The 139,153-nt window shown below is 40.9% G+C and overlaps 1 protein-coding gene across 1 annotated transcript; it reads right to left on the bottom strand.

Moving 5' to 3' along the window:
- Positions 1 to 24,989: 24,989 nt before the first annotated feature.
- Positions 24,990 to 126,273, bottom strand: suclg2 (succinate-CoA ligase GDP-forming subunit beta). Its single transcript, XM_006784614.3, has 11 exons — positions 126,133 to 126,273; positions 108,741 to 108,882; positions 85,555 to 85,654; positions 84,394 to 84,484; positions 82,635 to 82,787; positions 80,431 to 80,520; positions 78,442 to 78,538; positions 72,827 to 72,988; positions 71,544 to 71,686; positions 34,551 to 34,671; positions 24,990 to 25,877 (listed from the first exon to the last, which is right to left on the bottom strand). Exons 1-11 carry the CDS (start codon positions 126,214 to 126,216, stop codon positions 25,765 to 25,767), a joined length of 1,296 nt encoding a protein of 431 aa, XP_006784677.1. The 5' UTR covers positions 126,217 to 126,273; the 3' UTR covers positions 24,990 to 25,764.
- Positions 126,274 to 139,153: the final 12,880 nt, after the last annotated feature.

Raw genomic sequence — 139,153 nt, 5'->3', positions numbered from 1 at the left:
ACATTTCCTCGGCCGACAGTGCTAGCGAGGCCCCTGGGCCCCAGAAGTTGATAGGGGGCAGAAATTGGAGAATAATGTAATAGAATATTTGATTGGGCTCTGATGTGCAGGACACTGGGAAGTCTGCCATAGTAATGTGTCTGAGCTTTGCTGGAAAGGTGCACTTCTTTCCTCTTCTCTCACTGCCCTCCTTCTTTTCTCAAGTTGCGATTTAATAATATCTGTCACTCAGTGCACACCAGAAAAAAACAAAAACAAAACGTGGGCATGTCTTTTTTTCTTCCTTTCCAGAATTCTGAGAAAGAAAAAAAAAGACGAAGATGTGCCCACTTTTTTTTCCGGTGGCCCTAATCCTCTTCCATATCTGATACACTTTTTCAAGAAGAGCAAAATTCAGGCCAAAGAAACATTTATTTTAAAGATTTTATGGAAAGTTGAGGCGTGCGACGAAAAATGATCTCTGCTGCTTCCTAAACAGTGTCACAGAATACAAGCAGAACCTAGGAATTTATTTTGAAAGCCAAATTGTTCAAAAATATCTTGCCTAGTGCTTTCACGAGGGACCTAGTGGACCTGGGAACTGGCTGGGATTTTTGCAGACTTCAGTGAATTGGGTGGCAGCGCACGTCCTGGCAAATGAATACTGATTTGCATTTATGATTCAGGGTAAAAAAAATATCACACAATGTATCATGAAAAACTCAGAGGATTGGTCTGTTACATGTATATGATGGGGCTGCTGATATTTTCTGACTTGGCTTATTATGACTGTGGCGAGTTTGGCAGGCACCACCCGTGTCTTTCTTTTCCCGGCGCTGCCGAAAGAAGTGCTTCAGAAGGAGAGGATGTGTTTTTGTCACACTTAGCCATTGTGCCAAAAGACAAAACAAGTGACAACAGGCAGGCTGCTTTACAACACTTCTATCAGAATCAACAGCAGCCACAGGTGAGCGTTTATGGATCAAAATAGCTCCATCCACGAAACAAGGCACCCCCTCACTCTTAATCGTGCCAACACTCATGACTCCTGCAAAGTGCTCATATAGAAGTTTAGGTCAACCTCCTGAGCAGCTCAGTTGTTCACAAGTTATGGTTAAAGTCACACAATCTGAGAATGAGAGGTTTGGCTAGGTGAGCTTGGAAGAGGTTGCAGAGGTTCTGCCTCTCCCTTGTTCTGAGAATGCTTCTGAGCTAGTGTCAAAACGGCATCAGATCAGAAGGGGTCAGCGTGAAGTGTCTCCAAGACCTCCAGGTTTTACAGCAACTCTAACATTAAGTATTCACAATGCTATTGCTCTAGTTGCGACAGAGAAATTCCACTTTTAACTACACTCATGCATTATGCACTGCTCTAGAGATATTATCGATGTTTACGCCAGATCCATAACTTGAGTTCTGCTAATCAGTCACAGAGGCAGGAACAAAGAAGAAGAAATGCAAGACTGGACAAAGGCTTGTGCATACTCATCTGCATAAAAACCAAAAGATGCTCCAAAAGGTTAGGCACAAAGATTGGGAATACTGTAAGCCTTAACAACTATAATTAGTCTTTTTGGTGCCATTCCCACCATATAGAGCCAAAACAGATCTAAGAACTAAAAGAAAGAAACCAGTGGGTAATAGCAACTTAACATCTCTATTCAAAACATCAAAAAGAAATCTCCCTCCCTCCTTTATTTGCTTGCTTTCCCCCTGAGATTGCTGTCTAAAAAAAAATGCAGCTAATCACATTCCTTTAAACCAAACAGACGTTTACACTAGCTCCCAGGTGGGTACCTGTTAATTGCCAGCTGCAACTTTGCCCACCTGGTGAGCTGCCACGGGACACAGACTGGTAGAGTGAAGTATGAAATGAGGAAGGGGCGGAAAAGAATGAGGGATGTTTTAATGGAACAAACAGACGGTCATAACTGGCAATGAGAAGCGTGGCCAAAGAAAGCCCGATGACTTAACTCAGCCTTCACAGTACAGCACTCCCAACACTCCTAATTCCTTTGTTAATTCACTTTCACTCATCGCTGAGCTTGGTTTGCAGTCCTTCACCCTCCCTGTAAACACTCACTGTTTTGTTGCTCTGCCATCCTGGGCTACTGTGGTGATTGTCATTATGCTGGCTCAGCAGTGCAGTTCCCCCGAAGAGAAGAGCAGTCATGCTGGAGGAGGATTTTAAATTTCACACCCGTACTGTGGGAGGGAATGGGACATGGGGGGCCTTTGGACAAGGTGCTAATTGAGAAGACGATATACCACCTATGTGTGTTCCAAGGCAAGCATTCATCCAAAAAGCTGATGCAGGGGCTTCAGACGGGGCTGTGAAGGGAGGCGTTGGCTCACTGCTTTCCTCGCTTGTAAGGATGCTGAGAAAAGCCATTCTGAATTGGACCCCAGATATGCTACAAAATCTCTCTTAATTGCACTTGAATGTGGAAAACATCCAGCTTAGTGGTATTTCATGTCTGCGTGGGTGTAATACACCACGGCCTTCCAAAAGCACGACTGGTTTTTACTGCACGGGCATTTTAAGCGTAGCTATTCCGCTGTTTTCAAAACGTAGAGCGATACGGGCAGCTTAAGCAGTGAGCTCTGCCAGGGGTTGGGCACTCGATGGCGGAGGGCCCAATTCCAATGTCCGCCTGGCGATTGGTGCTGTCAGATACACTGGTCAGGGGAAATCAGAGCAAAGCCGAAGACTTCTCCTCCAGTCATCAATCACCTGCCTGTAGCCAGCGCGCGAGCCAATCTGCCCAGGCCTCGGGCCAGAGGATTCATCGGAGGGGACAACGCTTGACATCCAGAAAAATGAGCTCAACCCTCCACACGTCAGGACAAATCGGGGCCCAATGTCACTGACTTGCTCAGCACGAGAGGTCTACATTCAAAAGGGATAAAAGAAAGAGAAAGCGTGTGTACGCTCACTATCCTCTTCAATTTGTCTTCAAATTATGACAGCTGGCCCCCAAAGTCTTCATTCTATTTCTACAGCAAGGAAACATAGCTACACCACACATGCGAATATAGGTGTGCCCGTCCCTCATTCAGCCTCACACAGGCGCTCCTCCAGGTTGAGGAGATGAAGAGGAGAGTCATCAGGCTGAAAATGATTAATGCTCCTTTTGGTCCCTTCTGGCATCTGGAGCACATCTGCCCCTCTGGGACCATGACAGCTATGGCACCTGCTTCGGGGATTAAATGCCCTTTGCCCCCTCTCTCGAGGCGTGCAGGTAAGGGATCCATCGCACCACCTCATCAACAACGCCGCCCCCCAAATTGCAAAAAAAAAAAAAAAAGAAAGAAGAAAAAAGCTAAAAACAAAAACGCAGTTTAGGCCCACCCTGGAGCTCAGCACATTAAGCGGGGGTGATATTTATGATGTGGAAATGGCCTGCTATTTATTCCGCATACAGAGGAAGTGGAGATGAATCATTGTAGTCCCTCAGACCACTCTTTCTCTCTCCTTCTCTCTCCCCAACTCTTTTTTCCACAAATCCTGTGAACTTGTCTCCTGCTCCATCTGTTGGGGTTTCGTCTTCTTCTTTTTTTTTCCCTCCAAATTTGAAATTATTAGCTGTGCATTTAAAATTCTCGAACTCTGTTTTACCATCGCTGCACATTTAGTCTCACGACAGACTGACCTGACTCCCAAATGACCAAAATAAAAAAAAAGGTGGGCTGCCATAGTCCAAATAACACAGTCATGAGGTTAGAAGGAGAAGACATCCACATAAAAGCAAATAAAACGTTTTTTATTGTCCAACTTTATCTCATAAGTCCAAAAATAATAATTAAAAATTCACAATTTTCACAATTAAAGTCTTTCGATGGGTCAAACATGCCCCCAAAACAACCAAGCATGTCTAAATCTTTCTGCTTCTTCTACACAGGGAATCAGACATACTCTGCACAGTTTCACAAAAGGCGTATGAAATGTTGCCCTAATTAAAATTCAAGGAATGCAAAAAACAAATTCTAATTAACAATGATGATGATGAATTAACTGCTGGTGTGACCCGCACAGCGGGTTAGCCCAACATGAAGAAATATGAATTTGTCCACTGAAAAGCATAGATATATATCATAAAGTATAATCAACATAAAGTGCACAACTAACTCAACTTTAAAGACCACGACAACAATTTTTAAAATTTTTTATTTCTCCTATAATTTCAAACGTTTCTGGGAATAAAAATGAGCAACGTTACTGCACAATGCCGGGGCGTAGCCGCACAATAAAAGATCATTTTGCATTAACAGTGTGGTGCCAGTCAAGAAAGGAAAAATTAAAACTGATTTTGATAGAAGCAGAAACAGTAATAACTAATAATGCAGCACGAGATCACCCTCCACTCTTTTCCAGGAAGTTGAAATCCTCGTGTGATTTACAACATATGATCATATTTTGCACACATTCACTGCAGGCCATTTGTGGCTATAAATAGATTTAAAAAGAAAAGATGCAAAACATAATGCATAAGCCCACAGGATACACGGGACACCAGTGACACATCAATATCCCAATACCACATCAGGGGGATCTGTGACCACTTTGGAGAGTGTTTTTTAGCCTGGCTGACACACACATACACACACTATCCAGTTGGCTAAGAGAAAAAGAGAAACGCCAAGGGGAGCAGTGTGTGAGAGCGTGACAGCGGATCAATAGTTGTGTTTGTGGCGGCACTCCCACAGGAGTGAAGCAGTATATGAAAAGCCACTGCTGATGGCTGAAGGTCCTCTCAGAACATTCCCTGTGTGTTTAGCCCACAGCCAAGGTTAACCCCAGCACAAAGACACCACAAAACCCCAGCCTGCCTCCCCGGGGCGACATACACTCACACAGGCGAGGGCCCACAGGAGCCTTTCTTCTTTTCCTGTGTGCATGTGTGTGAGAGACAGTGTGTGTGTGCGTATCATGGCAACAAAACGGCAAATCCTCAAATACAGTGACACAGCCACGGGCACGAACAGACGCTACTGCGTCATCGCCATTAATTTGTTTTACGACGCAGCTGTAATTAAATTAAAGATAATTTGTTGTTTAATGATATTCTCGCAGCGAAAACAATGCGGAGCGAGATCGCACAAGATGACAGACACATTAGCACATTTCCATACAGGGTTAATATTCCTGCTGTGGATAAAGTAATGAATTTCACTGAAGGCACACAATAATTGTGAGCTAAAGCAGAGTTAACCTCGGTGATTTATCCAGACTTAATTTCCATCTTAACACCTCTTTATTGCTTTTACTAGCATTAAACAGCCCCTTTGAGAGAGAGGCAATAACTGTGGGGCCATAACACTGCTAAATCATGCATTTAAAGCAGTACAATGTGTATATGGAAGTTTCACTGCACCCTGGGTGACAAGAAAACTACTCATGCTCAGACAAATAAATGTAACATCGCTTTCTCTAGCTGAAGCTAGACAAGGGAAAAAAAACCCAGTTCCCTCTCCTAAGGCTCATTTTCCTCCTAAATTATATCTTTCTCACCAGATTTTCCACAGACAAAGGATTCATGTTGTTGTTGATTACAGAGATGGAGGAAAATAGGAAGCTTGTCATGCTCTCTGCAGTAATCATAGGATACTCTGTCAAGCAGCTCTCAAGGTGTCTGCATTCCTTCTCTTCAGCCGGCCTCCTTCCCGTACGGGCCGTAACTAGCTGTGATGAGCCTCGACAGGCCGTCACTGCCACAGAGGACTGATGGAATACTAATTAGCGTGCCACCACTTGAATTATTCATGCATCTTAATTAGGGGAGAGATTTCCCATTAGGCTTTTAGATGTGACTGAAGAGTTTGGCCGCTGTTTTGAGCGAGAGTTGGCGGGTGTGTAAATAGACGAGCGCCCGCAAAACCATAGGGCGCCACGTTCCGTGCATATGTAGGTGTGCGCCTCTTTAATGAAAGACGAACATCCATCACAAACACACGCCCCGAAAAATAAGTTTACAATTCAAGGTTAGAAAATGTTGTCTAAGAGGTCATTTACAACTAGATACAAAAAAAAATAACTGTTCCCAAAATGCCAAACAGCCACAACTTTTCAAGGAATAATTAATAGCAGCTGCTTCTCTGCGAGGCTGCACAGAAAACACACACGTCCTGATGCCCTGCTTTAGGGTTCACCAACTAACTAATGTTCTAGAGCTAAAACAGCAGAGCAGCAACCAGTGCATGATATTTCTCCTCATCTCTGTGCTTTTCTTTTATGCTGAGGCACCAAGTGCTAGCCGGTTCGAGCCAAAGCCACATCCATCTGCTGCAGTTTAGCAGGGAAATTAGGCACTCAATGTAGCATATTTGTTTAAGTAATTGGAAAGTAATTAATAACCTGAAAATATAATAATGTGCTCAGCGGCAGCTCTTCTCCTGCAAGCCATTCCGGGGGATTGTAGCGTTTGAAGCCAAGTACGTGCGTGCGTGCATCTTGTCAGCATATTACACTGCAGCTGCTTTTTGAGCTTCTACTGAGATAAACAGGAATGACAGTAGAAAAAGGGGAGAGGGGGGGAAATTAAACGTTGATTCATAGGTGAGGAACTGACGAGGTGCTCCACAAGACATCACGCTGCAGGGTGCTCACTGGGAGCCCATTTGGCTGTAGACACTGCGGCACTGGCTTCCATAGCTGCAAAACGAGCACGGCGGGGAAATCGGAGCCCAAGGATTAGGCCGACATTAAACCCAGTCTCTAATTATGCTGTTCAGAGATTGTTTTTAATAAATATTTGATGAAATGTCATCTGCTGCTCTGAGGTGGTGGGAGGTGGTGGTGGGTTTGCGGAGGTGAGAATAGGGCTCAGCTTTCACATTTGCACACATACAGCGTGCGTATGTGTGTGTGTCTGTGTGCACTTGTTTTCTCAAAGACAGACATTTACCTTTGCTTAACCAGCTGAATAAATGGAACTAATGATTTTAACCTCACCTTGTTAAGAAGCAGCATTATTTAAAGACACAGCCATTTTTAAGGTAATTTAATAGAAAGAAAAATGTTGTGTTCATAAATATACTTTGATCAGTGTGTAATTACATCATCCAACAAACTGGTGCGTTATCCCAAATTTAGAATTAATCTATTAAGAGTCCATTAAAACGACATAGGAGCAGGTGCTGGTTTATGGAAGCTGCCATGTTGTCCCACCAGCTTGAGAAGAAGAAGAGAATATGTGTTGATGCATTCTCAATCATCCAGAAAAGTAAATCTCCAAAAGTTGATTCTGTTCATCTGGACGTAGCGTTTTGTGGGAGAAACGTTTCGTCACTCATCCAAGTGACTTCTTCAGTCTCAGCTGACTGCAGGTTTCCCCAAATCTTATAAACAGTACATTTGCATAATGACTGAAACCAGCCCACTGAAGAAACAAAGGGCTGGGAGGTCAGTTCCTTAATCTTAATTATGCAAATTCTCATGACCATTGATCAACAACCACTAACCAAAACCCACTGATCAAAGACCACTGATCAATGGCCATGAGTACCATTCACAGAGAGTTGGGGAATGACTGCAATCACAGCATTGTAAGATGGCAAAAGACGTACCCTTAGGCCCCCTCCTCGATTCAGAGATGGTCTTTCCCTTTTCACGTAAATGGCCTCCTTGACTCCGCGCTCAAACCAGCGTTCCTCCATGTCCAGGATGTGTACATCCTCATCTCTTTCAAGGAGTGACGAAACATTTCTCCCACAAAACTCTATGTCCAGATGAACAGAATCAACTTTTGGAGAAGAGAATATGTAGTCATTTGTGTATTGTGGAGACACATTTTAATTAGTGTCTGCACCTGATGATGAAGCATCACACCTATGTGTCATTATAAGAGAAGGGCAGAGATGAAGGAAAGTGACAACACAACCGCGTCTGGATAAAATGTTACCCTCTTCCTACAAGCTTCATCTCCTAAACTGAAGTCAGGGCTCTAACACATAAAAACATGGATAAAAGCGCGTAATTATGCTGATATTGTAACAATTACTTACTATTAGCACTTAAGACATGTGACCTTCCCATCTCTGGACAGCTGACAACAAGCAAGCTAAATAACAACAACAGCTGGATACAAGCTAACATGTATGCCAGCTAACATCAGGCTCGAGTATCCTAAAATCATACTTTCCCTCACAAACAATTTGATTACCCTCTCACATTATATATATATATATGAGAGTTTATTTGTCCAAGTCCAGCAATGTTAGACCTCCTTCAAAGATGATTTTACTAACATTAGCTAACACCAGCTAACATAGGCTAACAGCAGCTACCATCGCCAAAAACAGCAGCAGTTACTAACAACAAGCACTTATGTCATTGGAACGTCACAAAGTAGCACAAAAGTGGATATGTTATTTAGCAAATCTATAGTTATGGCTAAAAATGTATATTGCTGTAACCATTTCTATTGTATTTTAAACAGTGTCCCTTAAAGAGAGTTGTTTTAGGCTAGCTTGACAATGATTGCAGTGACCTGAGTGACAGAAAATCTGCAGCACTGACGTGCAGCTGCAGAGAACTTACAGAAATAATGTGATAAAAACATGTAAACACTGAGCAGAACACAAAAGAAATGTTCCCAACATCCATGAACTGAAAAGCTAATGCTCCTTTGAGAGCAAATAGCCTAGCCAGTATTAGCATGGTATTATTGAACAGACTATATAAACACTTTTTCACTCAATTAGATGCTTCTGTTACTTTTTCCACACATACTCACACACGCCTCTCCCTGAGTGGCGGCCCGAGCAGCTGCTGCGTTGGGCTTTTTGGGGTCGTTGCCTACATTATTGAGCTCCTCCATGGAGTTTGCCAGGTGTCCTTGAAAGTGTGCATCAAGGGCGATGGATCCAGGTGGAGAAAGACAGGAGGGATCTCCCAGCTCACAGCCACTGCTTTATAGCTCCACCAAGACGGTAAATTGACAGCTGTTTCACTGTTTGAAAGGGCTGTTTTGAAATTCCCATTTTCCATCTCTGTTGAGCTACAGTGAAATGACTCATGAAGAACAGTGGGTGATGCAGAAACATTGAGCCATTGCTGTGTGGTCTTGTTTATTGTATCAACCTAATGTTATTATATTAGAATATTTCGATTTTCTATCAGATAATAACGTTGTGAAATTGACACTCAACTGTTCTGGGTGTTTTATGACACTCACAAAAAAACGACACCAACAAAACTAGACTACATAATAATATTTCTCCCTCTCTTCTGTCTCCTCCTTTCCCATCCCTTCATTTACTCACCATCAGTATAAAAAGTTTTGTTTTAAAAGTGTGTGCTGAGCTGCACTCTTTCATTTGTCACACTTAGCACATGAATTCAACTTAACCCTTTAAGATCTACCAAAATAAATATTATAATGCAAATTTGCAAAATAACAGTATATGCATCAAAATAAACTATTTCCAGCAGTGCAATATGAGTCCTAAGCATCCCAGAAACAACACAGAAAGTCATAAAGTCAAAGATAACTTTTAAAAACACCAGTATAGGCTCATAAGGCCCCGATGGTAAAAAAAAACCCCTACATTTCCGCAAAAATGACGTCACTTCCAGTTTCGGGCAGGTCATGGCGGACACGCGATAGTTCACTCTGATGGACTTAGGAAGTGTTACGAACAGCTCATCCGATCGGCAAAGCGTGTTTCTGGAATATTATGTTTTTGTTGCTGCAAGTGCTTTTTATGCAGTTTTTCAAGCTATATGTGGAAGGAAACTGTGACCTAGGACAACCTGATGGCATAAGATGTAAGTACAACTCCTCCGGTTTCATATGCAAAAAAATTATTGCGCTAGCTTACGTGGTTGCAGTGCTACCGGGATTTAAAAATAGTTATGCAAAATCGAGCATGTCCGCTCCAACCAGCTTTAAAGGGTTAAACATCGTATGTAAAAATAACCTTAGACCCTTCCTTTACTGTCTCATAAGGCTTTCCAGTGAATCCCTATGCATGAACCATGAAACAATGAATTAGAGAAATAAAATAAATTGGTTTTTTAATGAATGATACATTCAATTATTATGTATTTAAAAAAATATTCCACATATTTCCAATTTTGATTAATACATGACACATTTAATACATCATTTTATAGTGTATTTATTTGGCACCCTTGGTACTCCATAAAAGGCAGGCAATATTTTTACAGTACAATGGTGTTCAAATCCCGTACACAATGAGTAGTTGGTTGGTTGATAGTCTCTCTGGCTGAGTTTCCCTGACATTAATTTAGTGTAGTCCTCGACTAATTTAATTTTTCAGTTCTTCCTGAGTATACGGAGTACAAAATATGGAACAGTGGTGAACCTTCCCACAAGTGGCCGGTCAACCAAAATTACCCCAAGAGAGCAGTGACAACTAACCCAAGAAGTCACAAAAGAACGAAAAACGCCAGAACAACATCCAAAGAACTGCAAGCCTCACTTGCCTCAGTCAAGGTTCATGACTCCACCATAAGAATGAGACTGGGCAAAAATGGCCAGAGGTCCAGGACGAAAACCACTCCTGAGCAAAAGGAACATAAACACTCATCTCAGTTTTGCCAGAAAACTTGATGATCCCCAAGACTTTTGGGTTGCTGTGGTAAATGGAACCATAAATTCTGCTGTCTACCAAACATCGTGAAGGTGAAAGTCCAGCCATCTGTTCGTGATTTGGGTTCTGCAGCAGGACAATGATCCAAAACACACCAGCAGGTTCACGTCTTTTTCATACAGGGCCATGTAGGTTTGAATTTTCTTTTCTCCTTAATAATAAACACTTTCAATTAGAAACAGCATTTTGTGTTTACTTGTGTTACCTTTGTCTAATGTTCATGTTTAACGATCTGAAACATTTAAGTTGACAAATGTGCAAAAAATGGGGGCAACCACTTTTTCACAGCGCTATGTGATGGGATTCCTGTGACAAGCTTGCGACCTGTCCAGGATGATTTTCACCCTCTGACAGCTGAGATAGACTGCAGCCCCCTCTGTGACCCTGAATTGGAAAAGGATAACAAAATAGATAAAATGATTATTAGTAAAATGATTATCCACCACAGTTTACACAAGTATAGCCATAATCGATTACTGTAATGTTGCCATGTTCTTAAATTTGAATTGAATCTTTCAGTATAACCTACTTGCCACCACACTAGTTGATGCTGTTCACTGGAGCACTGCATCAATGGCACTGGAGAGAGCCGCCCCTCATAGTGCACTAAAGTCTATTGAGAAACAAATTTCTATCCCAACAATCATCATCATACCTCAGTCAATTTACAAATGACTTGTTTAAATGTTTAAATTATACTTATGAATTGTACCAGCATGTTATCTCATGTTGAAACTGACCATAATAGTCCTATGATATAACGTTTGAACTGAATGCTAATAATCTGCAGCTGCTCCAGTGATATCCTGTTGTAAGAACTGACTGTATGATATATAAAAACTGACAGAATCACTTTATCATTTAAACAAGTTTTCCTGTCAAAGTTTGACTTGAAATCAGAACTGCAGACAGTTGAATGTAATTTGCCTCAAAGTCTCTTCTCCTTAGTGCTGCAGTCCATCAATATCTTCTAACTTTATCTTCTGGGATAACTTGAAAAACACGGTGCACCACTCAGCGCTATTGTAGCGGTGCACCGGCATATAGGTAGGCAAGTGAATCTGGTAGATTTAGGACTACTTCAGCCAATAACACAAACAACACAAATGGGCTTTAAACTTCAATATCTTTCTGATTCAGTAACAAAGCTAAATGACTTTTTTTGATGGACCGGACCTGTCTCTCACCCTATGAGGCTAGGATAGGCTTCAGCCACCATGTAACCCTGAACCATAGACAGTAAAAAACATAGATGTGTCTTCCAGGTCAGAACAATTAAGCCACTATTAGTGCCTTAAACCTGCAGAGTCTATCTGAAGGGCAACAGATAGCGATAGCTGTGGCCACAAAAAGTTTTCTGGTCAGAAAGCCACTTTATGGCAAAGTGGCTTTCTGTCTTGACCTGTGTAAACACTTGCATGCTGAGCTTATCAGCTCAGTCACTCATTTAGGGTAATATTGAATAAAAAATAAACCACACAAAGTCTTCAGCCAAAGAGTGGGTGGCTTCACAAACACATTGCTTTTCTTTTTTACAACCATGATGGCGACAGTAGAAACCTTCTGGAGGCTTCAAAACCACTGTGTGATGTCTAAATAGCTACAACCATCTTTTAATGCTGTTTATGCCCTGAACTAGATAAGAGGTTAAAAACAATGATAAATGAATGATTGGATGCCTGTTATTTTTGTTAATCACTTTTGTTAACAGTTAAACACTTTCATAACAGTAACATTTTTACAGAAACTTTTTAAAGCTGTGACTTGCTGGTTTTTAATTTTTATTATTTAATTTTACAGGAACATCAAAAGCATGACAGAAATTTGAGATAGAAACAGGTCCTGGTGATGTCTAGTAAGCAACATGGTAGTGGTAGAAGTTTTTCACAGTGAAAAGGACCTCATAAAGAAGCATCTGTCTACCCTATATTGCCAAAAGTATTCACTAAACCATCCATTGATCCCTGATCCGGTTTTCCAGTCACTTCCGTGTCCACAGGTGTATAAAATCAAGCAGCTAGGCATGCAGACTGCTTCTACTATCATTTGTGAAAGAATGGGTCACTCTCAGGAGCTCAGTGGATTCCAGTTTGGTACCATGATAGCATACCACCTGTGCAATAAGTCCAGTCATAAAATGTGCTAAATATTCCACAGTCAACTGTTAGTGGCAAAAAACAAACTGGAATGACAGCAACTCAGCCACAAACTGGGTGGCTATGTAAAATCACAGAGCAAGGTCGGGGAATGCTGAGGCACACAGTGCATAGAGTTCGGCAACTTTCTGCAGAGCAAATCACTACAGATCTCCAGACTTCATTTGGTCTTCAGATTAGCTCAAGAACACAGTGTGGAATGCTTCATGGATTTGTTTTCAATGACCAAGCAGCTGCATCCAAGCCTTACATCACTAAGCACGATGCAGTACGATGAGTCTGAGTTTAGTGCTTACCAAGAGAACGGTACTTGCCTGACTGCATTGTGCCAAATGTATAGTTTGGTGGAGGGGGGGATTATGGTGTGGGGTTATTTTTCAGGAGTTGGGCTCGGCCCCTTAGATTTAGTGAAAGGAACTCTTAATACTTCAGGATACCAAGATCTTTTGGACAATTTCATGCTCCCAACTTTGTGAGAACAGTTTGGGGATGGCCCATTCCTGTTCCAACATGACTGCATACCATTGTGCAAAGCAAGTTCCATAAAGACATGGATGTTTGGTGTGTAAGAATCTGACTAGCCTGCACAGAGTCTTGACTGCAATCCCAATAGAACGTCTTTGGGATGAATTAGAGGAGAGACCGTGAGCCAGGCCTTCTCATGTAGCATCAATGTGTGACCTCACAAATGTGCTTATGGAGGAATGGTCAGAAATTCCCAAATTCCCACACTCCTAAACTTTGTGAAAAGCCTTTCCAGAAGAGATGAAGCTGTTATAGCTGCAAAGGGGTGGGTGGACATCATATTAAACCCTATGGATTAAGAATGGGATGCCACTCAAGTTCATATTCTTATGAAGGCAGACAAATGAATACTTTTGGCAACATAGTGTAGTTATACATGGAACTACTTAACTTGAGTGTTAGGCAAACTTTGTACTAAACCGCTATTTAGCTTTTTCCCCCCTATTTTAAAAAAGTACAAACACATAGATTGTAATAAGTGAACATAATGTCGCACTAATTAGCTTTGTTGCTCATGCTAATTAGTCATGAGAAGCTGTTGTGCTAAAGGATGCTGCAGTGAAAGATGGGATGTTTTAAGAGGCTTTGACTTAAGGACCCAGAAAACATTTGATTTGTAGAACCACTACAACCCTAGGGCTTACTGAAACAAATCTTATTTACAAAAAATATATATTCCATGACTCCTAACTGTTCATGCATTCTAGCATTAGCCTCCTCGGGACATGTACCTGTACAATGACACTCATATCTATAATTCTCTCTAATATTATTTCCCTTGAAAAACTAAAAGTCCAGAAGCTAAAGGGCAGGTTCCAAGGAGCTATCTGATTTGGTGTGAAATACTAATCCTCCACATCAATCCAAACAAGTTCATCCATGACAGCAGAGCAGATAAATATGCAGACTTTACTATGAAGCCGTACCCTGAGGCTTAAGTGGAGGCAGCGCAGGTAACTGCAGTCTCAGCAAGAGGGAGTTATACCAGCGAAATACAATGTGTGTGTGAGGATGGATGAGTTTCTGTTTATACCGACCTTGGTGGCTTTGCAGCTTGATGTACGTCCCTACGTACACACACACAAACACACAGAGATGGTGAAATGATCCAGTGCAAACACACAGAGCTAGCACATGAAAAAGAAACGATATTTCCATGTGTCTGTGCCACCTGACCTTGTCGGCTCACCAGGACTCATTACAGAGGAAAGCAGCAGTGGAATGGGTGGCAATGAAAAGCAGACATGACCCTCAGATTGTTGGAGCCAACATGAAAGCACTCCACTCGTAGGAAGGGGGAGGGGGAGGAGAGGAAGGGGTTGGTACCGCAAGAGTGAGCAAAGGGAGCTGTCCACAAACTGGAATGGGAACTAGTCTAGTTTGCATAATTTAAGGTTAATGAGGAAACAACAGCAGATGAAACCACCCTCATTTTCCCCCCGTTTAGCTTTGCTGGACCTGGGTGATTTTCATTAAAAAGGCATTTGAAGCAGTGCTTTAATCTTCTTCCTCTTTGGGTCGTTCCCTTTAGGAGTCGCTACAGCGGATCACTTGCCTCCATTTCACACTAACATCCTCCATCACACCAACCCCCTGCATGTTCTCCTTCACTTCCATAAATTTTCTCTGTGGTCTTCTGTTTTCCTCCTGCCTGGCAGCTCCATATTCAACATCCTTTTCATAAAATATCTGCCTTCGCCCCTGTGCACATGCCCATACTGTCTCAACCTGCACTACTTGTCTGATGTATTCATTTCTAATCCAATGAAAATCTAAGCATCTTCAGCTCTGCCACCTACAGCTAAACCTGTCTTTTTGTCAGTGTCAAGATCTCCAAACATATATCTTAGCATGTCTCACCATCTCGTAAACCTTCCCGTTCACTCTTGTTGCTATCCTGTCAAAAACCACCCCTAAGACTAATCTCCACCCCCTCCACCCTGCCTGCACTTTGCCTTGGATGGTTAAACCTTGATATTTAATCGTATCCACCTTCTATCCACCATCCACACACAGGGCTCTAGACTAACTTTTTGACATGGGCGCACCGGTACGCCTAACTTAAAAAATTTAGGCGTACCGGCACAAAAGTTAGGCGCACTAAAAATTTTCAACCGCATCGCTTAACACCCCAGTTTTACATGTGCACTTTCTTTGGGGGGGAAGTCCATACAGACAATATTCATTTCTAAATTATTAACTAACAAACTTGTGCTTAAAGTGCTTTGTCAATATTGTAGAAAATGTTAAACTTAATCATCATCTCGGCCTCCTCTGATGACCTGTTTGCTGCTGTCTGTTGCTGAAAGGCAGTGGGGAGAAGGGACACTTGGGCAGTGCATTTATTGCAGCATATAATGTGTTTTCTGGATACACTGCTGCTTTTTCAGCGTTCAAAGATTGATGGCACTGTGTCAGAGCACTGGCTATGAATTTCAGACAGATCAGGCCTTAACTTAACAAAAAAGTTATCAATAGTTCTTTTCATCTTTTCTTATTACCCACAGCTACATCCACTTCTCTCAGGCCTAGGCTGCTCACTAGGGCTGGGTATCATCACTGATTTCTATAATCCATCCAATCCATGGACCCGACGCATCACAATCGCTAAGCTCCGACAGCGTGTCCGTGTTCAGGCCGTCAGGTGAGAAAGCCGAGAAAGACAAAGCTGATTCTGATGCGTCGGGTCCGCTCTATGTTTACGTCTTTGTGTGGAATCCGTTAATGAATTGATATCGCTTTATTCAAGCTACTCACCTCTCTCTTCCACCTGCACTTTCAACTGAACCACAGCCAATCAGAGAGGTCCCGCCCCTGACTATCTCTGATTGGTTTAGTCTACGATAGGGGCATAATGTGTGTCTGTTGTTGACCACATGGAGAGTTGCAGAGATTTTTTTTTTTGTTACCCGAACAGTTGGTGCACAGGTGCGACCAAATATAGTTTTTAGTCGCACCACTGAAAAATTTGGTCGCATTTGCGACCAAATTGGTCGCACTCTAGAGCCCTGACACATATATTCAGTCTTGCTTCTACTGACTTTCCCTCCTCTTGTCTCCAGTGCATACCTTTACCTGTCCAGGCTCTGTTCCACCTACTTCACATACTCTTTCTTGAACGTTACCCCTACTCTATTTCTCTCGTATCTACACCCTGGTAGAACAGGTTGAATCCACCTCTGATGCTGCTGGCTTTGCTTCCCTTCCTCCTGGTCTTCTGCACACAAAATATATTTACCTTATTTTTTCTCCATCACATCAGCCAACTCTCTCCCTTTACCAGTCAGTCAATTTTATATTTAATCCCAACAATTTAGTCCCAACTCTCAGTTTCAGATTCTTGCCTTTTCTTCTCTCTCGATACCTGCTAACACCCCATCCCCTTTTTCTCTTCCTTTGTCTTCAGCCAACAGGAAGAGAAGCATAGTTTCCACCTGCACCCTGTTGGCCAACATTACAGGAAGTGGTTGTCAACCCGGGTCCTGACCAATCTGGTATGGAAAACTAATGTTTTCCATGTTTGTGTTTTTTTTGCTGGTTGCCCTTTGCGATGCCACCCTCCCCATTTATCTGCGATTGGGACTGGCGCAAGGAAAATACTGGCTTGTGGCATCTCATGGCTGGGTTGAAGCAGTGCTTTAATGATCTGCATCGTCATCATATTTTTATTTTATTTAATATTTGATCACATACACAAATAAATATGGAAAACATAAATAAAGACAATACATTTTTGCTTGAAGACATTTCAACTCTCATCTGAGAAGCTTTGGATGAGAGGTGAAACGTCTTCAAGCAACTTAAAGAAGTCCAGACACTTTTCTTTCCAAGCTCCTTAGATTATGATGACCTGGATGAACCTTCACAGACACAATAAGTTTTTATCTACCAGAAAAGATTCAGTGATAGCAGATAAATAAAAAAAAGTTCCCTCTTAATTAAAAAAAAAGGCACAAATGTAACACAAGTAGCCCTTAATATAGCTTAAATACAAAATTAATAAATAGACTAATGATGAAATGATTATGTGCATTACTGGTAATTTACCAAATAGCAAGGATAGTGTGAAGCTGTGTGTTTCTTTGAATCCTGTGCTAAATACACAACCTTGACTTCTAATGAGTGTTTTGAGGCAGAGGCAGCCTTTGGCCCTCTATCTCTCAGTTATCCTTACAGGGGTAATTGAACAGAGGGACACATTGTTCTCCTTATCCCCAGCCACGTCCTCCCTACCCCTCCCATGTGTCTAATCACACCTCCATTTGCATGGAGAGCACTGGGAATCAGCCTCAATAACGGCGCACTGCCTTGAAAGATGAGTTTTTAATCTGGGAGAGGAGATGAGTTTTTGACCCGCACCTGTTTGTTTCCGTAGTTTCTTTTTCCCGTCGAACAAAAGTGACCCGCAGGTAAATTTGCAGAGGCAGGATAGCTGCTCGCCTCCCTAAGTACTGTCACTGTGCATTTATTAATATCTCCACATCTGACATGGCGGAGAAAATGGTTCTTGGCGATAAAGGGCACTTGTCGTGGTGGGTGAGACTGCCTAACAGGCAATCAGATGGGCTGACAGCGAGTGTCAGCCGGCGCGTGTGTGCATGTTTGTGTGCAGGCAATGAAGAGGGCTGCAGTCTACGGGAGAGGGGTGGGTATTTATTCTTCTCCCATTGCCCTCTATTGACCCATGTAATAGAGAATTTTACAAGGGGAAGTGTTTGAAATATTCTTTGGATGTAGGTAATGTGTTCATCTAGGGAAAGTAGGCTCCGCTTTCTTTCCTAAACTACGTCTGTTTCTCACACACATTGTTGCACATGATTTGCAAATTCACAGGAGGAAATATCCTGACCTTTTTTCAAAGGTTTTGATTGATTGAAAGATGACTAATATACTGAGTAGTATATTGATGTCTTGGTGTTTTAATTTTTGTGGCACAGATGCCAGGTGCTAGAAATATCCCTTGGAGATTTCGGTCTGTACTGATGTGATAGCATCGCACAGTTGCTGCAGATTTGTTGGCTGCACATCCATGATGATAATCTTTCATTCCACCAAAGGTTAAAGCACATTTACACAAGGATCTGGTGATTGTAGAGGCAGTTAAAATACAGAGAAATTATTAAGTTAATTAATTATTAAGAGAATTATCAAGTTCAAGAAACCAGTTTATGATGTGGTGTATTATCCAGGGGATGGATGGATGGATGGGTGGATGGATGGATGGATGCTTGGCCGGATGATTCTGGCCCTTCAAACCATCTGTCTGAAATGAAAACTGATTAGATTCAGTAACGTTTTTCAAATCTTCTGTGGTCTAAATTTAGTGACCCCATGTAAAAACTGTAGCCTTGGTTTCTTGTTCTCAGCTGGCAGGAGTGATACCCAGAGTGGTCTTCTGCTGCAGCCAGTCCACTTCAAGGTTCAACGTGTTGCATGTTCAGAGATGCTCTTCTGCATACCTTGCTTGTAAAGTGGTTGTTCGAGTTAATCTTGCCTTCCTATCAGCTCGGAGGCATTTGGCCATTCTCCTCTGGACACTGACAACAAGAAATTATTTTTACCCAGAGAACTGCTGTTCAATTGATATTTTCTCTCCAGAGATAGTTGTGCAGGAAAATCTTAGTAGATCAGCATTTTCAGAAACATTCAAAGTCCCTTAAATCACCTTTGTCCCCCATTCTGATGGGGTCGTCTTGATCATGTCCTTGTGCCTAAATGCACGTAATTGCTGCCATGTGATTGACTGATTAAGTATTTGTGTTAAAGCACAATTGAACGGGTGCACATTACAAAGTGAGTGTATGATTTTCCAGCACAAATACACTTGGGCAGATAAAATGAAGAGTAGTTCTTTCCTTTAGTACTCTGTCTGGAACTACCATACTTTTAGAACTGCACGTCTTAGTGGAGAGATCGCTTTTGTGCCTTCAGGGCTATTTATATATAAGTTGATACTCCCTGGTGGGCTTAATGGGCGTTTGTGTTTACTGGTTACCCTGGTGGAAAAAAAAAATCACAAAAATCTAGTTTCTGAAATATATCAACACATTTCGAATCCTTACTTAATACTTTTCTTAATACTTGTCTTGCCTGATATTATTACCTGTTAAGGTTTGCTTTGTAATAAACAAATAATGCCCTCCTACATAATAAACGTCTGTGTAAAGACAGAACCAAGAGTGTGTACCTCCTGCACAGCTCTAGTAAGCACCATCTTGACCAAATGCCATTAATATGTTTACAATCAAGGCTTTTAATCCCAAACTGCTCCACGGAGGCTGGTAAGCAGTCAAGAAAAGAAGAAGATGGCTGTGCTCTACAGTTTGAGCTCCCACTAATGAATGCGCAGTCCAGCGTGAATGCAGCGAGCCTGTGTACTCAGCAAAACTGCAGCAGGTAAACAAAGGTGAGGCAAAGTTTACAATTAGTCAGCGGATTCATATCATGCTAATCGCTACCATATGATTTAAATACTCCAGGCTGACGTGCACTAAACCGTCAAGAGTTTACCCTTTTACAGAAAGCAATTCACTCGCAGCCCTGAACACAAACAAACCTTCAAGCACATTTCCCTACACAAATGCCTCATCAAATCTTCCCACAGTGAATAAACACACACACATACAAACACAGGTGCAAATATGCACCAATTTGACGTTCCTGTGGATTTTGACACACATCCACAGAGCAAACACAAGAATAAACACAATCAGACCTATTCAGGCTTCCGCTGCATCCTCCACAAGGCACATCTAGCACACTTACTAAACCTCATCACCTTATTTACCGTTTCTCTTCATAGCTGGATTTGTGAGAGCGGCCTTCATTTTGCTGGTACTGCTCTGCTTTATATCGTTGCCAAAATCACAGGTGACGGGCCACTTTTCTTTGGTGCCCTCCGTTCAGCGCGCGTTGTGGGCAGAATCATTTGATGGTGATAACGCTCGACACACACACGAACACACACATTTCATATATTCAGCCTGGGCATGAGACGGCAAAGCTAACGTTACACCTATTAACCGCCAAAGTCACCTTAGCCCTGAGGGGTGTGTGCAAGCACACTGCAACCAGTACGATGAACGGAGACAGATCACATCACTAGGTGTGTACTTAATGTTCATCAGCATACACACCTTCAGCCATCTGAAGACAGATAAGGAAAAAATGCAAGAAGTGCAGTAAAGAACGGCCTCAAAGCATGGCATTGTGGGAAAACTGAGCGCTTGAGAGTGTCAGGGGCACATGTGCTGAGCGCTCCACCAGGATAACTGTGGAAACTGTAATCTGTCTACTCTGTTTTAATTAAGCGGTGGAAGCTTTTTCAGAGGTCAACTAAATGAGCTTTTAACTACACCCACTGACACGCAGTTTTCTGATGCTGGCTTGTTGATGACAGCATCGTAGGATGCTTACCAAAAAATGAGGATGCGTTGAGGGGAAGGTTTATAAGGCAGATAGAGATAAGAAAAAGAAAGCAAGTTTATGTAGCACCGATCCCCTGCCTCCCTTTGTCTGTTCCTCCTGTTTGGATTGCACTCTGTAATTACAGAAGCTTTGAGGACCTTGTTAAGCCATCAGTCAGCACGTAGGTATGATGGTGATGTGGCTTTCCTTCTAGCTTTGCCTGTGTTGACATCTCACCTCAAAGTGCTACAAAATAATGTATTTGGACATCTGTTAACCCACCGTTGTTCTCCATGCTGTCCTTCAATGCACTCATGGAGTCTGCTCAGCACTATTGATTTGATCTGATCACTGTATGCTGCGTTGCGAGCGACACAGAAAACACTTTGAAGTCTCATCTGAGATGCCAGAGTTACCAGACTGAGTGCATCTTTGCAACTCTGATCAGAACTGCAGTTTTTTGCACCAACTTCAGCTAATAACTAATTCAATTTTGTAGGCAGTAAAATACAAAATACTGTCAAGCGAGTTCAGTTTTCATGTGCAGCAGCCTGACTGTGCTTGCAGCTGATGCCTTGGACACAGTTATTCACCACACGGTCCCGCCTGCACACATGCTTCTTTTAATATTCTCATCTTTCAGGCCATTGGTGGTGGTGTAATTGTGTGTGGGTTATTTTCTTGACTCATTTTGGGCCTTTTAGTAGCAACTGAACATTGCTTAAACGCCACAGCCTACCTGAGTATTATTACTGACCATGTCAATCCTTCTAGCAGGATAACACATTGAGTCACAAAGCTCAAATCATTTCAAACTGATGTCTTGAACAGTGCAGTGACTTCACTGAACTCAAATGGCCTCCACAGTTACCAGAGCTCAGTCTATCAGAGCACCCATGTGATTCCAGGGAGTGTATTTCTAATTACGTAATTTCCCCCCACTGCTCCCCTACATCAGAACTTAGGGTTCAACCACAAGCAGAATTTCATGTCATATGCCCATCCTGACCTGACGTAAAGAGGATGACATACCTCTGGATGGAGAACAAAGCAAAACAAAAAACAATAGATGAAGATGGGAGGAGTAAGAATGAAGGAAAAATTAGAGAGGACAAAGACTGAATAGATAAACAAAGAAGAAGGGAGAGAAGTAATGTTCACCTACAGACAATTTAAAATCTCCTATTAACCTAACCTCAAGTACGTCTTTGGACTGGAGGGAAGCTGGAGCGCCCAGAGAGAACCCACACAGAAAGGCCCCAGCCTGGACTTTCTTGCTGTGTGGGAACAGTGCTAACCACGGCCCCACTGCACTACCTGGAAGTAATAAGGTTGATTAGAAATGTAAAAAAAGAAAAGGGAACCAAAGGAGAAAGTCAACAAAGACAGAGGGCAGTAGGTTTTAAGCAAAACTATTATAAATCAGGTTAGAGGGTCAGATGACAAAAACCGAGGGAGCAAATTGGTGTTTGATGGATGGAAAGGAAGTTTAAAATGCTTTGGTCCAAATCAACAGGAAACATCCCCCCAAAAATTCTCTCGCGTGTTCAAACTTTGGAAACTGAAAGAGATGCAGAAATTGTATTGATTGCGGAAGCAGCTGGGAGACAGGTTGAAAACAAGAGATTGTCATGGAAAGAGGAGTGTTGCTTATTGCAACTTTTTAAATCTGCCTCCTCTTCGCTCAATTTCTCGAGACAGCCAAGGTAATTTAAATCGATTCTAAGTCCTTCCATTACAGACACACTGACAACAGTTTGGAGAGAGGGGAAATGGATTTTTCTGCTCATCTGTGAGCCAAGGCCAAATCTGAGGACTTCTACAGCGACGCTGTAACAAAGCACGCTGCTGCCAGCCAAGGCTCCTCCTTCACTTGACGTTTTTACCTCGCTGTATTGCTTTTGCTCCATAAAATCTGTCGACAGCTATTTTTTTTTATGATTTCAGGGTTTTGGTAAGACAATAATGGCCGTGGAGAGGGTGAGGCCCGACCTTCCATCTCACTTGGCATTTCCACGACCGAGAAAAGGAAAACAATGTTTGTGTGTTTGTATGATCCCACAGAGCAGAGCTACCTTGGCGGTTTTTAGAGCTTATGCATAAACATGTGTTCACAGCGCTTACAGGAACTGATATAACAATCAATTGACACACACACACACAGACTCACAGTTCTCATCTATCCACCGCTTGGTCGACAGATTCAAAGGCAGAAAATTGTAAATATTGAGCAACCCCTTGTCCCTGAAAAATGAAGTACAATAGCCGGAGGCAATTCATCCCACTATTGCTTTTTTATGAACTAATATGTTCATAGTTGCCGCTTCCAAATTACTCAATAAATATCCAATACTTCCTCAGAGGCGGCCTTGACCCTGTTGTCTGAAAAAACGCTTTTCACGAGTGGACGCTTTTCCCCCCCAACACGCTTAAACACTGAAAGCAGCTTCGGTAAAGTGGCAATTACCATGCTGACATCAATTCAGAAAGCACATAACAAACCTGCCCTGTTTCGAGAAAGCAAACTGGACAATTACAGAGGCAAATAAAGCCAGCCACCGACAGCGGGAAAATAAAACTCCCGCGGCATAATAATTCAACTTAATTAAAGGAGCAGCCCATCCAAAGGGTCATTTACAACAACACCCCCGTGTCTCCCACCTCCGGAGGTATTAGCAGAGTTAAAAGCAGCGGGCTACACGATAGAAGTCGTCAGACTGACCTCCAAAGCTTCTTTCCCCCCTCATCTATATTTATATGAAGGAGCGGCACTAATTTTGCCCAGTAAATCAGTGTGCACATTCCGTTGTGACCTCCAGCTTGACACTGAATTAAACAATATCAGGGCTCAAGAAGCCCGCTTTAACAAGCCTTAAATTCCTCCGTCCAATCCATCAGCGGGGATATTTCTGACACACGGAGGGAAGAGCATGAAATAAGGCAATTATTGAACCCTTCAGCCCATTTTTACGGCTTGGCTGGCTGGCACGATGCAGCACAGAGCCTCAGAGCTCCGAGTTTGTGCTGTGAGATGACTCTTAGCGATAGGGATGCTAAGAATTAATACAGTGAAAAGAAATTTCAGTAGTTAGGCAACATCTTTTTTTTGTTTCTAAATATAGCCTGTCAATAAACATCTCACAAAGACGTGTAGCTATGGCAGCAGTTTCCAAGAGGCCCTTCTGGAGTCCTCCTGACTTTGCCCAAGAAAAAAAAGCGCTGAAGAGAAAAGCTTCAGTTTGAGTCACACTTGGTGTTCTTCTCCGGTGCAGGCAGGACGAGAAAAGTGCTCTCGTGGAGGTGGCAGTCGATCCTGTGAGCCCTCTCAGATTGCCTGACAGATAATCCATCACACAGTCAGTGTGTCTGACAGGAAGAGGTCTCAGTCAACTTTCTGTAGCGCTCACACGGGCCCTGTGAAGGACAATCACTCTTTTCAAGTCTCTCCTGGGACGACGTACACTTGAGTTTCATTAGAAGACTGCAGGTGGATGATTTGAGGAGTTTAAGTGTACGTGTACACTGATGTGCAGACGAAAAGCAAGAAAGAAGGCAGGGTTGTTCAAAAAGAAAATGGCAAGGAAACAAAAACAGATTTAAACGATATCATGTAGACATGTCATATTTTTGGATACACATGAGGGCGTTTCTAGTGACTTATTAGTTTTACAGTTACCATGGAATCAACAGTTTCTGAGATCTGTCAAAATCCTGATTTATTGAACTACCGAAGAATGGAAAAATAATAAACGTAACATTTATACATTCTAAACGTAAAATTCTAAACATTTAAGAAAGAAGAGCTGAAAATATATGGTAGAAATCTTAAGAAACTAAATATCTTTAGACAACTGACACTTCAACACAAAGATGAGCTTTGGCCTCTGGATAGCTTAACCCCTTAATCCCTACTGTGTCATATTTGATACATGAGTTTTTGAGATGTCTACATCTGTGTCATCCTCCTGAAAAGAAAAAGGGAGATCTATTACAAGAATTAAATTTTTTTTCCCCTGTTGGAAAAAGAAGACTTGGCCATTGAAAAAGCAGCTTGATTTACTTGGAAAAACATTTGCACATTTTCAAAATATGTGCTCATGCAGTTAATAGTGTTAAGAAAACTGCAAACTGCTGAGGATCTGCTCTTCCTACTGACATCACATTTATTCTGGGAGTGTGCTTCCTTCAGAAATACCCGGGAAATTCAGCAGAATTTCTTTTTCCGCCTTACTTTCCACCTTTTGCCAGTTTTTCCTCCATCAGGATACTCCGATATGGGCCGGACAAATTCAACACACTAAAGTGTAGTTTTTAAAACATTTTTTGTTTAATGTCACAAATTGCATTTTCTCATTGTATTTCAGACATCCTGTCAACATCCATTCATGATTATAAAAAAGTACAATTCTTTGTTTTTAATTATTCATTTTCTCGACACCTATGATTCCTCATTAGCTTTCATTGGACAGGCACAGATTAGAGCAGATAATGGACGTCTCATAGTAGCACTTTATAAATAAGACATGATGCACAAACTCAGAGTGAGTACACCATCTACTTCATTTGAAACACAGACGAGGCTTGGTAACCAACGTGGACGAAGTACGAAAGTGTTTACTGCTTCCATTCATCTCCGTTTCAGCAAGTACCACTGAATGATATCACAGCTTATGAATGGTGTGTGATAACATGGCAACAACTCAGTGGATGCCAGGGCTGGATGTGAAGATGGAAAATGTCTTTCCCACTTCATATTTTGCTGAAAAATAAAGACAAGAAAGCTAATGGAATGGACAAAGTGTCAATATGTTAGCATGAATATGTCAGTGGTTCTTTCTAACTAATGCACATTTTAATGATTAAAGGAACTGCAGCTGATCTGATCTGCAGAGAGGAAACCAGTGTAATGGCAGAATCCTGTAAGTGCTTGTGATCTGGATCTCAGTTGGCAATCAAAGTGAGAAATGCACGCAAAGACTCGCAAAGACTCGCAAAGACTCAAGGTTTTGGAGGTCTGCATGTGGAAGAAAAGGCTGATGGTGGTGTGCTGAGGCTGGAATGAGACGTCCTGCAGGATTCTCTATTTCTTGATAGCTGCCACCGCTTTCTTGGCGGCATCATCCAGGTCATCTGCTGCCAAGATGGGCAGGCCGCTCTCGGTCAGAATCCTTTTAGCCTCGTGGACATTGGTCCCTGAAAAAGGGCAAAAAAGGGGAAGAAATCCCCCCCAAAAAACAGTGTTACAACAGGCGACAACAAACATTAGAAAAATGGCTAAACAAGGGTGAACCTGATCTGCCATCTGCACGGATGTTAAAAACCACACTGTGTGAAAGACGAAGAGTTCCTCTGGAGGAATCAATCCACACAGGCAGATGGAGTCATGGGTCAATGGTGGCACATGCAACTGCTGATCCGAACGTCGTAGAGTGTGAACAACGGGCAAAAGGGCAATTTATGTGTGTGTGTGTGTGTGTGTCAGCTCCCCCGGCTGTAGTGAGGGCAGGGGTAGCAGGTGCTGGGTGATACGGTGATGCCTGTGCCCCCAGTAGGCCCGCAACCAACCAGAGAGAGAGAAAGAGGAAGACACTCGGAGATACTCTGTGCAACCCCGAGGCTCTACGCACTGAGCTGGCTGCCTCCCAGCACTGCACACCGCTCGGCCAAATGCGAGTCTGACAAGCCTGTCACAACACAGGGCAGGGGGCGCCTCAGCGGACGGAGGGACGCAGGAAGGGGAGTGGATGAGAGCAAGAGAGAGGGAGTGAATGAGGTGGTGGTGCTGGTGGGGCAGCAGAGCAAAAGGTCAAATGAAGCGAAATTGGCCCCTCGCAGCTAAAAACAACAAAAGCCAGCTGTTTATGTGGCATTTACTGATTCGACACATGAAGAACAAAAACTGAATCTGTCTGATGTGCCATCAAAGACTCAGCACACTGCTGAAACATTTAATTATCTTTTTTTCCCCCGAACTACTTACATTTGTTTGTTTTTCTTAATCAGATTTCAGATCTCATTTATTACATTTTGAGTGGACGCACCTCTCTGTGTCCGTGCTGAACACTTCAACTGACGATCGCTCCCGTCTGATCTTTTCTTACTTCAAATTCAAACCAATGAAAAACTCAAGTTATGCTGTGTTATTCAGACAAACAACACATTTGAAAAAGTCTCTAAAAAAGGTTCTGGAAAAACACTTTATAGTGACTTTACACGTTACGTTTACTGTATATGGACAAAGGGTGTGTTGAGATTCTCTGTATATTAGTGTCTCCCTGTATTCGCCCGGGTGTTAAACGAGTCGATGTGCGAGTGTTTGTGCATGCTCAGACGCTCACAGGTTGACCTTCGCTCTCGTGGCTGCCGTGTAATTAAGACTGCATGATATGTGAATTCTCCGGAGGCCCGGCCACCCTGATCAATAGACCTTTCATGAGGAATTCTATTACCAGTGCCACTTAACGCCTAATATTTCATCTCTTTTGTCCAGCCGTATAATAAGTCATTCCAAACACATTTCTGCAGGCTCGCACTCCAAACAATCAATTCGGCAATGCAATTAATTAGAATAAGAGCAGGAAGAGCTCTTGCTCTGCTGCATAAACAGGGGATCGGATGTCTCAAGTCGTTTTCACATCAAACAGCGGATATTCTCCGTGCGACTGTGTGCGTCTCGATTCGGACACGCAGTACTGTATGCTTTACATTCAACAGGCTAATCCGCAAACTTCACTGAGATTGATGGATCTATGCTTCTGTACTGACAGGTTTATCTGTCACAAGATTAAAACAAAGCTGCAGCACAACAAAGTTCAAACGACACAAGATAAAACTGACGAAAGTGGAAGCAGCCATATGGGCGCCCAGCAAATACATAATGCAGCAGGTATTCTGAAAGACAAATATGCCTATGGAAAGTGTATACAGGAACAAAAAGTAAACATGCATTTTTTTCTCCCCAAGCTGATACATATTCATGACCAGCAGGAGTATTCAGTGTATTATTTAGATTGTGCAGCATCTGTGTGTTACTCAGGTCATGTGTGGTGGAAGAATCACACGTCGTGTTGGAGTCGTGCATTTGTGGGAGTCTTTTTCTGCACAAGTATGGGTGAGAGCTGACTGCAGTTCCACTGTGAGCAGTAGGGAGCACTGATAGCTCACGCCAGCAGCATCAGCAAGGGCTGAGCTCAGCTGGATACAGAATTACTAAGGCATGTGTGGAGTATATGTGTGTGAGTGTAGGGTATAACTGGAGAATGGGGATATGTGTGTGTTCACCTGCAGCCACTAGGTGCTGCCAGAGACCTACTCACAGTCTGGAGAGGGCATCAACGCACACAGTCAGCATGCACAAATAACCAAAGCAAGATGATTGTTTTAAATGACTTTCTATTTGATTAAATATAAGAAATGAACATTAGAGAAGGCAAAAATATAGATTTCTGCAGAAATTCATCACAACACGTATTCTCCAGACCTAGATCATCAGTCCAACTGACCTGTTAATTACTGAGAAATGTCAAAGAACACTAACTTGCTAGTCTGAACTTTTTTCTTTATTAACAATCAACTCCTGAAAATTCAATCAAACCTTAATTCACTTTTCAAAAGTGCTCAATCCAATCAAAAACCGACAAACCCCCCCAAATTTAATTAGGTTCAATTCAACTTTATTTATATAGCACCAAATCATAACCACAGTGGCCTCCAGGCGCTTTATAATGTAATTTAAAGACCTTAGAGTAATACAGAGAAAACCCCAACAACCAGACAACCCCTTAGAGGAAGAAGGTTGTGACAGTGGGAAGGAAAAACTCCCTTTTAACAGGAAGAAACCTGGCAGAACCAGGCTCAGGGAGGGGCGGCCATCTGCCATGACTAGGTTGGGCTAAGGGGAGAAAGACCACACCAATGAGTGCGGAGGAGAGCCTGAGATTAATAATAACTAACGACTAAATACAGAGTAGCTTATGAACACACGCAGTGAAAGGAGGCGAGTGAAGAAAAAAACCCCACGCTCATCATGGGAATCCCCCAGCAGCCTAGGCCTATTGCAGAGTAACTTAAGGAGGATTCAGGGTCACCTGATCCAGCCCTCCCTATATGTTTGATCAAAAGGGAAAGTTTTAAGCCTAATCTTAACACTAGATAATCCATAATCCAAACTGGGAGCTGATTCCACAGAAGAGAAGCCTGAAAACTGAACACTAGAAACTGCAAATAAACCCGCAGTCTGAGACTAAAGTGCTCTAATGGGGCAAAATGGTACTGTGAGGTCTTTAATATAAGTGAAGAGATACGTGAAGAGAAGGATTTTAAATTAGATTCAGCATTTAACAAAGAAAACAACATAAGAGCATTCAGCAGGTGGCAAGCATCACAGCACAATATTTTCACATCTATATGGCAATTAACTAGCGTACCTGTGACTACTGTGGAAAATGACGCTTTAACGTGTGACTTACAGGCCACTAGGCTTCAGTGGGATAATAAGGGTTGGTGCTGTGCCAAAGATTTGTGCTGGAGCTTTCTTGATGCTGCAAATCCTACATTTGTGAGCAGCTCTGTCCTAACAAGCTGTGCTTAGCGTTGCTGTCATCTGAGAGAAGGACACGTTGCTGTAGAGTCACACATACAAAGAAAGTCTGAAGCTGTAAAGGTTCCTTATATGTCAAGGACACGATAAAGACTGTTTCCTTAGCAGGAGAAGATAAGGGAAACAAAAAGATGTAGAGTTTGATAAATGAACTCTTTCGCCTGCTGTTGGTAAAATCTTTGCCACAACAAAAAATGGCAACCCCTTCACCTTCTCTCACAGTCAAGCCAACCGGTTAATTAATCATGTGGTGACTGAGTGATTGTCAGTGTAAGGCTGTGTGTGTGTCTGGATATTTCTTTTCCCCTTTAAATATCATAATTGTCATTAATACATGGCAATTAGACGGGCAGCTTCTGCAAGACTGTCCACTGACAGTTTTTCTTCAGGTTTCCTGAGTTGGTGGCTTGTCTGCACTGCTGGTGAATTATGGTTTGCTTCACACTAGAAAGTGATTAGTTCCCCACGTAATAATCTCCTGGCTGTCAATGAGAGCTTTTGATGTGTCACACTAACATAATTCCCACCATCTGTCAGCTGTCTGAAGGTACTGGGGTACGCTGTAAAAGAAGTTCTTAGAGGAGTTATTTATTTATTTAAATTAGACACAAGCTCGGTACAAATAAAGCAAATAATTATGTATGTAAACTGTATGTATGTCATTGCAGTTCTCAGGAAATCTCATGGCAAACCAAAAGTTAACATTTTAGTCTGTTTTTGTTTCGTGCCACTGTCCTAACGTACATTATAATCTTTTGTGTTGGGAATCTGCGTAAATGTCACAATGCTACAGTCCAGTAACTCACTTAGTAAAAGCAGTTTAAAACAAAGAAGGGTGCTCTGCCTCAAGACCAGCCAGATGAACCACAGGCAGCTGATATATACACCCTCCCCCCAAAAGAAACCTATTTAACTGACTGCATGTTGTCATACTCACTCGACTCTTAACCCAGCCCCAACCAGACAGTCTACATCAGGGGTCGGCAATCCTGGGCACGCGTGCCACAGTTGGCACGCGAAGGGTTAACTGATGGCACAACCATAGCTGGACTGGCCATCGGGCATTTGCTCGGTATGCTGACTTTTTACAGTCAGTTACAATAACTCGTACTGCGTGCTAGCTAGTATGACGGAGTTTATATACAGCTGGGTGGGTGCTATGATGTTACTGATAGTGAACTTTATTTTGTTCATAAGGTTAGTTAGTAGAGTTGCCAACCGTCCCGTAAAAAGACGGAATCGTCCCGCATTCAGAGAAAATATTACGCGTTTCGTATTGAGCTGAAAAGGAACAGTTTGTCCCGAACTTCAGCTAGAATGGAAAAAAAAGACACAAAGCTGGAGTTATTCTGTCGTTACGCTGCACAGCTGCCTCTTCTTCTCTCATTCTCTCCTGTTGCTACTTTAATCATGAAACTGATCAATGATCAGCTGATCGGCTTTTCTCTCGTGTTTGTTTATCTTCCACTTTGCGCCAGAAAGAACAAACCAGCGGATGTCGCGCTAAACAACAGCAGCACGTTTAAGCTTGATCAGCTATTGTTAGAATTTATTTAGTATTAATTTCTAGTATCAGCTGATGTTTGCTGGAGCCACAGCTGTTAAGCTGCTGGTCATGATGTCGGTTTGGATATGTGGTGAGAGGGAAACATGAACATGAAACCAGGAGATGTCCTTACTGAATCATCAGAGCTGAACAGGTGATGGAGAAACAGGTTTACCTTTTAGGTGACATGAATGAGTTGAAGGGAAGTTATGAACTGTTTCTGAGAGACAAATAACACCAGGATCCTTTTCTAAGTAGCTGACAGCTGGTAACTGTGCAGGGGCGGGTCTAGCAAAGTTTTGCCAGGGGGCCAGGTAGGGCATTAACAGGGAGAGGGGGGCACAAAGAAATACTTTCTTATTCTCATTTAAATGTCTGGCTGTTATTAAATAATTATCTGAAGCTTACAACCAAAGTTTTTATCTGATGTAAAATGTATAGAAATCATACATATACCAACAAGACTGTACATCACTGTCACAACAGTGTTTGTTTTCATTCAAAGGCTTTATGGCTTTAATACCTGGTGGGCCGGTCTTTAGTCACAATGCCCAGTTTTTTGTCCCAGTCCAGCCCTGGGCACGACACACAGTGAATTAATCTGAGAAAGTGCATCAAAAAATAAATGGCCGCGCCAGCGGTGCTTTCAGGTGTATAGACCAATGTTTTATTTTCTGTTCAAACCAGAAATCTTTAATGAGCAGCTAGATTTGTCTCACATTAACTGGCTGAGTTGATGCCAGTTAATGCGACATCGAAGTAGCTGGAATCCACAGCTGTGTGTGTTCATGGAGCTTGCATTTTCACCTGCTGGACATCACTACCTGACAAATTTAACTGTCTTCAGAACATTGCAGAGGCCTTATTGACTTATTGGCTCTACGTATCTGTGTGAGCAGATTTTCTCTCACATGAGTGTCCTCAGGTAGCCGTCTGAATGCTGGACACTCGGAGACCTGTGTCTCTGAGTGGGAGACCAAAGATCACATTAACATGTGTGTCTCTGTATTAACAAACATGCCATATTGGCTTAGTTTATTTTTCTTATCATTGTTGTGAGGAGACCATAAATAGCATTTGTACTTTCTGTTGTACAGTTCATTTGCTGTTATTGATAAAAAGTGTCTTTTTTTATTTCAAAATAGCTGATAACTATTCACTGATAGCTGGCAACATCTGCAAACAAATATAATTCTATAAAGTGGTTCTATATATTGTGTAACTGTTCATATAGAGCGTTATTAAATTGATTGCTAATGCAATAATACGGCACACTGACTTCTGAGGAAATTTTAAATGGCACTCGCCATCAGAAAGGTTGCCGACCCCTGGTCTACATGATTAAAACAAACATAAACACATTACATTTTTTATTATCTGTTATTTAAGAGCAGCTTACTGCAGCACCAGATTTGTGTTCCCTATTTGCATACTTGTATAACGTGCATGACATTCATTCTCATGATTTAATCAATTCTTGTCAGATTCTTTGTGAGAGGCAAATAGCGAGATTTACACTACGTGAGGGTAAGTTAATAGCTATTTTTAAAAATCACTACAAAAATGAAAAAATGTGTAATATATGTGAAATCAAAGACAGAAATCCCCCCAAATCAACCAGTGTGTGAATGTATATTACTCTATATTTATGTATCTGGATATGCATATAGCTGCAGCAGCTATTTTAGCTATAATGATGCTGTCAGGACTGATGTTGAAATCTCATCTATTGACACAGGGCCTCAAATCTTGTTTCAACTATATATGAGGAAAAGCTCAAGCAGAACATATTCCACTCTTTGACAGAGAGTTGGGGGACACCTCAGAACAGAGTTAAATGAATGTAGTCACCTTTTTTCTGGATTCCAAAGGTTTTTAAGAGGTAGACAAACCTGCAGAGAAACACAAGATGACCATGCGCACACTGTAGCCAAAGAGGGCAGTACAGCACCTCCTTAGGTATCGCTTCCTTTCTATACGTTCAATAACGACAGTGTGTCTGCGTGTTCTCTGCTCAGTTTTCACCAGATGAGTCTAAGTGCTAGCGATGATAATTACAGACTGTTTTAGATCAACTCAATCAGCCCACATCAAACACTTCATGCATACTCTATCAACTAACACAACTCTATCAGGAACTAGACCACATGGCCTCTCTTCCCCACATATGGGAGCACATAATTCTCTGCCAGTGCAATCAACCCTGGCTCTTTAGGGCCTTTCCAATTAAAAGTGTGCCTGTTAATCCATTCTGATCCTGTTGAAGAACGTTGGGCCGTTTTCACTGCCCGGCAGTCAGCCTAGCAAGCTGAGCTGATTGATTCAGAGCCAATCCTCTCCACAAGACTGCAGCCCAGGATGTAATGACCCACAACTAAGGCTTGGATTAGGCCTCGGTCAGGGTGACGTGTTTGGACCATCCGGCATCCACCAGAAGTGACTTTCTGGACTGTCTGAGAGTCATGTTGAATTATGGCTACTATCAGAAATGTGTGGTGGATAATTAAGGATCCGTCCAGATTGCCAGTCTAGTTCGTTCTGTAGTTGTGTATTCTAAAGAGACAAATGTGCATCTTGAACTTGGGGTGTTTGAACTCCAGTCAACAATATTATTTTTGGTTCAGACCCAAAGTTTTTTCAGCCATGGGGTAGATTTACATACCTGCATGACATTTTTATTCGACTTTAGGGGAAAGTAGTGGAAATGACAGTTAAGAGTAAAATTCTCACACTACATCGTGCTCTGAACAACCATGCCCTCACTACTGCACAGCACCTCGACACACAGTTGGCTTCTAGAAACAGCTTACACGCCCTGACCTACAAATAGCAGATTGTGTGCAGACATACAGCATGAAATGCTAAGCGCTAACACACACACACACACACTCTCCCCTGCTCTGTGCTCTGGACACACCACTCAGCAGGATCTTGACAATTAAGCTAACCACCAACTGGCCCTATGCCTCTGAGTCACCACTGCCATTCCCCCCCCACACACACACACACACTCGAGCAAACACACACAGCTGAGCAGGTTTTATTAGCATATAGAGGTGAAAGGTGAGCCAATCAGTGCCGTCTCTACAGTTATTCTGGCTGCTGCTAATGACAGGTGCAGCAGAATGTGACATCTATGAGAAATGCACTGCTGTTCTTTCTGGGACACTGGGCCACAATGAAGATGGATATGCTCCTGAGAGTACAGCAGCAATAATACAATGGCTCCAAAGTTTAAAACTAGGTGGGGAATGAGTTTCTTTGTACCTTTGAAATTGAAAATATTCATAAAACGATACTGCAAGCTATATTCTCAGTCCATATAAACTCGAACCAGCTGTACCCTGAGCAAAGGAGACTTTAGGTACAGTTCAAGAAAAGTAAAACTTACTGACACATATATGTAAAAGCAAGACAAAAAGAACTTGTGTTTACATGATGATGATGTTACTCATGCGCCAGGTCAAGGTGAACAAACTGTGACAAGGGACACAGCTGTGATCCTAGTTGCATGTTATAGCGTATTAACCGCCAATCATTAAATGCTCATTAATGTGAAATTCTTTCGCTGGAGGCTAGATGTGCCTAAGAGAAATGATGCAGTCTGTTTGGTTTAACTGGAAGTGCCAACTGCCGATGACTTACTAACAGCGTCAGAGAGGCAAAACAAAAACTTTTGTGCATGTGTTCCAGTGTGGGTGAGTGTCAAGTGCCGTTTTACCTTCCAGCCTGACCACCAGCGGCACTTTGAGCTCCAGCTCTCGGCAAGCTTTGGTGATGCCATTGGCAATGATGGCACAATTAACAATGCCCCCAAAGATGTTGACCAGGATGGCTTCAACCTGTGAAAGAAGACAATAGACAAAAAAGAATTAACCCAACAATAAACAGCAAGTGAAATGAAATAAGATAAAGGCAAGTTTCAGCTGTACCATCTTCGTGCAATAGCAAGCAACAGCATTTAAACAAACAGCAGAGCATGTCTTGTTGGGAATCCTATCGGCTTCATTCAGACATGTACTAAATAAGACATTCAATTATATCATTAAATTATAATGTCTTACTTATAAAGACAAAATAGAAATAATCTGGTCCTTAGCTGGTCTTAAAATGAGGCAACTCCAACCTCAGATAACAAAACATGACAAATTACTGCGTGTCAGTATTTATTTGTCAAAAACTGAGCTAAAATGCAAAAGCAGTACATGAAAAACCAAGAATCCCCTTATTGCTTCTATAGGAATAAAGAGAGTAAGTAGCTGCCAGGTCCTGCTAATTAAATGCACTTGATTAACTGATAATTAGTGAGTGTGAGCGCCTCTGAACAAGCAGAAGCTTTGGCAGTTTGCTGGTCCAGAGCAGCAAAGGTGTGTACAATGCTGAGGACAAAAAGATGTCAGCTGTTGCTGTCCATCAATGGGTTATAAAGGGTTATACAGCCATTTGCGAACAATTTTTAGTCCATCATTCCACACTGAGAAAGATTATTCACAAGTGGAAAACGATCAAGACAGCAGCCAATCTTTCCAGGAGTGGATGTTCCAGCAAATTCACTGCAAGGCCAGGCTGTGCAGCGATCAGAGAAAGTGCAACAAAACCCAAGAGCGACATCCCAGACTCTACAAGCTGTTAAATGTTAAAGTTCACGACAGTACAATTAGAAAAAGCCTCTTCTCACAAACCACAAATTTTGGAACAATGAAGCTCATTGAAACAATGTGTATGCACAAGTTTATGCACGGACTATGCATACACACATTTCAATGACGAAGGTCTGGCTGTCTTTGAAACTCTAAACAAGTTTTTTTCAAAGCTGAATAAAAATACTGCTAGTGCTGCAATTACTACTTTTACTAATACTAAGCCTGTTGGTTTAACATGACTGTGTTTCACTAACAGATGCACGGTGTAAAGAACACATAAGCTGGTGTGCACATTTCATGAATCTGAAAATAATGTTGCATATGGACTTTTTGTGCAGGGTAAGAATGTCCATGCAAACACTATTGAAAGAGACTCTAATGTCCTTTGGATAGATTGTTTGGTGAAACCCAAACGTATAAGCACAAACACCTCATACCAACTGTCATAACTAGGGGTGGGTTTTGATAATCGATTTATCGATTAAAATCGATTCTGGCTTGGATAACGTGATATCAATTCATTAAAATCCTGAATCGATTTTTTTAATATTAATTTATTTTGCCCGACACGCCAGAATCTCAGGTTAAACCTCACAAAATTTCAAGAACCACCAAACAGCTAAAACAGTAAATGAGAGCAGGAACACAGATTCTGCACAAAGACGTAAACACAAAGCTCGGAGCCGCCGACGCATCAGAATCAGTGAGATGTCGCCTTTCTCACCCGACGGCACGGACACGGTCGGGGCTGAAAGCTGACAGCTCGCTGATTCTGATGTTTCGGCGGGTCCGAGCTTTGTGTTCACGCCCTTTTTGCGGTGATTCTAAAGATGTTAGTTTTATCTCTCCAAACATTATTGACCGAACCGGCAGCAAAAGAAGATCCAAACTACGCTTCACAAAAACATCGTCATGAATTCCTTCTGATTTTTGCTGTTTTGCTTCCACCACACTTCATGCACAGCTCTCTCTCTCTCTCTCTCTCTCTCTCTCTCTCTCTCTCTCTGTATACTTCAAGAACAGTTTCCCGTCTAACAATCTGTTTTCTGCATTATTCGCTTGCTTGTTACGCACAAGACTACCGTTGTTTACAGGCTGTCGGCCGCTGTTTTTTTCCCTTTTACTTACTTCCGAAAAGAAAGACAAATTTCTGCTGTTAGCCGTGTCTCTAATAAAACCGCTGTAATGTCAGAGGTAATGTTCATAAGTTGATTAATGGTTTTCTTTCGTTTTTGATGTACTGCAGAATATTTTTATAAAATCCCAGGCCAGGAAAATCACCTTCATGTTTTTCTGTGTTTTATCAGCAGCTACTTTGACACAAAAGCATCTGCTGTGATGCTCACACCTTTGATAAAGTCTTGTGAGTGTCAGCTTCCTTTTTATAGATACAAAAATATGTAAATGTACTGATCTGAATTATAATATTTCTGACTGTCTGAGGCAAAATTTCCTAGATTTAAATCTAATCGAATTGAATTGAATCAATTCGGGACCTTGTGAATCGGAATCGAATCGATTCTAGAAATCAGTGACGATGCCCAGCCCTAGTCATAACAACGGTGATGGTTTGGGTTTGATTCACAGCCACAGGGCCTGGGAACCGTGCAGACTTTGAGTCGACCATGAACTCCCCTGTTTACCAAAGTACTCGAGAGTCAAACATGAGGCAGTCTGTCTGACAACCATCATTGATCCCAACCACAGCAACAAATCTACAACAGAATAACTAAAACAGGAAAGAATTAAGTAGGTGCGCTGACTCAAAGTTCAGACCTCAACCTGACTGAAAAACTGCAGTGGGACCTTAAGAGAGCTGTGCATAAGCAAACACTCTGAACTGAAGTAATGTTGCAAAGAAGAGGGGATGAAAGTCCTCAACAATGATGTGACAAACTGGTAAAGTCTTGCTTTTTGATTAATAAAAATGTCCTACGTGGAGTACACAGTATTGTACGCAACATGGCCAATCCTCTCAGTGTCTCAGGGGTAATTTATCACAATTATTTTTCTTGCTGGTAAGTTTTCATAGGGGTGAAGACTTTAATGTAAAGTTGTAGGGCAAAGTGAAAAAGGCAAAGTCACGCAGAGACATACAGAGTGTATCTTTGCACTCTGCTGGCAGTGAAAGGTGGAAGAAGTGTGAAGTTCACACTTTGTCAGGTGTGCATAAAAACACATTTTGTTCCAAAAAGGAGCAGCTTTGTCTGTTCTGTCAGCACGGGCAGACTAAGACAGCGAGACAGTGTCAAAAGTGTGTCTCAAGACAAAAGGCTGTTGTGTTTGGCTGTTTAGGGCACGATACAGCAGTATGTGTTTCTGAACTAGGATAATCTTGTTTGAGCCTCTGTGGAAAGTGTTGTGTAAATGATATATGGATATATATGTTGTACCTTTATAAAAAAGTGTCCAGTTTGTGCATTACAACACATCAGTGACCTGTTCAGATGCTGTCAGGTTATTGGAAAGTGATTTAACATCCCATCATCTTTACCAGAGCACAGCTGCCCTAAAATATCGATGAAGACACTCTCAACTTTCTTACAAAACAAGCACAAAAGTGATATCACCAAATAGAGAAGCATTGCAGCTTGTATGTGTGTGTGTTTGCATGTGTGTGTGATTACACACTGACAATCTAGCACTTGGTAATTACCCTAGCTAGCTCAGTGGAAAAGTAGACTGAGAGCACACAGGATTAATCCTCCATGTTTGTTTATAATCACTGCTAATCTGTTAGCAGCGATTTGGATGAGCAGCTTGTGGGTGTGTGTTTGTGTGTGCGTGTGTGCGTGCCTGTTGTGCATGTGTATGTTGTCAGTGTGTGGTAATGATGTTTACGCGTAGAGAAGATCAAGGACTTGGATAGCTATCAGAGTGTCGCCATGGCATTGTCCTCTATATGCTATCCAAATGAGCATCTCCGTACGAACAGCGGAGAATGACACAAGACCAGGAGAGCGCTCCCGAACAAACACAAACATAGGCAGGACTATAAAAACTCATTTACCACGCAAAGACACCGAGAAAGAGGCTCGATTCACACCGAGAGCCATTTTGTGCTGATTAAGTGCATCGCACAGGGAATTCGCCCTGAAATGCAAAAACAAACAAACAAACAAGAGGAGGAGGCCGGGAATCGATCGTCTCAAACTTGAAAATAACAGTTTGATGTTTCAATAAAACGCAAAGGTGATCAAATGAAACACGGACTCCTGATTAGAGAGTAATGCTGTATGATGAGGAGCTTTATGGAAAATTATGGATGGGGTAGAGGCAGTTTGAATTTTGTGTGCTGTAGTTTTTGATTCCAATGAAGTCACAATCCCAGTCTACGGGAAAGCTGATGATACACTCTAAACAATGATAACTGTGGCACTCAGCAGCTTCAGGTACTTCTAGTACTTCATCTCTCCCTGTTATAATATTCCCAGCATTTAAACAGTAACAAACTAAATGCATTTTATTAAGATAATATTTACAAGCACACTTGCTCATCCTTTCCCAGAATTACAAACTGCTCAAAATGGAAAGCACATTTTCACTTTTATAATCATTGTGTTTTCTCTTTTACTTCTATGAGTCTAATTTCATTATTGTAAATTAATCTTACAATTCTTTTATGTTACCCATATCTGCAAAATGCTGCAAAATAACCTCCAAATGCTAAAAAAGAAAAGACTGCTGCAACAAAGGCTGCGCTTTCTGCTTTAAGGCACAGCTTTGAAAGAAAAAAATCTGTAGAAAGGAAAGCTATTATATGTCATTACATATAAGTATCCATATTTTCCTCATGTGAAGCTGAAACGGAAAAGGAAGGTGAGGAGGGCGTTTTATTTCCGCATTTTTCTGTCTTTTTATTTATTTTATGTTCACTTTGTACTTTGCACCATGAATAGTTTGAAAAGTCAATATAATGTTAAAAAAATTCTACCTATTGTAAAACATCTAAAGGAGAAGCTTTGAATTATCCCTGCTGTTCATTACTGTCTATGTTTACGACTAAATCACTGCACAATCATGAATCTGCTCCACCACACAGTGTATGACCTGTGTGTTTTCAATAATGGGTCTACAGGGGAAGGATCACATATAGGTCAATGTGGAAGTGAAATACGGGTAAATTTACATACATTTTAAAGGAAACATATGCACTATATTAGCAATAACATTTACTCACTCGTTACCATCAAAGACAAAGACTCACTGGCAGCTCCATGTCCATGCTTGTCTATATTTTTTCCTCTTATTTGCCATATACACACACACATCCTGCCTTAGGGCACAAGTATGAAAGTGTGTGTTTTTACATTACCCCGTGCAGGTGTGGCAAACAACAGGCAACAACAACAACTGGATATTATCCACAGAAAACATAATCAACCAAATTATAATGCTCGAGTCGATGCACGCACCCAATTTTTATCCTGACCGCCAGCAACGTACAATAGATGAAAAATAAATAAATAAAATGCATAAACAGAGCTTTAAAGAAAGATCAGATGTGGAGAAAGGAGGGAAGATAATCATTGGAGTTGTTTGTATTACCGGTGAGCAAACAATGCTCGTATCATCGGCCATGACTTCGCATGCACAGTGCAGTGCGTTAACAATGTATCGCATTTAATGTGACAGTTTTGTTGGAGTGCTCCTCGCGTTACACAGCTGACACTGAGCAACAGCAAAATGGGGCACCGATTTACGATAACAGCGCGCTTCTTTATTTCTGGTGGCTCAAGCTGCACATATTGTATCACAGTTGTTTAGTGTCGCAAACACACACACCCTCCATTATATGGAGTCCCACTTGGGGGCAGCAGAGATTTAGACGCCTTTTGCAGCTTCACTAGAGAAGCCTCTATTCTCACCCCATCCACAGCCCATTTTTCAACTCTGTCTCTGTGGGGATGAACCATATTTCTTCCATTCATGCATCTCCTATTGACACCCATGTATATTAATGATATATAAGGCATGATTTATGTTGCTGGCCACAAAAGTAAATGCAGTTTATAGAAATATGGATGCGGCGAGGAATAAGTTGCACTTTGCTGAAAGTTCGTTTTATTTTTTTCCCTTCTTCTCCCGTTTCGTTATATGACAATGTGTACATCCCAAAGGAGCACCTAGTACAAAGAGACAAATAAAAAGACATTTGATATAAATGTTCTCCAGCTGCTATATGTTCCAAGCAGAGATCGCAGATGTACGTTAAATACAGAACCGTGCGGCAGGAGGGAACAAGGCAGCGACGGCAGTTCTAACTATTCATTTCTCTAAAGATATTCTGCCCTGGAATAAGTCACTCGGTTCCAAAATGAATAATATGGTGAGGTCAAGCGTACTGTTCCTTTGTGGTGGAATGAAAACGGCACATTAGGTATGAATTACTTTGCTTCTCCGCAGGTTAGTGAGCTGTGGGGTTAAAATGCAACAACAGGGGGAAAAAAAAAAAAGAATGGGAGCCAAATTTAGTGCCAAGCCCATTTGTTTGATGACCTGTGCAATCAAACGACTAACTCCCCTGCACCACGTATCCTTTCAGCATCTCAGAAATCCAGATTTCAAGGTGTGAAATAGCGCTGTGCCCCTCAATCCGCCTCAAACCTTCAACATTACATTTCTGTACTTCTGCAACAGACGGCAAAACGCTACAGTCTCTTTCCTTAAAGGCATTCATTTCAGGTGAGCAAAGTTGGCAGCGGGGTGGATTTCTTTCATCAGAGCTCAGCATAAAGGCATCAGGTATAATGTGCCAGCTCACTCTTTTAGAGGATCTTTGTGTGTTCTTTCAGGCAGAGTTGCAGCATGAGCTGTTGCCTTCTACCTGGTGCCGCTGAAATGATTCAAATTTTAGAAAATAGGATCATTGCTGCCGGCATTGAGATACTCTGCCAAGGTTTTTTTTGCGTCAAAGTCAAAAAAAGGGGGCCTTCACAGGAGAAACAGGCTTTTCTGCCTGCTATTATACACCCCACTAACTGCATTTAGGACAAGAAAGCTATAACTCAGACAATTCACCATGCTCATGTGGACTTTCATTGTAGTCTTGCTGTCTGAGCTTTTTATGAAACATATGTTGAATACATGTCTGGGGAAAAAACCCCCCACTGTGTGTAATTATTATGGGCACAGATCTGGATCAGTATATACTGAAAACAGTCATCTGTACTGACTGAAAAATGAGGACAACTTTAGAAAGCACCATTCCATGTTGGGGATGTCTTGGTGCTCATTTCCATACACTGTTAAGTAGCAAACAAACATGATGTACTTTTCTCCTCCAAATTTTAGCCCAGAAGGGAATAAAGGCATTGTATTCCTTCTCATTCTGCGAGGCTCCTTGTCATGAGTTGTGCGTGCGTTGCTGAATTATCACTCAAATACACATTTTTATGCCCATACCGCTGTTAAGCACCGCTAATCTCTCAGCAGGATAGAAGAGGGAAAGAATCTTGTTCCCTTTGTTACCAGGAAGCAAGATAGGAGTATAAAAAAAGGCAGGAATGGAGATGGGTGTGTGTCTCTCTGTGGCCTATTAAGGGCTATTGTTCTGTCTTATCTACTGAAGACAGCCTGTACTGTCACCGCCTGCTCTGGCAGGTCTTGTTTATTTGTTTTCGATCCACTGGGAGCCCAGTTCTTGGTCCTGGGGCCAGAGGTTAACATGTACAGCTTCCAAATCAAGGTAGGCCTGCTGGCTCTGGTAAAACATCTTGGAATGAAAGGAGGGGCAGTTGGCGAGAAACGATTATTCTGTTTCTGCCCGTGTTTGAAGTGGAAAGCATTAAATTGTCTTAGATGGGCACAGAGTTGTTTTGGATTTCTTGGTATATCTTTAGCTTCTACACTCAAATAGCTTAAACTTTGTAAAAGAACAACTCAAAGTTAAAAAATACCAAATAAAATATTAAATTCTAATTTTGTCACAAAATGTCAATTAATTTTTTCACATATGGTCCATTTGTGCTCACTGGATTTCAGCTTCTCCAACATGATCTGCACATTTTCTTTTGCTTGTTTTTTCAATTTTAACAGAAAGACCAGTTGGCATAGATGCAAAGTCTTTGCCATTATGCATTAAGACACATTTACATTTGATTCGTTAATGAACAGCCTTCACTTGTCTGCACTGTACTCACAACCATTGCACTCAAAAGACCTTCACCATCAGCACAATCAACAAAGTCATCATCCATTTCAAAGAATGGAATAAGATGCTTTTCACCATGCCTATAAAAAAGAAAACTTAGTTCCTGGAGCCTGGAGGAGGTTTTCCTCACTGACCGTAAACCCAAGCAACTTCTTTGTAAAAAATTTGGATCTGCCAAATTGGATCTGTAATTTAACTCTGGTCATGTGTATAACCGGTTGGGGGGGGGGGGGGGGGGGGGGGGGTGACACTCCACATCATCGAAACATCATCAGACTCTGCTGAATATGATACAAGTCGCATCACTGAAATTTTATGTCTGACTAATGCCAAGGTCTTCGTTTCAACCATAATCTCTTTATGCATCTGGATTACTTTGCTCTCCCCCAAATATGCTTGAAATTGGCATTGATTGAGCCATACTGTATCAGCAAGTTGAGTTGGGAAAAACGTTAAAAGTACTGCAGAAGAGCACTTTAAAAATGGAAAGAAAGACCGGCTACTTGGATGCAAAATATAAAGAAATGAGGAGTTACTTGAGCCTGTTCACAGTATTCTAGCATGCTTTCTTTTCCTTCTTTTTAGCCTTGTTTGAGATACTGAGATGAGTAAATTGCTTATAAATTCCATATTAGAGCCTAATCTCACGAATGGCAGCAGGGTCATTTACTTTATTTTGACGTTTAAAGAAAAACATCTGAAAGGTCCAGGTTCGGCAGCTGGGTTCTAAAATGCCAATAAAAAGGTCCAAAAACTAGGAATTCATTCATTCAATACATCCGAATACTGCTATGTATTTCCCTCTTGATGCTATCAGAGTGTTTCATTCATTCAGTGAGTGGTCCAGTGAACAACGCCAAGAGGAGTAATGAGCATCCAAACTCCTGACAGCACCTACTGAATTAAATTCAGCATTTTTAAAAATCAAGGAGCTCCATCATGTAATACTGTCATCTCTGGGAAACCCAACTCTTCTACAAGCTTTGCATTAAATGACCACTTCACAGAATCAAACACCCCACACGGCAATTTTATGGAACATTTGCCATTATGACCGCTGATTCTGTCAAACGGAGTATCTATTTTACCATGCAAATCTATTCTTAGAGACGGTACAGAACAGGAAAGAGAGAATGACATAAAGACAGACTGAGGAAAAAAGAAGGTCTTAAAGTCAGAGAGTGAGGTGAAGTGAAACAGATGGAAGAAGGGAGATGGAGAAGAAAAGAGACAGAAAGAACTGATGGGAAGTGGTGCAGGCCCTGACTTCTATTGAAGGCTAGGATTGGCCCTGGCAAGGAGGGATAAGAGGGAAATAATTATCCGGCCTGCTGAAGCATGACAGCCCCTTCTTGGGACTGCAGAGAGACAGACTGAGCATTATGTCAAAGATTGGCCATGTCACTGGCAGAGACACCTTTTGACAGACAGTGGCGTCTGAAGTTTCAGCTGATGGTAAAAACCTACCGCAACAGGCAGCTGGATACCTGTCTGATTGATGGGGTTACATCTGGAGGACATAAGGATGTAATCACTAAACTAAGTTTACTAACTACACATACTCCTTTATGTTCCTGTTTTTGTGCCAATTTAAAAGCTGTGCAATGATTACATGCTTTCAGAGTGACTGTATTTAACCCAACTTTAACCATCTACTGAACAGCAGTTTAATATTCATACAGTTTTTATTATTGGCAGCAATTCTCTTTTCTGAAAACAAATCATCCTGAGAGCAACGCGACAGAGCACTACTTCAGAGCCTTAACTCGAGTATGCATCGAAATGTCTTGCACGGATTCATCCACATCTTTGAGTCTTCTCACATATGTCCTGGCCAAGAGTCTTTTATGAGCACTCAGCCACCTCCAACCTAGAGCCCCCTGGGATTCCTTTTTTTTCCCTGCAGGCGAAAGAATAGAAACCAATCAAGGAAAAGATGGCTTTGCTTCCAGCCAAAATCAGTTTGTGTGAAGGTATGGGTAGATACAGAAAGGGAGAGGGAAATGAGGAAAAAACCAAACTGAGGTCTGGCGTAACCTGTGTGACCACAGAATGGATCCTGAAACGGCCTTTAACATATCTTGTTTCTCATTGTTCTTCTGATCTTATTCTCACAAACTTTTGCACTGCTTTGGAATCAGTCATTGCACTCTGTGGTTTTGTCAAAGTAATGCAGTGAGTATGTACACAAAAATCTCTGGCTGAATAAAGAAAAAAAAAGAGTAGGAGGTGAATATACATTACAATGTCTGGGCACTAATAGCTATGATTTGGATGTAATGACTGATTGGACCAAGTGGGATCAAATCTGTTCCAGTGTGGGCCAGTTGGTGTCGACAGTCGGGAGATAAAATCATACAGCATGTGGAGTTTAATGATTGTAATCATTTGCCTTCTGATCCAGTCACTGCCAGGCATTCCCATTAAGATTAGTTTAAACATGTTCGACAGGTGTGAGCGGCACAAATAATGCTAATTAACCAAAACTGTCTAATATGCCAAGCAAACACAAAAACTGTGCAATGTGTTGTGACTGAGAGGATTATTTTAGAGGGGCTCCACCGCCCCACAATTAAAGATTTTCTTTGATTTAAAGTAGAGTAAAGTAGAAAAAACAAGCAAAGCATTTTTTCATGAAACTCATTTTGTGATTTGCTAACATTTTGTGACAAGTTTCTCTTCTTGTGGCACTTTTGGGGATCCCTGGTGACACGTCTTTACCACTTTTTCTACTCCGTCATTCAGGATGTGAGTCTTTCTCTCTTATCTCTCTCTGTTGTTAAATATAAGAATCAAACACATTTAACTGTAGACAGACCAATGTGAACACCACAGCAGATCTTACTATTAACCCTCTCATTTCTTGGGGTTAAATGACTGGATCAACGTACAGTACTGCGCAAAGCTCTTGAGCGGCCCCTAATTTCTTTATATTTTCCTTCCAAGGAACCAGACGGTCTTACACTTTTTAAAAGTTCTCAAGGCTTTATGGAGGTCTCCAAATTCTTTCTTTGGATATTGTACCTGACCATTTTCAGAGGGATGCTTTTTGTTTTTCACCAATCTGTGAACCATTCAAGCATAAAAAACGAATCTAAATCAAAGGAACCGGTGTTTTGTCTACACAGACCAGACGATTTAGCAAAGAACCAATCTGAAATTGTATCTTTGGACACTTTGTTACTAAAAGCCTGTTGCAAGAACACGTAATTTGTTCCCTTTTTTTTTTTTTTTTTTAGATCAATCTATGACAGATAGCAAAAATAACAGGCATAAAAATAGTAATTTTGTACCAATAACATGCTAGCTATTAGACCTGAGAGATGCATCTGGCCATTCAGTTGATCCGTCTACTTTTCAATGAAGCCTCATCAGAAAAGGTCTGAGTTGAACGGTGACTGTAAAGAAGCCATTAAGAAAAGGCTGAGGTATGAGAGGTACAACAGTGAGTGTGAGGGAGTTAGCTGTAAACACTGGTTCATGGCTGCATTTCAGCCAGTGGTGTTGGTGATCCTGTCAAAATCGATGGATTTATGAACACAGAAATACACCGTCAATTTTTCAGCAACCATGCAATACTATCTGGAAAGCTTCCACTTGTACAATTGCTGATATATTAACTTGCTTTTGCCTTACATAATGTATTTATATGCAAGCTTGCACATGTTTTAATAAATGGCTGTACAAGGAACAAGGAACTACAAGTGCAACTGTGTACAATCCAAGTACTTCTGGATTTACTACTTATGTCCTTTTTTGTCTAAGAGACAGTCAGTTAATAAGTAATAGTGACCAAAGGCCAAGTGTCCAGGAGTGCTCCAGGAAACATCACTTCAATAAGAAGAGATATTATTCCATAATTTATTTCAATATTTTTGCACTTTACACAACTGAATATTTAAATATAAATATGCTACACATGTAGCTGTTGTTCGTGTCATGTTGCAATTGTCTGTTTGTCTATTCTGTTTCCACTGAGACCAAAGAAAAATTCAAGCCTAATTCCTTGCACATTTACACAAACTTGACCAATACATTCTGATTCTGAAGACAAAAAGCAAAAACAAAAGACTAGATCAAGAGTTTCCTGGATGCAGTTAGGTGATGGTTATCACCTGTACCAACATTTAAGAAGCTTTAAAAAAGATGTCACTGTGTAACTGAAGCTTTATTCTTATTCTTAGAAACTAAACCATCACAATGATTATGTGACCTCCCCTCAGATTTATGATAAGCAGAATGAATGTCTAGTATTCATGGAAATCAAATTTCAAATTTAAGAGAGACTCTCACAACTTATCAGACACAAAAAGTTATAAAAAAAAACCAAACCTTGTATTTTCTATGAAATACATCCCAACAACACACTGTGAACTCATTCAGCTGTCATTTACATTACTATGATTCACATACACAAAAATAAGCTTTCATCTTGACACAGTTTGAGTTTAAGACCAAACATTTCAGTGCCTTAGGCCAAACAGAATGTTTGTGAAGTTGTATTTGGTAAAGTATTTAATCTTATCCACGCTGCTATGTTACAGAGTCAACTCTAGCATTTTATTTGAGTACATGGGTATAATAGAGTGGGGAAAATTATGAATAACTGCTCCTACAACAACACCTATAACTTTGATAATGTACACATTTTATGAATAGTGTCACAGAGTTTATGTGTATTTGTCTTTAAATGCACTTCAAGTACATGAAAACCCAGAAGGTGCCTCTGAAGGTCAGCTTTACAAAATATACTTCCTCTTTGTCATGCAGATAGGAGCAGGGAGCTGATGTTGCTGGCTTAGAGGTGCGGACGGGGAAAAACTTTGTTGTTGAAAGCTATGAAGGACAGGTTAAGATACTCTGAAAGCACTGGATAGTTCTAATGAAGCAGGAGTTGAGCAGTAAGCATGTTACTCCACATTCTTTTACGCTGCCAGTTAATCCTTTTAAACAACCGAGAAGGATGAAAGTCTCACTTATGAATCTCCGGTGCAAAAACCACCACAGCAGACCTTGTAAAGAAGCACATTTTTTGTAAAAAGCCAGGATAGCATTTTGAAGAACCTTAAAAATGTGAACGAACATTAAACATAAGCACAGTTTTAAAATGTTCACGCGTTTAGATGTGACTTTATCTGGAACACGTTTTGGGCTAGAGGAGCTTGATTAGACTAGAAATGCATACTTAGTTTCTGAATGCGTTTCAACAAATTCATACGGTGGGCTAATGTTACATTAAAGGGACGAGTACTCAAATCGTCACAGCGAACAAACAAATCTGATTTGAGCGGCACTAAGGTCATGCTAGGGTCGTCATGATACTAAAATTTCAAGCTCGATTATGACGACTCAATATTACCTTTGATTCCTCAGAGGCAAAACAATCATTTAAAAAATTGGAACAACACAAACAAAAGCATCAGTAACAACACTATTTTTAAGTTGACTGATGTTGAGATCTGGAGGTCTTGGCATTTTGAGACCTGAGGCTGGGTTTGTGGTTATTGGGTAATAGTTAGCACCTATTGAGTGGGTATCACAAATGTTAACCTGGCCAAGTTAACATTTATGATTCAATACTTCAATCTTGTTTAAACGAGAGCTTTAAGTTATTCTCAGAGACCAGTAAGGTGTTATTTAGTGTTATGAATGTCAGAGGAGGGGCTGTGTGCCTGCAAGTCTGTAGGTGTTGTGTGAAGTTGTGGGTCAGCTGGATGAGGCAATAATGGTGTTGTTAGTACTGATACTGCTACAAACGAGTATTCTCATCTGATAGTAATTTTTTGCATTGATTGGTGTCAGAGTATCGACTGATTCTGGGTCAGCTGTATAAGTATTTATTTCATTCCACAAAATTTCTCGTCTTCTTAGACCTTGACAACCTCACAGCAGCAGAGGCTGGAGCAGCACTGCATGTAGGCTGAGAGTAGAAATGATCCCATAGGCAGCAAAAGTCATTCACTACAGGCCCTAAAGCTTACTGCGGTGAGTGAAAGCAACCCAGAAGGCATTTTTAACAGCAATGTTTGGGAGACCTTTTAGAGCCATCTATGAAAATATGTCACACTCAGGGGGAGAAAAAAAACATGCATTTGGAAACGATGGTAGACACGAGATTTAATAACAGTAAAATGAAATGATTTGATAATTAGATATGAAGGTCCTAAGACCATTTTCCACTTTCTATCCAGTCACCATACAAATTGCAAACTCTTCCAGGCTATAGGTTTCGGGACCTTGAACAACCTTTTCATTCCAATCCTAATGTTGACATAATCAGGATTAAAATCCTTTTATATATTTGTGCACACTGAAGGTTACACGGGAAGAGAAAAAGGAAAGAACAGTTACGAGGCAACAGAGATGCCATGCATGACGCAAGGCGAGGAGAGACCGACCTCTGTGGTGAGCGGGAGGTTTGTCAGATGTCAGTGAGGGATGTAGAACTCATCTCCTGCTGTTCACCTCAGGGTATCAGAGAGCCCCGAACTGACACATGCGCACGTACACACTGTAAACCTATCAGCAGGCGCACCAACATGCGCACACAAACCATTTTGGTGTGAATTAGACTCAACAATTGGAGCCAGTGTAGGGCAGGCATATTATTCATCCCCGGAGGGTGTCGTGCAACTGCTGACAGGCAGACATAAATATTCCTCAACCCCTTGAACAAGGGTTAATGGCTGTCCATCACGCAGCAACAACACATACAAAGCTACACGGGTCTTGTGCACACACACAGTGTAACCACTTTCACTGGAATAGCAAGGTCATTTGGAGATTTAAAAAAAAAAAAACCAACCTAAACAACAACTTGGAAGACAAGAAAGCAAATGATGAAAACAGAAATATTATTCTTATTCTTTGCCAGACACATAGATTGGTATACATCACTGACCTTTACTCGTGAAATATGTATAGAAATTTGCATAAGTGCATAGACATATGGTGGGATGGATACTTTTTTGCAAAGTCAGGCTGAAGCTTTAAAAAGTTGAGTACTGGTGTGTGTCTGTTGTGCTCTACTCTGCTCAGAGCAAGAATTATTTTATTAAACTGAAGAAATGCATAATAGTTTGGGGAATGGCATACATAATCACCTAAGCGACTGGGTATAACAAACCAGCAGTTGAATATAAAAGAGCCAACATTTCCCGCTTTGTTCCTAATGCTGCACGGCCAATCAGAATTAATTTATTCTAATGTATGCACACAGAAGGTCAATTATCCAAATGATACCAGTTCAGATAGCACCTGATCTTGGGAGCCAATGAGCCATCGAGAGGGCAGATGGGTGCGCTTTGCAAGGCAAATCATCGCCCAAACTCTCATCTTTAGTCACCTCCCCACCATTTACGTGTCCGACAGAGCAGGCCTGACTGCTCGCTTTCAGTGAAGTGCATTCCACTATAAACAACTTAACAAAAAAGTAACAGAGCAGATGACTTCTAAGTAAACATTGGTGTAAACAAATAGTTAACACTAATGCTCAAAAATGCTCAACAGGTAATCCTGGTGTGGAAGTTAGCCGGACAACTCGGAGGACAGTCAGTTAAACAGAACAAAGGCCTTTATTTAGCATTAACAGAACAAGACCATACAAGCCACATCTCTACACTGTTCGTACATACATGTGCCGTGGTCAGGCAGTCGCCGGCGCCAGCCCGTTACAATAGTGCGGTCTCTCTAAACAGATGAACGGAGAGAAGCATGCTTAGCTGTGATGGCTGCCGCTGCACTCACACTAGGAGATTCTCCAACTACTACAATAATAGGACGACGTCCCCTAGTGGTGCTATACCATTACAAGGGTTGTTACAACATTCAAGGTTACAAATCTGTATAGATTTTGTTTCTTTTGCTCAATCAATAGATTTTACATATTGAGGATATATTGTGGTGGACTTGAGGAACATCTATGGAGTGTAAAAGTATTTTGGAGGGGCTCTCATATTTTGGTTATAAGTTACTTCTGTTATTAGTGACTCCTGTAGTTAACTGCTCTGCTGTGTAGCTGGGTGGCGCTTACACACACACACACACACGGAGCACAGGAGAGAAGAGTGATTGTAAATGAGATCAAACACAGAAGAATCTTCAGGTTAAAAGACTGTAAGTAATAATTTCCAAGACTCTGCATAGTTAGAAAAAAAAAGAAACAAATTCTTTTTTTTAAAGTGGAATAACTGCTCTTAAACAACCTGTCAGGGAAGGGAAAACGATTTTTACAGAACTTCTCTAGTGTTTATTCAGGACTTCACATTCCTCCCCCTCACAATTAAGTGGCACTGCAACTACAATTTTCACCTTAACGTATCTTACAAGTACTACACCTACGCAGCGCAAGTTTTCTAAGAATACATAAGCACAAACCGTACCTAAGCTGTGAGAGAATGGAAGGGCAGCCAATTAAGCAAGGGGCAGGTGATTATGGTGTAGAGTGAGAATTTACTATATGAAATCAGCTACGTGCACCAAAAGGATGGCATATTAGATCCCTAGAACATACTTAGAGAGAACAGTATAGTAGTTGCACTGACGTCAAAGTTCATATGTCCTATTATAAATGCCAAAATCGAGAGAAAAGCTTAATGAAAAGCAAGCCTCTGCATACAGTACAGAACTCCTTCCTACAAACCCACTTATTCATTTATCATTCTTGTCAATGACCAAATCATAGCAGCCAATGAATGGAGATGACGATTTCTCTACGGCACTCAGCCCCAGCTAAATGAGTAATTCAGAAATTGATAGAATAGACCCAATTTGCTCTCTATTCCAGCTTTCTCTCCTTCCCAACCCCTGTGGATGCAACAAGGTCTGGGAAAGTGGGTGCTAAATTGCCAGGAACATCCAAACCTGGTCGAAACAGATGGGCACAATCAGGGTTTAATTTACAGGAAGCCAGACACAGATACACACACTGATTGGGCGTGTTAGCAACCCCAGCTCATGCCTTTTATTCTCCTGCACTGAGAGCTCTTACATAAAAATTTCCCATGTCCTGAAGTCTCATCAAATAGAGATGTGGCCTGTTCACATATGCAAATGCAAAGGATTTCTCGTGTGTCTTAGAGGAAGGGAGGGGGGAGGGGGTGGGGGCAACCAATGGCTTTATGGCTGACATTTTGCCATGCATACTTTGATGGAGTTCAGGAGAACGGTGCAGCATATCAATTAGCCATTAATGGTTTGCTCAGGTATTAAAGGGATCAGAGAAACCAATAAAAGCCCGGGGAGAAAAGGAAGATGCAGAGTAGATTTCAGATCGATGAAAGTCTTGTCTGTGGGCCTTGTGAATAACAGGAAGGCCATATAATGTGACATTTGAACTTCAAGTGCAAGCTAATGTGTCGCAGGTTTGGGAGCAAACAAGAAATTGATTACAATGATTATTTTATTTTCACAGTCATCAACTTCATATATTCATATTTATACACGCAGTATTGTTATGTCTGTGTGTGTTTAAATGCCTTATTAGAGCAGGTAGTTGTACTGCCCTCTACTGGAAGAGAATACAATTGTTCGGCTTGTTACTCGCCCCGATCGCTTAGAGTACTAATCAGGTGGAACCAGATAATCTTCCACAGCACACCTGATCATTTCTCACAGCACACCTGTGTGCCATGGCACAGTGGTTGGGAAACACTAAACTAGAGCAATGATGCTGGAGAAGACTAGCTGTGACCTGTGCTGTTAGACCAGCAGAAGGAGAATGATCTCAAGAATGAAGCTAGGTCTGATCTATTCAGTTTCAATGTTCACCTTATAAAGTGCTTGCAGCTGAAATGATGAGGGACAAAATCCGCGCTGCTTGTTATGTGAAAAATCTGAAAGTTATTTGAAACAAATATGTGGCTGAATGAGACAAACACAGTGAAAATGTTCTGAAGTCTCAGTGTTCCCCTGTGTGTTGACAGACTGTGCACACAAAAGATCAGTTATCCATTTATTTATTTATTTTTGTTTTGGGCACTTCATTAGATAACATCAAAATAGTGTTGCCATTTCTGTTATTTGTGTGCTGTAATTTTTTATGAAAAACACCTCTTAATCTTTTGAGTTTGGTATATAGCGGGGCGGTGTGGACACCCAAGTTTGTGAATGCAATAAGTCAAGAACGAGGAAACGCAGAATTTTCAAATCAATGACATGGCTGCATCTACTGAAAATCTCTGTAAGGTTTAAATCTCATAATTAATTATACTTGTGGCAAACAAACACACAAGACAAAACAAACAAAAAAAAAAAACAGTTTAAAGTTGATCTCAATACTCTTTCTGCAAAGTGCTCCACTTGTAGGTTGCTTTGCTTTCGTCCAGTTCATCCTACATAAACTTGTCTGTTTAAATATGGAAACTGTGCCGCTCGTCTATCATTTCAAGACCAACATCTAGTTCTTTCATTTGAATGTTTTGGGCTATCTTGCTGACCTGATATTCTGTCTTTCCTCCTGCAGTGTTGGCCTAATAATGAAACAGAGGTTGTTGTACTATTTGATATTGGGGTTGGTTGTGTTTTAACTTTAATATGCCAGCTTATCCTGAGTGTATCCTGTCCCCTCACTCAAAGCTGGGAAAGACTCCACAAGCCTGTTTAAAAGCAGTGTAAGAATGACATGTTTAATGTTGTGACCTCTTACCTGGAGGCGCTAATGCTAGTTGATGTGCAATAATCACAAAACAGGGCTGTCACAGACTCAACATGCAGCTGAATCAAGGAAAGCCTTAATATTATACCGCTGATAAATTATGTTCTAGTTGCATTAGTTGAACCATCAACAGGCATTGAAACTGGGAGTTTGAATAGCAATATCAAACTTTCAAGATAATCTATTACAATATCTGATGTTATGTATCTTTCAGGCTTAAATGAAGAAAAAAAAAAACATGCAAGGACTGAAAGTTCCAGAGCACCTGCCTAAATTGTTCTTGTAATGAGAGTGCTTTGTTCAACACACTTTCCACTGACTCAGTGTAGTTCACTGTAATTACTCCATCTCACACTGGTGTGTTTATTTAAATGTAAGCCTTAATCATTATAGCTTATAATACTCGGTAAGGATTAATTGTTGGTGTTATGAACAAATGCCAGATAAGCAAAAGTAAACCTGTAACTTTAAGGAAACACAGTTAAGGTGTGATTAGATTTTAGTTACCATCCACTACTCTTAAGCATGTTCACTGGTGTGTCACAGCTTAGTAATGATGGGTTACTCATGTCCTACCATTCACTATGGGCTACTGCAAATACGCTGTGTCCACTTTGACTAGCATTGCAGATCTAGTCACTCCTATAGCAAACACACTAGTAATGGTAAATGGCCTGTACTTGTATAGCGCTTTACTAGTCCCTAAGGACCCCAAAGCGCTTCACACAACCAGTCATTCACCCATGAATGAAAGAGTCAAAGTGAGGTTTTTTTTCTTGGTCCCACATCTCATTCGTTCTGCCACCCACTGTAGTAAAACTCCATTTAATTCATTTTTTGCCACTCCATAAATCCTACCAGCGGCACCTTTAAAATCACCAGCGCATTCCCCACTCCTGCCGTCAGCCAACCAGTGAGTGAGGCGCGACGCTCGCCTCCTGTCCCCACTGCTGCAGATAAAGTCTTTCACTTTCTTAAGAATAAACAGGAACACTCCCATCTTACCACTCTATCAACCCACTGTCCCATATACCAGTCAACCACAGATGGTTCCCACTAGCCTGTATGTGTGTATGTGTGGCACAAAGTGAATGGAAGTCTTCTTCGGGAAGATGAGCTCCAGTGATTACAGGCTGCGACAGTTTTCTAATTATTCTGTCAAACATCAATCCTGCGGGCTGATGCAGGCCGTCCTGTGGCCTGATGGACAATGTAATCACTGCTAGAATTCCTCTCCCAGCCCCACTCCTCCACCCATTTTACCACCCTCTACACACTACATACACATTCCCTCCTTTTCTTCTCATCCTTTGCGCTTTCTCACTTTCCATTTGGTTGCTCTTTTCACGCCGACTTGCTTTTACTCATTTTCTCACAGTACTCCTCACTGTGCTTGCTACAATATATAAACAAAGAATGAGTGTCATACGGCTGTTAAAATGATCTGTTGTAGGTAGGGAAACAAGCACACAACAAAAGGCTAATGAACAAAAAATATCAGTGGATCAATAGCGAGTGCATCCCTTTGGGATTCAGATAATTATATTTTTCAATGGCATTTGATTCAATTCATTTAAAACCAGGTATGTTAGTGCTTTGTACCCTGTCCTTTAATGCTAACCAAAAATACACAGTACAAGGTCCACGAGTAGTATTTGGACAATGACGCAATTTTTGTAGTTTTCTCTCTGCACACCAGCACAGTGGATTTCAAACAGTCAAGATGTGACTGAAATATAGACTGATTCAAGGGGTTTAACTAACACACTGCATCAACAGTTTATGAATACAATCAGTGTGGTGTAGTGTGCCATTTTCAGAGGCTCAAAAGTATTTGGACAGACTAACGTTTTAAATATGAGGTATGTTTGTAACAACAAATCATTTGCAGTCATTTTATTTTAATTACTGTACAGTACTCTGTTTTTGGTAACTACTGTTCATGATGTAAATGTAAAAAACTGTATGTTTCTGTTCTGTGTCCTGTTTGTTTGTATATGTGTTTTTCTTGCTGCTGTTATAACCAATTTTCCCCTTGTGGGACAATTAAAGGATTATTCTATTCTATTCTATTCTATTCTATTAATGAGCACCTGTAGTCTAGAGCCCATGAACATCGCCAAATGCCATTTTTACTCCATTGAGATGCTCTTCCAGTCTGTTACTGCAGCTACTTTCAGGTGCTGCTTATTTGTGGGTCTCTCTGGCTTTAGTTTCCTCTGTAGTAACGGAAATATTTGATCTGTTGGGTTGAGATCAAGTGACTGACTTTGCCATGAAGAACATCGCTTTTTTTGTTGCCTTGAGCAGCTCTCTGATTGCTTTTGTGGTATGCTTCTGCTCTTGCTCTTGACGAAGGCGGTCGCACTTTTCTCCTCTCCTCCTCTCCCGTAGCTTCCCTGCTTAGCCTCTTATGTCCTTGTCTAGTCTCGTGTTTTTTGTATTACTTTTCCCTGGAACACTCTCTCATAGTCTGTTCTCTAAAACCTAAAAGAGGAATTATGAATTTGATCAACTGGTCCCTAAATGCAATTGACATCCCTTTCTCAACGAGAAGTTTGGGCTCGGGTGAGCCTGAGTGCTGAAGATATCTACCTATTCGGAACCATGGTAACAGGGTTCTTGCTGATCGGAGCTGGCTTGGCCCTGACTTATCGAAGAATTAAGAAAGTGGAACCGGCTGTTCAAACCCCCACAAGGCTGCCCACTGGGATTGAACGATGGGAAGAGGCGTGAGTTTCTCAAAATGGGCTCATTGAATGCAGAGTGGATTACATCTTGGAGGGGCTCGCTCGGAATAACATCTCTGAGCGCAAATTGGATTACATCTTGGGGAGGCTCACTGCGGTCGTGAGTTCTCAGAATCGGCTCTTTGAGCACCAGAATGACAACATCACAGAGCGCAAGTTTGTCGAAGCTCACGGCTCTCCAACGATTGAGTGACCAGTGTTGGACTGCTAGAACTGCTTTGAAATTCATATGAGCTGTTCGCACTAAAGTAAAAAGCACCATCACTTCATGCGGATACCCTTTCGGCGCCAGCTGCGGTCGCAAGGCTGGAACCGAACAAAAACACCCTGATAACGACTTTGTTTTGACTGTTCCTTCCCATTCCATGCAAGGCCACCTGGGTTGGCTGGAAGACTGTTTACTTAGCCTGGCAGGGCGAAGGACGCTGTCTCAGCTGAACTCTGGACACGCACACACATACACTGATATGCACACACTCATCCCCCCTCATTTCCAAACGCCCTCGATGCTTGTTCCCTCGCGCTGGAATGGTAGCGCTGGGCAGGATGGCTGCTGTGTGTGCTTCGGATCACTCCTCACCCCCCACATTTCTGTGCTTTTTTGTGCAGAGGAGTTTTTTTTGTTTCCCAGGAGCCCAGCATGAGTAGAGGTCTTTTTTTTTCCACTTGTACTTTCCCATTGTAGTGTATATTTCAGTGTTTTTTTTCTGTAACGCTGCCGATCTCCGACTTGTATCCCCATGTGATGTCCGTGTTGTGTGTGCAAGGTCGGGGGGGGGGGGGGGGGGGGGGGGGGGGCAAATAAAGCCTTGATTGATTGATTGATTGCTTTAGATCATTATTACGCAGTAAGTAAGCAGTTGGTTCTCCTCATCAATGTCTTGGATGTGTAAATAAAGAAACTCTTTTTGTAATTCATCATCCAACTATGCTGGTATATCAATATAAACAATATACATGATATATTGTAAACTCCTGCCACTACATTTAAATTACAAAGTGAGCTCTGAGTGCAGGCCTACTCCCTGCTGTATGAGCATGCAGTGGCCTTGGTCTCAGTCTGTTGCAACCCTTGCTCCTTGCATCCACTATGACAGCAATGGCAAACATGCTCAGCTTGAGGGACTTTAAAACCCAGTGAGTGAATCAGCAAAGTCACGGAGGAAATTCTATAAAAATGTAGAATCAGCACTTAAAAATGTGTGAATGTGACATTGTATAAGAAATGAAACCCTAGCTGCCAGTAGACTTCACCAGGTGGTAATGGTAAAGTTGAGCCCCGAACACAAACTACAGAAATGAAACTGAAATATTTATTTTTATATTTATATATTTATTTTTATTTCAAACAATCTCAAAGAAATAAAAACATGTTTTTCCCGTGCCTTCACAGTACTTTTCCATTTTCCCTGCGAAAATCTCTTGTCCATCTGTATCTTCCTCTGGCAGTAGCAGATAGTGACTGAGATAATAATGGAGGAGAGCCGTGTTCAACACTGCCTCTGCAGCTTGGTGAACAAGGCAGACTGCCACAGAAGCAGACAGTCATGTCAGCTTGGACAGAGTACCAGGAATTGAACTGGATCATGCAATCTGATAGCAAATTCTTCCAACCAGCTGTCACTTATGGGGAACGCAGGGACAATAAAATCTGGATAAGGGAAATGTGCCGCAGTGCGTACCAGCAAAATAGCAATTAAGGGTTTAATATATGACATTTTAAACATTAATAAAACCGCACACAACAATTTGCTGTGTAAACATGTAGAAGAAAATGAAATCTCACTGAGCTCACTGTTCGTAGACTTAAATCACACCTTTCTTGGCTGCTACTTCAAAGCACATTGTGTGCTGTCTGTCCTGCGTGCTGCACAACAACATTCAATATTTAGTATTTACTGCTGTTTACACTTAGCTAGATTAATGCGATGGTGTTGTGTTTAGTATGTTGCTTTGTTGTTGTTTTTTTTGCTTGTTTTCTATTCTTTTTCTCTCAACAGGTGATCCAGGAGATATTTTTTTCCCCCTTTCTCACTGTCCCTCTCCCCTTCTGTTTTTCTTTTCCTTCCTCTTTCTTTCTCCCTTTCCTATCCCTCACTCATGTCTGTCGCATCTGTAACAACTGAAAATTAAATAAAATAAATAATAAAAACAAAGGTCGATCAAATGGACCAATACGGCAATGCCATGATGATCCATTTGGCAAAATAAATCCATTGGGTATCCTTGTTGGTCTTCAGACAACAATTCTGACGGCCAAAGAACCAAATGGGACAGGCAAAAAAAAAAAAAAAAAAAAAAAAAGAAATCTGTCAGAGTTTATCTGATCGGAGTTTTGATAGGCGAGCCGGCCACAAGAATGGAGCGAAATGAAACTGTACACCCTCCTTGTGAGTGACTTCACATACAGCACTGTGAAATCCAGATAGCAGAGTACCAGTCTGTTTTTAAACAACAACAATAACAATATTAATGAAGTATTTTAGTTATCAAAGAGAGAGTAATAAAGTCAAAAGCAAAACAAAAAAGAAACAGTATCACCTGCTGAGCAAATACTAATAGCATCAGTATTGGCCTGACAATCATTATCATCATTTGGTGGTTACCCAGTTATTGATCTAATTCACATGCACTTGTTTAATTTCATTGGTGAGGGTGATGTGCCCTTTTGTTTAGGCCTGATGCTCTCACTCTTATGCACCAACCAGCGCTTCTAAACAGGGATGGAAATCCAGAACAGAGTTTAAATTATCCTTTAAAATAATATTCCTAGAAACTTTGTGTTATTTGACAGCTGCACAAAGCAAAACAATGACATTAAAGTCCCACATGAGTCAAACTGACCTATAGCAGAACTGTTTAGGCATTGGTATCAAAAACTGTTATCCATGTCAATATCCTTTAATGTAACTTTACCTTAAAATTAATACAGGAAGTATAGAAAAAGACCATTTTTCTTCTCATGTGTGCAGATCCAGTATGCCTAATGCTAGTGTGTGCTAGTGTGTGTGCCTCTACAGGTTTTCAGTCTTCACACAGATATAAGGCCATCTATCCTGACCCGGAGCATGGAGACAAAACACGAGAGGCGATTTCTCTGGAGATATGACGAGCCAAGCGTTTTATGGGAGCCTCATCGTCTTTCCATTACGCTTGATAATAAAGAAGTGTGTGGATCAGACAAGAGGCTCGTATCAAATCAGGCCTGGAAAAGCCAATTACTGTGACAATAATCTCTCGCTGTACTGCTGCCGGCATGTCTCGCCATACAAAGCAGCAACTACCTGAAACATGACGAGCAGGGGCGCTGAGAAGAGACAGGACATCTAAACAGATAGTGTATTCAGGAACGGTTTATGAAGCGACAGCATCTGTGAGAAGACGCCGCATTTTAAGAGCAAATGCTTTGGGATTTTCAGAATTTGGGTGGCTTTCTTTTTGAAACAGCAAGCATTAGCACAATCCTACTTTTATTTACTTACAGTGTGGACAAAGAAGCTAAAACAGTTGTCCTTTAATGTTGCTCATTCTGAGGACATTATAGAGGTGCATGGCACAAAGGAGCTAGAGGAAAAGAGATGATGTTTTAACCTGTGACCCTGTCAAAGCTCACGAGGCATCAACAGCAGAGAGGGCAGTGGGAGGGGAGGTATTTAGAGCCATGTCTGACTAAAATCAGAAGGTTAATGTGAGTTATTCAGAGCCTAGGGCCTTGTTAGAATAAACGCAATCCCCAAGAATGAAATCTACAGGCAAACACACCACATGCATACACAGAAAGTGGTGCAGATTAAATATGTTCAGATAAAACCTAACATATTCTTAAACTAAGCGTTGATATTTCATGCAGTTTTAGTATTTTTAGTCTGCTGTGTATGGAGGTGCTGCCTCAGCCCCAGCCGCAGTGAAAATCCAGCACAGAAAAGAGCAGCGTGACCAGAAAAGACAGTTAAGTTCACATATTTCTGGAAGCTGGCACAATTTTTCGCAGTGTACCAAAACATATTCAAGTTTCAATTTCATGATGAATAAGTGCTTAAAGTGCAGAATCTCAGCTCTCATTCATGCGACTGAACAAAAATATTGTGTGATAATATTGTGTTCAGCTGCAGAATCCTATAACACAGCAGCCTGCAGGAGCTGGAAAATGTAAACTGAATGAAATTTCAGAGTTTGTTCAACAAAGCATCTGCAAATACATGCTGCTATTAAACTATTAGCCCTTTTTAAAGTACATGCATCTCCTTGAGTGATGAGTGATGCATCTTACAGTGACTCATACTGCAGTTAATGAGGTGCACTTTGGTCACCTCTAGCCAAAAAGAGCTAGCTAGCTGCCATGTTTACTCGTCAAACTTTCGGCAGCTTTCACTGAAATTAACCTGCGCACCACCAACCTCCACCTTGATAGCATGAGAGCAGGAGAGGGTACAGTGTTTGTGGTGTCAATACATGGCTCACCGAGCACGATTGATCTCATCGACTGAGTGTTCGAGTGGCCACATATAATCCACCCCCTCCCACACCCGTGTGCACACATACGCGCCAGAGGAGCATGAAATGAGGGAGTCACATTTCTGCAGCAATGTCTCTCAGAGCTGCACAGGGAAAAGTCTGTGATGGTCATACTCTCTCAAGTCTTGGAACATGGACAGATGGAAGGATGGGAACTGGAGGCAAAGGGTGGAGTGATGACAGCAGATGGTTTGGATGGAAGAAATCTTCATTTACTCAACACTCAGAAGAGGAGAACACTGGCTAGCAACAGCATGTCACATTTAATTTGAGGCATTACCATGGGCAGGGCTCGCAAAATCGCTAGCCCGACGTCCCGGGGCTAGCGATTTTTCCAGTCGGGCTACCAAAATCTAACTCACCCCCTGCCCGTCGGGCTATCATAGGAAGGAAAATATATGTCTATGCTTTTACATTCTTTCGCCAATGTAGCTGAGTAATTATGTCATTGGCATCGATGAGTCACTGTCCATATGTGACATATTGAAATCACGTTTGAATTTGCGCTTGCTTTTTGCTTTCACTTTCATTTTGCGATCGCGCGAACGGTGTGTAGAGAGCAGCAGCACTGATTGGTGAGTGACGATTATTTGCGCACCAATTCCTCTGACATCGTCTTATCACTCATTAGCTTACTATTCAAACGCGACAAGTGAAATCTCTCGCAGCAAGCTTAAACATATGAGAGGTTGAGTGCGCAAAGAATCGCTGACCGTTATGTAAGTACGTGTGTAAAAGCAGCAGGATTTACGCTGGTATTTTAGTTCTGCTCAGCCAAATAAGACAGGTCAGGGTGAAGAAGGGGCAGCCAAAGAAAAGCCTACCACAAAACGGAAAAATTATGACAAATCAGACTATGAGGCTATAAGAAAGCGCAGCTTATTTGGTTTCATGGACAAAAGAATTTCTGTGGCTGGAATATGACAAGCTAAATAACAATGTTCTGCCAGGTGTGTTGTGAGTTTCATTTGATTTCTGAGTCGATAAGCGCCTTTGTTACTGGGACCAGTAATTTTAAGAAAGACCCCATCAGGACCCATGAGAAATGCAAGAAATGCATTATTGCCCAGTCTGCAGTATCTTTCCCAGAACAAACGGCAATTGCAAAAAAACAAAGTAAACCAAGCACAACAAGAACTCCTGAAAAAGCTGTTTAGAACAGTGTGCTATAATGCAAAGAGTGAACTACCACTGGCAAAATTTAGCAGCCTTTGCAAACATCAAAAAGCAAATGGCCTAGATCTTGGTTCCACTTACTTCTTACCCGTGACTACAGTGGAAATTTCAGATTCAGGATCTGACACAGACAGATTCATGTCCTACACAGTTCTTACAAGTTCATAGAAATTTCTGTTCAATTTGAACCAAGTATTTGAGTTGATGGTTGTAATTTTTATACAGTTGTTGTGATTTGTATTTTAACAATTTTTTTGATTATTTTTTGTTTCCGTTACAATATTATACTTTAATGTATAATATTGTAACGGAAACAAAACATTAAAAAATTGCTTTCTTTTTTATTCGGGCTACTTAAATTTATTTTGGGCTACCAAAAACAGAAGAATGCCTGCCCGAAGGGCTACCAGAGATTTTGAAATTTTGCGAGCCTTGATGGGTGACTATGTTGAAACCCTGTGTGGTGTGTAAACACAACTAAACTGCTGCATTCACGCTGTGATATTCAGGGCGAAAAAGCATCAGGGTTTAAACTGGCACGACAACAGGTTTAAGTTTGAAGCCTTTTAATTATTCTCTGAATTTTTTGTAGCCAATAGTGAGATGTAAAATACATGCAGATAGATGCAATGACCAATACGATACAGTTCTAACAAGGATCTGCCCAATGTGATAATCACTGTCAAAATGATTCAACTTTACAAAACTAAAAATGTATTTCCACTTCCTTTATCATCAGGTGAAAAGGAGCAGACGTAAAGCCGCTTTCAAAGAAGCAAATGAAAATAAATGAAGAGCGTCTTTGGTATGCCCTTCCTCTGAGTGCTTGACTTCACAAGGTTGCTCAATCACATGCAGCTCACCTCCCTGTGGCATCCAAAGGCCCTATCTGATCGCTGACTGGCTCCCCCTGGCCCCGTGGTGTGAACCAGGTGCTGTGATGACAAAATGCTCCTGGCAGCAATAAGAGAACAGAGAGAGCAGAGCTCAATTAGCTCAAGCTCCAATCCCAGATCCTCTATTGATTTCCCTCGGATGAGGAATGGCAGACAGGAGAAAGCTCAATCAGACATACCCATGGGACCTGTCTCCCTCTTTGTCTTTTCGTCTCTGTGTGCATGTGTGCACGAGTGTGTGTGTCTCAATAGGGGACAAATTGGTGCCAAGTCAAGGTGCTGGGATGAGGTGAATACATTAGCGAACCACGGTCTTCTTGCATACATGATGGTTAGGTTAATAGTGTTGTCTGCTGATGGTGCTGTGGAAAATGACATGAGTCTTTAAAAGCACGCTGTGCCGTTCCAACCCAGATCAAGTGGAGAAGACGACAGCTCCCTGAAGGGCAAATCAATCTGACAACTCATCAGTTCCATTGTACATGTCTGGACAGTTCGAGCCCACAAATTAAGCACAGAAATAAGAGAGAGAGTATACAATAGTTAGTCTAAAAGTACTATTTGTTCTTCACTTATGGCTTAAACATCCCTTTTCTGTGGGGGAAAGCATATATTTTTGTGCTTATCCATCATGCCTCTACATTTGACTTTTTCATTCTCAGTCCACATCTCATTGACCTGTCTCAACATTCACCCACTCAATACTGCTTTCAAGAGAGCACGCTTGTGCGTGTCACAGATCTATTTCACTCTCGTTCAATCTGCATTAAAGCCACTCACGGAGCAGCTGTAAATTATCCTTGCTAGGAGCGAGGTGCTTCACACTTCACAGTTAAGGCTAAAAATGACACAGAATTACATGCAGGAAAAAGTTCGTTTCACCCCTACCTCTCTCTTCAACACCAAGGTGTGCAAAATTTCTCTCTCTCTTTCCAGCTTTTTATCGCTTTTTCTCTCTCTGCCCTCATCCGTGCTCTCAGTCCTCCTTCAGCCAATTGGTAAATGACAGTTAAAAGTTAAGACTCTTTCCACTTCAGACAGCAACAGAAAGTGACCAAAGCTGGGCAGCATTTGACCCACATCAAACCCAGGTGGAGAGGAGGGTCAAACCACACAGACAGACCCGCGGTGTTTGTTTAACCTGCATCAACGTGCCGACAGAGGATATGCATTTGTAACTCAGGCTCAAGTCCAAATAGGTCAAGTACTTCTGGGATGGTGTGCTTATACGATCTACTACAACATACTCGTTTTCTGAGAACTTCTGTGATTCTGGTTAAGATAAGAAACTAGTACAGAGTTGTCATGATACTACATTTTTAAACTTAATACTGACCAGAAAATTATTGATAGTTGAAACTCTTTCTGATACCATGAGGTGAAAAAAGCAAAGGGAAAAGGCACTTTTTAAAAATAAAGATTATAAGAATACAAATAATAATGTCAATGACAGTGACAGAGTAACTGAACTCTAAGATATCCACATATGAAGTATTTGTGCAAAAAAAATTTCTATGCTTGTGGTGACTGGGCACCAGATTGTTTGTACTGAGTGTCGGGTTACTCAAAAAAGTAATGTATCACACTTGACTCATTAGCTTTCATAAAAGTGACACAGGATATTACTTAATTACTCACCAGAGAAAGTAATTTGTTACATTGTTTCCATGTTACTCTGAAAAATGACCCGAGACGCACTCTGTAATAAAAAACTACAAGTTAACATAAATTTTTGGCTACAGTCCCACACACCAACATAAATCCCAATCCTAATGAGGACACACATACGAGTTTTCTTTTAGCTTTTACGTAAGTAAGCAAAACTAAAAACACCAAGTAAAGATTAGAACTAGCAGAGAAACTTTAAAGGCACAGTGATCCTACTGTAGAAACATGCACAGGTGGAAATTTAGGGTTGATATTCAGGGTCAGGCTGGTGGGCCCTTTAACGTCAGTCTGAGTTTTTGGCTAGCTTTGTGTTAGCATGCTGGCTGTGCAGTAGCTTCTGTTTCTGGATGCAGTTCGCATTTCATCATCATACTCTTGTTCTTTCATGCAACACATATAAAAGTAAAGCACATATTGTAGTTGCTAGTAGACTTCGTTCTGGGAATTTAGGAAAAACATTAAACTTTATACACATAAATACTTGCGTTATCCTGTTAACTGCCTCTATTAGAGTTAAAGACAGGCAGAACTGATGCTGTTTGTTTCCTAGCTTCCTCACTAATGTTATAGTTTAATAGTTAGCCACTGCCAACAACTGCTACCTAAATAATAACTTAGCATGTGGCTGATATGGCTAGTAATAATAGTTAAATGGCTAATATTAACGTGTTTCCGGGCGTATTAACATTTATAGTTAATTAACGTGTTACGGGATCTTTACTGGCCTCTCAAAATTCCTCATATGTTCCGTTAGAGAAAATTAAGAAAATATAGTTAGGCTGGTTATAAGCATTCAGTTTAATTGTAGTTCTGTCTAAGTGAAGGTGGAAGTTAAATCTACTGCTTTCATCCAACACACTGCAAAGAGATATAAGACACCATCTGCAATTCTCTCATGCTACAACTGCAGCACAGATAGAGTTTACATATGTAAAGCTAACAGCCAAAGCTAAACATGCACAAGCGGAAAACAGAAACAGAGCTCTGCCAACACTGGTATTGATTCACACACACACACACACACACACACACACACACACACACACACACACACACACACACACACACACAAAATGTATATATCTCTATAAACCGAAACAAGCATGAATCCATATGCCATCTCGCGTCTCTACCAATCAACACTTCAACACACCAGCTGCTGTGTGTGACACGTATTCACTTGGTTTCATGGGTGCACTCATTAAAACTATTGGGAAAAATGTGATTAAAAAACAGTAATAATAGAAGAACATCTGCTTCTTCTTGACTTCTCTTGTTAGGTGTCATGTTAAAAATTGTGAAACACCAAAAGTTAATTCGGAAGCTGAACTTAAAAGGTAAGGTCTCATCAAGCATGTTCACCCATGCTGCCTCAGCCTGTACATGTGTATTTTATAAAGCTGCACAAAGGGGTTTTGAACTTTTGCCCTCAATCTTGGGAGCTCAGAATGGAAAGCACTGAAATTTCTACGCACATGCATTCAAAAACTATGTGTTCAAATAGAAAAGAAAAGGTGAATACATTTCACGGACTATCGCCAGGGTCAGTGTACTCTAAGGTTAGCCTATAATAGAAGCTTCTTACATTGCTGCACTGATTTTAAATGAGCTGGAGACGAAAAGGTCCTCAAAGACGCACACAGAACCTAACCCTATATCCATCACTACGGGACTTAAATGCACTATAAGCAAATCTGCAGGAAAACATAATATGAGATGGAGGCTTTCTCAAATGACCTACGCAACCAATGACTGGAAAACAGAGAGCCACCGCTCCCTCGGAGCGCACAAACTGTCTGCCTGTCTCGAGCAGTGCTCACTCTTCCTGCAGCTTGGCCTCAATATAGCTGCCCCAGTGCATTGACTGGACTAAGCATGCGTCCCTTTATGTCTGGCCCCCTATTTAGTACTTGTGTAATACTCTGCACACTGGGAATGAACCCCATTACTGAGGTAGCTTGTTATATTCTTTCTCTCCTTTTCTCACCAGCTCGCATTGCTTGTGTTTATAACACAGGGGACCAGAATCTCCCAAAGGCCTTCGGCTCCAGGCGGAAAGGTGATTTCTTTCCTACTAAAATAACGCAGCATGAGACTCTAATATCGCAGGTGACTGTTGTGATTAAAAGTTGTTAGGCTCCCATGAGGTCTACGTGTGTGTGCGTCTGTATGATGTGGCTGTGCCACGACACAAGCATTTATTTGCACCTATTTGCATTTCTTAACAGTGACAGGAAGAGCTGTGCGGTTTTCATTGCAAACTGTGTTGTAACACCCTTAGGAAACAGCCCTGTAACACAGAGCTCTTTTCCTTCTTTTCAGTGAGGAAAGGATGATGGGCTTTTCACGACACATTTCTCTGGCTCACCTGGCTTGGACCTGAGCCCTCTTCCCTTTTCTCTGTCTGCATACATGTGGAGCACACTGGACACGGGTACAGACATCTCCATACAGGGATGAGAAACAGTGCCTGGGCACCTGCAGGATTTAACTAGCAGGCATGAAACTGAAGGAAGCTCTTCACATTGACTTTAACAGGATTTAGTGAGATGAAAGTCTGCTGGGAAGAAAGAAGAAGCACAAAGAAGGAGAGATAAAAAGGTGGAGAAGGAGAAGCAGAAAACACAAGAAGAACTAGTGAAATGACAGACTAGCAGGAGCAGACAGGAAATGCCTGGGTATACATCAGCACATAAGTAGTGGTGTATAACACCAGTAAAGACTGTTTCACAGATAACATAAGACAGAGCTGGAGAGGTAGTAATAGTGGTGTGTTCCCTGTAGAGGGTGAGATGGGGCTTAGAGCCGGCAGGGCTCGGGAGTGTCACTGCAACAACGAGGAAAGTGGTTAAAGGGGAACCACAGGTGAGTTAAAGCAGAGTCACTGAGCTGGAAAGAGGTAAAATTGTGTGTAGTTTTCTTTGAGGTCAATGGGGGGGCTGGAGCGACACGCATAATAATCCCACACAAAGAGGGCGAGAGGGAGGGAGAGAGCAAGTGAGAATGGAGGGAGAGCTCTCTGAGGGAGAAACTCGAAATTACATACACACAGGTGAGTCTCAGCATTTCAAACTGCCTTCACACTCACACACACACACACACACACTCACACACACACACACACACACAAACCAGTGCGAGCTAAAAGATGTTTCACGATCGGCAGTGTGATTATGCAACGCCAAAAAATGAATATGTACACGACTCTTGTTTTTGCCTCAGAGGCGGGTCCCCCCGGCTGACTGATGCTAATGTGCCCGTCTGTGCCTCTTTCACCTCATAGCGTGCCTGCTCCACCTCAAACAACGCAGAGACGTGACAAACTACTGCAGTATGCAACAAGCCTAAAGGTAACAATGTACAAAGAAGAAAAAAGAAAATCTGTCATAAGACGCAGAAACAAACACCGCCCGTATGTTTAAGGTCACAATATAGGAATAGCTGTTTTCATTATTATCATATCTGATACATAAATGTGTAATTTCCCAGTTTTATATTATTTACAACTTTAAACACATTATACTTTTGTTCTTTCCTTATCGCCATCTCTTTGAACACACGCAGAAACAACTGAGTGGGCGGCAGAACCCTGACAGCTCGCTTACTCTGAAAATTTAACTCTCCTTCGAGCAACACCGCAACACCACCTTATTCTGGAAGGGGAAGACGTTATCTACACCGAAAGCCAGTTCATTTTTAAAGTCGGACTGCTTTGGATTCTGTAGTTTTCATAAATTGTAAAATGGAAATGGGGAACTGTCGGTCAAGAAACAGAAAGAACCTCAGTGTTCATCCCCAGGATCACCGCGCTGCCTCTCTGCTGCAGACTCTGTGAACACATGACATGCACAAACTCAGTGTAATGTTAACCAAGCTTCCCACACACACTCATGAGTCAGCACGACATGTTCATTTACCGACAGGCTGCCGTACGTGCTTATTTTCTCATTCATCTGAAAACACAGAGTTTGCCGTAGTCGCAGATAAGATCAGGGCTTTTCGCATTGTAATAAACCTTTGAAAAGGGCTCCTTTATGCACTCGCAGTGAGACGCATGAATATGGGAATGAAAGGTTAAAGTATTACGAAAACGCTCGGCCTACTTGAATAGAATATTAATTACGTAACGGCGACACAATAAATCACAAAACAATGACAATTAGTAGGTTGATATAATGGCGGCCCTGATACGGGCATCTAGCCACAACATGAGTGTGTTTTAGGAAAATGTCATCATTTACTCTAGCCTATAAAAATGATAGAAAACAGCCTTAAGCCCGGAGAACAAAATGGATGTTGAGTTGGACAAAACATCCATCTGCCACCTTCTTTACGGCACAGGCGCAAGGCAATAACGAGGTTATTTGGCTGTTGGTATTTGCTGCCTGTTCCTGTGCCTACAGGTGATGTGAGGGAAACCTTAATAAATTCAGCCCTTCTGTCATCAAACTGTTCCACGCGTGGATGTGAGGAAAGTGGAGCTATTTATTTTAGCATGGAAGATAAATATGTTCCTGTTAAAAAAGCCGGGGGCCTAAATTCAAACAAACCTTATTGGTCTAGTAGACCCAGCTGAGCTACATAACATCTCACATAGTTAACGCGAACACGCACACACTTGGGTGGGGTGGGGGGTGACATACAGCTCTATGATTCGCTTATTTTTCTCGCATTAATTTCATTCCGACTTTCTTTCTCGTCTTGTTCCCACTTCTCATGCGGTATCCCTCCATTTTATCTGTTTTCTCTTCCCCTTTCATTCACAACATAATAATTTGAAGGTAATGAATGCTTTAAGGGTAGATTCTGGGGAAGTGAGCAAACAAGAAAAGGAAGCCTTTGTCATCTCATGCTCCATCTCTGCTATTCAGTGCCAGCGGTACACTCGCGTCGCATCCACTCCTCTCAGCACAATGAGCCTGAGACATCAAAGCGGAGATTGAGAGGGAGAGAGCGTGAGGAAGACAGAGGGGAGGGAGGGAGACAAAAGCGGAAAAAGCAACTGAGGAAGAAAGCCAGAAAGAAGAGACGGACCCCAAAAATACCTGTTTTTCCCCTTCTTTTTTCTTTCTGTCATTACAGTGGAATATTTCCTGTTGAATGGGCTTCTATCATTTTTTCTTCGCAGGACATAAACCATTTTAATCTTGGCACTCAAAAGTTGCAGTGGTTCCTAATAAAAAACATTTTCACATATGCAACAGAACATTTCTGGCCTTCCTCACAGCAGCTACCAAACTCATTTTATTCAGTGCCAGTGGAAGTAAGCATTCTTATAAGGCACTCTATCAACACTATTATGCGAAAGCAGCGAAAGTTTTGTTTTTTTAAATCAGTAGAAAAATAATGATGTGAAATGCAAGTAGACCAGGCTGTCTGAGACTCGAAACTTTGAATAAATACTAAACAAAGGGCTGCGCATTTGAAGGAAATAAGCACTGAAGCCTTGATGTTTAAGGCAAATAAGGAAAAACAGAATTTACTGACGCTCCGAGTCGATCAATTTTGCCTCGGCACCTCATCCCATCCACGTTTACCCAGGGTGTGATTTTACTGTTACTTACCGCTCATATATCTTTTAAAGATTTGGGAGTAGTAATTTGTGGGGAGGAAAAAAAGAAGAAACCAAATGCAAATGAGCAGCATGCTCTTATTGTGAAATGATTAACATTCCCTCCACAGATCAGAGCAGGTTTCTCAGCTCCCCTGGTTGAAATGCTAATGGTGCTTCCAACCCAGTTTAATGTCAATCCTCCTCTATTTTTTTCCCTGTTAGGGAGGAGCTTCCCGTCTCCGTTTCCATACACAGCAGCAGGAGGGACAGGCAGCAGGTCTACTCCCCCATCTGGATTTGGGGAATCAACCCAAGCCAAAAAAAAAGAAGAGAGAAAGAGGAACAGGAGGAGCGTTTGATGGTGAGGGGGCCAGTGGATACAGACTAAAACCTGATCTCGCCTTTGAAGATATCCAACTTGTTTTAAAAGGGTATAATAATAATAAAAATGTGGCTCCCTCAGGGGAAGAGAGCAGCAAATCTCCCCCGTTGATTGCATTTCTTTTTTAACCACCATATTCATTTTTATTTTTCTCCACAGTCTGCCGGGCTGATTTTGTGAGACCAAAATCGATCACACAGTGGATTTTTCGAGTCAGGCAATGTATCACCTGCTGGAGTGTTAAGGTTAGCAAGTTTTTAACATTCATCAACAAAAGGTGTGCAACACTGCTACCATGAAAAATCCTACTTCAGTGTTTCGAATGAGCTTTAGATGAAATAAAGCTTTCTGGTATGTGTAATATATACAGAATAACTATTTTAAGACTATGTATCACATGCCATACAGCGTACTGTAGCTGTATTGTTTAGTAACCTGTCCTGGAAAGTCATTTGAGGAAATTCCAGCTGGCAAGATAGCTTTTTAAACTAGATGCAAAGCGAATTCTTCAAAAATATTTACTGCCAAGTCAAGTCAGCATGTGCTTTTTTTAAAGAAAGCTTTTTTAAAAAAGTGAGCTGAGGACTGAATTTCAATCTAATTCTACTCTGTATTCTACACAACCAAGTAGAGACGCTCCAAAGAGCGAACCCGTGATCATTCCTGGGATACAGGAGTGACAGCAGTGAGGGATTTAGCGATGTGATAACTGTCAACACACAATCAGCACTGCGGTATCGTTACAAGGCTTACGTTGTTTAGCTTGGAATTATTAGCTTTCCGAACATGGAGCAGAATCACTTGTAAAACACCCCGAGCTGCCACTCAGTCACAGCCGCGAGAATTTCTGTCGCATGCTTTTCATTTAAAGTTTTATATGTGCGTTAAATCTGAGCTGCATATGCGCCCGTTATTGCGTGTTCAGAGCGCACGCGCTCGCACGTCTTAGCCTTTCTTTACAAGCGCAGTTACTGCAGAATACAGAGCGCCAATTTATCATGCCACAGTAACTGAAATGATGGCTTATAATCACACAGCCTTCCAGAGTCTGTTTTCCCAAGTTAAACATGGGCATATGCCAAGGTCCCCAGACTAATGAGTTGCACTGACAAAGCTCTAACCAGACAGATAGAGCTTTATGAATGTACTGTGACAAAATACATGACTGCAATATCAAACGCAATTCAACAGGTGGTAAAATTGCTTTTTCTTCCAAGCTGTGCTTTAAAAATCAGTAACCAATTTAGCTTATGTACTCAACTGTTACAGTCAAGCTGTTCAAGAAGCAGGCAAGCGACCTCTTTGTTAAGAGTTTGTTCCTACCTTTGGGTCGGCAGTGAGCAGCTTAAAAGCCTCGTACACCTGTTTCTCTTTGACTCCACCACCCAGGTCCAGGAAGTTTGCTGGCTTTCCTCCATGCAGGTCAATGATGTCACACGTGGCCATGGCCAAACCAGCTCCATTCACTGTTACGACAATGTAATGTAATAATTAGGCACTCGTTTTTATGCATTTTCACATATTTGTGTTAACGATAATTTAGACTAAAGTATAACAATTTGAACATTAAGTAAAGGCTAATATTCGGATATTGAAACAGACGTGCCTGAGAACAAAGTGACATGCAGACACGAGTTAATTAAAGTAACATTACACTGAAGGAAAAATGGCATGAACTATAATAACCCGCAAAGGAATTCAGTGCCAAGTCATCCACTAAATACGAGCAAATAGCTGGGAAAAAAATGCCACACTTAAAAAGTGAATCTGCTGGAAATCTTCGAATCAGAAACATTCAAGTCAAGCAACACAGAGAAAATTTGATTACAACTCAGCTCCCGACTTCAGAGAAGAGAGTGTTGATTAGAAGAGGTTGTGCTATGCTTTTGGACTGTGGACTATGTCATCATTTAGCCAACTGCCTGTGCCTCTGCACTGCTGAGTTGTGCAGGAGCCAAGTGCACAAAAATGTCCTACATAATTTGGTTTAGCCAAGCTGAACTTGTGTCCTGGCAAGCTCCACAACCGAGGTCTCAATAAAAGGGAAATTCGCTTTAACAGCTGTCACTTTGGTGGCTTACGGAGCTCTCAAGGAAGCTGCGGGGCCTTAAAAGCTGTTGTTACTTTAGGAGAGTCTGGGAGCTGGGGATGCAGAATGGGGTTTGTGTGCAGAATGGAGGAGAAGTGTTAGCAGACAACTAATGTGTTTATGAGGCTACGGGGTAAGAAGTGAGAGCACCTGTTAGTGCAGTTGTACACTGTAAAAGCTTTGATTTATGACAAGAGAGGGGGCCTTTAATGAGAATGCTAACAATCTGGCTCACAGGAGACTTTCTGGGTGGATTATAGCTAATTAGAACGCATTGGTTACGGCAGCAATCCTTGTGGAGTCTTCAGAAAGCTGCTTGTAATGTGGACTGGAGGAGAGCACAGACTTCCGTTAGTTTGACTAAGTTTTAACTGTGTCCGAGCTTTTCGCTTACTCGACTTAAGAGACACATTAAAGCCACATGGCAGGAGGGGTAGGCTTTTGGGAGAACTCCTTTATTGGGTGGTGTATGTGCAGGCAGGTGTGTCGGGTCTGATGGAGAGATTAGCTTCCTTACCAAAGCAGGCAATGTTCCCATCCAGTCCGATATATTTAAGGTCCCACTTTGCTGCCGCCATCTCCGTGGGGTCGGCCTCCGTCATGTCATCCATGGCAAACACGTTTTTCTGACGGAACTCAGCGTTGTCATCAAAGTTGATCTTAGCATCAAAGCAAACCACTACGGTAAGGAGTGGGAAAGACAGCAGTGGGGGAAAAATAGAACGAGTGAGAAAGACGAAGCAGAATCCAGACATTAAAAAAAAACTACCTAATTACCATTTCTAAAACCTGAAAGTAATGAACTCCAGGGTGTCCCCTCAGTCTGCTGGTCTTAATTATTTCAGGCTCACTAAGGTATGTGGTTTTGACACTGCCTCTAAGGAAAAGACTATTATAGCAAATGGACATTTCCTTTATACATCAAAGAGTGTGTATTTCAAAGACTCCGTGCTCTTAAAGCCACCTGAAAATACCGCACACTAATAATGTAACAAATTAGTAGAAGCGCTTACACTTAAATAGTGACTCTAACTGAAAGGGATAACTGGACATTCAAAAGAAATACAGTTATTCCGCCGTCTTGGTGAGAATTTAAAAAGTCACGTCTATTTGCTAAATTTGTAGCTGGAGCCAGAAATCAGTTAGCTCAGCTTATGATTAAAACCAGGAAAGTAGGAGGAAAGGTAACAAATTCACCCCTATATTGAAGCTCAATAACAATTAATACAAAACCTAAAGTATAAAAATGACATCCAAATGGAGGAGCACGTCTCCTAGTTCCAGTTTTTGCTTTGCTAACCAGCTGCTTGTGCTGACTTTATATTCTCCAGTCCAGTTTTCAGTCTCAGGCCTCACAGTATTTTCCACACTTGGCTTTAAAATGAACTATGGTAATGTTCTATAGTACCATCAATATTAACTATTCCACTTAATGGCTAATTACATTTAAACATTCAGGCAATCCTGATGTGAAACTGAGGAAAGGAAGTAAAATATTGAAATGTGCAAATATACTTTATGAGTGCAACATGAACAACATACATGGACACAAGACACATGGAGCAGGCAGACTCTCCTGGGACTGGGGAGTCGGCATGCTGCGTCCTCCAGGTGAAGCGTTTTCCTCACTACACAATTCCTTTTTGTTCTGTTTTGACACATCCATTATTGCAGTCTATCTACAAAATGTATTCAGCTATTACCAAACGAGACAAAAAAAAAAATACAAATTTTCCACCCTTGAGAAATTTTCCTTCTCCAAACACGTCTGTCGAAAGCCTGCAAGAAAATAGCTGTGCTCCCTTGCGACGTGTGAACAAATCGAAGCAAAGAATGAGCTGATGTTAATGTGAAGCCCTTCTACAAAGCCTGCTTCAATCACAACACCTGCTTCTTCCTTCTTTTAAAAAAAGAGAAAGCATACCCCTCGTATAAATTCAGTTTTTTTAAGGACTCATTTTCTGCATTAATATTCATAACGAATCACGCAAAAACATTGTCGTGTGAGTGTTTGATAACTTTGAGCAAGTATCTTTTTTTTTGAGGAAACTAAGGATCAAAGAAGTGATGCATCTTCAGCACGCTGTAATAGTGTATGACACATCACACTCAATCTGTGTTCAGCTCCAAAGACAAGACAATCACTCTTATTTCTTTGAGAGAGAAAAAAAACAAAAAACAAAAACCAAAGTTTGGCAGCGTCACAAGCGCTGGAATAATGCTTTGTGACTTCCTATAACAGCCTTCTCATCTGAATGACGAGCACTTGAATTGTTTTCCTGCTAACCTCCATTTTTGTCACTAGGGGTAATCAAGGTGACTGAAATTTACCCATATCTCTGTTCTTCTGTGTGACTGGAAGTGCTTGCTTCCAACAGGGATTACGCCATACGGGAAAAATACATCGAGAAATTATAGAAGCAGAAACTTCACTGTCTTACTGGACACAACAGTTTGCTAGTGCCTGCTACAAATGAGAGGAGGACAGAAATGTGAACTGCTCTTGGTGACTTTCAAATAAAGTAAGGGGCCTTGAAATGGTATTTTACTTTAAAATTGAACGATCCTGGTAGATATTAGATCCAATTGTATTCTACTGTGCAAAAATCTTGAGTCATGTCTTTATCTTTTTCCTCCAAGAAGCAGGAGTAATTTTTAAAAATTTGTTTTGATCAATAGTGCTCTCCAGGCTTTCTGAAGGCCTTTCAAAGTTTTTCATTAAACCATTTAAAGCCTCCTTTTCTCTTGTCTTCTGTCTAGTCCTTGTACCTGACCATTTTCAGAGGAATTTTTGTTTTGTTAAGCCCTTTAACACTGACCTATGATACATTCAAGTATATGAAAAAAAAGTTACTCGACTCAAGGATGAACTACTGTTGTGGATTCACGTAACTTGTATGCGAGTATCTTGGCATTATTAAGGAAACTGGATACATGGAGGACAAAAGAAGTAGCAAGCCTAAAAAAAAAAATGAACAGACTTGAGATCCATCCACTCTTCATTGAATCAACAATTCTTAATGAAGGGAAACGGGGTAGAAAAGGCCAAATACCACTGGGCTGAAAATTAGCGGCTGCAGGGCTGATGGAGTGATGAAAGCGCATTTGAAATTTTTGGTTCAACCCGTCTGGAGGAAGGAAAAAAAACAAAAAACAAAACATACAACAGTGAGTGTCTGGAGCCATCTGTAAAACACAGCAGAGGCTGTGTCATGTTTTTGGCTGTATTTCATTCATTTCAAATTTTGATCCATCAAGCAGTGCCATCAGGAAACTATCTGACTGGCAGCACTTTTATTTTTTTTAACATTACGATCCCGAACAAACCGTCAATGCAGTAAAAATATACCTGGATAGAGAAAACACACAGTGAAACACCATCACTCAGACACAACAGTCACTGTCCCCGGAGTCCAATCAGCAACATTGCTGAACTGAACAGGCAGCCAACATCCGAAGAAGAGCTTTGAATGTCCTTCAAGAAGTTTTGAGATCTATTTCTGAGGATTACTTCAGGAAATGCCAAGAAAGGTTTGCTAAGAGAGTTCAGGCTGTGCTCAAGATAAAGTTTGTCTTACCAAATGTTGAGTTTTAAGCTTAGTAGAATTTTATTAACTCTCTCTTTGCCTTATATATTGTATTTCCATGGATGTTTGCGTGTTTCAGTAAATCACTGCACCCCTTTTTCCATTGTCCTAGCAAAATATAAAGAAATAAAGGGGGGATTTAAGACTGTACTTCTAAATGACTAATCTAAGACACTTTTCAATGGTTGAAATATCCCATCTTTTTATTAACTACTTTTAGGGCTGCCACAAACGATTATTTTGATAGTCGACTAGTCACCGATTATTTTTGCGATTAGTCGACTAATCAGATCATGCATCCATTGGACGTATAGATTATTGCACCAGCATGCATCTGCTCTTATATAACTATAATTAGCTTACAGTTTTAAGTGTTTAAGGTATGTGCTAACTAAAAATAAAGACAAGATGATAGTTTATTAAATTTTAATGAAATTTGCAGATTGTTTTGGTGAAGTTTACTAAACTCCTTGCTATCTAAAATATAACAGGACACCGGAGTATATTCTCGAGCATCTCATACTTCTGATAATCAGTTGTCTGCTTGACATTTATTCAGCTGTGCAAAAACTATAACTTTAATCTCAGCCAAACCGATTCATTCAGGAACAAATAAAATACAAAAAGAAGCCAAACAATAACATTTTTAAGTTATCTAAGTGACTTATATGTTTAACCTGAGTAGCAAAGACAGCGGTGGGTTTGAAAACGATTTGCCGGGAGTCCGGTGTTCTCACGGCTCTAGTGAGCCTTGCCCCCGGCTAGCTATCGAGCTAGTGGGTAACAGACGTCTCCGAAAACGTCGGAGCGCTTTTGAAAATATGTGGTGTCTTGATAAACTGAGCAGATATTTGAAGTTTACACAGCTACATTCTTGCCTGAAAATATGTTAAACGTTTATTTTGTAACCCAGAAAGAATAATAAGAGTAATATTAAAACTAACTAGCTGCCGCCATTGTTGGAAACTGAGCAGGGCTGCGCTATGAATTCTGGGACAGAGCTACTTCTTCTTCTTCCGGGTTTAACGGCAGCTGGCATCCTTGTACATGCAGTGCTGCCATCTTCTGTTTCAGTCTGTTATTACACTCTTAAATTCTACTACTTATTCCTGCGTCTTCTGTGATCTTACAAAGCTTCAAACGACGCGTTGACTATTAAATCAGTCATCGACGATTTTGATAGTTGACGTAATCGTGACTAGTCGACTAATCGTGGCAGCCCTAACTACTTTTAATCTGCAGCAGCACAAAGTCAGACATGTTGATCAAGGCCAACACCTTAATCATTGCTTGTTTCTTAGAAAATTAGCATTACTATTTTACAGTTTCTCATTTGGCTCATGTGTCTCATCTGATCATTTATACATGAAGTACAAAGAGTTAAGAGACAATATTTATTGCTTGACGACACAATAAATTTATCTTGAATATAATTACCCAAAGTTAATTTCAATAGACTGAGCGTGTAATAGGCTAAGCTTCACTCCAATAAACATTGTCGAGTGAAGATGATAATTGCTCAACCTTTTAATAATCTCCCTTTCATCCATTCAGAGACACTTACAGACATATTCCAAGTTAAGTACTTTTGGCTGAGCACATGCATTTGGAATAAGGCCAGTTTACAACGACACAATTATAGAAAATAATTCCTTTGAGAATAGAACCAGTGAACAGTATGATAAATTCAATAATTGTTGATTGTTTTTGTGGTTTTTAAAGTGCTTTAGGGGCATTCCCCGATGCAAAGTTTTTAACTTGGGAACTACTATTTCTTCCTATTATTTTGGACATCTTAACATTTATAGTTGATATATTTATAAATATAAACAGCGTTATTTGTTGTTAGCTTTCCTAAAAAGATTTGCTGGGATTACACAGAACATCTTGTGCGCATGCAAAATATGAAATAAATATGGAAATAATAAATATGAAATAAACGCTGATCAATTCAAAAACTACAAACGGTAATGCAAAGTTACCTATGTCAATATATTTTTAATTATGATACTTTACTTTATTTCATTAATGCTCCACTCAGAGCCCATAAGATTTTCACAGAACATCTCAAAGTGGTTAATCTTCGCCGACCATAAATTAAAAGGCTGCATCTGAAGCTGCCACTGCTGCTATTTGTAGTCCCTCATTACTTGCTGATGATAGATTATATGCCTTCAGTTAATCATCAGCAACTAGGAAACATCAACAAACATGAACATGCTGTGAATATGGAAAGCTCTGCTCCCTGAAGCCATTTGGATTTTGATCCAGACAAAGTCATGCTGACAAGAAGCTGATGTCAGTGTGTTGCAATTACAGTACACTTCACATTCTGAAATGCATTTAGACCAGAGGAGCGATGTGCTGCCTCTGTCTCGCAGTCGGTGATTAATATGTGGCAGCATCGTGATGCTGAAATGCTGAGTTCTGCGTTTAAACTGTTTAATAGAAATTACAGACAGCAGGACGGCACACATCCAAAGACACACATGAAACACACAAACATACAGACAAGTATGTTTTTTAAAAAAATGATACAAAGTACCTTGTCCTTCGGGAGTCTCTCCGAGAGGATTGACTTCAACTTGAGTGGCGTCGACTTTCAGGAACAGATCATAGAGCCTCTTAATCTGATCTGCTGCCTGTGAGGTCCACAGAGGACAGTAATTACCTGATGGTTCGGCTCTGAGTAGTCAGCCCTGACAAGGCTGCTCAGCCTCTCACACAGGCTACATAAAACATGGCAAATCACCTTCACCATCACCGTGTCTTTTTATGGCATTAATGTGCAAGGAAGGCAAAGTTAAATTACCTGGTGTTAGCACACCTTTCACTTGATTGCACATACATGTAGTATCGATGCATACCTGTTTTGCTAATGTGCCTTTTGCATTTGAAACAGCTGATATTTACAATGTGGAAAACAAATGTTGTCAGTGAGAATACGGGATATTAAAAACGACTGCACTTAAACATTACCAATGAAATCCTCCTTTTAAAAGGAACCTCTTTTTAATTCTCTATAGCTTCGCTTCTTTAGTGACAAAGGCAGTCTGACAGTGCAGACGCGCGAAAAATTGTATCTGCACAAAGCTCCCGTCGCTACACAGCTCCTTCAAAACAGTAAAGGTATTTTAGAAATGCTGTAATTATCTCTGAATTAAACAGCTTGGCAACTGACCAACAGCAACCAAGGAGAAGCGCACTAACAATGCACACAATTAACCAATAATTTGCTATTTCTCCCATTCCCTCTTTAAAATCAATTTCCTTTCAGTATCCAGCAAAAACAGGCCATAAAAAAGGATGCAATGAAAATGTCATCAAATCAAGTTTGCTTCACAAAGGCAGATTTGATTTTTTTGTAATTTATGTATTTGATTATTCTATGTGCTAGGATTTGAGTTATCTGATTTCTCATGCCAGTCAGAGCTTGTGCAAAAGAAAACAAATTAAGCCCTTTTTATACTGGACAAACATCTGACTTTTCTCTACAGTGGGAAAGGGTACAGCTGCATTTATTATCGGTCAAATGACTCTAGTCTGCTTGACGGCGTTTCTGGGTATTTATCGGCTCTGCCTTCAATCTGCAGTGATGGAAACATGACTTGCAGATTTTCTGTCCTTTTCCAGCACAAAGCTGTGACGTCGGCTTACATTCTTGACATGGCATGCAAGGCTGAAAGTCTGTCTGCTGAGTGGCTTTAGGTCCTCACTGTGAAGCCTTTCATAGCTCACAGACACTGTAAACACACCTGTCACCTCCCCGGCAAGGTGCCGTTAACCCACAGACACAGTTCAGCCTTTTTTTATACTGTATATGGGCAACAGCCTGCATGGATTTGCTAACAATAGCAATCACACAAACCAGAAATTAACTGTTTTTTCCAGTGTTCGTGACGGCAAATGTGAAACAACACATAGAAAATCTGAATAAAAATAAAAACGTGTGGCTTTGTGTAAATTTGCCCAGAAATAAATACTTGAAATTTTGCCATAAAAATGGGGTTTAATACTAAGAGGCAAAAAAAAAAAAGAAAGATCTAAAGTAATCTTAACCGAGCACACATTTTATTCAGACTGTGAGCTCGGCCTACTGCTGTGCTGTTCTTCCTCAGCTTTATTTTCAGAGCAAATGCCTGAACATGACTAAAAAACTTTGGGGAGAGGAGAGAAAATGTTTGTTTCGCTGTCCTCAAAATCATAACTGGCCCACTGAGATGAGTTTTAGTGGCTAACGCATGATTCACTCACAAAATCAGTGTGTGCCATGTTCTACCAAATAATGATATCGTTAGTAGTGTAAGCTCCCCAAGCCTGGCACAGTGCTGTGCCTCACTGCCAAGTATGACAACAGACCACCTGGCAAGTCAGCATAGTATAATGACACTTCACAACTTGCCTCTGGAAAACTAATAATAGCCAAAGTATGGCCTATTTATGAATGGGCAAGCATCTGCCTGCCTACATATATATGAATGTCAGAATCACTGATCCTTCGTTGTGACTTTAAAGCCTTCCATGGGCCCATTACCTGTCTCTGCAGAGCTCCTTTGAAACCCAAATTAGCTGCCATGCGAAGTGCCTGGTCGTCTCTCACACCTTCAAAGATATCTATGGCTTCCTGGTAGATTTGTAGAGAATATGCAAGAGAGAGGAAGACAAACAAATGAAGACAAGAAGTAAGCATTAGGCTATATCCTAATTAAACTATGCAATATATTTCTGATAATCATACACAGAATGGACCAACTCTCTAACAGCAATAGGCTGTCTATGAAGATGATCACAATAGCTCCCAAAAAATATATCTAAAAGTGCTCATCACACTCAAACATCACGCTAATGTTTGTTGGCTCAACTTTTTATAAATGCTTATGATTATCTTATTAAGGAGTGCTTATTTGTAGTAGCTGAAGCAGTCCCTGAGGTACTAGTGGAGCATCTGCACATGTACGAACTGTTCCTTTCCTAAACCATGTCATTCATTTTCCTTTGTAGACCACAAAATACGTAAACTGTACAAAACCAGAATCAGAGAGCAGAGTTCTAGCTTGCACAAAGCAGGAGTACAGTAACATAGTGTAACATAATAAAATTTCAGGGAGCATATCCATCACCAAGACCAATGCCAGTTTGCAAAATTAAAGAAAGTGATCCAGATCTATCCTTTTAGATCCTTTACCCACATTCCACCGGGTTTTTATGCATAAATTACCTGCATGTTATAATGCATCGACTGATCTGTGGGAAGTTCTGGGCATGTGTGTTTATTAGGATTGGGCAATTGGCTCCATATTCAAATCGTTCTATCCTCCCTCTTTAGCACTGCTGATGACTGATAGCATCATTGTTGGCAGAGGAGGTTATCCATCCTCCATAAAGCACAGTGTGTGGCCCAAAAAAAAGCACATGGTTCAGAGAGAAACGGTGGCTGATTAGAAGCCGAACATATATAAATAAGACTTGCTGGCTCTTTACTTATTTAGCTCACCCCTACAGTTTTTTTCCATTTAAAATATCTCACCTGTTTCTTCTGCACTCTTCACCAACTATTCCTATGCACGTTCTTCACTGACAGAAACCCCCGCGGGGAAACAAAAAGTTACGGAGACCATATATAAAGAAACTGCAGTCAAATTAAGCTCCAGGATAAAGGAGGACAAAAAGTCAGTCTGGCAGTCTAATATATCCTCCTGTTTTCTCTCTTTTGATGATGATGGATCAGTGTCACTGCTCCGCAGACTCATCCATTTCAAAGCAGCGCTAAAGTCCGGGCATGAACCTGTGTGCACGCTCCTGTGGAGGCACGTCTGTGCTGGTTAGATGTGGAAGTGCAAAATCAAACTGTAGTGAAGCAGATTGAGTTTATTATGAATCTCATAGTAACGATAATTTGTATCAATGTGGAAATTAGGTTTTTATTTTAAAAAAACAACTTGAATGGTGCTCACTTTGACACCATCATCATTCAGCAAAACTCAAGTGTTTGCATTTCATCTGGTAGGAAACATGACTTCAGCAGCCTAATCTTCACTGCCCGTCTCCTAGTTACAACATCATTACTGCTTCACCTATTGGTGACATCTCATCCATCTGTACAGACAGTCTGTAGCACCAAACAGGGCTGGACAATAACTATTTTAATCATTTTGTTTGATAGTAAAACCCACTCATTTCTCATTTATAGAAAGTCTTTGGTGAAGTTAATGTAACGTAATTGTCTCAGCTTGATGTTTCACAACGCACATTAGCAAAATAAGACACACGTATATAACCTTTTGGAGGTAGCCATCTGTAAACGCTTCAAGGTTACATCTGTTAACGACGATGAGGCCGTGCTGTCGAGAAGCTGTAAATAAAATCTCATTAATGGCAAAAGAAAACATCGAAGGCTGTGTGTGTTTGCACATGTTAAACTCCAGTGTGTTCCTGTATGCGTGCGCCATGTTCAGCTTCTGCTGTGTGTGTGCGAACAGATCTCAGCTTCCATCTGGAAACTCGGTATGATTTCAACACCCCCCCTCAAAAAAAACCTTTATCAGTTTTAAAGTAAGATGGTGAGGGGATTATAAAGAGCTCCACTGTGCCAGTAAAGAACAAGCATCATGGTAAGATGTCTAATTCAAGGAAGTTAAATTTTGGGCAGCTCTCAAGTTTTTTTCCCCCCTCTTTCTTATTCTTGTAGCTGGTAATCACTGACAACTTAGAAATGACTGAAAAGCAGAAATTTTATACCTTAAAGATGAGTTCTGGGGTGTTGGCGGCCACCTCCTCGATATCCATACCTCCCTGGGGGCTTCCTACCATGACAGGACCATTGAAGGAGCGGTCCATTAGGATGGCAAAATATGTCTCCCTGGTAATATCCAGGGCCTCAGCAACCATCACCTGCACATTGCAAAGCAAAAACAGAGGGGCTGGATAGAAGAAGGTAGCTATGTTACTGATCTGACATCACTAAGAAAACATTATTATTAAGGGGGAAAAAAAGGGAAAAAAGTCATTTGTGTTCCCATTTATTCCAACCAGTATTTACAAAAACTCCGAAAATGTTTTACGTTTAACTTTATCTTTTAAAAGTAACACATTTACAACTAGCTGTAAAACACAAGAACATAAGCAGAGTGCAGAGATTGGCACTATCTACGTGCAGCAGCTCTGAGGAAATGTCATCTGTTATGTTATAAATAAAAGAAACAAAGGCAAATAGAGAGGAATTGTGTGTTCATTCAGAAAGAGAGGCAGGAGGAAGCAAGCAAGAAGCCCATTTGAAAAGGAAAGGAAAAAATGACTTGACAGGAAACTATCAGTTCTGTGGTGGTTAATGGGGTGCAGGTTTGGTGGGAGGGGTGTTTGTTTGAACATGCACAGCCCTTATGTTCTGCTTCCACCTTATCGCCCAGTGAATGAGGATGGATCGGCTTTTCTGCGCTCCGTGTTAACAGACAGCGCTCCCATCTTCTTGTCCGAAAGTTGTTTTCCCCACTCACTCAAACAACCTTTTAAGTTGCCTGTCGTTTGACTCACACCAGTTTCTTCTCTCAAACTAAACATATTCTTTTTTCCACAGTCTATTTCTATCTTTCTCTGCCTCGCTCATCTGTCCCGCCTCGTTTCCTCATCTCTCATTCAGAGCTATGAGAGTGAAAATCCACACAGATACACGAGTGCTGCCCCTTATCTGTGTTGTAGGACGGGTTGAGCGTTGGTGTGTGCTCCCATTGGCAGGTTGACAGCTGAGCTCTGGCTGTCATCGGAAACGCCGGGTTCTGACTACACCGTTATTGTACTCGAGCCGTTAGGCGCCTCTTTGCCACGTCAGATTTCTGTGCTGTGTGAGATTTTCTTGGTAAGACAATGATTGTAGATGTCCAATTGGTTTTCACTTCTCTTCTCACTCAGATCTAATCCAGGTTTTGGCCATATGTTTGTGTCTTTTATCCGCCTTTGCCTTCTGCCTCAGACAGCGAGTTGACTCTGAGCTTGTTGAATTTTCTGTAGCCGTCGTCAATAGAAATGATGTGTGATGCTCATTTGATTCAACGTAAACTTTACAGGGGAAACAGAAACAGAGATGAGGAGAGACAAAGAGGAAGGCAGCAGGACACACAAACAAGCCACAGACTGAGACGGCTTCGTCACCTGGAAAACGTCTGTTTTCAGGGGGTACGACATGCAGCATGCGAGCAGAGAAAATAGTATTCCTGCTTGTTAGTGGCGCACAGAAACAGTTGTTTACCAGACACTTTAAATTCACAGCGGGCTCTGTTCAATTTATGCAATGAGCCATAACACCAGCTAGTGCAACCCAACAGTAAACATCAGGGGCTAGCTACTATTAAAACTGAGCACAAAACAACAACAACAAAACTGATATTAATATGACAGAAATTAATTACTGGACTCAAAATGACTTGAAATGAGGTCAAAAAAAGGAAGAAAATATAGTGAGGGTAGAGATCTTTTCCTTCCCTCTGTCTCTGCAGTGGCTCACCGTTTTCACTTTCACTCCCTCTTTTGGTGTCTGCTTAGTAGTCAGGTTGAACCCCAGCATCTTATTGGCCAGCTCACCAACGACAGCAGGGCTAAAGGACAGAGGTTGTAGGTCAAACAATATCACTTCTTTGAAATAAATCTGTATCATGAAGCCAAAAAATAAAAAGAAAGACTTCTAAAATAAAGGTGGAAAAAGCAGGAGGGGTCTACAGCTGAAAGCGCATTTCTTCCCCTCTCAATAACTTTGTTCGGTTGAAAAGAAATATGTCTCAGCACTTTCTCGGTATTAGTCCAAAATATTCTGATGAAGGACAGCTTTTGGGTACACGTGCACATTGCTGTGAATCAAACTCCGCATTTTCTCTCCATTTAAAAGCAGCACGCATGCTGAGGCTGCTTCTGTTAGCCTGCTCTGCTTTTGCAAGTGAATACAAATGAAGCTCGGGGTTGTACTCATCCTTTGATAGATGAGAGGAAGGTGAACTGTGCACTCATGTCACTGTCTGGGGACGATGAACTTCACTGTATCTCACTTTGAAAAAGTTTCCGGCCTTTCCGAACCCCGAAGTAGGGTGATGATGATACATGCTTGGGACAATTGTCATAAATCACCTTTCTGCCTTTGCGGTGGCAGCAAGTTGTAGCTACCTTTACTAAGAAGACAGCATTTTTTTTTTTATTTATTTATGTATTTTATACGGGGGAAACTTGGTGGAGGGAAATGCAGTTCCTGAGCAAAGTAAAGCTCTTTTAAGATTTGTTTAGCCTTTTGAAAAATGCATAAGATTTCAGAGTGAGCCCTCATTGAAGAAATACATCCATCACACTTCGCAACTCTGAGCAGGAACAAAATAGTGGCACAAAACCCAATAAACCCGAGCGGGGAAACTGAAAATGGGGTGGGTAATGCTTCAGTCGACCTTAAAGCCCCTTTTTCAACATTTAATTGAGGGTAGTTGTTCGAAAACGAGACAGTGGAAGAAAGAAAAATGTTTATTTGCAGCCCGAGTAATCCTGACTGTGTCTTTGTGCCTAGGGAGCATCTTCAGAAAGCTCTTTGAGCCTCCTCGCTGTAAAAGCCGCTGTTGTTGGAGAAAATAACATCAATCTATTTCCTACAGTAACTCACAGTGTGAAATGCACGTAGGGGCATACTTACTCCTTCGTTAAGTGCACTCCACCTTTAAGGCCGCTGTCGAACACACCCTTGCCTCTGCCCCCGGCCAGAATCTGAGCTTTCAGCACGATCTCTTTGGCATCTGAACAACAGAGTGAGACAGACAGAGAGAGGTAGAGAGAGAGGGAACGAGACAAAAGGAGGAGAAGAGAAAGTCAGACGGAGCACTTAAGATATAAGCTCATGCCCTTGAACGCACCCTTGAGCCTGTCAATTATTTGTCCATATGATTGAAGGAAGGAAGGAGGGAGGAAGAAAACAGAAGGCTGGCTAACATTCCTTAGCAGAGTGATCATCTGCAAGACTTTGACTTTAGTTTATACTAAGGTCCTGTTGTAATGCATCACAAAGTTAACTCTATTAAGTCTACAGACAGCTGGATGGTGCAAAATAAATATCTTTTGTAACCTAATGTTATTCTACTTGGCTCAGACAGTGACATGTCTTAACCTTCCCACCAACCCAACAGGACTCATGGACAACATCCTTTCATATACATTTCAGATAAGACTTCCTTAAACACCAATTATAGTGCATTCCAGATCTAAGGGCTTCCAATGAGACATTCATCTGTTTATAGTCCAGTAAAGAACATACCAGTTTTATCAATGGACACTTAAGTCTAATTAATGTTTTTTTAAAAGAAAAAGTACAGGTGGTTTAACTTGCAAAATGCATCTTTTAAAGTTTTTTGGGGGCATTTTAACTTTTATTTGATAGTAAAGCAGTGAAAACAGACAGAAAAGTGGGGAGACAGAGGAGAGAGAAGGAGACACAGGTCAGCTTGAACCTGAGCTGCTGGCATATGATCACCTGTTCACTCACTGAGGTAAACTGGATCTCTTAAATGCATTTTTTAAATAAATAAAAAGCAAAGGAAAATAAAAACCTCTGACCTGATGCTGGTGTTAGCTGAAAGGTCAAAGAAATACTAAACTAATGTGAAAAAAACAAACAAACATCTGTCTCAGCTGCTGAAAATGGTAAACACGAACAATATGAAGGGACATTAGCAGGAACACAACCTGGATGAAAAAGCAGTGGTATACTTACAAAGCATTTTTGTCACTAAGCTCCATGCTTAATCATAATGTCAATAAAGCTCCTTTCAGCTGCTCTTGTATTCAAAAAGGGGTCGCCACAGCTGGTAGCTTCACGTTTGATTTGGCAGATATTTATTTATTTAACATTAGACGCCCTTCCTGATAAAACCTCGCTGGAATTTGTGTCTCCTGCTGGGATTTAAACCAGGGAGCTTCAGCTGTTGGGTGGAAGTATAAAGCACTACACAATGTAGAGCCACTAACTGCGATCTCAGTACTGATCAAAATAACTGTGATGATCATTTTGTGATCAGTTATCAGAGTATTAGTAGAACTACTTTCCCAAAGAAGTCAAAGTTCTGGTGGCTATGCTAAAGTACAGGAGAGCTTCTGAAGAACAGAAATGTCTACAAATTTCAGGTGATTGAATTTCAAAAGACATATAAGCTAAAGTGTTGGACACACTGACAGAAGATTACCATTTCTGGGGTGATTGCCATTATAATAAATTTAATAATTAAAAGATCCACATAAGGAAGAAGGAAAATAAAAACTTGGTGAAGCATTGGAAGTCTTGGAAGTTTGGAAACATGACCTTGCCCTAATTACTTAACCACCCAGCATCCCCTTCGCTGTCACTGCCACCTTCCAAGCAGTCGCATCAGGAGGAGGTCTCTGAGCTCTCTCTTCCGCATCTTACCCACAATCCCGCACTATTCAAATGGATCAGAGGACACTTGATGAAAGATTGTCTACAGTTAGGTTTTCATTATCTAGGTGGGGAGAGTTCAACCTTTGACAGGTGGCTGCCAGCACGTTGGGAAGTGGGTGAAGGGGGCGTAGAAACGTGGCTAAGAAGACACCTTGACCAACTCTTAACGTCTAAGGGAAGGGTGGAATAGATCGAGGACCTGGTGAAGCTGGAGGGGCTAAAAATGTTTTCCATGTTCACTGTTGCTGTAGTTTAAAAAAAAAAGGAGAACAAAAAAAAGGGGTGGGGGGTGGGGGGGGGGGAGGACCCAGGGAATACAGGCTTGGACAGGGTGACAGGGATTAAACTAACACTGCATTAGTGAGGCCCGTCCTGTGAGGAGAGTTAAAGGCTGAGGGGAGAGGGGAAGCGAAAGCATGAAGAGATGGAGAGAGAATGAAAGGTGAGCTCGTATGCAAAAGGCTTTGAGAGCAGTTATAAATGAATAAATATGTTAATAAAAAACTGCTACTGCACAAAATTAAAAAGAGTTCAAAGCAAGATGAGAAAGCATGTCCTGCGGGCATGTGCAGCGGAGAGGGACAGCACAGAGGAAATGACTTTTGCTTTAAAAAGAAGAAATAATATATAGAAAAAAGAAGCAAGTTAAAGAACAAGGATGTGGCCCAACAGGGAGGTTGCATCATTGAGGTGTGAAGAAAGGTAAAGAACTAAGATAAGACGTCACAGCAAGTACACTAAAATATATAGAAGAAGAAGAAGAAAAGGGTATGCGACGTGTTAAGGAAGGTAATGGTGTGAGAACAAGGCAGGTGTTCATTCTTGCTGCACTAGTAAGTGAAGCCAATCTGCACACAATAAGATATACAAGCAATTTCAGCATTTAAGAATAGCCACAGAAGCTGTAATGTGCTGATAATAAGAGAAAACTTTAGAGGAAAAACAGAAGAAGCAGATATAATGTGATAAACTGTGAGTATTACCAATCACAAAGACAGCATGATTAAAAAGGTCACACTTGCCTCTTCCCATCTCTCTCGGTCTCTCTCTCCCTCACACACACACACACACACACACACACACACACACACACACACACACACACAATGCAGATCTTACAAATAATGCTGTTTAACACTGAAACATCAATCTCAGTTGAAATGCATGGAAATTATAACAATGTCCTTAAAGATCAGAGTAAAAGAGCAGTGTGACCATTAGCTGGTAGTATAGCAGACAAGAGATGGCTTCTAACACTGAGAGAAAAAGGTTGGTCCATAATGAGAGCAGTGTGAGGACAGGATGGAAAAGGAGTGATAAAATGTAAAAGAAAATCTGAAACAAGTCAAAGTTTTCTTATGTCAAACTGTAAAGAAAAAGTGGAAACAAGGGCACGTGTCTGAAGTTAATCAATAAAGACACCAGCAAGCGCTGCTGATGAGTCACAGCTCAAGATGTTCACACAGTGGGAAAAAATGCAATATTTAGCTCTAAACATCTGAAAGGTGACACAGGTGGGCGTTTTATCACAGGAACATTTTCTATGTTCTGATTAGGTTGCTTTGTTGTACGTTTTCTTTACAGTACTGGCTAAGTGAATAATCTCTTTCTGTTATCCAGCCACAATAATTAAAAAATACCTCCTCAGACTGATATTAGTTTGCTTATCAGCTGAACGAGAATCCTCTTCTTAGTCGGAGGGAGACAGTGTTTCATAATCAGCTAACTGCTTCCATTTGTATCATGCATGGCCCTCTGTGAAGAAATGGAGCTCGATTTTCATCTTCATTTATTTTCCATTTCTTGGGGACACACGGAAGGAGATTAACAATGCACAACATCTCCGATCTCATCGTATGCAATTTGGGTAATGCGGTCATCATCCTCGGGCTTTACTTATTTCCCAGTAATGAGAGCAAATCAACTCCCAGTCTGCTTGCCAGTGACGGCAGCTGGCAAAGAGGACGTTACTTCTGCAGTCTGTGTCTCTTTCACCCCGTTCTTTCTGTGCACTTTGAAAGGCTATTCTCTTCCCCCACCCTCCCCCCTCTGCATGTAGCTCATGAGCGGCCAACAGCACAGTTAGCTTTGGTCTGATATTTAATTAAGCCTTCGAGGCTGCGCCATGAGGGGGAATGCTGCCTGGTAAGGGACAGATGCGGGCTATGCGCCAATCCGGAGAGAGTAAGATGAGGCTACCATCTGCAAGGAGAGAGAAAAAGATCAGGGTGGCCCTCCCCGACACTCGTGTGCTGTAATGAAAGTAATGCGGCGGCTAAATGGGGAAGACTAATCAAACTGTTGGGAGTAAGGAGAAAACAAACACAAGCCACGAACAGCTACAATCAAACACAGCCAGTCTGAGTCTCAGCCTTCCTATGGATAAATACCAACACCAGAGGAAAGACAGTAAATAAAAAAAATAAATAAATAAAAAGCAGTCAAACCCTCAACATCTGTGCTCGATTATGATGCCAGACAGTGCTGATTGCTGTCGAACAGGTGGAATCTGTTCTTTAGAAGAAGAAAAAAAACAAAAGAGGCCGGAAATGTCAGTCTACAGGATCATTAAAACAAGTAGCGTAGGCACAATTATACTTTCCCAGTATAGAGCTATTTTACGATAAGTAGGAGAAAAAAACGAAACAATCTGCACCTCCATTTGCTTCCATCTAGAAGCACATAGTGTACCTTTAAATAACTTCAATTATGCTGTCAGCTGCATATTGATGTCAAGAAAGCTAGTGACTGTCGACTCCAGTTTATGAGTCACTTTGCCGCAGTGATTTTTGGCTGTGTCACAACTATGTATCAGTAATATTGTGAAAATGGACTCATAATCTACTACAGCGCCATAGGCAACGCAGGAAACTAATGATCCGAAACAAAGAAACCATCTAATAAGCTTTACTAATTGTTTAAGCACAAAAGTGAATATGTGCGCCGGGTTTTTACCTTTCATGTGTATTAAAAGGCAAATTTAGGGCCAGCGCTTAGTTCTGTAAAATGCTTAGTGTAATGGCCTTATCAACACATTTTATTTTAATTACACTTAGGCACCATTAGGGCAAGTGCACAGAGCAGGTCATGTTTAATGACTGCTTGTATAATGATTTCATTTACGACTCCCATTTCCAGAAATGCTGGAATGCGATGTAAAATGTAAATCAAAACAAAAGGAAATCATTTGCGAGTCATTTAAAGCCTACATTTAATTAAAAAACAACAACACAGAGACAAATCATCAAACTTTCTTTGGTTTTTTTAAGCTGTGCTCATAAATAACTTGTTAACGGCAAAAGATTTCGGCATGCATCCATCCATCCCTGCTTATCCCATTCAGGGCTGGGATACACCTGGGACAGCCTGTCTCTTACAGGGCTAACACTTTAAACACGTTAAATAACAATGAAATTTCCCAGTTTCAGTATTCGACAATTTTTCTTTGTGCCATCAAATTTCTAATCGAATACAGTAAAATCATTGTTTTTCAACAAAGGAATACAGATTTTTAGAAGATGGGGCTGTAAGCGCAGCAGATAAAGCTGACATTATCTTGGAAAAAGTTCCGCTTTCTCTAAACTTTTACCTTTTTTTCCCCAATTCTACCAGACTGTGAAAAGGTCAGACATTAAATGGTTTTCTATTCATGCAGCGATGGCAAGTGAACCAAAAGGAGAGACAGGAAAATAAAATCTCTCTGTTTTGCATCTACCTTGACATATAATGGTCTTAAAATTCTTCAAGCAAAATATGTTGCCTGTTCAGTTCAGGTTGAAAAGTCAACCAACATTTATAAATCATAAGCGCGCTTGGCAAAAGCCCTCTTGCTACTGGCGCGTCAGTTCAACCAGATATATGGGCCTAACAAGACTCTAACAAACAGATTTGAACACCAAAATAGCCAAAGACTGCAACATTTATCCTCTTTGTTTGCTACAACTAAATAAATAATTATCATGTCACTGTCTTGTCTGGTTAAGCCCAGTGTCCATGTGTCTCTGCATCTAATGATGCATCTCGGTGCTACTCAGTGGAAAAAGAATATCAGTTTCCCTGACCAACAATGGCACCTCTTTGTGACACTCCTCCAGTCACGGCTTGCATGACAGCTGAGTCCTCATTAGAGGACAAGTCCACCTGAATTTCAGACACAGGACAGCACCTCTAATGACAACTTGAGATGCCCCTGGTCTCCTCTCTGTCTTTTTTTCCCCTTTTTCTTTTTTCTTTTTTTTTTAATTGCCATGCAAGCAGAAGGGTGATCATAATGATAATGGTGTTGTGGAGCAATGGGTGCTAAATGACCATGGAGATATCTGCAAGGCGAATCATTCGTCTCGGAGCGAAAACCAGTGTGAAGACATTTACTTGTATCGAGGCTCATCGGGAAACAGTTAACTAAAAAAAAAAATCAACTGGTTAAAGACAAGATCGCCAGAAAAAAAAAGAAAAAGAGTAAAAAAGAATTAAAAATAAAAAAGTTTAACTAGCTGAGAGGCCCTTTTATTGATTGATACAATTTCTTCACTTCAGCATTAACAACTGCAGAGAAAAACTCTAAAATCTACAGACATCTGCTGCTGCATTAGTGGGCAGGAGGAACGCAATGCCAATTCCACTGATGACTAATGAAACGTACCTAATGGCTGGAGCTCACTACAACGAAGCACAGCTGAGTTTGCACATTTTACTCCACAATTTCTGTATCTGCTCGAACTATTTTCAACTCCGGCACGACCAGGTGCCCCGTGTTTACCCGATGTGCCCTGACAACAAACAATAGGCGGCATGCTCACTTCTACTGGCACATTAGTATCATCCTAATACGATAGAGAAGACGTGTGAAAAATAATTCCACATCTCACCCACAACATGAAAAGGTTGTGGTGCGTAATGAGGAGGTGGAAACACTAAGCTGCTTACGGAAATCAGCTCTTTGAGAGACAGGCTGCTTTACCCTGCAAAGCCTATTTACAGCTGTTAAGACAATTTCAGATGCATTGCTTTTTTTCCCCTTTTTAAAACCAACGCAAGACCTAAGAGCCAGCTAATGTAATGGATAACAACAGGTCCTTGGAGAGGGCAGTATAATGTGCATCTGCTGGTTTATTTAGGAACGCTCATATTGTGCTTGAAAATTCTCGACGTTTTTATGCGCACGTGTCTTCACAGCTATCATGCTGCCTACGGGTGGTTTTCTGCTTTGTCTCCAAGTCGGCGGGTCGCTGTGTCTGTGTTAATAACCTTTTGTTTCACACCCGCCCCCCTCCTGCACTCCTCCCCACCCCCACTTTCTCTCTTCATTGTGTGCTATGCATGTTATCTTGGCAGGTAGTGAAAAACTGCAGGCTAACATCTGTCTTCCTGTGTGACAGAGCAGCACTATGGAGGGGCGAGAGCTGTTCAGTCCATCAGCAGGAGCCCTGCAGTGAGTGAGACGGTGACACGCAGATATCTGCAGTTGGCTCCGGCTAACAACCTGCTTTTGTTTACTTATCCCCTCCGATGTGATTAAACTGGCAAATGAGTACCATCTATGATGATTTTACAGAAGGTCTGGGCACATTTTGAGGGGGTGTTTAGGAAATACTAAAAATAGGGGGAGCTGCGAGTAGGAGTGAGCAACAACAGCCTGAAGTAAGGGATGAATAAAAATTAAAACTCATATGGGAAAGAAAAATAAACAAATGTACAGTAAAAAAAAAAAATTGCTTTATTTGCACTGTACGTCTCAAAACACTCTCATACTATAATACACTCACAACTTAAATATGAATAAAGTCAACACGTATTGTAGAAGAAAAGAAACAAGACATTTTCACACGTATATAATATATAACATATAACTGGATAGCTCTGTGAGTTCTCTATTTAGAAAGAAATAAGGAGAGACAACAAAAAGAAGCAAAGACATTACGAGGCTGAAAAGAGTGACTAAAGAAGAAGAAGGCAACAGCGCACTGTGTGGTTTCAATACATAAGAAACTCCAATGTTTTGACTTCACAATCACAATTTAAGAGCTATGTAACTCATCCCATTTAGAAGTTCTAAATGAGATGAACCAGTATTGTCTCTACACATAACAGACAATTTAGCGAAGAACCCATTTTAAATTGTATCTTTAGGCACTTAAGCCTCTTGCCAAAACACAATTTGTTCTCATTTTATTATTTGAATCTAGGAAAACTGCCAAAGATAACAGTCTGACAGGCATAAAATATTTTTGGAACAGCACGGTGATTTCCAAAGTGCTATCACCCAAACATGTGGCACATCTCAGCATGGTGTGCAGTGCGTTCTTAAAAAATATTGAGGAAACTGGACAAGTGGAAGACAAAGGATGAATTGTATCTGAAAGACTTGCCCTTAACCCTCATCAGAAATGGTCTCAGTTGTAGGATGGCAATCAAGAAGTCATTCTTAAGGGAAATTGGAGAAAAGGCTGAGGCATGCCAAATTACAGCTAACAGACAAATTTGTCAGTTTCTTATAATTTGGGCACAAATATTTCACATCAGTCTCTTAGCAGCTGCAGCCAATGACCTGATGGATTCTCCAATCATGTTTTTACTGCAAACTATACACTGCACTGTGCAGTCAACACAAAGACTGAGTACTACTAATTATGCACTGTTGGTCAGCAAACATAGAATACCCAAAAGATAGTGGTGTGTTCAAAAAAAATGGAAGCCACAGACTCCAAACATGAACCACTTAAACAGCTCTTTCATATATAGGCTTGTATGTCAAAAATGAGATGTGAGCTAGCAAATACATCTTCCCCTGTGTGTTTGTTCTCCGCACAGTGATTCACAAGCTCACCCATCTGAATGGTTGATGCCAAACAGACCCAATCTCAGCACAGCTCCACTCACCACATAATGTTTACACTGGAGACAGTAGAGGTGGAAATGACAAAGACTCTGATGGAAACTGCTGGCAGCAAGAGCACAAAGATGGCAGCGACACAAGTGCGAAATTCAGAGGCTCAGGCTGCATATTCTCATGAAGTGCGAGAACCCGTTGTAACATCAAGTGGCTTGATAGATGAGCAGCTGCTTCGGTGTCCTCTGTCCAGCAGACCAACGAGGAGAGGACGCAACGAGGGCTCCAGCTGGTCTACACGGTCACACAGACCAACTTCTGAGAGGGTCGTCTCATCTCTCAATACTTCAGACAAAGACAGAAGAAAAAGAGCTGTGGTTGAGCCAACACTACTCAACGCTAACTGCTACTGTCAGCGCTTTTCACCAGAGACTCTGCCTCCTTTTCTGAAGGGGGAAGATGAAAGTGGTCTTAAAAGGCGCTTGAAATGTTGAAGTGCATGAAGCAGCTCCAGTGGGGACAGTGTGAATGAGAAGGGAGGATGTGCACAGCGAGGAGAGGTCTGGCCATTTTCCGTGTTTTAACCATGTTTGACAGTAAAATATTTGTCTGTCCCTCGCTGAAAAGGAAGAAGGGCCCCATGTGCATGCGATGTGTACAGTACCCTTTTTCCCCCGTTTTCAACCTTCTACTGAAGTGCAAGATATGTCCCAACATTTGTCATTGATAGAACGGGAGAGTTATCACACACAGAGCTGAGTATAATAGAATTTGATGACAAAAGACCCAGGTCTTACACAACACTGCTATCCAAATCAAGGTAGGCAAAAATTGGATCTGAACTGGAGAGAACACACACACACACACAAAAAGGGAAAGCAACAGAGAGAAAATATCACTGCGTTGCTTCTTACAAATTCACTGCTCAATGAATCATGGAATAGCCTTAATAAAACATGCAATTTAGGCTGAGTATTATTCAGATAATAGCTCTATAACTGCACAAGTTTTGGGACACAAAGGCATAAAAGAGCTCAAGTGAACTGAAGCATGAGTAACGCTAATGTGCCCACGACAAGGTTTCAACATATTTCTGATTGTCAAGTCCTACAATACATATATGATACCAAGTCAATCAAAGCTCATGTTTGTACAGTGGGTTAGATTCAATTACATGCATAGCAGTTTGTTCATCAATTCAATTTTCACCATTTTTGCTTAATGTATATTTATGCATATAAAATCTGTTAGTTCACATTCTGTTTGATGCAGGTCAGGTGTAGTAGCTGCCAAGCACAAGCTTTCAGGAAGTCAGCAATATGAGCAGATTTCTATTCATTTCTCTGGTTGAAATCCAAAAAAGCAAGGAAAAAAACACAGTTGGATTGGCACTCGCATTCATTTTTCATTCAAGTTTGAATTAAAGAAAAGATCATGAAATGTATTTCACTTCATTTGAATGCATCTCATGTAACCTAATTTTAAACTACTTAAGATGCAGAATTCATTTCATTTAGTGTAATTTCCACTAATTCAATTCAATGGCAAGCTAAGATGCAGTGTTGGATATATTATTGTGGTTGTGTCGATGCAAGACAGTTGCCTTTATACAAAAGAGCAAACTGTCTTTCCTCCATCCACACCCTTTCGATCTCTGGTGCTGAATCCAAAATGTTTCCACTCATAACTTCTCCGGATAATTCTCCATTCAGGCCGTTACTTCATCCTCTGACTGCATGACATTTGCATCCAGTATTTACTGCTCTTTAAACAAATGCCGTCTTCCCTCTGTCCGTGCAATGTTTCCTCTGCCACTACAGTAGCTGCCTTAGAGGCTTAAAGTCAAGAATTTTTCACTTTATTTCTTCAAGCTTTTCTTTTCATAAAATTGTAAACCATATTTACTCTAATCACACCTTTGGTGATCATGGCCAAAGTACTCAATTTTGACTCATCCAGACCTTGCTTACAAATATTGCTTCATATAGTGCCATTTACAGCAGATGTTCATTTCTGAGACAAGGTGGCAGGTTGGGTTTCCCTCTGATGACTGTTAAATGTACCTATTAGTGCAAGAAACACTGCTACTTAAGTAAATAACATACTGAAAAAGAAAGACCTCATTTCCAACCCGCCAGGCTTTGCTGACTAAAGCAGTAATTTTTAACACTTAGAAAAGTCGGTGCTCCATTTTCTGACTTTTGCAAACAAAAATACCGACTTTCATCAGTGGAGTCTGCTATAATGTAGCATTTACTGCCTCATTGGAAAAGAAAAAAAAAAAGCTGTGTAATGGCATTAGTTTGACAGACTAGTATTTCTAGCCAAAAGCTACCTAGTTTAACCATTGAATCAAGTAATTAGTCATATCCCCAATTACACTACAAAGTACCATAGCGGAGCATTAAGCCTGGTGAAATGTCAGGAAGGTGTGAAGGTTTGGAAAAAAATAGAAACCACCTGAGCCTGATCTGTTTGCTTCATTTTTAGATCCTCAGTGTGAACAGCACACGGCTGCCGAGTGTTACCACCAAGTCTGACGAGTCATACAATTTATCAGCTATGAAGGTGTGATCAGCTGAATGAGAAATCTTGACCTTCACAACAAAGTTCTAGCCAGTCAGTTTAGCCCCAATGACTTTATGCAGTTCTGGCACTTTATAATTGAACAGTAACTGAAATTTTACACATACAATAATTGCTGTTAAATTATTTTTCACTAAGATTTAACCAGCACACATTTTTACTTGCATTATTCATTAGGAAAAAAAACAAATAGGGAATTTTAAGAATGCCTCCTGCTCACTCTTTTGTATTAATCCAATGCAACGATGTCCCATGTTCATTAAGAAATAAAGCTAATAATAATAATAATAATGGATTGGATTTATATAGCGCTTTTCAAGGCACCCAAAGCGCTTTACAATTCCACTATTCATTCACTCTCACATTCACACACTGGTGGAAGCAAGCTACGGTTGTAGCCACAGCTGCCCTGGGGCAGACTGACAGAAGCGAGGCTGCCATATCCCTGTGTGAGGCTGCGTGAGGGAGGACTCAGGTGAGGTGCGTCATGGTTGGATAAGGAACTCTTCAAAACGACTTGTGGTGATGCCCATGGTGGAAAAGTGCATTTTCATGACAGATGGCACTGGCTAGGCCGTGTGTGGGGTTGGTGTAGAGGCATATGGTACCCTCTAGATGATCTCATACAGCAGCGCCAGGCTCAGTCGGAGGTGTAAATGTTTCTCTGCACCCTGCCAGAGGAAGTGGAACCATTCGCATCACCAGCAAAAGTGTATGTGTGTGTTATGTCATACCTTGTAAGACTGGCAGTTTAGTTAAGACTAATGAACTATTGTGATGTATCAACACGTCTGACCACATAAAACCTTCTACAGTAAGTGGCCTCACTTTAAGAACAAATTCTTTGATTGTTAAACAAATAGTGAATCAAAATGTCAGCAGTAACTGTTTCAGCATCTACTGAAATATCAAGCCTTTCCCACATATATTTTGGCATCTACACAAAAGTGGTGCTTTGCCTAAAGCGGTGCTTTACCTCTGTCAAATATACTCTTGTTGAATTTCCACAATTGCTGAATTATGAAGAAAGACAAATATAAATAATACACCTGCAAGTAACAATTACAGGAGCCAAGTAGTTCAGAAATGGAAAGAACTGGTTTATTTTTTGTTCCAATTTTGTTGACGAAAACTTGAAAAAGAAAATGCTAAACTTGCTGTGCAGGAAATCACCTAAGCACTCACAAAGTACTCAGTCGACCCTGAAAATCCAGATTCCACGAAAAATGGATGAAAAACAAAATGCTCATTCATGCTGTTTTTCTTCCGATGTTGAACGGATGGAGCATGTACTAAAAATCAAACGCATATCTGATACAAAAAAAAGACAGTTCAAAACCAGTCACACAAAACTAGGATGGTTGCAGTGATTATATCAGAAACTGGCTGCTGGAGCAACATTACACATACAAACACCAATCATCTAAACGAGCATATAACCTACATTTAATTCATTTACTGCATCTGATAGAAGCACAGTTTCTGAATTCACTACACTAAGCATATTTCATATGAAGAGTACAGAACATGTTAGTTCAACATACCGTAAATATAGGTTGAGCTTTGATGAGGTTATGCTGCGTATGGAAACTTGAGATACGGAGATGTGGCGGTTAAGGTTTGGTTAGAGCATGACAGTCTGATGAAAGCTGTAAGGTTTAAAGATCATTCAAGTAAGGAGTGAACTGGAAATACAGCGGGACACTTCCCCCCCCAGGACCGAATTATGATCATGTTGTCATGCATGTGATGAAAATATAGTATTTTATATATAATACTGTAGGGTTGTGCGATATGACCAAAATCTCATATCCCGATATAAGACATCTGTCATCCTAATAACGAAATAAATCACAAAAATGTAACATTTTCTGTAAATTCTGTGAATCTCGGGCAGCTCGACTTGCGTGAAGTGTTTCCAGCTGGGTGTCATGTAGCTGGAGTCGAGTGTTTTAACCGATGCATGAAACGATACATTTTTAGACATAAGTTGTAACGGCCGCCGTTTTCTTTGTGAGTATTTATTACACAGCGTGCTGCGGGGAAAAGCCTGTTCTAACGTTTGAGTCCAAGGTTTATTTTTTAGCGCCTGACGGCTCTTTTTTGCTTTTTATCTGTAAATACTCTGCATCTTTCACGTGATTCAGTTTCTTTTGAAAAGTCTCAACAGGATCTTGAGCTTTATTGTGAAAGGTTTATATGGAAAATAAACAAGCGGACACGCGATGGTTTTACCGTCGTTGTTGCTAACCACAACACATAAAAACCGGCGCTTGTCCGTCCATAGTGTGGTTATATAAAATATAAGAGAAAGAGAGAACCTTTTTCACTAATTATCAGTCCAGTTCTTGTATCTGACTATTTCAGAGAGATGCTTTTCTCTGTTTGTTAAGCCATCAACACTGATTTATCAGCATAAAATTAAAAAAGGTACTTAACTTGAGAGACTAACCAATGTTGCACCTACATATAACTCACAACCAAGGAGGGAACCAATTACAAATGGTAGCTTTAGGCATTTTGATACTAGCAGCCTATCACAAAAACTAATTTGTTCCCATTTTGTTCCCATTTGCAATGAATCTAGAAAAAAAAAGAGCCAAAAACAGCAGAGTTTGACAAGCATAAAAACAGTACCAGCACCAACAAGGTGATTCCCAAAGAACAATTAAACAAAAATATCTTCCCAACAAAATACTTTTTAAAAATGAGGGGTGGCTTAAGACTTTTGCAAATTTCCACATGTGACAGAATTTTTGGCTTTTACAGCGCCTGTAACTATTGTATGCAGCTGTAATTAGGTTGTTATTTAGCTGTTATTTATATTGGGTTTTTTGTTCACTTCAAAGTTCAACAAAATGTATGGAAGCTAGTTTTATTGATACAATACGTACAAAAAACAATATGAGCTTCTTTCCCTTGAGTACAATAGATCCTGACTAACAAAAGAGCCTCTTTCACTTCTATGAACAGAAACCACTATATATAGAATAACCCCCTCCCCCTCCCACACACACACACACACCCACACACACGTTTTTTATTCTGAGATTGACGTCTATGTCATCTGACAATCTGAGTGCTTTTAAAGTACCTCAACTTCAGAGGGAAAAAAAAAGTGGAAACCAATGTAAATGTGTCTGTGAGCTGGGAACATCCCATAGAGCTCTCATTCCCTCTCCTATCCAGCAACATCACAAAATATACAAGAATAACCAAATTTGCAAAACTGCATAAACACACACATAAACCTGCCTCATCAAAGGGTTGGCTAATGTCAAGGTAGCTTGCTATTATTCAGTAAGCCAACATATCAAACCAACCATCCTTTTAATAAGCACACATGAGATTTGACAGCCATGCATAAAAACTGTTTACACTGAATATTCATAGCAGTGGGGAAAAAAAAATAAATTAAAATATTTCCTTCCTCTGTTAATTGTCATTCTGGCAGTGAGGCTGTGCTAAGCACAAAGAGAGGAAGAGAGCAGCAGAGGGAGACTGAGGTGAGCGAGGAGTACGAAAAGATTAAAGTATAAAACTGAAAACAAGAAAGGGGGAAAAAAAGGAAGGATGCAGAGAATATGACTGCAGCACAATTTCTGAAAGGAAAGTCAGGAAGATGACAATGCTAAAAGAGAACACTTTGCCATCTGATATAAGCTGTACATATACACAAGTATATGTTGCCCCCATTCATCACACAGGCTCAACATGCGGTTAAGATAAGAATCCAGACCGATGTTTTTTCCCATCACTGCTCTGTCAATGAATGAGTTCTGTGGGAGGCAGAGGAAATGGCAGACATGAAGGGCTCTCGTACCAAGAAAAGAGAGGGAAAATGTGGTTTTGATTTAGAATTCAGACTGAAAATCCATCAAGATTTGCTCTGCAGATGCATCTGTCAGGCGGGTGGCGACACACAAAGTGGACTGCATAATCATATTCTCTTTGGCAGTAGCAGGGCACAGGTATGTGTGTTTGTATATTTGTGTGCATGGCCGTGCAAATCTGCTTCGAAGGCAAACACAAAATCTATATTCATTACTGCAGTTACTGTGACATCTCCAACAAAGCATTTGTGAAAAATCTCAGCCTATGAAAGTTTTAGGCCGTAGCAGATAAGAAACAGCGCTTTCAAAAATGCACTAAAAAGTTATTTCTTTAAACTGTCTTTATAAAGTGCAGTATGCAGAACAAAAAATAGCAATGGTGTTTATATTAAGTATGATTACTTGCTTTTAAGACGGCACCGGTCCTTCTAGTTAGGTTTTAATTTCACTAAAGCGACTTTGCCCTGTTTGGCATGGACACACGATATCTGGGGTGCGCTGTTTCTGGCATAGGATGTTGCCCAAAGATCTTTTAGGTCCAGTGAACTGCTGGGTTGTGGCTCCTAGATAGGAATCATCTCTGGCCTGCACTGTAAATTTTGGATTAAAGGTGGCTCTGATGAGTTTGAAAGCTGGGTCAACACCTTGGGCTTTGTACACAATTGTGAGCCTGTGATACTCTGTGGCAGGCCACGCTGTCCTACTTGGGGTCCCTATGGAAAGTGTCATTGCTATAGTGTGCTGTGCTTTGTCTGCACAATGCTTAGGTAAGCAGTATGTGTCAAACTAACATCCACATGAATGCCAGGGCACAAGGTTTCCCAGGAGAACATTCCATTGTAACAAGATCGTGTTATGCACTTTATCTGAATAAACTCAAGGAGATATGAACTAAAACTGGTCTGCAGCTGATCGGTTATATACAGTGGGGCAAAAAAGTATTTAGTCAGCCACCGATTGTGCAAGTTCCCCCACTTAAAATGATGACAGAGGTCAGTAATTTGCACCAGAGGTACACTTCAACTGTGAGAGACAGAATGTGAAAAAAAAATCCATGAATTCACATGGTAGGATTTGTAAAGAATTTATTCGTAAATCAGGGTGGAAAATAAGTATTTGGTCAATAACAAAAATACAACTCAATACTTTGTAACATAACCTTTGTTGGCAATAACAGAGGTCAAACGTTTACTATAGGTCTTTACCAGGTTTGCACACACAGTAGCTGGTATTTTGGCCCATTCCTCCATGCAGATCTTCTCAAGAGCAGTGATGTTTTGGGGCTGTCGCCGAGCAACACGGACTTTCAACTCCCGCCACAGATTTTCTATGGGGTTGAGGTCTGGAGACTGGCTAGGCCACTCCAGGACTTTCAAATGCTTCTTACGGAGCCACTCCTTTGTTGCCCGGGCGGTGTGTTTTGGATCATTGTCATGTTGGAAGACCCAGCCTCGTTTCATCTTCAAAGTTCTCACTGATGGAAGGAGGTTTTGGCTCAAAATCTCACGATACTTGGCCCCATTCATTCTGTCCTTAACACGGATCAGTCGTCCTGTCCCCTTGGCAGAAAAACAGCCCCATAGCATGATGTTTCCACCCCCATGCTTCACAGTAGGTATGGTGTTCTTGGGATGCAACTCAGTATTCTTCTTCCTCCAAACACGACGAGTTGAGTTTATACCAAAAAGTTCTACTTTGGTTCCATCTGACCACATGACATTCTCCCAATCCTCTGCTGTATCATCCATGTGCTCTCTGGCAAACTTCAGACGGGCCTGGACATGCACTGGCTTCAGCAGCGGAACACGTCTGGCACTGCGGGATTTGATTCCCTGCCGTTGTAGTGTGTTACTGATGGTGACCTTTGTTACTTTGGTCCCAGCTCTCTGCAGGTCATTCACCAGGTCCCCCCGTGTGGTTCTGGGATCTTTGCTCACCGTTCTCATGATCATTTTGACCCCACGGGATGAGATCTTGCGTGGAGCCCCAGATCGAGGGAGATTATCAGTGGTCTTGTATGTCTTCCATTTTCTGATGATTGCTCCCACAGTTGATTTTTTCACACCAAGCTGCTTGCCTATTGTAGATTCACTCTTCCCAGTCTGGTGCAGGTCTACAATTCTTTTCCTGGTGTCCTTCGAAAGCTCTTTGGTCTTGGCCATGGCGGAGTTTGGAGTCTGACTGGTTGAGGCTGTGGACAGGTGTCTTTTATACAGATGATGAGGTCAAACAGGTGCCATTCATACAGGTAACGAGTGGGGGACAGAAAAGCTTCTTACAGAAGACGTTACAGGTCTGTGAGAGCCAGGGATTTTCCTTGTTTGAGGTGACCAAATACTTATTTTCCACCCTGATTTATGAATAAATTCTTTACAAATCCTACCATGTGAATTCATGGATTTTTTTTTCACATTCTGTCTCTCACAGTTGAAGTGTACCTCTGGTGCAAATTACTGACCTCTGTCATCATTTTAAGTGGGGGAACTTGCACAATCGGTGGCTGACTAAATACTTTTTTGCCCCACTGTAGCAAGGATAGTGTACAAAAAGATCTCTGTCCAATATAGGCAAGACGGACCAAAATCCACATGGAACATACAAGCAAAACTGCTTGAGAACAGCAGAGCTAAGATCCTGCAGGAATTCTACTTTAAGCAGTTCCACGGTGACATGGTGGTGGCTGACAAGCAAAAAAACGTTAGCTGTGATAGATGTGGTAATCCCAAGAAGGAGCATGAGAACGTCGAGAAGTACCAGGAGCTCAAGGAACAAAAAGAACAGATGTGGAAGGTGGAAGCTCAAAGTGATCCCTGTGGGAATACGAGCATCAGGTTGCTGTAAGCCCAAGCAGGGGGTCGCTCCAGGCACAGCATCTGAGACGATGCAGTCTTCAAAGTGACAGGACTGATTTCCTACTTGCATATTAAAAATTCTGGGTTATGGTGATAAAAATCTACCTAAAGAAAACAATCTGTTCCAAATCAGACATTATCAGGCAATATGGTACAAACTCTAACTTTCATTTAAAGTATTTACATATTAAGTTTAGATTAAGAAATACTTAGATGGAAAAGTGTAATTTGTATATGTAAACTGTAACCTGTAAACACACAAAATACAAAAATTAGTAGCTTGTGAATGTGAATAGTGGATGTGGGTCACTGGTTTTGGACCGACAGCAGCAGTTAGTGTGGTAACGTTTTCAGTGTCCCAGTGGACCAGCCATCACAAAAGCTCCCTGCAGGACTCACCCAGTACAACACTAAAGAAATCAAACCCTACTTTCTATGAGCAATTACCTGGTAGTGAATCACCCATCTGACGCAATGCAAATTCTCCCCTAAGAGTGTCATTCAAGTTAAAGCGAATTAAAAGTCTGCTCCAGATACATGTTTTTAATGCTTTGATAGAGAAGGATAAATTCTGTTTGTCCTCAGCAGCAATAGAACAAATCAGTCTGTGCCCACCTTACCAGAGCTGGACCACTCCACAGTCCATGAGAGGAATGAGAGTTTTTTTCCTGTATAACATTGCTGTGACTGAACTGCCAATTTAACCACTTCATGGTTAAGAGAGGAGAGCAGAGGAGTGTACTAGTTGATGTGAATGTTTGTGTGTTCATAGAAAGCAAGCCTACTCCGTGAATGTCATTCATCTGTGCCCGTGCTTCAATGTTTGATGAGTCCATTCAATTGTGTGTACACCAGGGGTTCACAGCAGGACATCGCCTCAATACCGAAATCCATGTGAGTCACTCTGATCAGCTCAGATACCCCAAACATCCATATCTTTTGTAGAGAGCCATACCACGTGTCCTCTACAGTGGAAAACCATGAAATAGATCTTCATCCTAGGCTGGCTCCATTCCCTGCCTTCCCATCACACCCTCAGACACAAAGCTTGGCACAGCCTCGGCTTGTATATCAGCACCACAAATCTCAACTAAAGACTATTAATCTCTGTCTTTTTTACTTTCTAACACATTTATGTATGACCTAAAATGGCCCAGACAAAGTCAGTCAGTGTGTGTCTGAAGAAATGAACCATATGTGGATGCTCACTTGCATGCTTTATTAGCGAGCCAGCAGTAGTCAAAGGGCATAAAAAGTGCAAGACACACACAGATAAGGACCAACCAAAGCCCAGTGCATGAATAGAGATATTAGGGCAAAGCTGCTCTGAGGGACTATGGGAAGCAAGGGATTGGTTAACCAAGCTGACTTGAAATTACTGCAAAAACTTGGGTTAACATATTTGTTGTCAGGGACACTGGAAATGCATTAGTAACATAAAAAAGGTCCCAGTCAGCTGCGGGAGCTGTAATTTGAATGTGTTCCTACTAATTTTCAGCTCATAATTTTGTGACTGCTCATGCGATTTGTTTATGATATGATAAGAAATAAGATCAATAAAACTACATGAAATTGAGAACTGGTGACTGTGGAGGCCACAATGCTAAACTGATACTAAGAGTGCACCAAGATAATTTCCCAAACCCATTTCTCCACTATTAGCACTTTAACTGATGATGGCAGGATGGAAGTTGTTTATGCCATATGACCACAATCCAAATGTAATTTGTAAATGGACTGATTCTTATATAGCGCTTTTCTATTCTCCTGGAGCGCTCAAAGCGCTTTATACAACATGTCACATTAACCTACTCACACCAGCATTTTCTTCTATGCGTTAAGTCAGGGGTGGGAGAACTCCAGGCCTCAAGGGCCGGTGTCCTGCAGGTTTTAGATGCGTCCCTGATCCAACACAGCTGATTTAAATGGCTAAATTACCTGCTCAACATGTCTTGAAGTTCTCCAGAGACCTGGTAATGAACTAATCACTTGATTCAGGTGTGTTGACCCAGGGTGAGATCTAAAACCTGCAGGGCATCAACCCTTGAGGCCTGGAGTTGCCCACCCCTGCTTTAAGTGCTCTCTAACTAACATTGGCACACATTCATACTCAGATGGATGCATCAGAGGGCAACTTGGGGTTAGTATCTTGCCCAAGGATGTTTGGCATCAAACCACCAACCTTCAAATCAGTAGATGACCTGCTCTACCTCCTGAGCTACTGCCACTGCCAAATGCTGCAGCAGACATCAAGAATCAAGCCAAGCAATGTTTTTCCAATCTTCTCTCTAACTTTAATAAGTCAGTGCAGGTCATCTTCATGTTCTTAGCTGACAAAAGTTCCACCCGGTGTGGTCTTCTGCTGCTGTAGCCCATCTTCTTCAAGGTTCTATAATGTTTTTCTTTCAGAGATGGTCTTCTGCATACCATGGTTCTAACGAGTGATTCTTTGTTTCCTTCCTGTCAGCTCGAAGCACTTTGGTCATTATCCTTTGTAGGGATGGGTATCGTTTAGGTTTTATCCGATACCAGTACCAAACCGGTACTTTTGAAACGGTGCCGGTGCTTAAACGATGCTCGAACCGGTACTTAAAGTATGGAGAACACACACTTTGTCCAAAAACCTCTCATGTTTAGCTGTTTTTTTGTAAAAAGTTAACAATGTTAGCCTTTTCTGCAGCTCTAGGGGATTTATGGCATCACTCTTGGCTGGAAGCAGTGCTTAATCAATGGAAAAAACCAAAAACTTTGTCCAAAAACCTCTCATGTTTAGCTGTTTCCCTCTTTTTCTTTGGTCATTTTAGCCTTTTTGGCCAGGGTGAAGGGAGTATCTGCCATCAAACAAGAAGACAGTCGCATGTAACTACGACGGTGTTACGGTGCTAGTTCACCTTACATGCATTAATTTAATAACATGGTTAGCTTACTCAACGTAAATTACACACGAACAACATTAAGCTACTCACGCAGAGAAGAACGGCTGCTGCTGCCATCATCATCATCATCCGTCATAATTTCTGCTACACTGGCAGGGCTAGGGGCCAGGACTCTAATCTTCGGGTTCTTGGAGGATGTTGCTAACTCCGGGTCTGATAACAGGCACCACACCCGCAGTAGATGTGCTCGGTGTGAGCTCTTGCAGCAAGCTATCAAATACGGTGCATTTCTCGGCTTTAAAAAAAAAAAAAAACGCTATGCGTCGCCAGGTGTTTCATCAGATTCGGGGACTTACCTCCTTTGCACAGTATCACCTTAAAGCACTTGTTGCAGGCTGCTGAGTTTGCATCTTTTGCTGTGGAGTACAGCCAGACTTTTGACCACTTCGCCTTGGGCATTTTTAATCTGTAGCTCTGGTCTAAAAGAACGTACGTACCTGGGCCCGCCTACTATCCTTGGAAACGTGAAATGATTGGCTAGAATCCAAACTGTATGACATCTCAGGGGGAAAAAAAGCACAGAAATAAAGCACCAAAATGTGCGCTGCTTTTCGGTCTGGTTACTACCGTTTATGTCAGAACCGGTGCCATAATGGTACCAAATACCGGTACCCATCCCTACTCCTCTGACTGCTGACATGAACAAGTCATTTTTCTCCAGAGAAATGCTGCTCACTGGATATTTCTTCTTTTAAAGATCATTCTCTATGAAATCCAAGAGATGGTTGTGCGGAAAAATCCCAGTAGTTCAGCAGTTCCTGAAATACGCGGACCAGCCCATTAACTAATGTGGCACTCACAACCATGCCACATTGAAACTCACTTAAATCACCTTTCAGTATTTGCATGACAAAGAAAACCTGAATATGTGAATGGTTGGTGAGTGCATGTACTATCAATGGACAAATGCTGTCTGAATTGAGAGCACACAAGCCTTTAAGACTGTCTGACGGTTTGATTAGACTATCCATTCCACTGTGCTGTAATTTAGATGGTAGTGTGGAATGTAAACTAATGGCAGAGCTAGCAACAGAGTGAACCCCAAGTTGTTCCTGATGGCAGGTGAACGCTGCCATTTGTGTTTTAATGTGTTTGTTAATGAGTGAACAAGAAAAACATGGCCTTAAAATTCAGGTATGTGTAAAATAAGCTATGTAAGTGCAGAAAAATTACATTTCACCCTTCAAACTTTTCGGTCCAAGTTTTCTGACTCTCCATTTCATCCCCTACCAAGCAATATATTCTAGATACTGTCATGAAAATATATATTCTCTTCCCCCTATTCAGTTTATCTTTGCCAGCATCTTAACCAGGGCCACTGAAAGCAGCGCCCCAGGCGCTTGAGCCCAAAGGCAGCAGTAAGAGTGGCACCTCACTGGCTGACAACCAACCTGGAGGCACTATCAGAAAGCTGCTGCTGTAGCTAGAGAGGACACTGAATAAAATATAAAGCTGGGGGTGGAAATACACACTATACGTGTTGGACAATTTGGTGTGTGAAAGGAAAGTAGAACAGGGAAGGTAGAGGACAGATGTAGGTTCACACACATATGTATGTGTGCTTAACACTGTGCTTACAATGCATCTGTGAAAATTTGTACCACAAGTACAAAAACAGAAAAAGAAAAATCACAATTTTGGCCATTACCTTACATAGCATTGTATGACTGTGTGAGGCAGCAAGTTGAATTTTATACAACACACACAGACCCAAACATAAAAGCTTGAGAAACTTAATATGAGAGGTTGCGAAACAAATTAGTATGGATGAATGCCGTGATGAAAAACTGAGCAGGCACTACCACAAAAACACAAGCTCCCACACGTACGCAAACAGCAAAGATGGAATTTAACATGATAAAACTTCGACCCTTGTTAAATTGCAAGCACAGCCATTTGCACATTCTGTAGCAGGGCCAAAGAGCCATGCGGCACAAATAGGACCGTTAAGGTTTTACTGGGTACAGCAATACAATTACCGTTTACCATTATACTAACTCATTAAAACTACAGTAAGAGAATAATTAGGAATTAGCTTATGCCTCACTACATCTGTGTTTAAAAGAGAGCTACACATGCAATACAGTCTAGTGCAGTTGCTGAATCTATACTGCATGAAAATAATTGGAAATAACACAATTCTGACCACTATAACACAGACTAACACAGTTTATTTGAGACTGACCTTAAACCTACTTTTCATTAAATGTGAAAAACTGTGACAAATCCCAAATAATCATTAAACACACAGCTTCAAGTAATGTATCAGTGAAATCCACGAATGAGCACTGGTACAAACCAATATTAAACAACAACGTATTGCAGCTGCTGACATAAGTGAATCACATGTCTCTGTGTATGCGTGTCCTCTACTTACTGAGTCTCTTTGCAGCCTCCAGTGCCTCAGAAGCTGTGTTAGCCACATAGAAGCGCTGGACAGCTACACCACTCTCTTGCATCAGCTTCTTGCTCTGGTACTCCTGTAGATTCAGCCATCTCCTCGGACTCAACCAGGTGCACTAGATGAAAGTTCGAGGTAGAAAGAGTAAAAGTGTAAATGAAACAAAGTTAATAGTGCAAATAGGTATCCATTTCAAAGGCTCCCACCACATCTAACAATGGCAATTTTTTCCCTCACCTTAACATCACCAAGCCTGTCTACTCTGCTGTGTTTTTTTTTTTTACATTAAACAATACCAAAACATGTCTAACAACACATAGCATGTATAGGATATATCTTCTACTCCTCTCCTCACTCCTCTCCAACTATCTTACGCTCTCTTTTCCTGTAATGAGGCAGGCATTTGGGCTTAAACTGCAGGACAGCTAAGGAGCCGTTTGCTCCATCAGCAAGACACTGGTCCTGTCAGCTCCAGCTGTTGTTGCTATTAAAAAGAAATTGGCTTTTTAATGCGACAGTGAGACATAGACTGTGTTAGAGTTAGACTCCCTCTGCACCAGCAGGCTTGTATGTGAGCCTGGATGCAAATGTTTTCACAGCAAAGGTCTTTGGGGAGTCATTAAGAAGAGAAACTCCATTAAAGTAAAGGAAAAACAAGAACTATGAACTAAATCACGGCCGGCACAGAAAGTATGCTTCAGTATTTCTATTTGTCTACCCGGTAAAGATTAAACTTACATCAGGATAACATTAGGACTGCAACACAATATGTTATTGCTGACTCAGTCGAGTTAAACTGAGATGGGATGCTGTTAGACAATACAAGGAAGCATTGTCGATGTCTCAATGACTCATGGCAAGAAAAAAAAACAAAAAAAACAATGCCATTTTGTCTAAAGTTTATGACATAAGTCTGATCTAACAAATTATTTATAGACTTTTTTTATAAACAGACTTAGGATTTTTGTTGTGGTTAAAAAAACAAAAAACAAACCCATAACAGAATCATGTTCTTCTGCGTACTAAGTCATGTTTAACTATTTGGACCTCTTCAGATTATGGTAAAAATATTTGCAAGCAAGCAAACATGTTTATATGTTTCTTGCTCACACTTGCAAACAGCATGAGACCTGTGCACAGTGAATGAATAATGTAGCTTGAATTCAAGAGGAATAAAGACAGAGGAGCAGAAACGACATTTTTGAAAGCTTCTTACAGTAGGGACCAAACAGGCAACAATAGCAGCCATTTTTTGTTCACTTGAGCGCACGCACATGGACTGTGTCCGCATTTTTAAGCTGCAATTTGATTCAGTGGTTCATGGGGCGTGAAAAGGCCACTGTGTGTTTTTTAAAGTCATCAGTCACTCCATCATTCACGAAGGGGGAACACACAAGAGTGAGGGAATTGAAATAGAGAGATGTTCTTTCAACCATTTACTGATAGAGGGAGTAAAATGTAACCCTGACTAGCACTTAATGGTTATTAGTGATTAAAGGATAATGATCTTGACATGGTCCCTTAAAGGGGCAATAGCCAAGTTAAACCTTTTCAATCTACAATCATCGGTGGACCTCGACTGAAAACAAAACTGCAAGACCAGTAATCCACAATTCGTGCCAAAACCAATCCTTTCTGTGCCACAGCACACTATTAGCATGCTTTCTCCATTCCAGCTCTTGTGAGAGCCTGTCGAGAGACTTCATTACAGCCAAAATAGGTTGTTTTCTTGGAGCGCAGCGCACACTGATATATACTGGCCTACACTAAACAGGGGCATGTGCAGGTCACCTCTGCAGTGCTGTTTGTAATACTACACTATTTATATGTTTTAGCTATTACAGCTTGTACTGTACACATTTATGCTTCCAAGTCTATTACCCATATCCCTCTAATGCAGCACATTCTGATAATGTCATTCTTTCACAGTGCGTGGATGGAGTTCAAAGGAAGGGCAGGAAATTAACTGTACTGTGTGGTATTGGCCAAAAACTTGGCTGACGTGTATGACTTTAAAACTTTACTCTTTTTTTCTGCCTGTTGCTCACTCCTTTATGTCCACTTTAGCGGAAAATCTCACACAGCCTTAACAAACCAAGCTGCAAAACACGTTTCCTCTGTTTTGCCGACTCACTTGACTGCTGTCAGGCCCTCTCTCTTAAAACATCCACTTCCGTTGCCACCCAACTGTTTGCCCCAGGAGGATCAGCTCTGCTGCCTAAATGAATATCTCCATCTGTCAATCTTTTACCCTATAATGGGCTTAAACGAAAGTGGCAAATGGGACCCTTCCCAGGGCCAGGTTAAACACCTTAATAGGAAGCATCATCAGATCACACCAACACGTATTAACCAGACAGCTAAATGCTTTGATCTGAGTGACCTATGACGCATCACAGTATGGTCAGATGGTATGTATACAGATACTTGCAAAGTATCCAAGCTCTTATGCTCATCAGTAATGCCAGTGTGTAGTCAACCTCAACTACACAAGTGCAAGTTTGTGCATGAAACAATTTCATGTATTAGTCTGCAGTGTATTATTGTAACTTGAGGTTTCATTTTTACAGAGGATAAGAGTCATCCACAAATACATCAGCATCATAAAACAGCACACTAATTGTTTGAGTGTCTGTACCAGTGACTATTTTCATTAACAGTTACCATGTAAATTACTTTTTGTCCACTTAATCTGAAAAAAGAAAATAAAAAACCCAAAGTGTCAGTGTTTATTCTCCTCCACAGGAGGCATCTTCAACTATCTTTGACTTATGCATATATTATTAGAAACACTGTTGTGGTCTAGAAAAACTACTTAGGAAAGTTAAATAAATTCAAACTAATAAGGCTTCACTGTCACCCAAAGAAAGGGTGAGCGAGGGTGAAAAAGATATCCAGACTTCCTAAAATAACAACCCCTGCATACTGAGAAAGTCAGGTAGGGATTGAGGTGGCCCTCCAGGCACTGACAGTTACCTTGGGCAAAACACCAGAGAATGGAAAGAAACCTGAGGCACATTTTACTGTGTCGCAGATCCACAGACAAATAGTCTGCATCAAAGATGGGCTCTTACTACTGCCGATAACAATATAAAAATGGGAGACAAATTAATGTAAAAATCCACATAGTGAAGTAATGTAGGATGGTGTTGAGCAAACATGCACCTCCATAACGAGGTCACTGTGCCTTGGCATAAAATCTTCAAGTAAGGGCTGCTGATTAATGCTGAAGTCTTATTTAAAAGTTTGCAGGTCAATATTTAAATCATGTTTATTTGATGCTTATTTAGTTGCCGAAGCTGGAAACTTGAGGTCATCAATATAACCCTGGTTCTCTCAGTAACATGGGTGAGACATAAAAGAAATGCTATGAAAGTGAACAAAAGAAATTCATGGAAATTTTGCACTGGATTTTCTTGAACTTTAAATATAACACCAAGTTTGAGTTTTGGGGAGCAACAAAATGTACCGCTGTAAAAGAAGTGTAATGGATTTACAACAAGGATACACAACAGCGTGACTGCAAAGGAAATGCTGCACAATAATCTTTATCACAGTGTTGCAATTACCGTTTCTTAATTATTGCTTTCATTTCATTTTCAATTTACTTTGTTTTAATTAAAAAAGAAACATCAATTAACTGCCCGGCCTACACTACTACTTCTTTTTTTTTTTTTTTTTTTTAATATTTAAACAGAGAGGACGGTACATTCGATCACTGACAGATCTTAAAGTACAGGAACATTTTAGTTAACTGTCATTCTGTAAGGCTAATATTTATGCAAGGCTATTGCATAAACTCTGGTATTTCAAAGTTGAGTAACAGGAAAACAGTAAGGCTTAAAGAAAAGTGTCAAATGGGAATTACAGTATTGCAAAGCCTTTTATACTAGCCAATTCCCCAGATTCTGCAACTCAGAATACAGATATATTTGCCACCTTAACAACAGATACTGTGAACCATATAAAGATATCACTACTTTAAAATTCCTTTCAGACTAATCATTGAAACAGTTATGGTTTCAGCCATTTCTAATCCTGCACTCAGACAAGAAAGTCATGATAGTGCTGACATCTTGACAGGAAGAGAAATAATCTGAGTACTGCATGGTTGCCCTGGAAAAAAAACCCAAAAAAGCTGCAAGTGTTGGATGACAGTATGGCAGTAAGGCAGGGAGGCAAGCAGGCAGCTGGCCTGCAGTCCCTCGAGACACACTCTCTACAGTAATTATCATCAGCAGCACTCTAGAGACAATCCTACACAGTCCTTCAGCCTAACTACTGCTCTACTTATTCTTAATGCACACACAAAGATGACAAGAATAGACACAAGGTTTGCTGTGCACAATGGTGACTAGACTAGACAGTGGCACAAACAAAGTTGTATGCAATGGGCCCAAAATGGGATAAAGTATTCAGAGCAAACCTCTCTACAGACAAAAGCACTCAAGATCTCTCATATGGATGCATCTAAGTGAAGGAAGTGGGGCACACTGGAGAAAGAGAGGTGGAGTGGTGACAATGATAAATAATGATCTCTTCTATATTAATATATGAAGGTAAGGTAAGAGGGGGCAGAAGAAAAAAAAAACTGAAGGAACAATTTCCTCTGTAAATCAAAAAGTAAAAATGTCCTATTTCTCACTCCAGCCATACTTTCAAAGAACTTGGCCCACTGACAAACCATCGCAGGCCCACACAAATTGTCTCCGGTTTTCCCTTCAGGACAGGAACACGCAAATGACCAGGAGGTAGGAATAACCCCAAACTAACCACAAAGTCATACAGTATTAATGCCATACCACTCTATTATTAGCTCAACCTTGTCTTCTTTATACCTGTGCAACTGCATTTTAGATTTGATGCAAAAGCACGGAAAAATAACTTAACTATAAAATTTAAATTAGGCAGAGGAAAGGGAAGCTGAAGTTAAACTGAGTAAGCACTTATTCTGAGAAAGATTTTGCTTTTGGCATGCTTGCAGCAAGAGTCCTGACATTCAGCGAGTGATCAGAAAATGTCACAGCAATACACTGTAGAAAAGATGGATCCTAACAGGGCTTTTCATTTAATGCTAAAAGCAAACATCAAACATCTAGCCATATCTTGATGGGTTGTCTGCTTACTTACTTGATCAACATTTTAATTTTCTTCCCTTTAACACAGTAAAGTAAAACTCCAACAAAGTATTGGTGCACAAGGTTATTGCTGTAAACTGCGAATAAGATTAGTCTAGAAAAGTACGGTAAAAGAGAGGAGCTTTGCACACGCTTATGTTCTGATGGAATTGCAAAAATAGAAAAATCTCAAAATCAAAAAATATGCCTTAAGTGAGTCAGTGCTCAGTGTACTGTGGTTATATTAGATTTGAAAGACATGATGAAGTGTAATTAAACAAAAAGATGATACACATTCACGTGTAAGTGCCAAAGAGCCTTGAGAACTACAAAAAAAAAAAAAAACCTTACATGGCCCTTTGCTCCATAAGTATCTGCAAAAACGATTCACATCAAAGGCACCTTATTATATAGTTAACATAAATGAAAGAATTGCAAAAAGGTAAACAAATCTAAAGACCACAGTTCATACGCTGAATTCCCTGCACTAAATTCTGATGAGATTTACACGCAAAAAACAAACAAGCAAACAAGAATAGTTGCAACACTGAAATGAGCAGAATAGACATGCAGGCGCTCTCTTTCCAAAACACTCACTGGTTGTGCCCTCGCACAAAGAGGCACAGGGAGGACAGATAGTGCTATGGCAGCAGATGCATCAGATTGCCAAGTCCTTGTCGCAGCTGTACTGATCCACCAGTGGTGTTGAAGGACAAAATCTTGGTATGTACAACACTAGTCCCAAAACACCTCTCTGGCTGGACCATATGGTTATCAGCGCTGCATCGTGCAACATCAGGACTTCTCTTCCTCCTAAGAGGCACAGAATTGTGCAGTCTCATGCTTAGTTGAGAGCAGGATGCACAATGTCAAACAACACTTGTTGTGAGAAGTGTCACCACAGTTAGGGTATGTCTGATCTTGGCACTTTGCAAAGTCATTTCAAGACATGCCACTACTTTGTCATTTGCCCTTCTGTTAAACTTAAGGAGTCAATATCCTAGGGCTAATTTAGAGCAGTTGTCTTTATCACTATGAGAGTAGAACAATGTCAAAAAGTCACCATCTGACAGAGCAGTTCCAGCTCCCTTGAAAATTTATTGGAGCCATAAGCCTTAATTTACAGGGGAAGGTTACAAAGCAGGCAATCACCTCTGATCAGGCCCATAAACAGCCGAGACTCAATGCTGCACTGCTCGTCAATCTGTTACTCAAAAATTCAAAGGGTTGACACGGCGGGTCAAACAACACATTTGTTTCTTGGAAGTAAGTCTAGACAGGATCCAGGGAATAGTGAGTGAAAATGTGATTCTGCCTTGGCAGGTGTTAACAGTACAGGAACATTATCTCTCAACACAAGCGATTTATCTTACAAGAGACTTCAGCACTGCGGCTGTAAAAGAAAGACCCCGCCACACGTTATCTTTTGGCAATGTAATGAAATTCACGTATCCTCGTAGTAATTACTTCATACATATGTACTCACAAAATATTAAATGGCATATTTAAAACGATTCATTTGATTATTGAAAAATCAAATTAAGGGTGGTTCTGACTCCATTGTTTATAATGCTCCCCACACTGCTGCACATGTAGCAGTGGTGCACAGTTAAGCAGTGTCTTCACCTTATGTTAATATTTTTTCAAAGAGGTTGCTGGAAAGTTCATAAAAATGACCAGTTACCCATATCTATATAACTAAGATGTTGTATGCAAAGTATAATTTTGTTAGGTACATCTCTTCAACTGCTCATTAACACAAATTAGCTTATCACATGGAACCAATTCATTGCATTTAGGCATCCAGACATTGTCAAGAACCTGCTTTGGTTCAGTCTGAGCATTAGTATAAGGAAAAAGCTGATTTAAGTGACTATTAATGTGCCACAGTTGTTGGTGCTAGACAGGCTGGTGTAACCATTTCAGAATCTGCTGATCTACTGGGGTATTTCCCCACAACCATCACTAGTGTTTACAGAGGTCTGAATGGCCTCTTGATGCCCGAGATCACAGGAGATCGAATCCTTCAAGCTGATAGGACGGCTCAAATAACCACTTGTTACAACTGTGGTGTGCAGAAGAGCATCTCTGAATGCTCAACACATCAAATTTGAAGCATAGGGCTATAAAAGCAGAAGACCACACACACCAAGTGCGAGCTAAAAACATAAAACTGAGGTACAGTTCACATAGGGGTGGCTGTAGCTCAGGAGGTAGAGCAGGTCACCTACTGATCGGAAGGTTGGAGGTTCGATCCCAGGCTCCTCCAGTCTGCATACCAAGTATCCTTGGGCAAGATACTAACCCCAAGTTGCATCCATCGGAGTATGAATGTGTGTTAGAAAGCACTCAGTATAGAGGTAGTGCTTGTGAGAATGGGTGTGACTGGGTGAATGTGGCATCAAAGCGCTGTTGTATAGAGCGCTTTGAGTACTCCGGGAGAGTAGAAAAGTGCTATATAAGAATCAGTCCATTTACCATAGGACCGTGTGAACTGTACTTGGTTTGTACAGCCGATCTGAGTATTGCTGCTGGATTCATGCCACAAAGACAGCTAGGGGTCCAAACCCAGTACTAACAGGGTGTAACTAAAAAAGTGTCCAGTGATGCATAAAGAAAATCATCTGATAAATCAATTTCACTATTTCCCCCCCAAAAAACTCTCGTTTCCAGCTAGCCCTATTTTAACATTTATTCAAACAAGCTCAGCAGCTTTCCAAAAATATTACCTTTGTAACAGTTATATTAAAACCATTCTTAAAAACAGACAAACAAAGCGGTAATAAAACTCAGTACTTTATGGAAACTGTTATATAGAAATGTGAGCAATATGAGAACCTAATGGTATCTATTGTTACACTAGTGATGAAGTGACTTTGTGAAGAGGCTGCACTGAAGCAGGAGACGTACTTTAACAGGAGCCACTGTCAGTCATCACCTTTCAGAACTCAATAAAAATAAATAAAAACGAATAACCTTACATTATCTCACTGAATTATTTACTTAGTAAGTTTATACATTATATATACACAGATAAATCTCTTACATACACTGTGAAGAGCTACATTAAGGCAGTAAACAGCTGCACTGAGTAGGAAATGCACCTTGAACAAGACACCATCCCACTTACAAAAAGCCTATCATCAATCAAAAGCCCTGATGGCAGGACAAAGTGAGTTCCATTACAGGAAATTTTCAATAAGTCAACCCTGGATTGATCCTTACTAGTTTCTATGCAAAAATAAAGAAAGGCTATTGACAACATTAGAGAGACTAAGGCAATTTTAAGCAGGCATATTCATGAGGACACTGCAAATCTGTATCGATGCAACCTGCGTGACGCTCCTTTAAGAGCTCTAAAGTTTGCAACAGTCCAATCAGGACGTTTCAAAGGGGCTTTTGAAATATTTAAGCATTATGAAAGACCTCTTTGTTGTTCTTTTAATGACTGCTTAGAATTCCTAACTTGCCAAATTCTGAAATGGCCTGCTGTGTTTATTTTATTCTCCATTTTCAGAAAAAAGCAGACTTTTTTTTTTTTTATTAGAGATGCATCAATCAATCCATGATTTAAATCAACCAATTTCCAGCATTCCCAGTACAGACCAATGACCAGCCAAACAGCCTCCCAGATGTTTGATGCAAGCTGGTCTATAGTTGTGCGCACATTTAAATCCACAAGCTAACATGTCTTCACCATGGAAACTCTTTACTGTGATTGAGGACATAAATTCAAGTACAGAGGGACGAGTCTGAAAAACATTTATAAAGACAAACGTAGTCCAATGCTTAACTCCTCTGCATCACCTGAACGTGGACATTTTAAAGAAGCTAACAAAGGAAAAGTAGCTAAAGCTATACTCAATCTAAACCTCAGAAGTCAGCAGCCTCAGCATGAGCAAAGGACCAAAGCAGTTATGAGGAAAATTATGGAGAGAGATTTATAGAGTTAAAAAGAAAACAGGGTCGATATCTTACCTCTGAAATAAATGATGTAAGAAACTGACATTGGTTTTGTTATATAAATCTGTTGCACCTGATTTAGTCTCGTAAAGTCAAATACGTCAGGTGAAGATGAATGTACAGCAGCTCACTTTCAGTTAAGTATTTATGCCGGTTTCTAATATCGGAGCACTTTATTTTCAGATGAGTAAGTGAGAAAAGATCCTTAAATTTATAGTAGTTTGGGAAAAGTTGTGAAGTTTAATAATGTCATACAATTATTAAAATGGAGTTATGCAAAAGTTAATTTTTGTTTGTATATGCTGTCAGTTGCAGCAAACTGCCATAGGTGCACTGCTACACCTAGACTCTATTACAGTGAAAACAAAGAATTATGTTCTTATCTCCAGTAGGAAGAAAACTCTGCAGCTGGAAACGTGAATCTGCTGGTCCCCCTCCTTATTACATGAAAGTATGTCTGCAATGAACTGCCAAAATATCTAGTGGATTTTAACTACACATATACAATGTTTTACCTTCACCTCCTGACTTTTCATATAAAGCACCATTATGAGATTTACATTTGACAGCTATTGAATTCACGCTCCCTTAAGGATGAGCTGTGATATCTCAGGAGAGCCGCTGATAAGTTGGACATTTATGAACATATACATCACCAATGTGCCAATCACCCCCAGCTGTACTTTGATATTCTGAAATAATTAACAGATGTTAGCATGCTAATGTGCTTGAATAAGAAGACAGAAAAACATAACTGGATGCTGCTATGGTAAAACCATAATTGCCAACAGGCCAATGTAAATGAACACCAGCATGTCCTGTACATCAAACACAAACCAAACAGCAGATCTACTTCTCCCACACTGTCACCATGATTCATGGGGAAAAGAAAGACAGACACAATGACATTCAGAGCTGTAATTATTTTAAAGATCCAATTAAAGATAGGACAAAGGACACTTTGTATCCATTAGTTTTCCCAGTAGGTAGCACTAAACTTCCATCCCTGATGACATCTGGAACTCAACATTTAAAGAATAATGAGCGTCAAAAACAATGGTCTGTGCCTTTAAAATCATTCTTATTAGTTCAAGTGCTGAAGCACATCTTCATCCAGTTTCCCAGACATGTATTAAGCCCAGTCCTGGATTAAATTTTTTAAAAATATCGACTGAAGAAAAGACCTTGAACTAGGCTTAATACATGTCTGGGAAACAGGTCCTCAAAGCAAGACCAGCAGTTTTATGGCACATAAAACATATTCTGAAGTTTTCCTAGTTTGTAAGGCTGTCAAACCAGCAAACACTAGAAAATGAAAGGTCAGCATCAATAAACTAAAGATAAAATACATTCCTCAGTGCCAAGTCCACGTGCAAGCTCTGTAAAAAGAACAACAGATTGTTTTATCAAACAGCATCTGTAATTGCAAAAAGGATTCAGTTTCATCTAGTGCATGAATGCACTGCTGCCACATGCTCAAACCTAAGCACATATAATGCACAGGCAGAAAAAAGGGGAGCTCTGATGAAAATCTAATAACATTTTTCTCATCAAAAAACATTTCTTTGGTTTTAGCTACACCAGGTCACAGTCATCAGGGACTGGGCAAAAATATTCTAGAACATTTACAATTAGTCTTCAGCACATTTAACAACGAAACCAAAAATCCTGTTCAGATTGTATTAGTGGGCACATTGGCAAGCAGACTAGCATTAGACTTCAGTTGCGTTTCAAAGACGTGCGGAATATATTGTCTTTAACCTCCTAGGACCTGGCGTCCACATATGTGGACATCACATTTTGGGGTATTTAGACTAAAATACTCAATGCTGCTCTACATGGGCCTGATATCCACTCACGAGGACATTATACTGCTACTGTTCTATCAAAATTTAAACGGATATCCTCATATGTGGATCTCATTTTTCTATGTAAAAAAAATCTGTTAATTCTTTGTTTTTACATTCATTCAATTTTGACTTATTAACTCGAAATTTCGACTTAGCTCTGCCAATCAGTACGTGAATGAGGTCACTTTCTTGTTACCCGGGAGCATATGGCACAGAGTAACACGCACTCAAAACTGGATTGGCGCTTTCGCGAGTACGTTTGCTGATAGTAACGCCATGTGATTCAGCTAATAACACAAGGATTTCATCATTTTTGAAGCCACACTGAAAATAATCAGCAATCTGTGCATTCATGACTGGATGTAATAACGGTAGCTTAGCTGTAGCATTTGTACCTGAGGGCTTCAGCTTCCGGGTAACAAGGAAATGACGTCATTCACGCAGATTACTGATTGGCAGCAATGACTGTTGATTGGCAGTGCTAACTCGAAATTTCGAGTTATTAACTCAAAGTTTTGAGAAAAGTAACTCGGAATTTCGAATGACGGATCCTTTTTTTTAGTGGTGGAAACGGGCTTCCATATTCAACTGTTGATTTTTTAGACTTTTTTTTGCTGGATCTGGTTTTGTCTTCTAAATAGAAACTAATCAGTGTTTTTTGTTTATTTTTACAAATTCCATGCTACAGCTTCAGAGTGATAACTTTGTTTTTCTTTAAGGAAGACTATAAAAGGACAGTAGAGTAGAATAAGTGCCCAATTTGCATATATGCCTGGGGGAATAACAAAATACCAATATATTCTATTCTACTTTACATAGAATATAAGAAATAAGCATATTGATATCAGATATGCTTTGTATATCTGTTAAACCTAGTTTCAGGCTTATCTAGACACTTTACAGACAATATCACTAACTTGAGGACTGGAGCAGCACGTACTTCAAGCAGCTGCAGCTTATCACACACTCAGTGAAAAGTGGCACCTACTTCTCACAACAAGAGCTGACAAGGCCAGATTTTTAAATGAGGTTTGGTTGGCACACCGCTCTCCCCACTCATGCCCTCCCATGCACACCTTTTTTGTTATTGTTGTTATTATGTACAGAAACAATTACTTTTCAGGACAACAGTGTGTTTCAATACTGATCCATTAGACCGTATACAAGGACATTCTTCTTTAATGTATCACAATAGAGTTAAGCATTTTTGAGCAATTTTGGCAACACACTGACATGTTATTATTGGCTGTTAAGTCCCATTCTTTCTGCACAAAAATGAGTCCTTACTCTCACCTATTACAAACCAATGCACTTGTTCCAAACTGCGAATCACAGTCACCGAATATCACATATTATTAAGTGGTATTCCCAGATGTCTGGTGAGGTTAAAATCCTCATTATCTGTCATGGCCAGTCCCTAACCCTTTGAAATGACACTGCCTAATTAGTTAAGACAAATGACTGCAGACTTAATTAACCAGAATGCTCCTTAAGGGGCATTATCAAATGTTTAAGAAATTAACAGATTGCCAGTTCATCAATTCTATGTAATTGATTTGTTCCCATTCAGGTTATGAACTCATCTCTTTCCCCCATCCATTCAGCTAACCATCCGAGGCAAAATTAAAAGGGGAAATTTATAGTGTCCACTCGCACGAGCACATGCTGAATCACATTGAGCAGTCCTCTGTGTGACTATCAGAGTCACTGCTATACTGATTGCACAGTGTTACTCTGTTAATGAGGTGGCACTTGGCTACTTCGTTGCATCTCATAAATACAAACTGTCTTGCGATAAGACAAGCGCTGCGTAGTACGCTGTGCTAGAGGTGACATAAAATAAGAGAGATGGACGACGCGAAGAAGCTGTGTTCACAAACATGCCAGTATGAATCACAGCCATGCTTTCCATTTAAAGCAGCACGAGTATGCCTCATGAAGCTTTAGTGGACTAATTCAAAGAGCCTTATCTGCTCTAATTAATATAGTGCTTGAGTGTTCGTGGCACAAGTGCCTCTCTCTACCCCTCAACTGTGGCAGTGCCTCTATAGATTTGGATGAAAAGCATGAATAGGTTATTTAGTTTATCAAAAAAAAAAATTAATAAATAAATGATTGCAGGTTACATAACTCCCTTTAAAAAGTTATGCATGTTAAAGCGTTTCAAATGTTTGGCCTATTCATTCTGTTGTAGCTACCAGAGAAAGGCACTTTATACTATAGGACTTTACCTTTCTGATCACATGGACAAAACAAATAAATAAAAAAAGTGGTAAATTAAATTTGGGTCTGGTTATTGCACAAAAGATGCGCTGTTGCTCTTATTACTGCTAGCAACCACTTGTAGCTTTTTTTTTGCCCTTGCCTTTTAAAAAGCTAAGGTCACGCTCAGACCATTTCAGTAAGGAGAGAGAAATGACATCTGCCTGTTACAGAGCCGGGGATAGAACAGCGGAGCAGAGATAGAGACGGAAGCAGTAGAGCATGGCTCCAGGATTTAGATCAGTGAGATTTGCATCATTGGCAGGTCTTTAGGCAGGGCAGGTCTAATCTCCTGCAGACAGGCTTAAGAAAGGAAAACCTGACTGTTGTGTCTCTACAGATAGGGATTTCAGTAATTAGCATAGTTAATATGAGGAGGGAGTCAAATTCAAAGGTGTCAGGTCTAAAGGGAAGATAATGCAGTAAATAAGGAGAAGTTAATACAAGGATGCGCAACTGTGGCAAAGTTCAGTCCCATATGTCTGTGAACTTTGCCACAGGCACAAACCTTCAGTCACAGCTCATGAATTGCAAAAGCCTTCCCCTTGTGCTTTAATAGCCACGCACTGCTTTTAGCTGATGGCGTAATTATCTCGTTCATCAATAAGTTCAGATTAATATGCCGTCACCACTTTAAAAATGATCATGGCATGCATGCCAAGGTTAAGCAGGCGAGATGGTCGATATCTAGGCAAAACTGTGCAAAGAGTACTACAGCGTACTTATTACAAGTGGCAGCAGCCATTGTGCTCTGTAACACACTCTCTTCACTCACGCAGTGCTAGTGGAATCACTGCCTTTATGGCACAGAGAGATCAGCCAGCCAGACCCCGTCAGAATTTTCAATGAATCGCATTCCTATGACTTGCACAAAGGGTAGTTCCAGGAAAACTCAATCTTTGAAGGTCTCATTTCACAGATGATAGAGAAGCTGAACATGATCTTCAATATACTGCACTTTTAATGAATTACGCCTGTCAGCCATCACTGACATTGTTTTCTCAAGTAATTTTCAGCATTACTCCCACTTCTCCCTCATTATCGACACTGGAACAACAGCATAAGTTAAGCTGATAGGAGTGCATTTACTCATTGCAGAGGCTGGCAACATTTCCTAATGACTGCAGCCGCTCTAAATTATTGAAAAAGCCTAAGCACCTCACCAGCTACAGAAATGGCTATTAACCTTGGCGAACGATATTCAAATCCAGTTAGAGCCAACTTCGTCCTCCAGTATCCCTTGCGGGGAGGAAATGTAAATGTGTTCTTGCTGAGACAGATGGGGGAGCCTCCCGTCGTTTGAAGTTCCAGCAAAAGAAGCCGTTGCAAGCAGAGGGCTCTCCACCCTGTTCTGTAAAATATTCAGGACTGAGTCTCATTGAGACACCTTTCTTCCCAGTGTACCCCTTCAAACCACGCTGGGCTTCAACACAGTTGGGGTATTACCAAGCACGCTCGCCACACAAAAAATAAAATTTAGCAAAGGTTTACAAATTCATCCCTGTGCAGCGACAGTGAAAAACAACCCGAGGATTATCTCGGTGTGCAGACAAGAATTCAGGAGATTTGATTTATGAGAGAGAAAGAGAGTGTGTGAGAGAGAAAAAATAACAACAACATCTCACTCCTCCTTTAAGGAGTATCTTGGAGCCTAACCATCTGAATATTGCAATGTCCTGTGCATTGTTGGTGACAAATCATTGCAAATTGAATTCCACAGCTTAGCTGACATACTGTCAAAGCTGATTTGATTCTATTGTAGCGATACCTGACTGTTAATCTGTTCAGGACCTGATACTGTGCTACACACCAGAGAAAATCCCCGATCATTACTCTTATCACCTGGCCCGAACGAGAGAAAGAGAGAGACAGAAGCGAAAGAAGTGAAAGAAGCAGAAGACGAGCAGGTAAAGAGCCAGTAAACATGAGATAAAAACTTTTGTTAGAGTTTACTTTTTAAAGGAACAGTTCAGGCCAGGTCTCAGGCCTCCACTGACATATCTAAATTTTACCTTATGCAGATAGGCTGATTATTGATGCAGGTTCCTCAATTTCAGAGATATTTCATATAGTTGGTGCTGTAAGTGCTAAAAAAGAAATACACTTCTTTTTCCACCCCCGGCTAGCAAGATAGCCAGTTGGAAAAACAGGAGTTGGAAAGGCCAGATTTTAAACGCCAAATGACCTTTCAAAATAAGAGCGAAGTTGTCGTCCACTAGCAAACTGACAGTTGCTTTCTTAGATGGATGAAAAATATATTTTTTTAAATAAATAAAACACTTATATTTGATATATAATAATAGAAGATTTAGTAATCCTGTAGAGCAAATAAAAAAAATAATGAACTAATGCTGGAGGAAAAAAAATTATAATAATTGCAGCCTTTACAGGGGCTCCCATTCCCTGCTCTAAGGAATGTGTTGGTGGAAAATGAGAAAAGAAATAATGGAAATGTTTCATGCAATTGGTTGCCTTGGTTGGGACATTTTTTTTTATTTAGGTAATAATATTAACCAAAGGTTTTCAATCATGAAAAAAAAACAACACAGACACAGACACATGGCTAAATAGAAGGTACAGTGTGAACAGCACATTATCAAAGCAGCATCCAATCCAAGATGTTCCGGCAAGGTAAGCTGCAGGTTGCCCACATTTTGGAAGGACTCAGAAAATAATGCAGCTATGTGCAATAGCCACATGAAGAAAAGGGGCGGGGGGGAGGGGGGAGGCCTGACGCACAGATATATGCAGGTTTATAATTGGAGTAAAGTGTGGGCCATTACTTGGCCTCTCTATAGTTTTGTAATGGTTGCAGAGAAGCAAGCAACTAGTTTAACACAAGACATAACAAAAACATAAAAAGAAAACCTCCATGCGTTTCTGACAATACTTTGTAATAAGTCATAATATTAATGCGGAAAAGCAATAATAATGAATTCTGATACTGAGATGCAGCATGTAATTATGTCTAATAGCTTTAGTATTAGGAGATTACCAAGCTAATCTGGACAAATTTGGATAAGAGAAGAAGTTCAATTTACATATTTTCTTTTCTATCAGCATAAAGCACAATTATTTTTCAGTCAATCACCTTTCCAAAAATACTCTACCACACTGCACATGAAATCTGTTTGATGATAAGTTTCCATCCATTTGAATCCATCTGGGAGTAAATATGAAAGGTAAACACAGCATGAGATGTCCCTGCTTTGTCCATCCACTATGGTGATTTGTACTAATGTTCCAAATACCTATGCAGGCACCTCAACCTGAAAGACCAGTTCTCAGATACCGACTGCTTCAAAACTGCATCAAACTGACAGTACAGCATATCATGCTAATTTATTCATCTGTTCGTCCTGGAGCTTTGAAATTTATTATGAAAGCACAACTCTGTGTGACTGGGTTTGTTTGTTAGTCAATACAGTGCAGGGGGTGTGGGGATTTATGTCTTGCAGCTCTGGCAGCATGTTTAAGACTCTTTGCAATTACCAGACCAAATGCTTTGTTTGCTAAATGAGTAACTGTGCAACTGTAAGCATTTGCCACTGTGTACTTAGACAACTCTAATCAGGCGAATTCTGCTGGCTGCTGTTGCCAGCTCACACACACATGCTGGAAGCTCAAAGTGCAAAGGTTAAACTCGGGTCTTATCTGAAATGGGGCCAGGCTGGAGGTTTTGTTCACTATGACTTTTACTCATCAGAGGTCACACAGCCCACTGTAGAAGTGCTGAACCTAAGCATGCAAAATAACTTACTGACGAGAAGACCCTTGCAGTTCAATTATACGCAATAAAGAAAATTAAAAATACCTTAAACGCACAAACTTACAGACTCACAGTTATAGTGACAGACGGTGTACACGAGTAACATTCACATGCAGGAGCGCATTAGAAAAGCTGTACTCAAACAAGCTCTTTCCGAATAACTATCATTTGTAGAGCAGCGCGTATATTTAACAGCCTCCACGATTAGAGCTACTGCAGGACTTGAAGACGGCATTGTTACGTCACCTGTGAACTGTCACACTGTTCAACTTTGATCTGTCAAACCTCTGTCCGCTCACACATGCTAACTTGCTAACGCTAACCCTAGCCGTGAGACGCTGACAGCGACGAAGTCACCCAGCCCGAGCAGCAGACCGTAACATCAGCAAGAGAAGCTGTAACGCTACCTTCGCTTTATCAAGAAGTATGTGCTTTGAAGTAGCTATCCTCAGTCCTTTCGCTACAGCCTGGGATGCCATGGAAGCCGCCATGTTGACACGCAAGTCCAACGGGAGATGACGCTGAAAGCGTGTGAGCGATCATAGGTCAAGAATCAGAGGTGGGCGGTGCTTCTAAAAGACGCATGCACATGGTGGAGTCAGGTGTGCACGTTTAGCAGGCATGGACATTGTTGGCGCTTAGTCTAAACTACAGGGACAGAGGTGAGAACAGAGCAGATTAAAAATCTAACGATCTAGCAATTTCCCTTTGTCTAAAATCAAATCCTTCACGGTGCTTTATATTGTAAAGTTAGGAGTATTACTAGTCCTAACTTGTGACTTCTCTATTCTCTATTACCCAACAATCAGATGACCCTCTATGAGCAAGCACTTGGTGACAGTGGGAAGGAAAAACTCCCTTCTAACAGGAAGAAATGTCCAGCCTGGTATGTGTCCCTCAGTGGACACTGTGCAAGATGGGCATCGCTGTTTTGAGCAATCTAGATCTTACTGAGGTCTTAATGAGGTCATCTAAGCATTAGACCAAATACCGTAACTGAGCAATATGTGGGGTAAAACCAAAGATTGTAAAACTTGTTGTTGTTAAGTTTTAATGTTCATTTTCTCCCTTACACGTTACATAAGTAATACATGTTAGCATGTGCAGTGTTACAACTGCCACACAGGACCCTGAGTTTCTGTCCTCACAATATCTCTGGGAATTTGTGGTTTTTAACCAACTGAAGAGGAGTTTATTCTATTATTAAACTTATGTTACACATGCAGGTTTTTTTCTTTTCATTTTTCCTTTTTTTCTAATGTAATGAGCTTTGAATCTTAGGCTACATTCACACTGCAGGTCTTAATGCTCAGTTCCGATTTTTTGATCAAATCCGATTTTTTTTGTCTGCTTGTTCACACTACAAATAAAATGTGACAGCAAAGCCTCTAGTGTGAACCCTCAAAGCGGCCCGCATGCGCAAAAGAAGACGTCACACACAACTCGCTCTGTTTAGACCCTTAAAGACTTGTTTCGGACTTTACGTTTCCCAATTTTGCTTTAAGTTATAAAGTTATTTTGTTATTTACATATGGCCTTATAATTATCCTTAAAGCTGTTTTAGAGAGGAGCGGTGCTTCAAAGGATAGTTGCAGATTTCTGTCAGAATCTGCAGATTATACAGTACAAATAAAATGTTCACGTTTCTCCAACGTTGTTTTCCCAACAGTTTCAACATCTACACTGGATGGCCAGGAAGCGTTCACCATGTCTTCTCCGGCACTGATAATTAGCGTCTGTCTTGTATCAGTGACGTAAAAGACGGATTTAATGCGACATGACCATTCAAACAGCAGTGGCTTTCTAAAACATCAGATATGTATCGGATTCAGTACCACATAGGAAAGTGACCCAGATCGGATTTGAAAATATCGGATTTGTGCTGTTCACACTGTCATAGCATGATCGGATATGGGTCGCATAGGGTCAAAAAAGTCAGATTTGATGCGCTTTCGATCTGTTCTAATTTAACACTTTTATGTGGTAAATTAGATATGATTTAAAATAGTTATGTTACTAATGTGTGATGAACAATCACAACTGAAAATCATAATAAACCATATTATTAAAAACAGCGATACGAGTTAATTTTCCACTAATATTAAGAATCAAAGGACATAAGAAAAGGGCACAAACAAACTAAACATTTTTACTGCATATGTATAACTTGGATTTATAATGTGCTGACTCACATAAGGTAGTGCGTACAGTCTTTGTTTTTCGTTTGGGGTTGATTGCTTGGATGGATGGGGAGGATGTGTGTGTGTATTAGTTTCAGTCTCATTGCTGGAAATGCATCCATTTGTTTTCTTAACTGGGGATCAACTCCACAATTAATGTAACATGCTTGGCTTTGCACTGTGGGAGGAAAACCCACACAAGCAGACTGGACATGAATTGCAGGAAGAATTTGTACATGTTCATCGATAAGCACTCATGGACATAATTTGTTTATCTAGTGGGTGGGGAAGGTTGCAGAGTAAGTTTCACGTTTTTTTTGGGCCTTAATAGAAATAATATTATTTGCTGCTTATTAAAGTGTCTGCAAACAGCATGTACAAGCAGTACTTGAAAATCAAGGTTAATGAGTTCTGGCAGTATTGCAAAAAAAAAAAAAAAAAAAAAGCTGCTGCTGGTGTAAAATATGATGGATTCATACGGCGTGCACAGATTTTGGTGGGAGGAAATATGTATTTTATGTTATAATTATTATTTTAATTTGAGAAAACTGACCCTTTATGTTGCCTTTGCAGCTATTAAGCTCTACAAAATAATTTGACAGTAGTATCGAATTGAATATTTAAATCGCCCATTTTAATCATTCAATTTCCATGTGGTGAGCAGACACTAAAAGGCCCGTCATGGATGTTGAATGCGGGAGCTGCTCCGGCTCCATCCACAGTGTGACCTTGCGAGCAGGACAAACAATCACTGCACTCAGCTGAAAGGTATTGGTAGGGAGTCGAGCGAGAGAGAGCGTGGGATGTGTGAGCTGATCTTGTCTGAATAGCTAAATAGCCCACTCACATAGTTCTCCAGAGCCCTCATTACACGCCGCATCTTGAAAGGGCAGAGAGGGCAAACCGATCATAAAGAGCAGTGATTATGACAGGAGGAGAGAGAGAGAGGGAGAGTTGGATGAGATACTCACTTAGAAACCATCAGTGTCAGCAGGCTAGAGAGGACATGACAGAGGGGAGGAGATGATGATGAACAGCTACAACCAAAGGATCTTTTTTTTTTTCTTTTTTTCTGGAGACCTTTTATGGTCAATAAGTAAGTTGAAATGATAAACCCCTGAAAAACTTTGAAAGAAGAAAAATTTGCAAATGTGAGCCACTTTGATGTCAACGGGGAGAGAATTTGCCTCATGTTTATTTGATTTTTTTTTTTTTTTGCTCTTAACCTCCCCCAGCTTGTGGGTGAGAGCTTTTTGGAAGTCAGTGATCCATGTTTCACACATTGAAAATATTCTGTGGTTGCCGGCTTTAAAAAAAAAAAACCTTAGCACAGTAACTGCACAAATGAAGTGAAAATTGCTGCACCAGCATAATATCTGGGTGTGTCAACAAATCCTACCGAATGTATAAAAAGTCCACCCAGTGTCTTTGTGTCAGTGAAGAGTGGCGTGTGTAACTTAAGTATTAAAAAAAACAAAATCACTGAGAGTGGGAGCCCAGCAGAATGACTAAAAGATGATTCGCGTGAGCATTTTAAAGCATTTTGTTTCTTTTATTCTCTCTCTCTCTCACCAGGGACATTTTCTTCTCTCCAAGGAACTGATATTCAAACAGGAATGTCAGAAAATCAATGGCCCTAACTAATACAATTCAGCTTTTTTTTAAAAAAAATTTGAGATGTTGTCCTGTCGCTCAGAACAAAAACTGTGTTTTTGTCTGCACTCGGAGCAATCATGTCATTTTAATCCCAGAATACAAAGCAGCTATTGTTGCTTTGTATTCTTTTCAAAACTACCTAAACTTTCTAACACAAATTGAATGTGTCTTCAATGGGCAGTTCACAAAGTACAACAATATCTACATATATGAATACACAACTAGAAGTACGTGCTGATTTTCAAGTCAGTGATACTTTTTAAATGCACCAGAAGAGCAGGGTATTTGCTGTTTGTGCCTCCTTTCTTTGACTAAAACAAAAGTTAATTAAAAAAAAACATTTTAATCACACGTAAAATTCTTAAAATGTTTCACTAGGATTCAGGTGAATCGTGAGGTAGGATGTGTGTTGCACTGTTACCTCACAGCAAGAAGGTCTGGGACCCTTCGGTGTGGAGCTTGCATGTTCTCCCCCCTGTCTGTGTGGGTTCTCTCTGAGTAATCTAGCTTTCTCCCACAGTCCAAAGACATGCAATTAGTGGCTTTAGGATAACTAGTCACTCTAAATTAACACTGTTAGCTCTGTGAAAGATTAGCAACCTGCCCACCGTGTACCTCATCTTTTCCCTTCCACTTACACTGATCCCTATCTCACCTAGAGCAGGCGGGGAGCACTGTGAGGATCATGTTTTTTGACTTCTCCAGTGCTTTCAACACCATCCAACCTGCACTACTGAGAGGGAAGCTGGAGGGAGCCGGAGTAGGCAAACAGCTGACCGCATGGACCTATCAACAGACCACAGTATGTGAGGCTCCATGACTGTGTGTCCGAGGTGGTAATCTGCAGCCACAGGGCACGGTTCTCTCACCTTTCCTGTTTAGCCTTTACACTTCAGACTTCTGTTATAATTCGGACGATTGCCATATACAGAAGTTCTCAGACGATACAGCCATCATTGGATGCGTATCAGACGGGAATGATCAGGAATACTGCAGGACTCTGTTAAGGACATTCTACGACAGTGTGGTAGCATCTGCCCTTTCCTATGCAGTGGCCTGCTGGGGGAGTGGATGCACGGACAGGGACAGGAGCAGGATTGACAAACTGGTGCGGAGGTCTAGCTCTGTGCTGGGATGTCCCCTGGAGTCTGGAGGTGGTTGGCGAGAGGAGGATGTTAGTAAAGCTGACATCCATCATGAACAACCCACATCACCCACTGCATGAGTATGTGAGCAGGCTGAGCAGCTCCTTTAGTCAGAGACTGAAACACCCTCGCTGCAGGAAGGAGCGCTTGCGCAGATCATTCATCCCAACAGCAGTTAGACTCTATAACTCCTCAATCACGATGTCATAAGTCACTGGACACTGTGAACATCCACGGTCACCACTTCATGCATAATGGACCTTCCATGTGCATGGACATGTGCATGTATATTTAGTGTGTACATGTGTGTGTGTACATGTCTATAAATAGGAATAGTAGTGGTACAATAGCTATATTAAGCTATATAGTTTATGTCTTCTATATTTCCAACCATATCCATTATCACATACTGTGTATGCTACCATTGTATATAGTGTATTATCTTACTTTTTTTCACTGATTGTACTTATTTGTATTTTTGCATTTCCTTCTGATATCTGTACCTGAGCTGAGGTGACGCAAAAATTTCCCCGTTGTGGGATCAATAAAGTCTTATCTTATCTTATCTTATAACATATGTGATCTTGTCTTATTGTTCTTTTTTCCCCCCTCCCTTTTTCTTCTCCCCGGAGCAACATGAGTAAGTGTGCAGGCAGGGCAACTAATTTGTGGTTTCACTCAATTATCCATTGTCAGTTTCCACTCAATAACTTGACAGCCATGAAAATACCAGGGATGAAAACTCACAGTTCCCAACAGGTTGTGCGGTTAGCCCTGATGCTTCTGTCACCAAAATAGCAGAGGGGTGGTTGGCTAACAACCTGCAGTGATCAGGCGAGGAGCTGACACACTGAGCATGCCCAGAGTCTGGACCACACTGTCAGTCTCTGCTCCTCTGCCATCTTTTTCTTTTTAATTCATGTCTCAGGTGCCTCTCTCTTTTTCTCTGTTTGCACTGACCGTGCTACTTTGAGTCGTTTCTTGCCCTTTGTTGTTCTTCCAGTGTCTCTTTGTTTCGGCTTTCTCTGCCCCTTCCTCTCTGTGTGTCTCTGCTTATCTCTGAGCTGTCTGTTAACCACACTTCCCGCATGTGAGCTCAAAAGAGAATTCTCCACAGTGATCCTGACTATAGGACCCTCTTCAAACGTCAATGAGGCCGTTTCAGCAACACTTTGCCCCTCTCATTAACGTGACTGGTTGGACAGCATAGCAGATCACACAGAAGAGAAAGATGAAACTAAAAGCATCCAGAAGGTTTGCTTGGCTGTCTGTCAGTGTCACGCTGACATAGAACCTGGACACTTCAATGACCCTTTATTTTTTGGACTGAATGCAGATCAGTGTGTTCATTTTATTCAGTCTCCATTCACGCAAAGCAGAAATGGACAAGCACCAACTTACTAAGTGTGACCTCTCTGAATAAATGTATATATATATATATATATGCAGTGAGGCCAAAAGTCCAGGCGGAGCATTTAAGAGTAAGGGACTAACTTTGCATACAAGTTCCAAAAGTAGGCTTGTAACAGAGCGGCGATCTCAGTAAAAATTTGTGTTTTAAAGGCTGTTTTATACTATGTTTATGTACAGAATCATGTGGCATTGACTAGCCAGAGGAGAGTTTTGTTTTCTACCTGACAGAATGCCAAAGTAGTGAGAGAGATGGAGAATTAATGCACTTAACTGCTGAGTCAACAAGCAAGGACTCTTGCAGCTTAGCCAAACAGACAGAAAGCAGACTGCCTGACAGGGAAATTAAAATAGGCAAGGAAGATGCTACGGAGAGCTGAGAGTGACAGAGATCGGACAAGAGAGAAAGTGAAAGAGTGGGATCGGGTCATTGCCACCCTGTGCTCAGCACATCTTTTGATATGACAGACGGCAAACATAGTTACTCATCATTTTCTGTGCTAACCCTTAGAGTTCACAATGTCACGACAATGCATATGCATGAGTCCAAGACCTTCCTTTTATCCTCATTTCTCCCAGAGAGTTTGGAAAAATTATGACACAGCAAACATATTTTACTCCGGAAGAAAAGCGGGGTAGACTTTTCCCAAGGGTCGACTGACATACCTCAGCATTACCCTCCATAACTTTCACTTTTCTACCGTAAAATCCATAACAGCCCAAGAACATAAGACTGCCAAAGCTTGGCTTGTGTCTGCTCTGAATGTCAGAGCTGGAGAGGGAATCAATACAGCAACAGGAGCTGCCACATCTTAGCTGCCTCTCTCCCCCAGATGTCTGTCAGCCATACTCAGCTGGAGGCCCTCCATTAATGTGTTGTGGAATAACATAGTCAGTCCCATGCTTCGAGACAGATGCATCAAACAAAGCTTGTGAAGTGTTGGGCCTGTGAGCGCGTGATGCTCCTGCAGGTTTTGCATTTGCTTCCTGGGTGGAAATAACTAGCTTTGATCAAAGCTGGAGCGAGATAATATTGCGATATCGCAGAAAGTCCGAGCATTCGTGGAGGTGATTGATCTGCTAATCATAAATGCTTGGGAGTAAATGCATGTAGCAAGCTACTAAGTAGATCCTTTGCATTAAGGGGTTCTGCTGCAGTGCAGAAGGAGCGGGGGGTTAGAGAGGCTTACTTGGATTCCCACAAAGGAAAGCAAATGTTGACAAACTCTCAACTTCAACAGCACGAGGAGGGGTGACATCTAAAAAAGCTGGCTTCAATAGATGGCCCTGTTTTATTTCAGGCTTCAGTATCACACACAGCATGGCTCAGTGCACTGGGGAGCATGGAATTCATAGTCCAAACAAAACCAAGCACACAAACATGCATGGACACACAGAAAAAAACAAAAAACTGCACATCCTCCCCACACAAACACCAACACTCAAAGCTCAGTGGTGGCAAGGCCAGCAGAGGCAGAGAGAATGCTTAGATGTGCATATGAGTGTAAGAGGAGCCAGATCCCTTCACAAGCCTCACCACATGCTGTGCCACCTTCGTCACCAAAGGAGGACTGGGTCATGCTTTAAAACTTTTACCTGCTCCTCTGCTGCCTTTCACTCCCCTTACAGACCTCCAGCATATCAACACTCTCCTCGCCTGTGACCTCAAAGAAGCAGCGGGGCGCTTGCCGTCGTTTTCCCTCGGAGGTGCTATCTCAACTTGGACAACAAGATGTGCAGGCGGACACACACAAATCTACGTTGGCCTGCTCTCTTAGCATGTGGTATGTAAAGTAAACACGTTAATAGCACATGAGCTATCATCCAAGTGCGAGTCGCCGCGATTACCATCTGCAGTTGCATGCCTGCTATCCCAGGAGAGACGTTCAGATATGCGTGCCGGTAGGAAATATCGATAAAGACATGAAAGCAGTCAGAATGGTGTTGATGAAGGAATTGGTGTGATGAGTCATGTTCTTCCTGATGAAGGTCACAGATGTGGTAGGACGAAGTTGGGACATGGAAGGTGGGAAGAGTGCTGTGTGCTCAGCCGTACACCTCAGGGAATGACTTCAAGACGCACTTTATTCAGGGGTGCTATTCGGAGTGGGCTCACATTTACTCTGGATGCAAAGCTTTTTTTTGTGACATAGTGACCTTCGAAGGGCCTCCTCCACTCTTGGGTTATTTCTTTGATTTAAGCCTTGTGTTACCGCCTCTGTCTCTCGGGAAATGATGACATATACACCCGTGGGCTTGGGATTAGCTCAATAGAACATTATTGCCTACATCGGAAAAGCTGCTACGCTGCGAGATCATTGATGGATGATGGTTCCCGAAATGGTTTTCCGGGTAAAAATGATATCCAAATGCATTTTTCTGCCCTGAAAATGTTCTCCCGTTGCTGCTCTTTCTGCATGCTGACACATGATGATTTAACTTCTTATTGCTGGAAACAGCAGTTGGCTGTTTACCATACTGCCATTTCGCATTGCCAGCTGAAACATTACTTAAATAAGCAATGACCACAAGCAGATGCAAATGTCATTTCAATGGCTAATACCTTATACTTCAGACTTCCCAGGCAAACAGCCCTTCCACCTCAAAGGCAGATGAATAAATAAAGCACAGTAACACTCTCCATGTGGATGCATGTGGATGAGGGAAAAAGTAGGAGGGAGTTATCTGAGGCTCCATTAACCTTGTTTGTGTAGAGGCACCTCCACTATCCTAAGCCCACATCGCGTGGGGAACCTCGGGGGACCCTCCACTAATTAACCTTGTGAAGACACCCTCAGTAGAGGGAGGCTGGGACTAGAATAATAAGGAGGCCTTTGCTAGGCCATTAGCAGGAAGATTAACACATCCAACTTTCAAGTAGCTTTTTGACACAAAACCAATATTTGCCTGCACTGGCTCGGGCTGTGGTGTGACACAGAAGAATTCTAAGTGACATGTGTGTTTCAAGCTGCCGTTCCTTAGTTTCAACTTCTTTGAGCATCTGCATGATGAATGGATGGATAGAATAAAATCATAAATATTTTCTTGCGCACTGGCATTACAGTCTGCTCTCTTCACATGCTGTGGAGGGAAGATAAAATAGCAAAAGGGTCTGCAACTTTTTTCTTTCTTACCTTACTTTCAGGCCAGGGACAACTGTCTACTACCGGTTTCACAAAATGAGCCATTGTAAACATTGTCAGGACAACACAGAGCCTCTAGCAACAAACACCAGATTTTTCTTTCAGAATGATTTTAAAGCCAAGTGTATGATCAGCCCAGTCAAGCAGACAAAGGACTGATTCTCAAAAGGTAACAAAAGCAGTTACCTGTGAAGCAGCACAGCCTGCAGTTTATATTATTAGCTGGTAATTTTGTGTAATTACCAGCTAACAACAGTGCATCTCAGGCCAATTTTAAGCATAATGCAGAAGTCATATAAGAGCAGTGGAACACACTGCTGTCTATGTAGAGTAAAGAAAAAAAAAAAGATATACAAGCCCAAAATCTGTTGGGTAAAGATGCTTTGTCCAACAAATTATGCAATTTTGTAATTTTTGTAATTTTGCCTCTCAACACCATAACAGTGGAGTTTAAAGCAAGCAATCAAGATGCTACTGAAGTGCAGACTTTCAGCTTTCAGCTTTCAGTTTTACAGAAGCCAGTTTACATTAACCATTTAAAAATTTCAATTAATACATACGCTCCTATTTTTAGAGGCTCAAATGAACAATCTAACAATATATCAATATATCCTCTGCAGTCAACATAAGCCTAAAGTCTACAGCCCATAGACATCACTAGTGTGTTTGTGCTTCCTCCCTTGAGAGGCTTTGCCAGACCTTTACTGCAGCTTGCTTCAGTTGCGGGTCTTTCAGTTTTGTATTTATTAATGAAAGCATGCTCTATTAGGTGGAACAGGTTTCTGACCTTCCACTGAAAAATATCCAATTTCTTTACCATGAGAAACTGAGGTTTGGTTGTGTTTGCAGTTTGCTTTGGATCATTATCCATGTACCCTGTAAAGTGCTGTCTGATCAGTTTTGCATCATTTGTGTGAACCTAAGCAGAGAGTATAGCCCTGTACACTTCACTCTATTTTCTTCTACCTACTTCTAACAGCAGTCAGGTATACACTAGTAGCTCAGTTCCACTGGCAGCCATAAACACCCATGCTATAACACTGCCTCCACCGTGTTTGACAGTCAATATGTTACTTTTTGGATCATAACTTTTCTCTCCTTCTCCATACTTTTCTCATCTCATCATTCAGGTACAAGATAATAATGGTTTACTTTGTCAAAATATTACTCTCGTAAACCATCCAGGCTCTTTTAGATGTTTTCAAACTCACGTTCTTGTTCTTGAGTGCATCCAGTGGTTTTTATTTACATCGTAGAACTTCACAGTGATACAGCTACCTCAGTAAGAATATTCATGACTTGCTTAGATGTTGTGAAGTTGTTTTTTCGCAGAAATAATTCTCTCATCATGCACTTCAGTTGTCTTCTGTCGTCTTTCAATCATGTCGGTCTTGCTGAGTGAATTTTTTTTTCTTCTAACAATGCACCAGACAGTTTTTGTCTCTGAGAGGGTTAGGTTTATTTGTTTTGTTTGTTAGTTAGTTTGTTTTTTAGCTTGATGATGCCCTCTTTCACTTGCACTAACATATCTTTGGACCTCAAATTTACAATTATAGTGAAAAGCTAAAAAGCACAAGTTCAACATTTCAATCACTTCTGATATTATATCTGCTTCATCTGTCACAAAATAACAAGGGAACAGGCATCACCTGGCTGTAAAACTGCCCGTCAGTCAATCGTCCAATTAATCTTGGGCCTCTGAAAATGGTGTAAACTGTATAAAAATGGCTGCAATTCCTAAAAAGATTGAAAAGTAAAAACTCCTTGAATCAAAGCTCAAATTCTGCATTTCAGTTTTGAAGAATGACAACATAATAATAATAATAATAATAATAATAAAGAAATATTCACTTTCACATCCAAAAAGCAATTTAGATTCATTAGTTCTCCTGACCTACATTCCTGGACTGTAGGAGGAAACTAGTGTAAACAGAGGAAGAGCATGTTTTCACAAACTGGGAGGCAAATCTCTTGCAGCAAGATGAAAGTGATAACTACTAAATCGGCATGAAGAGTAGGGATGGGTCCTACAATTAAACCCAAAACCAAATGAATGCCTCATTCAGTAGTTTAACTGGCACATGTCACTGGAGTTCACCAGAAAAAGTAATCTCTTTAATCTAAATATTTGTTTTGTGGTTGATGAATGATGTCCCCTAAAATCCAATAGCCTAAACGCAGCCCATGTGCACTTTGTTTCCTGTGTGGACGATTCGTTCAGCTAAGGAGCCAAAATGTGGACTTTATGGAGTGGAAAAGGCTCTATAACCTGATATCTGGATATTCTGAAGTGTGTAAAAGACATGAATCTATTCACAGATGGAAAAAATAAGGTTAAAATCATTAAAATGTTACAAAGTTGAACATAAAGAATAGGTATACTATAGAGATGGACCGATCTGATATTACTTATCAGTATCGGTCTGATACTGACCTAAATTACTGGATCGGATATCGGAGAGAAATAAAAAATGTAATCGATCCGTTATATCAAAAAAGCACCTCACAAAACTTAACTCGCCTCATAACCTTAGCACGTCGGAGCAGTATGCATCACGTGATAGAGCGGCTGTGGAGACCTGTCGGTGGTCTGGTTGAGCATTTGGAGCCTCGCTACCAAACTGGCATTTCATCTCCGACAAATTTATCCCAGAGAAGTAAAGCAGGTGTGTAAGTTCATCTCTGAATGTTTGTAAAGCATTCCCGCGTTAAGTTTAACAACCGATATATGGAGCGACTTCCTCTTCTCTCCCCCTCTCTCTCCTGCTGCTACTTCAATCATGAAACTGCTTAATGATCAGCTGATCGGCTTCGCGCCAGAAAGAGGAAACCAGCGGCTGAACAACAGCAGCACGTTTAAGCTTGATAATCTGTTGTTAGAATTTATTTATTATTACTTTCTAGACCAGGATCTTTTTCTATGCAGCTGAGGGCTGGTAACTGTGCAGGGGCGGATCTAGCAAAGTTTAGCCAGGGGGGCCAATAGGGCATGAACAGGGAAAAGGGGGGCACAAAGACATACTTTTCTTACTTATTCTCATTTAAAATGTGTAGCTTTAAATAAATAATTATCCGAATCTTACACCCAAAGTTTTAATCTGATGAAAAATGTATAGAAGTCCATTACTGTATATAGTAACTATTAAGTCTAATATACCCTAGTAAGCTATACTACTTTTTCCATCTGTGCAGTCTGCAATTCTGTTGAAGAAAGATGTGGAATCTATTTAATTATTCTTGAAAAATAATTTATTTCTGTGCATTTTTTTTCCACACTGCATCAAATTAAAGTTGATTACGTCGATTAAGCATCATGAGGTGGAGGGTGGTTATTTTTTTGCTGGAAGTTTGCAACCCTACTAGTTAGGTTGCTTAATATTTCTGCTAAGTACTCTTTAAAATACCAGAATAGGGAGGATGGAGTAGGTTTAAGTTTATTAGATTGATCAGTATTGCTGAACTAGGAAATATTTTGGGTGCGGTGTATTTTTTGCATACAGGTATAACAGAATAGCTTTAGTGTTTGTGTTTTTGTAACTTGAGTATGAACTTATACAAAAAGCAGCAAGATATTAAAAAAACATTTTTATTGATTAAAAAACACTATATCGGATTTATATCAGTATCGGCAGATATCCAAATTTATGATATCGGTATCGGACATAAAAAAGTGGTATCGTGCCATCTCTAGTATACTATAAATCTGAAAAACTCAGGAGGTGATTATGATATTCTGGAACCATACTCAGATTAAAGAGATGGACTGACCTCATGTTGATTTTAATAATAATACAAATTTGCATATAAATCTCTTCTTTTTATATAGCAGTCAATTAATTACTGTATGGTAAAATTGTTTGCACATGCTTACACAATAGTGAGTGACAGTTGCAT

Source organism: Neolamprologus brichardi, chromosome 5 (assembly GCF_056152115.1).
Source record: "Neolamprologus brichardi isolate AB-2024 chromosome 5, ASM5615211v1, whole genome shotgun sequence".
Lineage (NCBI taxonomy): Eukaryota > Metazoa > Chordata > Actinopteri > Cichliformes > Cichlidae > Neolamprologus > Neolamprologus brichardi.
Note: the sequence above shows the minus strand (reverse complement) of the source record. Positions and strands in the feature narration are given on the sequence as shown.

Bases quoted from the DNA above. Each gene is read 5' to 3' on its own strand.
- suclg2 (XM_006784614.3), bottom strand. From the start codon at position 126,216: ATGGCGGCTTCCATGGCATCCCAGGCTGTAGCGAAAGGACTGAGGATA. The intron at 85,655-108,740 runs GTAAGTAGAGGA...TCTGTTGTTCAG, and splicing joins GGAGGCTGCAAAGAGACTCA to ATGCCAAAGAGATCGTGCTG. The intron at 25,878-34,550 runs GTAAAACGGCAC...GCCCTTTTTCAG, and splicing joins GCTGGTGGTCAGGCTGGAAG to GGACCAATGTCCACGAGGCT.